This window comes from Staurois parvus, unplaced genomic scaffold (assembly GCF_062004578.1).
Source record: "Staurois parvus isolate SC_StPar_1 unplaced genomic scaffold, SC_StPar_1.0 ptg000673l, whole genome shotgun sequence".
NCBI classification, from domain to species: Eukaryota; Metazoa; Chordata; class Amphibia; order Anura; family Ranidae; genus Staurois; species Staurois parvus.
The window spans coordinates 1737616-1843526 of NW_028318469.1; the positions used below are offsets into that span (position 1 = coordinate 1737616).

Below are 105911 nucleotides of genomic sequence, written 5' to 3' on the forward strand. Positions count from 1 at the left end.
AGGGAGTGCAGTTCTGAAGTTCAGAGTGGGGGGTTGGAAAACCAGGCTTTGGCACAACAGAAAAAAGGCCGCAAAAGGAACTCGTGCAGTGATGATCTGGTGATGATATAAATGCAGTACATGGTCCATCAAGAGTTGTTATTCCAAGCAAGTTCCCAGCTAGTCTGACAGGATCCAGGAGCTGGGAGGGGCCAGCGTTGACGGATCGTTCTGTGGGCGGGCCTACAACAAGTGACAGCACAAGAATGTTTACAGGGCTCTGTTGGAGCGCTGCTGCCTGGCTGGGAAACGTCAGGCGGATTGACAACTCGACTCCAAGGACTCTAAACGGCGATTGGTTGAAACCGGTCACGGCGTCCCATGATTGGCCGACTGAGAAGATGGGATGGAAGATGATTAATGTTGTGTGTTGCGGGAGACTGAGTTGATTGACAGAGCATTCTCGGGTCTGATTGGTTCGCCGGGACCGGCCGCCCGTAGGCATTGGCTGTATGTGTTGCACGCTGAGCGCTGATTGGTTGAGGGGAAACGAGGGAGGGCAGTTAGAGAGGCCCCAGGAGGTGCCTGCTGCTGCAGCTGTAGGGAGATCGGAGCCGAGAGGTGCGGAGGGGCCGGGGAGAGGTGATGGTTCCGTGGTGTTGAAGTGGTGGAGGGGAGCCGGGATGGCGCGGAGCCCCAAGGAGGGCAGTGTGTCTCCCTCCTCCAGTCTTCGTGGTACCAGGGAGACTCTCAGCGATCCGGAACTCGAGTCTGTCGGCTCGGACTCCGAGATCAACGGCTTCACCGTGGAGAGGAGGACCGACAAGTACGGCTTCCTGCTGAAGAGCGATGTGGACGGGAGACGGTGAGTGCAGGAGCACCGGGACACGTCTGTGGCCTGGGGACTGTCAGCTGTCTCTGTGGATGGAGGGAGGGCGGGCTGTGTGTGAAATCTGTGTCACTAGTGGGGACTGATCAATGCCAGGACCGAGCTGTCACATCACTGTGCCACTTCTACAGGACATACACCTGACGATTCTACAGACGATCAATGCCAGGACCGAGCTGTCACATCACTGTGCCACTTCTACAGGACATACACCTGACGATTCTACAGACGATCAATGCCAGGACCGAGCTGTCACATCACTGTGCCACTTATACAGGACATACACCTGACGATTCTACAGACGATCACAGTGTCCATACACTTACTCTGCGATCGGAAATACCAAAAGATCCTTCCATGCCCCATACACTTATGATGGCCATAGACACTTTGATAAATGATCACTTTCCCTTCCGATCAAACATTCTCTCGATCGATCTATAATCGACAACTCATTTGATCAATATGGCACGTAGGGGAGTGAATTTCCATTGACAGCTGAGATACAGTCCTAACTTATAATTATAAGTTATCGATCACATCTCTGTTCCCCCCTCCCCCCCCCCCGTCATCTCATAATCTGATTGATCAAAATACGATCGTATTCCTGAATAAAGTATGTCACTGCTGCAAAACAATCTTATCAATTGATATTGTCTGCCCCGGCCGAAACGACTCCATTTGGTCAAATTTGATCTGAATCTTTGGGAAGGGAAGTTATGGGTTTTTGTTTGTTTTTGATAAATTTGATCCGATAATAGGATTGAAGTGTGTTTGTGGGCATCGTTAAAGCGAGTTCCAGTTGAATAAACAAAAAAAGTCAGCAGTTACAAAAACTGTATCTGCTGACTGTTAAAATATAGACACTTACCTGTCCCTCGCTCTTGTGTCTTCACCACCTCTGGTTTCACCAGCCGTCTCCTCTCCCTGGCGCCGGCATCTTCAGTGTGGCACCCGGCTGTGACAGCTTGCGGCGAACCCACGGCGCGAGAAGCGCTGCGCTTTGTGTATGGCCCCGTAGTCTTCTGGGACCTGTTACGTGTCCCAGAAGACTCGAGGCGGGAGGGGGCGAGGACACCGTCCGCTTCCGATCGCCTAGGTGATCGCAGCAGAAGTGGGAGCGAGTACCTGTCAAATTCGGGTACCCACTCCCCAAAGGTGCTAATCCTTATTGGGGAGCGGCGGACAAAGGCTTAAAGTGGAACTTCCCGTTTTGGGCAGAGCTCTGCTTTAAGCTCACTATACAGATCACAATCTAACCATACAATCTCTGTACAATTAGCTTTAGATCTGACTAAATTGTGTAATATGAAGGCCTAACTAATCTGTACAATCGATCTGTAGCCAATCAAGAAAAAGGTAATTGCATCCAAAGCTGACCTGTACAAAAGGCCATTTTTCGTGGACATTGGTGGCAGCATTACTGCCAGCAACAACCGATTTTTTTGTTCGGCCAATAAACGACCCGTCTATGGCCAGACTTACACTATATAGTTTGATCTAAATGAGATTGTACAATCAGATTGTATATTGTATGATTAAGCAATCATATCACATTATCTTCTTTCCTCTAATCAGATTTCCATCCACACTGATCACAATAATAAAAAATAAATTGGTCAGTGACATTTCATTGATAATACATAGATCCACCATATGACCTGATTCTGTGAAGAAATGTTTGATAATATGTGTGGCCACCATTACCTGATCAGAATGTGTGTCCCATCATTGTACCTCTGAATGGGGTCCTAGAGAAGGTCCTGTGAGCAGTAAAGAAATCTCAGCTGTAGGTGATCAGGGTCAGGTTATGTCTGATGAACTGGGGCTGTCAGTGTGTGTGAGACATGACACCTTGTCCAACCCATCAGTGACAGAACCATCAAATCAACGTCCTGTATTGACACTTTCCAATCTTTGACGACCACACATGAAACGACTCTATATATACAATTGTATTTTTAATAGATTTACTATCCGGTTGGGAGTTCGAAATGATCACATCAAATGATCTACTTTAGCACAATTGGCTTTTCCATCCATTCAGGATAGTTTTGATGACTTAGTTCAGTTTTGCTCGAAATCAACCAATAACAAAGTACATATCTTATTGATGATTTATAGATCTGATCATGTTATCTGAATCTCTGAAGAATATTTCTGGAGCAATGCTGGCTGCAAGTACTGAAAAATGATTGTAGATCCTGCCATAAGAGTCCTTAGAATTTCTTTGTACTGTAATGTCATCACAAATGTTCTCAGTTTTCTCACCTAGTTTGTGTGAACTACAAAACCTTGTGCTTTGTTATGAAGATTGGAGGGGGTTGTAGTCTTTATCAGGAGAGCAGCCTAGCATGACAACACTGCTCCCCCATTTTTCTTCTGCTATTATTTAACACAAATGGATTGGTGTGAAAGCAGCCTTAACCACCTGCCCTCCAGTGGATTTACCCCCCTTCCTGACCAGGCCATTTTTTGCGATACAACCAGGGGCGGACTGACAACTCATGTGGCCCCCAGGCAATAGGGGATCATGGGGCCCCTGTGTCCTTGCTCAAACTCAAAAAAGCCTATGAAACAGGTACCAGGGGCATCCCATTTGGGCCCCCTACTGACCCCGGGCCCTCGGGCAGTGCCCGAGTTTCCAAATGGTCAGTCTGCCCCTGGATACGAAACTGCGTTACTTTAACTGCCAATTGCGCGGTCATGCAATGCTGCACACAAATGAAATTTACGTCCTTTCTTTCCCAAAAATAGAGCTTTCATTTGGTGGTATTTGATCGCCTCTGTGGTTTTAATGTTGTGCGTTTATAAACAAAAAAAAGACCAGCAATTCTGGGAAAAAACAATATTTTTGACTTTTTGCTATTAAACATGTCCAATAAAAATTTTTTTTTTTAAAAAATCTAATTTTGTCATAAATTTAGGCCAAAATGTATTCTGCTAGATGTCCTTGCTGAAAAAAATCCCAGTACGTGTAAATTAATTGGTTTAAATGAAAGTTATAGCATTTACAAATGACGGTATATATACTGGGATTTTTTTTTATTTTCCACTAGTAGTGGCGGCGATCAGCGGGATTGTGGCGAGCATTCTGACACTGGAGGGAAATAACTTGGTGTCACTGACATCCCCGGTGACACCAATACAGTGATCAGTGCTAATTAAAAGCACTGACACTGTACTAATGGCACTGGGCAGGAAGGGGTTAATATATGAGACGATCAAAGAATTAACTGTGTGCTGTTTTACTATGGGGACTGTGTGTGTTTCACTGTAAGCACACTGCTTTGTATGGCTCTGCTATGCAGAGCCATACAAAGCAGTGTGCAGGAGCTGACAAGGGAGAGATCTGTATTGTTTACATATAGGTCTCTCCTCCATCAGAAATCCTCGGAGATCGCCGGGTGCCAGCGGGGAATCACTGACCGGGTCCCAGTGATTGACAGTCCGAGACCGTGAATGGCGGCATATGTAGGGCATGTGCACGCACCCCCTACCCGGGACTGCAAAATCTAGTGTGTGTGTGTATGTATATATGTGTGTGTGTGTGTGTGTGTGTGTTTTGGTTTTTTTTGCGCACCCATTCTGCCCTGTAGCAGTATTGCTGATATAGGGCGGCACCGAAACGGCTAAGCTTTGTCAATAAAACCTGGAAGTTGATTGGTGTCGATGCAGAGCTGCATCAGATTTTGCATGCTCCAGTTTTAGTAACTAACCCCCTAAGTGGCATTTCTGTCTGCTGACTCGTTCCTTTTCTATCAGCATGAATCACTTCTGACAAGTTTTCATGACACCAACAGAAAAATGGTGACAGGGAAGGGACCTCCAGCAGATTGACAGCCTCAGCTCTGTTCCTGTGTGTTGTATGAAGGGGTGTGTCCTTTCTTTCCAATCAGCTCTCAGAACTCTCCTTATTGAACTCTGCAGTATTTAATTTCAGCTCTCTGCCCCCTTTTTTTCAAACTTCCAGACAAGCTTTAAAATTCTGCACTTTGCATGGATGTAGAGAAGAGTAGACTGCAGATAAACAGGTACAACATATATGGGAGGATTGGTTTCATCTCTGTGTATCAGCTGAGGCCGGTCACTTCACTGGGTACATGTGAGGTTTTACAACCACCTTAAGGTTAGAGCACACGCTAGATCTGTGTTTATAGAAGAGCTTCAGACAGGCTTCCAAAAATGAAAAGTTAACAGCTAGAACAACTGTAGCTGCTGACTTAATAAAAAGACACTTACCTGTCCAAGGATCCAGCGCTGTCTTCACCGGGCTGCTTCTTCATTGGTCTTTGGGTCCCTAACTCCTCCTTAGTAACTGGGGGAAGCTGGTTGTGACTTCCTACGTCTTCACAGCCAGCTCCCCACTGCGCATGTGCAAGCCACAGTGCACTATCTGAATGGTCCTGCATCCTCCGGAGACCTGTGACAAGTGCCAAGATGTTGCAAGCAGGGAGGGGCCAAACTTGTGCTCCAGTCGCAGAAGTGGGAGTGGGTACATGTCAAATCTAAGTACCCGATCCCAATAAAGAAAATAAGAATCCAAATATGGTAGAAGAGGGGGGAGGAGGAAGAAAAGTGGAACCTCCGTTTTTGGGTGAAGTTCCGCTTTTAAGTCTTTAGGGGCCCCTGTGTGGGATGAAGTATGGTGTCAAGAAGGTTCTTCAAGCTGCATTTGCCATGTTATTCATCAGTAGTGGGGCTGCTGAGTGTGTAGTAAGCCAGTCGTATCCTGAAGAATTTCAGCTGGTTCCTGGTGACATTCGATCAGTGGGTGGCCATGTCCGCATCCTAGATTGTAAGCTCCAAGGAGCAGGGTCCTCCTCTCCCTCTTGTATTGAACTGTATAGTTGCTGTATTGTCTCCCTTTATATTGTAAAGTGCTGAGCAAACTGTTGGCGCTATATAAATCCTGTATAATAATAATAACATCGTTCGATTTGAAAAATGAAATCTTACAGTGTTTGGCCAGCTTTAGATTAGGGTGACACTGTTGGGGAGAAAGTGGGTGATAACTCAGTGTGTCACCAGTCCTAGTAAATGTCATTTTTTTCTTTAGTGTTGCGTCCTGCGGATGTCAGGGCATGTCTCTGATAAGGGGTCGGTAAACCTTTTACAATACGCTTTGGATTTACTAGGGACTATCTGATTGGATATAAATTGACTGGCCTCTTTAGATTGGCCCTGGTACATAGTAGCTAGGTAGTGGAAATTGTACAATCACATTGTAACGTGTGGCCGTCTTAGTGGTTTTGGAGTAGGACGTATATGTAATTCCAAGTGCTACATCATCAGGTTTTCTGTTTTTGTTCAGCTATGTGTTGATGACCCCATTATCACAGATATTTGTGAAGGTTGTCATTTCTATCCAGGCCATGGTATATGTAGGAGCCATTAGTCTCCTTCAGTTTGCTTTGATCTGTAAAGCTGAAGACGTTTTGCAGAAGCAGCGAAACATCTTAAACGTCATGGAATGAATCAGGATGATTGGGATTTGTTACTATTCTCTTTATCACATGAAATGTAGGTCATCAACGGAGATGAGCTCAGACTCTATTACAATATTTAAGTCACACTATTTTCTAGTCCAATCAGCTGCAGGCCAGGTCATTCTCCGCCCCGCAGCACATGTAAACAAAGGGGCGGGGTGCTGGTGACATCAGTGCCCTTTTATAGACACATGCCCAAATTTCATGTTGATGCCTGAGCTCATCTCTAGCCATAAACCTGGCAGCAGTGACACTTGCCAGGGTCCCCAGTCACAATGTCATTGCTGGGTCTGGTGACTCAGATCTCTCATGAAGAGGTCCGATTGGTGGGTTCTGTCAGCAGTGACACTTGCCAGGGTCCCCAGTCACAATGTCACTGCTGGGTCTGGTGACCTCAGATCTCTCATGAAGAGGTCCGATTGGTGGGTTCTGTCAGCAGTGACACTTGCCAGGGTCCCCAGTCACAATGTCACTGCTGGGTCTGGTGACTCAGATCTCTCTTGAAGAGGTCCGATTGGTGGGTTCTGGGGTCAGAAGAAAACACTGCTGATCTCTTCAAGCGGGTTCTGGAGTTTTACATCAATGATTGTGATCTGATCTTCATCTGAGGCCTCATTCACACAGGAATACCAGTTCATACGCCCGTGCAAAGGGATGTCTTCAGCCGCCTGGGAAGCATAGGTGTTCATGTAGGGGTGTGCAGGTAACCTATTGAGATCAGTGACAGGCACTGGCTACACAGACCATCCTAGAGTGTGAATCTGTGTGGGCCCGCTGAATGGATCAAAACACAAATAGAAGCAAAATCAGATGATATTGGGCTATTTCCCCCCTCCAGTCCATCATGAATACTGCTGCCAGGCTCATCCACCTTACCAACTGTTCAGTGTCTGCTACCCCTGTCTGCCAATCCCTCCACTGGCTTAACGAATAAAATTCAAAATACTAAAAACTTACAAAACCATCCACACCTCTGCCTCCAGCTACATCATCAACCTGGATTCAAAATATCAAGTAAACCGCTCTCTTTGACCCTCCTGCTCTCTAGTTCCCCTGTCCCCTCCTCCCATGCTCGCCTCCAGGACTTCTCTCGAACTTCTCCCATCCTATGGCACTCCTTACCCCAGTCTGTCTGGCTATCTCCTAATCTATCCACCTTTAGACGATCCCTGAAAACCTTTCTCTTTAAAGAAGCCTATCATGCTTCTATCTAGTAATCTGCCTTTTATTTCCTCCATCAGCTCATCCCCCCACAGCTATCACCTTTTGTATCACTCAACCCTTCCTCCTAGATTGTAAGCTCTAACAATCAGGGCCCTCTGTTTCCTCTTGTACCAAATTGTATTGTAACTAATGTCTACCTTCATTTTTTTAAAGCACTGTGCAAACTGTTGGCGCTATATAAATCCTGCATAATAATAATAATAATAATAATATTTTCCTTTCCAGGTTGAATTTTATTAATTTGTTAAAGATCGTGTAAATCAGAAAAATACCACATTATGGCCACTAGAAGGATCATAATAAAATAAGTATCTATTTCCCTTTGATCATCAGCTCTATCTAGTAGCCAAAAAGCATTATGTTCCTAAATCACTCTATAATATTAATAACCTTTGACCTGGAGAGAAAATTGCCTAGTAACATTCAGTTTAGTTCCTGTTTGCAGAGAACAAATGTACATGCAGGTTTTTTCATAAATACACCCTTTTATCCCTCCCTCTTAGATTGTAAGCTCCCAGGATCAGGCCCTCCTATCCCTCTTGTATTGAACTGTATTGTTGCTGTATTGTCTCCCTTTATATTGTAAAGCGCTGAGCAAACTGTTGGTGCTATATAAATCCTGTATAATAATACTCTTAGATTGTAAGCTCCCAGGATCAGGCCCTCCTATCCCTCTTGTATTGAACTGTATTGTTGCTGTATTGTCTCCTTTTATATTGTAAAGCGCTGAGCAAACTGTTGGCGCTATATAAATCCTGTATAATAATGTAGATGCAATCAGATTGGTATGGTAATTTGGAGGAGGATTTGTGAGCAGATTTTCTGTAGGGCCTGTGGCCATGGCTTTTGATGGTCAATGCAGCATGCTTTTGCCATTGGTTTGAGACGCTGCTGAGATCATTCAGGATTCATTGCATGTGCACTTGACCTGCAGGCTCCCTGCATTTGGCCTGATTCAAGTGGCTTCTGTATTGCCGTAGACTTGAGAGTTGTTTCAGTTCATGTGTATATTCAGGATGTTCTACTTGAACTGCCTGTTTCACAACCTATCAGAGCACTGAGGTCAGGAATCTAATCTGGTAAGGGAGTTTATAGAGACTGGAGCAGACAGAATCAGAAGAGCAGCTGTGCATGGCAACCAATCCATTTCAAGCTTTGATTTTCAACAAGCTTAAGGCGAGGTTCCCACCAATGCAGTTTGCGTTTGATCTGTTTCTGCAGTGCCTTTTGCTTTGCGTTTTTGTGCATCAAAAACGTGTCAAATGCATTTCTGCAGTGTCTCTATTGAAGTCTTTTGAACCAAAAACGCAACGTTTTACATTTAAAAAAGTCCCTTTCTAAAAAACGCACCGGGGAAAACGCAGTGATGTGACCGTGTCCCATAGGAAACCATGTTAAATGGACTGCTGTGCATTTCCATAAAACACAGCAGAAAACGCATAGGTGTGAACCTAGACTTAACATGATTTCCTAGTTAAGTCTAGGTTCACACCTATGCATTTTCTGCTGTGTTTTATGGAAACGCACAGCAGTCCATTTAACATGATTTCCTATGGGTCAGGTTCACGTCTCTGCGTCTTTACCCGGTACGTTTTTTGGAAAGGGTCCGGGACTTTTATAAATGCAAAACGTTGCATTTTATGTTCTATAGACTTTTATGGAGACTGCAGAAAAGCATGTAGTTTGCGGTTTTGCCACATTTTTTATGCATTTTTCATTTTTTTTTTCTTGTTGCTGGGCAGATTAACCCCTTCACACCTAAGGGTAAAACAAATCTAAATGCCTAAGCACAATTTTGCAACGTTGACATGTGTTAGTAAAACCGTACATGTCATCACAACTACTTTGTACATCCAGGTGAATACCTTTTTTTTTTTTTTTTTTTTTTTTTTTTTTTATTATTTATTGTTATTATCAAAGGAAAACTGGCCCAAAATAGTAAAAAAAAAATATTTTTTTTATTTAGCTGTGTTTCTTGTTACTACCATAACCTACCACCAAAGAACAACCCAAAATAAATTGTCCAGCTTTTGACGATCGCAGCGATACCATATACAGTATGTGTATGTTATTTGTTGTTTGTACCCGTAGTGCAGCCCAGAAACAATAGTGCGCATTTTGTTTTTTGTTTTTTTTGTTTTCTATTACCTAAAACACACTGACACCAAATTTTTTTATTTTTTATTTTTTTTTATCCTGACCTTTGACCCTGATCTTGACCCAAACACTTACCCTTGCACTGAACTAGATCAAACCTTGATCTAGGCATTCTTTCTTTATTTTTTCTTTTGTTTTTTAATATTTATCTTTTTTAACAAACATTTTTTTTTCTCTCTATGCCAGGAGTTAGAGAGATACAATGTAAGGGGGCCGGGCTGTACAGTGTCTGATAAATGTGATAGCCAATCGGAGGCTATCACAGCGATCATGTGATCTGGAATCGGGAGTCCCGGGTCCCAATTGTTAAATCGGGGGTCCCGATTGTTAAATCGGGGGTCCCGATTGTTAAATCGGGGGTCCCGATTGTTAAATCGGGAGTCCCGATTGTTAAATCGGGAGTCCCGGGTCCCGATTGTCCCGATTGTTCCGATTGTTAAATCGGGAGTCGGACTCAGGGCTATCTGCGACACCACAGTCTTTGTGCTGGGAGCTCGCCGTGCGGCACGCTCTCAGCAGAAAGACAGGTATATAAATATGCGGCCCCACGGAAAAAAGCCCAGTTCTGCGAGGCCTCATATTTGTGTTACGTCGGCATCAAGGGGTTAGACCGCATCAAAAACGCACTACATGCTTTTCTGCAGCGTCTCCATTGACGTCTGTAGAACCAAAAACGCTAAATTTTGCGTTTAAAAAAAAGTCCCTGACCCTTTCCAAAAAATGCACTGGTGAAACTGCTGAGATGTGAACCTGTACCATAGGAAATCATGTTAAGTCCAGGTTTACACCTATGCGTTTTCTGCTGCGTTTTGCATAAACGCACAGCAGTCCATTTAACATGGTTTCCTATGGGACAGGCTCACATCTCAGCGTTTTCACCCGGTGTGTTTTTTGGAAAGGGTAAAGGACTTTTATAAAAGCAAAATATTGCGTCTTTGGTTCTATAGACTTCAATGGAGACGCTGCAGAAAAGCATGCGGTGCGTTTTTACGTGTTTTTGATGCATTTTGCGGTTTAATCTGCCCAGCAACAAGTAAAAAAAAAAATCAAACCGCGTCAAACGCATGTGCAAAAAAACGCAAAACACACTGCAGAAATGGATCAAACACAAACTGCATAGGTGTGAACTTAGCCTTAATGGACTGCTGTGCGTTTCCACAAAACGCAGTGGAAAATGCATAGGTGTGAACCTAAACTAAGAATCTGGTTACTATGTTCAGCTGCTCCACTTTTTTGTTTGTTCTTTTGGAGCCACTGTTAACGAAGACTTCTGTGTTGGATCCATGTTGACCCAACCGTTTATTTAAACTTTAGCTCCCAGACAGATGCTGTGATAGTTGTAAAATGTCCTGATACATCTTGGAACTAATTAGTCCGTCCATGATTACAAGCTGCTCTGCAAACCTTGGGTTCATCAATCCACACAGAATTATCAGTACTTCCGAACACCCAGATGTTGTTTAGCAAATATGAGACAGCTGGCAAGTTTTTCTATTCCACTGTAACCTCCCATGATCAATTCAACTGAGGTGCTATCAAGTGTCAGACATACAGTATAGAAGGATGGTTACCTGTCTATGGTGATGCGGTGTGCCCTTGCACTGATATGTGGTCAGCACAGTGGCTAAATGGTCAGCACTTCCACCTGGCAGTTCCAGGGTTGTCGGGTCGAATCCCAACCATGGCACCACCTGCCTGGAGTTTGCATGTTCTCCCTGTGCCTGCGTGGGTTTCCTCTGGGAACTCCAGTTTCCTCCTACACTCCAAAGACATGCTAGTAGGTGAATTGGCTCCTTTCTAAATTGTCCCTAGTATGTGTATGTATGAATGTAGGTTAGGGACCTTAGATTGTACGTCCCTTGCGGGTAGGGACTGGTGTGAATATACTGTATGTATGTATGTATGTATATGTATGTAAAGTGCTGCGTAAATTGACGGTGCTTTATAAGAACCTGAAATAAATAAATTTGTAGGGTATCTACAGAGGGAGAGCAACAACAGTGTTGCATTATTCCATTTGTGGACTGGTGAAGGCCTGGGTGTTTGGAAACCTTTTTATAAACTGACATCTCTTTTGATTAGGCCACATTGCACCTCAGCAAAATTCCGATATGAAAGGCAAGTCACCAGCAATGTGTCACCAGAACTGACCCACTGATTGCACTAAAAGTGGTTCTAGAGGCACAAGGTTACTTACCTTAAAGTGTTACTAAACCCACAACAGTAAAATCAGTCTGTATATGCAGTAAAGCATGCTTGTTATACTCACTGTGGAACCTAAGGGGTTAATCCTCTGTATTGTGTAAAAAGGCTGTTTGATCCTTTCTTCTCTGTTCCTCCCCTTTTTCAAGTGACAACCACTTATCTCCAGACTGAACTGTAGGCGTGCACATGCTCAGTTTGGTGTGTATTGCTAGAGAGGTTTTTTTTTTTTCTTCTTGAGAGAGTGCATGTGATCAGAACAGGGCCAATCAGCACTGTCCAGGCAGAGGTCAGGGGTTTTGCATCCTCCTAGAGCACAAAGAAAACTCCTGCAAACTTTAACCAGTGCTCTGCTGAAGTAACAAGACTGTTCTAACTGCTGATGAGAAAAGGTATTTAGCAGTGTATATTTACTAAAATAATTGCACTTCCATGTTCTGTGTACCGTGGGAGACCAGATATAGTGAATGCAGGGTCCTGGGTTTAGTAACACTTTAATGCAGTATATGTCTGAAAGTGGAACTATACTCCCCTCAGCTCTAGCAATGCAGCATTTCCAAGCTTCCCCCCCCCCCCCCCCCGGCTACTGACATGTTCAGGCAGTCCACTTCCAGGTCTCAATCGCCAGCGATCGTCATTGGCCAGGCGGTTCAGTCATTGGTTCAGTCCGATTCGGCATGGCCGGATTTATACAGTGGTCTGCGCATGCATGGCTCACTGTACGGGGGTGGACAGGCAGGTAAGTAACTTTAATGCAGAAGAAACAAATCTTGTCTCTTCTGCATTAAAAATCCTTCCTGTTCACCCATCTTTAGTTTTGGCTTAAAGTTAAGAAAAAAAAAAAAAATGTCTGGGTGCAGCACCCCCCAGCCCTCCCCTTATACTTGAAGTGTAGATGTAACATTTCCTTTATTGCAAATAAGGTATGCATGGCGGCATGATGACGTCACCGGGCGTTGTGGTGCGATGCGTTTCCTGACCCGGTGACGTCATCATACTGCCATGCATTCCACGTGCGCCTCAACACTGACTTCTGGGTTCCATCTTTCTCCTAGCCACAAGCTCAGAATAACCCATTGTGGTGCCCAGCACCTACGGTGGTAACACACAGACTGCTACACCGGGACGTCTACCTCCCATGACAGACTTGATGTACCTTTTATCCACCTTCATCTTGTAAGGGTTTTAATTTCTGTGCAATAAAGGAAGTGTTACATCTACACATAGAGGCGCCTTTTCTTTTACCTTTACATGCTATCCCTGGGAGACGCTTCTGTCCAGAAAAGTCTGCCCGAAGTTATGTGGACCTTGTTACCTGCACTGCCATAGACTACTCTCATGGGGTTCAGAACTGTATGTGCACCTCCTTTATTTGATTTAGCTCCCTGCACTTCCCCAGTTGAACTGTAAGGGTCAGTTCACACTACATGCATTTCAGTTGCTTTTTTTCTGCATCCAAAACGCACAGAAAGTAGGTTATACGGTTGTCAATGTCATAGTTTACATCAGTGCTTGCAGTTCCAGTGCGTTCCAGTTGCAGATAAAAAAAATAGGACATGCTGCTTTTTTTGGCACAGAACTGTACTGGAATGCGGAAAAACGCATCATAAATGCACTGGAACGCACAAAAACGTTCCAAAAACACTCTGGAACGCACATGTCCCTATTTAAATTGAAGAAAGTGAGGGGGGAAAAAATGAGCTGGAATGCATAAAAAATGCATTGGAACACTTAAAGAAAGCACTAAAAACGGCATAAAAATATGCATCCGGAACACATCTGGACTGCGTTTTTATAGTGTAAACCAGCCCAGCCATCCTTCTGGATTGGACTACTTTTGGGAGCATTGCACCGGATTGTTTATTGTATCAGCTGATGTGTATGTGTAATAATCCTTCTCCAATTTTGTTGCCTTTGCTCCTTAGGTTTTGCACCTGTTCCCTTTTCTGTTGCTCCCCTTATACTTACCTGAGCCCTTTCTCAATCCAGCATTGTGTATGAGAGAAGCGACTCTCCTCATTGGCTCATGCAGCAGCAGGTGGTGGTGGGGCCAAGCCGCACTTTGTGTGTGCATGGACAATGTCCATTCATGAGAGTGTGGCTGATCAAGTGCCCCCATAGCAAGAGGCTTCCTATTGGGGGCACTTGGCAAGGGGGAGGAGCCAGGATCACCGACAGGGTACCCAAAAAGAAGAGGATCGGGGCTGCTCTGTGTTAAACCATTACGCAGAGCAGGTGAGTATAACATGTTTGTTTGTTGTTTTTTTTTTTTTTTCAATTAGAACCTTTTAGAATCACTTTAAGTCTTAATTGTTTTTTTTAATGTATTTAATGTGGTTTTTTTTTTTGCACTGTCCCTTTAAAACATTTTTTAATCCCTTTTATTTTTATCTCAAGAAATGCATGCATCCCTTGTGATAGAAATAATTAGTGACAGGTCCTCTTTATGCACACTGGGCATTATGACAGTGCTGGTAACCTTACCTGTGTAAAGTAACGTTAGCGTTGAGCGGTGTTTTGCCATGATTAGCGGGGTTTTATTAGCATTTATTATTATGGTGACACTGTACTGCTAGGGTGACAGTATGTTAAAAAAAAACCATAAATAACAATCTAAAAATTTAAAAAAATTTTAAAAATAAATGATAATTTTTGGTTATAAACTAATTTTGGGTTTTTATTTATTTGCAAAATTTTATAAGAAAAACACTTTATCAAAATGTTTGGACTTTCATTTATATAGCAAAAAAAAAAAATCCCAGTGGTGAATAAATACCAACAAAAGCTTTATCCGTCTCAAACAAATGCTAAAAAATTCATATGGGTACAGTGTTGCATGACTGCGCAATTGTCAAAGTGTGATAGCACTGAAAGCTGAAAATTGGAATGGACAGGAAGGGGGTGAAAGTGTCCGGACTTGAAGTGCTTAAAAACGGGAGGGTCTGTTAGCATAACAGACCATAAGGGTCCTATGGAAGTTAAAATGTAAAATAAAAGTAAAAGTCAGACAATAGTAGCATGATAAAGTCCTTGCCAGGCGTTTGAGGATCATCACTAGAGATGAGCGAATCGAACATGACGAAGTGGAATTCGTTCCGAAGATTTGGAAAAATTTGATTCGCGACGAATCCGAAGATTAGCAAACTTCGGATGCACGAATCGAATTTTCCCAAAAATGGCGGCGACATGTGTGGCGACGGAGAAAATGGACAGAGAAGATGGGGCGGGGATCTCTGGGAAGGCGCGCAGACAAGGCGCGCTGACCCATAATGCATTCATGACATGTGATCGCATTAGCCAATCAGCAGCCAGCCAGCACTGTGTAATGGTGGAGCTATAAATCGCGGCCATCTTAGAATTCTCCATTAGCCTACGGTCATTCAAGAGAGACAGACCTGTGTGTATTAAGGGACAGAGTTAGGGCCACAGAATCGTTACTCAGGGCCACAGAATCGTTACTCAGGGCCACAGAATCGTTACTCAGGGCCACAGAATCGTTACTCAGGGCCACAGCTATCAAAGAATCGAAAATTTAAAGTGACATACACCCTTTTTTTTTTTTGGTGGCTGTCGTGCACAGTTGGTGCTGCAGTTTGCCGATTGTGCAAAATAAACTGACTTTCTGCTTCACAACCACTATTGTACGTTCAAAGAGTTAAATCCATTTACACGCCGGCTGGCGGTAATATTTTTTGGGTGATTAGTGCATTCCAGTGACAGAAACGTACAGTTTCCAGCCAACGGCAAGCTGCAATTGACCGATTGTGCTAAATAAACTGACTTTCTGCTTCACAACCACTATTGTACGTTCAAAGAGTTAGATCCATTTACACGCCGGGTGGCGGTAATATTTTTTGGGTGATTAGTGCATTCCAGTGACATAAACGTACAGTTTCCAGCCAACGGCAAGCTGCAATTGACCGATTGTGCTAAATAAACTGACTTTCTGCTTCACAACCACTATTGTACGTTCAAAGAGTTAAATCCATATACACGCCGGCTGGTGGTAATATTTTTTGGCCCCCTGTACCGGATCCTCATGAACGTGGTTCAGCGGGTTTGCATCACTTAACGGCAAATCGTTGACAAACGCTGGGATGTTCAGTGTTGTGCGCATTAAGCCAGACACCAAAGGGCAGCACAGACCTGTTATTACTCGCTCAAGCATGGCTGAACAAAACCAGTCTCTACCACAAATTGGACCCAGACCTGCCCAGGGTCTCGTAAGTAGATTGCACGGAGGAGTAGAGTTCGTTATTGGAACTAACTGTGAGGGACTTTTAAACCTAGGCCTGTGTATGGCCTTCAATTGAAGCTGCTTCTGCTCCGCCACTCTGCCATTGGACTCTTGATAGTCGTCTCCCCACGCTACTGCTGGGGGGACTTTTTAACATAGGCCTCTGTATGGCCTTCAATTTTAGCTGCTTACGCTCCGCCACTCTGCCATGGGCCCCTGTACCGCCTCCTCATGCTGCTGCCAGGCCCCTAATCTGTCATGGGCCCCTGTACCGCCTCCTCATGCTGCTGCCAGGTCCAGAGTGTGTCATGGGTCCCTGTACGGCCTCCCATTGCTGCTGTCTCCATCGCCACACTCTGCCATGTGCCACTTTCAGGTCTCCTCACACTGCTGGTGGGTTCCATTTTGTCATAGGGTGCTGTATGGCCTCCCATTGCTGCTGCCTCCACCGCCACACTGTGGCTCCACACTCTGGTTTTGGCCCCGTGACTGCCCAAATGAGTGAAGTGCGCGGTGATTCTAAGATCGACGGCACTCATCTGCATGTCATACTGACTGACAGTATTATTTCTCTTCCCCAGCAGACTCCAAGGGCATTTAAATTAAAGGTACAGTGTTCTTCACTAATATAAAGGCTCTCTGAAGCCTAGAAACACCCTTTTTATAAGTTAAATTCGCAGCGAATATATTCGGCTCAAAGCAAATTTATTCAGCGAATTCGGCGAATCAGCCGAACCGAATTTTTGAATAATTCGCTCATCTCTAATCATCACCATAGACTTGAATGGGAGGCGTTTTAAAGGCTTCAGCTCTTCAAGGCTTCAATTTTGACGCGATGTGATAATGCTTCATGTTTTGCTAATGTGAACAGCACTGTGTTCTGCCCATAGTATAATTTCCATAGGTATTTGAGGAGCATTAAAAATGCCCCTCAAACGCTTGCTTTCAAAGCCAGCGTGAACTGAGCCTTAGAGTGGCGCCGCTGTGTTTTCTCTCTCTCTCTCTCTCTCTCTCTCTCTCTCTCTCTCTCTCTCTCTCTCTGTCTGTCTCTGTGCGTCTCTCTCTCTTTCTGTCTCTCTCTCTGCCGCACGCTCTCTCCCCCTCTCTCTGTCTCTTTCTGTTTCCCTCTCTCTCTGTTTCTCTCTCTGCCCCTCTCTGTCGCTCTCTCTCTCTGTCGCTCTCTCTCTCTGTCGCTCTCTCTCTCTGTCGCGCGCTCGCTCTCTCTCTCTTTCGCGCGCTCGCTCTCTCTCTCTTTCGCGCGCTCGCTCTCTCTCTCTGTCGCGCGCTCGCTCTCTCTCTCTGTCGCGCGCTCGCTCTCTCTCTCTCTCTGTCGCGCGCTCGCTCGCTCTCTCTGTCGCGCGCGCTCTCTCTGTCACGCGCGCTCTCTCTGTCGCGCGCTCTCTGTCTCTGTCGCTCTCTCTCGCTCTCGCTATCTAGGCAAAATATAAGCAGATCAAACTGCAGCTTTAAATACAAATACAGACCAGGCATTCTGTCTTCACTGTCTGCATGCTTATTCCAGGTTAGTATAAAAACCAGGGATAGCTATGCAACTATCGTTTTCAGCAGTGGGTGTTCTTTGCATTGCTGTCAGTGCAGTTTTCATATCTGTACTTCTCTGAATGAGTGTTATTAGGTCACACTTGACTTCAGTTTCGCGCTTTAATGTGTAGTGGCCTATTCCCGCTGATACGTTTTTGCTAGATAGGTCATACTGCAAAAACGGTTATGCATTTTTGCTGTGCTTTCTGAGTGTTTTTAAAAGGACATGTGACTTAAAAACTGCACCAAAAACGCTTCCCAGAGGCTTTTCAGACATTTTAAAGGTGTTTTTTCAGGCGCTTTCCTTTGATTTCAATGGGAATAGGCATTTTTGGAGTTTTTTTTTTTATAACTCCCCAAAGATGCTGCAAGCAGGAGTTTTAACACCGTACCGCAAGCGCAACACCTCAGTGTGAAAACATAAATAGATATACATTCACATACATAGGGAAGCATTTTTCTTGAGCTTTTCAGGCGCTTTTTTTTTTACGCAAAAACGCTTGAAAAACTTCTCAGTGTGAAAGTGGCCTTAGTGAGCATGTAGGTTGTACAGTCAATATGTGGCCCTGGATATTGTGACCCATACTGCATTTTATATTTTACAGTGGAAACCACAAGTAATAATTTAGAAGAGAGTTGGCTGGTCTAAAATGATCTGAAATCCTGACGATAGCTCTTTATTGCCATTGAGCCCAGTGTAGTGTTCCGATGACATTTAGATTTTAGGAGTGTGTGTCTGTACAGGCTTTCTGGCTGATGTAATCAATTTGTTCCATGTCCTTTTAGAAGTAGCCTTTAGCATTCTTTCACAGTCTGCATAATGAGTAATAAAAATCTATTTCTGCTTTGCTGATACATAAATGTGCGAAGGACACTGCTGGTATGTTTCAGTAGGAGGATCCACAGTGCTGGGCTTCCAAGCCTGACAATAGAGGGCTTGCAGACTGGATGCCATCATAGAATTGAAAGACATTGTATGTGTGCATTTTCCAGAGAATGTGAGTTGCGTAAAGCAGTGTTTTTCCATCTTTTTTCAGTCCAGGCACCCTTTAGAACTGTGCACATTTTCAGGGTACCCACCAGGAGGTGTTTCTGAGCACATGCTTTTTTGCGTGTTCGTGCACGTTGCTTTTTTAATGTTTAGTGATCTCAGGTTTTAACTCTTCTTCCTCCAAATTCCCCCTCCTAGCACAAATCTCCACTCCAAGCACAGAGCCGCCCCCCCCCTCCCCCAGCACAAATGTCGTTCCCCAACTCCTCTCCTTCTTGGAGTTAACATGGATTGCTCTCAGATCCATTACCCCTCTCTCCTTTATGGTCAATACATGCCATACACATCAAAAGGTACATTAGCCCTTTAAAAAAAACCTTTAAAGTGTTACTAAACCCACACCTGTAAATTCAGTCTGTATATGCAGTAAAGCATTGTTATACTCACTATGCATTGTGTAAAAAGGATGTTTGATCCTCTCTTCACTGATCCTCCCCTTCTTCCACAGTCCCCAATCCATCTACTGATAGAGAAGAGCCTTGGGGGCAAGCCCCACATGCTCCGTTTGGTGTGTATTGCTAGATAGTTGTTGGGTTTTTTTCGGGGAGGGTACATGTAATCCGCACAAGGCCAATCATCACTGTCCAGACAGAGGTCAGGGGTTCTGCATCCTCCTAGAGCTGAAAGAAAACTCCTCCTACAAGCTTTAACCAGTGCTCTGCTGGACACTGATAGAAGTCACAAGACTGCTATATACTGCTGATGAGAAAAGGTATTTAGCAGTTTCTATTTACTAAAATAATTGCATTTCCATGTTCTGTGTACTGCGGGAGACCAGATATAGTGAATGCAGGGTCCTGGGTTTAGTAACACTTTAAGGGCTTGTTCACACCAGCCAGCGTGGTAAAGTGCCGTGTTTTACAATGTGGGCTAGTGTCTATGTGAGGTCTGGCAAGGAGCAGTGCAATGCATATTATTTATGACAGGTATTTATATAGCGCCGTCAATTTACGCAGATATCTATATATATATATATATATATATATATATATATGTGTATATATATATGTGTATATATATGTATATATGTATATATATATATATTGTATGTGTGTGTATGTAAAGCGCTGCGTAAATTGATGACGCTATATTAGTACCTGTAATAAATATGTCTATCTATCTATCTCGTACATTCACATCAGTCCCTAACCCTCAAGGGGTGTACAATCTATGGTCCCCAACTTACATTCATACATACACATACTAGGGCCAATTTAGACAGGATCCAATTAACCTACCAGCATATCTTGTGGAGTGCGTGAGGAAACCGGAGGAAACCCACACAGACACAGGGAGAACTTGCAAACTCCAGGCAGGTGGTGCCGTGGTTGGGATTTGAACCAACGACCCGAGTACTGCCAGGTGGAAGTGCTGCATATTTACGTGCGTTGCACTGTTCACTTTATTTTCATTTTGCACACTTCATTCATATCAGCGTAGAGTAGCCTGATGCGCTGGGGTTCAGTGACATACAATACCATCAATTGGGCTGAGGAAAAATGCAGTATGTCTGCATTTTTATACACCCATACATCACACCAGCATTGTGGTGTTCACAGGGCATATAGAAAACAATTGTTTTCCATGTGGCCTAGCAGTGATCTTGTGCAGACAGAATGTTTGTTTGTTTTTTTGTACCAGGCTTGGAGATTGTTAGCACAACCTGATTTTTAAAATGAGAATCTGTGTTCAGCTTTTATGTTCAGGTTGCTTTGTCTTGTCTGTGTTGTGTCACGAGGCGTTTTGTCTTTAGTCTACCAACAATGGAAAGTAAAGTATGAATGTGAATCATGAAATCTCCCACTGCAGTCATTGTGACACAAACAAGTGCTTTGTTTTGTTGCAGTGGTTTCTCATGAGGTAAGTGCGATGACGATAATCAAGTTTCTCACTAGGCAGGGTCTAGTGTGGACCTGATCGTCGTATTTTACCTCAGGGATACATCTTTCAAATACTTTCACGCTGTTTATGCAGGATTCCACACTCTGAGGTTTCGACTTTGTTTGTACTTGTGTGATTGCAACTGTTCAGTGAGACCAGTTAGGGTTGGAAATGAAGAGAAAAAGTACAAACACATATTAAATATTTATGGTGTGTTCATACTTGTATACATGTGTGGCTATAGTGCCAGCCCCCTGAAAAGCGATACATGGTGGAACTCCTTTTTTTTTTTTTTTTTTTTTTTTTTTTTTTCAGAGGGCATTTGACAGGTGGTGCGGCGGTGATATGTCACCTCCTTTATTTATTTCAGGTACTTATATAGTGCCGTCAATTTACACAGCGCTTTACACATATATATTGTACATTCACATCAGTCCCTAACCCTCAAGGGGTGTACAATCTAAGGTCCCTAACTTACATTCATACATACACATACTAGGGCCAATTTAGACAGGAGAAAATTCACCTACCAGCATGTCTTTGGAGTGTTGGAGGAAACTGGAGTACCCTGAGGAAACCCTTGCAGGCACAGGGAGAACATGCAAACTCCAAGCAGGTGGTGCCGTGGTTGGGATTCGAACCAACGACCCTAGTACTGCCAGGCAGAAGTGCTAACCATTTAGCCACTGCGCTGCCCACCCTCAAAGTGCTGACCCACAGCACTGCAACCACATGCATTGCACACTGTTGTAGCTGAGCCCCATTCATTTGAATAAATGAATGAATGAATGTGTTCAGCTATGGTACCATCTGCTGAAAGGAACAGGCCATCTAATTTTTGCCATGATGCAGCACAGCCATGGAATGTGTACAGCCTTGAGTGGCTACATACCCTAGTGTAGGTGAGCAGTAAAACAGCAGCTCAACCACCTTCTTTTACTGCCCCCGACCATCCATGTGAGCAAATCCTCAGGGCTCATTTAACCTGGCGGTTGATGGGTGTGGTAAAAACGCATGGTTGAGCTGCGTTTTTACTGCACTACACACACACTCAAACTTGTAGCTGCTGACTTTTAACTTTTTTGAAAAAGGCTGAAGAGCCTCTGTAAGAAATATAAAAAATATATTTGGAAGTTTTATTTAAAAAAACAAAATACCAACCTCCTCAGGAAGTCAAGTCTCACCCGCTTTACCACTCGATCTTTTTTTTTATAAATTTTTCACCCTTTAGTTCCTCTTTAAGATCTTCTTTCCATGTCCAACAGGGAAGTGTAATGTAAAAATAACACTGGATATACTTCTTTGTCTACAACAATGAGCAAAGGGAGGATAAGAATAGATTTAGTTTTTTCATTTAAGGCCACAGTGTATCATCCTATTACTTTTTGTTTCCCCAGTGTTATTTTATAAAATGGCTTCTGTTTTTAGTGCAGGGTAGCTTCTTGTGGCACAGGAGTCTCCGCTCTGAATGGCAAACGACCTGCATGATATCGGCACAGAGGCTGCCTACACTTGATGAGGTTTGTGTAGAAGATTGGTGCTGGGTCTTAAGCTGGCCATACACGAGTAGATTTGTGGACGAGATTAAGTCTTATGAAAATTCTTTGCACGTTCGATGAATGGATAAATATCGTTTGAAAATTGTCTTTTGCTTTTAACGTTCCATTTTAAAATTAACGTAATTTCTGAACGGTAACCAATGCATTTTTTAGTTTTTTTTGCAGAAACATGCTACAGTCCATTTAACATGGTTTCGTATGGAACATGTTCACATCTATGCTTTTTTGAGCTGCTGCGTTTTTGTAAAGGGTCAGGAACTTTTTTAACCACCTTCCGCCCGCCATATAGTACAATGACGGGCGCAAGGTGGTTCTTTCGTTCTGATAGGACGGCATATGACGTCCTCCCATTCTCACCGCGCATGCACGGCTCAGGGAGCGCTGATACACTGTGTCCCTCGGACACAGCAGATCACGGAAAGAGCCAAAGATGTCGGCTCGGTCATGTGATCAGCTGTGTCCAATCACAGCTGATCACTTGTAAACACGGAGAGCCAGTAATCAGCTTTCCGCGGAGGGGACATGTACACAGATCATCAGGGCACTGATGATCAGTGTGGCCCCAGATCTGCCACCTGTCAGTGTCTTTCAGTGCCAGCTGTCAGTGCTCATCCGTGCCACGTGCCAGTGCCCATCAGTGCCACATCAATGCCACATATCAGTGCATACCAGTGCACATCCATGCCACATATCAGTACCCATCTGAGCTGCCTTTGAATGTCACCCATCAGTTCCAGTCAGTGTCACCTATCAATGCCAATCAGTGCTGCCAATCAGTGTCGCCTATCAGTGCGCATCAGTGCCGTCTATCAGTGCTGCCTATCAGTGCCATATATCAGTGTCGTGTATCAGTGCTGCCTTTCAGTGCCCATCAGTGATGCCTGTCAATGCCCATCAGTGCAACCTACCAGTGCCTTCTCATCAGTGCCACCTATCAGTGCCCATCACTGCAGCCTCATTAGCGCACATCGGTGAAGGAGAAAAATCACTTATTTACAAAATTGTATAACAAAAACTTAGAAAAAACTTTTTTTTTTCAAAATTTTTAGTGGTTTTTGGTTTGTTTAAGAAAAAATAAAAATCCCAGAGGTGATTAAATACCACCAAAAGAAAGTTCTATCTGTCTCAAAAAAATGATAAAAATGTCATATGGGTAAAGTGTTGCATGACCGCGCAATTGTCATTCAAAGTGTGACAGTGCTGAAAGCTGGAAATTGGCCTGGGCAGGAAGGGGGTATAAGTGCCTGGTAGGCAAGTCGTTAAATTCAAAAAGCAGCGTTTTTGCTACAATAGAGTTCAATTGAGTATCTGCTGAAATGCATGGTAGTGAGTTTGTGCCTCGTTTTTCATTTTTATTCTGCCCAGCAAAAAAAAACAATTCCACTTTAATCCCTTCCCATCGGTGGCTCCAGGCCCTTTAAGAGTTTCAGAAGCCAGGACGGGTGGGGTTTAGGGATCATGTGACTGCGGTGATGCGTCGTCACAGTGGTCACATGATTGGGAAAGGTCCCGATCAAAAGAGCAGACTGGGACCTTTCCGTGAGTACCAGACGTGTGCTGGGAGCGCGCAGGGTGCGCACCCTCAGCACATATGTTTTTTGTTAATTGCACGCAAATGTGCGGCCACTTGCCGTCTAGGCCCAGACGCCGGGAGGCCGCACATTTGTGTGTGGCCGGCGTGAAGAGGTTAAAAAAAAAAAAAAAAAAAAAAGTCAACAAAATGTAAAACGAATTGTGAAAAGCATTGTGGAACGCACAAAAAGCAAACTGCATAGGTGTGAACAGAGCCTAATGCAAGCCATAGACTGGCTGTTTATCGGCCAAATTGTCAGCCGATAAATGAAAAATCGGTCGGTGCCGTTGCCAATGCTGTCACCAACATGACCAGCATGACCGATAGAAATAAATGAGAAGATCCGTGAAAAACGGCAGACGGGCTGGCCCCACTAACGGCGTGAATATCGGGCGATTTTCCGTGTGTACGAAAATTCGGCCGATAAACGACCCATCTATGGCCTGCATTAGTGGACATCTATACTACTAGGTTGCAGCAGTAGGTGAACTCGAGGATCCAGTTCACACCTGAGTGATTAAAATCCCCCATCCCGAACAGCTTCAACACATCCAGAGTCCCATTGTTTTCAATGGTGCCTGTACACACCTTAGCGTCCTGTCATGAAGCTTGATGTTTGACGCTCAAAAAGGTACAGGAATTTGTATGGGGCAGAGCCACATACAGCGAGGAACAGAAGTATTTGAACACCCTGCGATTTTGCAAGTTCTCCCACTTAGAAATCATGCAGGGGTCTGAAATTCACATTGTAGGTGCATTGCCACTCAGAGACAGAATTAAAAAAAAAATTCAGGCAATCACATTGTATGATTTTTAAAGAATTTATTTGTCTTGCACTGCTGAACATAAGTATTTGAACACCTGAGAAAATCAGTGTTAATATTTGGTACAGAAGCCTTTGTTTGCAATTACAGAGGTCAAATTTTTCCTGTAGTTCTTGACCAGGTTTGCACACACTGCAACAGGGATTTTGGCCCACTCCTCCATACAGATCTCCTCTAGATCTGTCAGGTTTCGGGGCCGTCGCTGAGCAACACGGAGTTTCAGCTCCCTCCAAAGATGTTCTATTGGATTTAGGTCTGGAGTTTGGCTAGGCCGCTCCAGAACCTTGATATGCCTCTTACGGAGCTACTCCTTGGTTATCCTGGCTGTGTGCTTTGGGTCGTTGTCATGTTGGAAGATCCAGCCACGACCCATCTTCAATGCTCTGAATGAGGGAAGGAGGTTGTTGCTCAAAATCTCACAATAAATGGCCCCATTCATCCTCTCCTTAATACAGTGCAGTGGTCCTGTCCCCTTCGCAGAAAAGCACCCCCAAAGCATGATGTTACCACCCCCATGCTTCCCCAAGTTTAGACCAAAAGTTCTACTTTGGTCTCATCTGACCACATGACTTTCTCCCATGCCTCCTCTGGATCATCCAGATGGTCATTGGCAAACTTAAGATGGGCCTGGACATGTGATGACTTGAGCAGGGGAACCTTCCCGTCCAATGCATGATTTGAAACCATGACGGCGTAGTGTTCTACCGACAGTGACCTTTGAAACTGTGGTCCCAGCTCTCTTCATGTCAGTGACCAGCTCCTCCCTTGTAGTTCTGGGCTGATTCCTCACCTTTCTTATCATCAATGATACCCTACGAGGTGAGATCTTGCATGGAGCCCCAGTCCGAGGGAGACTGACAGTCATCTTTAGCCTCTTCCATTTTCTAACAATTGCTCCAACAGTTGATCTATTCTCACCAAGCTGCTTGGCAATTGCCCCGTAGCCCTTTCCAGCCTTGTGGAGTTTCACAATTTTGTCTCTGGTGTCTTTTGACAGTTCTTTGGTAGTAGTTGGCGTCTGACTGACTGTGGGGTGGACAGGTGTCTTTATAGAGCTCAGACAGGTGCCACGAAGTTTGAATAATGAGTGGAGTAGAGGTGGACTTTTTAAGGCACAGTAACAGGTCTTTGAGAGCCAGAATTCTTGCTGTTTCTTAGGTGTTCAAATACTTATGTTCAGCAGTGCAAGAAAAATTCTTTAAAAATCATCCCTAAACGCATGTAACCGCTGGTTGTGCAGATACATGTTACCAGTGAGGAGTCTCTCAGCCTGTCATTACTTTGTACAGGCTAAGCGGCCGCCACTGCTCTGTCGTCTCAGCTGCAGGAATCCACTGATTCTTGCCACTTGCCACTGGAATCCGGTGTATGTATGTAACCACATGTTGGTAGGTAGCCTTAGGGCTGGTTCACGCTGGATATGGTGGGACTTTATTGGCCGGCTATGCCTTGTCTCCTTTGTGCCCGCTTCAGACCACTGCACGGCGGTGGTGTGTAGACACAGCGTGCTGAAAAAAGTACTTCATGCGGTCCTTTTTATCAGTGCAGCACGGTGAGAGTCAATCCACTGCCTGGCACCGTGCGGCCAGCAATTGAACTTTGCAACATTTCAATAAAGTTTGTTTAAAGAAGCGGAAACCATGCCATCCGCCAAGCTCAGCGCATCATCACTGTGCTGAGTTAACTGGATCGCACTGCAGACCAGCTGCTGTACTGCAAGGTGTGAACCAGCCCTAAGGCTTCTCTAGTTCTCCAGTATTGTAGACTTCAGTTTCTTCATATATCAGGTTTGTACAGTATTTCCGTAAACTCCTATGGCTGTAATATCAACAAGTTCAAAGCACGCCCAAGTGCTCAATTTCTTTCCAGAAAACGATGTGTCCACAGCAGTGAATAATAAACAGTCCTCTATACTTCAGCTTCCTTCTTACAAGCGGTGCAGTATTGTTCTGAATCACTACCATGTGATGGTTATGGTTACCTTCCTCTACAAAACCTCAGGTCCACCATAAATACATGTCCACTGTGCACTGTTCTGTGTTTTTCCATTTACATCACTGGTGACAGCTAGGCTGGTAAGTAAATATGAAGGTGTTCCCAGCATTTTCCAATAGGTCTTCAGCAGTAATCTTTCTACACCTACCTGCATGGTCAAAGCGTTTATCATCTTTCACTTCATGTGAGCCTCCATAATGGCAGAACATGGTACAAAACAAGAACCGTTCTAGTTTTAATTGTTCAGAGATGGTTTTGTGAATTTTTTTCTTTTCTTTTTCCTCTATCCCCAAAGGCCAACATTATGTGGAAGGTTTCTAGCATTTACCTCTGTAGGACCTTTTGCACGTGACGGTTTTCTTCCTGTTCTGTTCTGTGCCCATCAGAATAAAATAGGAATCGAATCTCTCAATTGAACACCAGGGAATTGGATGCTGAAGCAGCTGTACTGGAAAATAAACAGGAATAAAATGGCTTGTTAGTCCTATGGTTGTTCACAAACTGCCATCTTTGTCCAGCAGGTCTACTGTATAGTTTGGCCGTATTCAAACGTGTGCAATTTTGAAGTTTCAACCCTCATCAGTAGGATTTCCATCATATTCAGTGATGCCCATTCACACCTGAATGTAGCATTATTTGAAGCTTGCCTCTTGAAAAAGAACATGAGCTTTTTTTGGGGCAGAGTCACATGTTTTGGAAAAGACCTAAATGGGAGTGCCTGAAAAACGTGTGATACAGTGCCTTGAAAAAGTATTCATACTCCTTAAAATTTTGCTTATTTTGTCATATTACAACCAAAAATGTAAATGTATTTTATTGGGATATTATGTGATAGACCACCACAAAGTGGTACATAATTGTGAAGTTGAAGGAAAATGAAAAATGGTTTTCAAAATTGTTTACAAATAAATATCTGGAAGATGTGGCATGCATTTTTATTCAGCCCCTTTACTCTGATACCCCTAACTAAAATCTAGCGGAACCAATTGCCTTCAGAAGTCACCTAATTAGTAAAGTCCACCTGTGTGTAATTTAATCTCAGTATAAATGCAGCTGTTCTGTGAAGCCCTCAGAGGTTTGTTAGAGAACATTACTGCACAAACAGCATCCTGAAGGCCAAGGAACTCAGGAGATAGGTCAGGGATAAAGTTGTGGAGGAGTTTTTAAAGCAGGGTTAGATTATAAAAAAGTATCCCAAGCTTTGAACCTCTCACGGAGCACTGTTCAATCCATAGTCTGAAAATGGAGAGTATGGCACAACTGCAAACCTACCAAGACATGGCTGGCCACCTAAACTGACAGGCCGGGCAAGGAAAGCATTAATCAGAGAAGCAGACAAGACGCCCATGGTAACTCTGGAGGAGCTGCAGAGATCCACAGCTCAGGTGGGAGAATCTGTCCAGAGACAACTATTACTCATGCACTCCACAAATCTGGCCTTTAGGGAAGAGTGGCAAGAAGAAAGCCATTGTTGAAAGAAAGCCATAAGAAGTCCCATTTGCAGTTTGCACAAAGCCATGTGGGGGACACAGCAAACATGTGGAAGAAGGGGCCCTGGTCAGATGAAACCAAAATTGAACTTTTTGGCCTAAAAGCAAAACGCTATGTGTGGCGGAAAACTAACACTGCACATCACCCCACCGTGAAACATGGTAGTGGCAGCATCATGTTGTGGGGATGCTTTTCTTCAGCAGGGACAGGGAAGCTGGTTAGAGTTGATGGGAAGATGGATGGAACCAAATACAGGGTAATCTTAGAAGAAAACCTGTTAGAGTCTGCAAAAGACTTGAAACTAGGGCAGAGATTCACCTTCCAGCAGGAAAACGACCCTAAACATACAGCGCTACAATGGAATGGTTTAGATGAAAGCATATTCATGTGTTGGAATGGCCCAGTCAAAGTCCAGACCTAAATCCAATTGAGAATCTGTGGCAAGACTTGAAAATTGCTGTTCACAGACACTCTCCATCCAATCTGACAGAGCTTGAGCTATTCTGCAAAAACGAATGGACAAATGGGATTTCTCTTTAGATGTGCAAAGCTGGTAGAGACATCCCCAAAATTACTTGCAGCTGTAATTGCAGCGAAAGGTGGTCCTACAAAGTATTGACTCAGGGGGGCTAAATACAAATGCATGCCACACTTTTCACATATTTATTTGTAAACAATTTTGAAAACCATTTATCATTTTCCTTCCACTTCACAATTTTATGTGCCACTTTGTGTTGGTCTATCACATAAAATCCCAATAAAATAGATTTACGTTTTTGGTTGTAACATGACAAAATGTGGAAAATTTCAAGGGGTATGAATACTTTTTTCAAGGCATAGTAAAGTACTTTTTTGCACATTTTCTTGCCTAGTAACTAGCTTTTCTGTAAAAGAAAAGATGTGTGTACTTAAGTATTCTGAATCCGGTCTGATCCGGTCACCTGATTGGGTCCCAACACTGGCTTCAGTGTAGCGGAGGGGCAGCGACAACGGCTGAAAATACCTGGGCAATGATGTCACCCATAGGCTTACTATGGGGCGTCAGTTGTCTTCCTCTACAATGAAGCCGGCACTGAGACTCTATCATGTGACCGGACCAGAGAGGCTTCAGAATAGGAAAGTAGAGGCATCTTTTATTTTACAGGGTAGATAGACTAATCTTAGAATGGGGATGGGGGCATGACAAACGTACGCCAATGTGAACAGGGCCTTTCTTTTTTTAGATGCTCTATTCTGGACCTGTAAAGAAAATCTTAAGTAGTTGTTTCTAAAGGGGTTGGGCAGCTGTGTTTGCCCTAATTAACCCTGTCTGTACTGTGCAAGCAGATCTACATTATTAATTGTAACTAGATTTGAACACTGTTTGTTCTAAGAGAAGGTTGAAGGTGTAGAGGCTGGGCTTCTTGCATTGTATGTCAATGTGGACAGACTTGAGACAGGCTCACTCTAAAGCCTTGTGTACACACGATGAGAAAAATACCGCTTTTGGAGCGATCTTCTGATAATCTGATCATTATTACACAGCTTTCGAGAGGCGATCACGACAGTTCATGGAAAATTATCCAATGGGACAAACCCAAATTTTTTTCCCGTACGATAACAGAACAAATGATTTCCATTTAGTCAGTACAGTAGTCATAAAAAAATCAAGTGACCGAGACCACGCATGCCGAACACATTGCAGTGCAATACATTACATCACTTCCGAAGCTGTATTCTGTCTTATGAGAATTTTCGTAACTGTAGTAACCTCTTCAGTTTTGATATGAGACTACCATGCAAAAAAAAACAGGCGATCATCTGTCCAATATTTTCATTGTGTGTACGAGGCTTAAAGTGTTACTAAACCCAGGACCCAGCATTCACTCTATCTGGTCTCCCACAGAACATGGAAATGCAATTATTGTAGTAAATATAAACTGCTAAATACCTTTTCTCATCAGCAATTAGAGCAGTCTTGTGACTTCTGTCAGTGTCTAGCAGAGCACTGGTTAAAGCTTGTAGGAGGAGTTTTCATTCTCCCCTGATTGTCCTATGAGGCTGTAGGACCCCCTGACCCTCTGTCTGGGCAGTGCTGATTGGAACTGTGCTGATCACATGCACTCTCCCAAGAAAAGAAAAAAGAACTCTCTATCAATATACACCAAACTGAGCATGTGCAGCTTCTCTCCAACCCTTTGTTCTATCAGGATTTATATTGGGGACAGTAGAAGGGGAGGATCAGAGAAGACAGTATCAAACATCCTTTTTACTCATGGCAGAGATTAACCCCTTAGGTTCCACAGTGAGTATAACAAGCATGCTTTACTGCATATACAGACTGATTTTACTGTTGTGGGTTTAGGAACACTTTTCTAAACGCGGCAAATTGCGTTTTATAAGCGTTTGTGTTTGAAATTTTTTTTAACTCTTCCAGTTCCCAATGCTGTCCAGATCCTTTTTTCATCATGAAAAATGCATGCAAAGCATTTCCAAGGTACCCAGATGGGCAAAACACTGAACACAGGATGTTCCTAGCAAGCTTGTCACACATTGTAATGACCAATTCACACCTCTGACCTCTCCCACCCTTGGAAACAAAAGATATGTTAATGACCATTCACACCTCAAATTCCTCATGAAGACCCCCTGCCAGGTGACCTTAATGACTCCCTCCACCAGACACCTATCCCACCCTTGGAAACAAAAGAAATGTTAATGAGCAACTCACACCTAATTATCTCAACACATACCGCTGTCTCTGCTTCTACTCTCTGTATTTCTCTGAAACAGTCTGAAATAGTTAATCATTTACCACTTTTCAGTGCATTCTGAGCACTTGGGAGGTTCTCCTGTGCTGATCTTTAAAAAACGCTGCTAAACGCAAACCAGCATAAATGCGTTATGCAAACGCGGCTAAACAGACATTTTTTAACCTACGTTTTCCAGCAGTCCGTTTCCATTGTTCAGAACTGTCCCGTGTACTTGGAGCCTTAGCATTGTTCAAAAAACCTTGCAGTCAGCCATGACACCTCCTCATGAGAAACCTCTAAAATAAATGTTTTAGACATTTTATGTGAATGGGAACCCATAACAAAAATGAATGATAATTGTTTGATACAGGGTGCACGAAGCACACTGCCATCCTGCTGCTTTCCGAGTCTCCTGTGAAAGTAGGAAGGGAGGAGAGCGGGGTTGTAGGCAGACACAGCACTAGATACTGAGAGCCTCAGGTAAGTGTTTAGAGAGGGGGTGGGGGGGAACAGGTGGTGGAAGGTTTTTTCACCTTAACACCCCGGTTACACCCATCTAACTTGGAATCATGCAACTTCCAGTGAAGTCGCACAATTTCAAAGTCGGATGTCATTCCAACTTGAGGTGCGACTTGCACAGATGTTTATGTGATTCGCACCTGAAGTAGTGCATGCACTACTTTAGAAATTGGTGCGACTCTGACTAAGTCAGGATCGCAACAATATGACCGCTTTAATTATGGACAATAGGGTGCGACTTGTTATGCAATTTGCAACTCGCTTGGCATGGCAAATCGCAAAGCAAGTCGTGACCGGGGTGTAAGGGCAGTTTCACACTGCCACGCTGTGGTTTGGCCATAGCCAGTGGTATATTTATTCCTTGTGCTGCCCTAAAATCTACTAAAATCAGGCGCCCCCACCCCTCCGCCACCACCCGATTCAAGAACTAACCTTAACCCCCGGTTCACATCTCTGTGGCCGGGTGGGCCGCGTTTTGCATGGGCACGAGAGCCCATTCATTTGAATGAACTCCCATACCCATGATACGCAGGGAAGAAGTTCCTGCACTTCTTTGGAAAATGCAGCCCGCACGGGAACCTCGGTTCACAGTAAGTTTGCATTTTCCAGTGCGGACAGCGTTCCATTAGAACTAATGGCACCTGCCCACGGGTCCGCAATTCTCTGTGCGGGTGGTGCGGCTGCACGGATTTTCGTGTGGATCCGCAGTGGCACCACCCCACCCGCACAGATGTAAACCTAGGGTAACTGGACTGAAAAGAACAGCTGGCCACCCTCCAGCAGCGTGCAACCTACTGGCGGAGCTCAGGCAGTGCCTCACCAAGTCCTCATTCCAGCCACTAGTCACTTCTTTCAGGGGGTTGCACCCCCCCCCCCAACCCGTGAAAATTGCCACCCCAGGCAAACATTTTGTTTGCCTCGCGGTAAATATGCTGCTGGCCCGCAGTGCAGTGTATCTGCTGGTTAACCGCAGTTTCCCATAGATGTCTATTGGATCTCGCATTTTTTGTGCTTTTTGTGAAAGTGCATCAATAGTCCTGCAGGCTGCATCTTCATCTGCATCTGCTCTTTCAGAAGTGTAGTAGAAGTCTATGGGAAACCACAAGTAACCGGTGTTAACATCATGGGTACACTGCGCTGCACCCACATTGCAGCCAAACCACAGTGCAGCAGTGTGATACCACCCTAATTCAGAGAATGCATGAAGATAAAAAACCTTTTCTGTTTAGAACCACGTTAATACTTTCTGAAACACAAACCCAGAGCAAGTATGCAGATTAGGAGCTTAGACTTTATTATTGCTCTGGAAACAGCGACTTTAAAGTAGAACTAAAGGCAAAACATTTTTCATTTTGGATAGAGTAAGGCTAGGTTCACACCTATGCAGTTTGCGTTTGATCCGTTTCTGCGGTACATTTTTGCACATGTGTTTTTTATGCGGGTTCTCAACTTGTTGCTGGGCAGAATAAAATGCAAAACGCATAAAAAAATGCCCTACATGCTTTTCTGCAGCGTCTCCATTGAAGTCTATAGAACCAAAAACGCAACGTTTTGCATTTAAAAAAAGTCTCTGACCCTTTCTAAAAAAAACACGGAGATGTGAACCTGTCTCATAGGAAATCATGTTAAATGGACTGCTGTGCGTTTCTGCAAAACACAGTGGGAAATGCATAGGTGTCAGTTTTGTTTGCCATCTGTGTGCCAATAGGGAGATTTCCCTTGCAAATCCCTGAAGTTAAACCCTTGCCACCCCCCCCCCCCCCAGGTCACCAAAACTAGTGTCCCCATTGGATGATTTCCCCTTTATTACTTTTCTGGGGACAGTCCAAAATGTGGGATTTTCTTTTACCTTCTTCACTTTTAATGATAATGGTAAACAGGACAAATAGAGTGAATCTTCCTAACGAGGTCGCAGACAGCAATAGAAAACCTAACCCTAGGTTCACATCTGTGTGGGTGGTGCCGCTGCAGATCCGCACGAAAATCCGTGCAGCCGCACCACCCACACAGAGAAATGCGGCCCCGCGGGCAGGTGCCATTCTAATGGCACGCCGCCCGCACTGGAAAATGCAACCGTACTGGGAACCCAGGTTCCCGTGCGGGCTGCGTTTTCCAAAGAGGTGCAGGGACTTCTTTCCCTACGGGGCACGGGTGTCCATTCAAATGAATGGGCTCTTCTGCCCGTGCAAAACGCGGCCTGCACGGCCGCGTATATGTGCACCGGGGGTAATAGGTGTTCTAAGCCCTTTCCACTCTATCCAAAACTAAAAAAACAATTGCCTAGCCAGATAGTTAGCATTTTTGAAAAGGTTGTCAGCAGTGGCAGCCTCCATACTTCTTTCAGTGCAGGTTTCCTTTAAGACACAGTTTTCATCGGCCTCTGTTAGTTCTGTGAGTTTTAATAAAGAAAATCCTCTTTGTGGCATATCTCGGGTAGTTTCCAGTAATCTTCTCTCCAATTAGCATGGTAATTAGGACATCTATTTTCCTAGCTATGCAGTACCTCCCATTTCTAGGTTGCAGTAGTGGCCTGTTTTAATACCTTTTTTAGTCTGCATCCCTGTTTTATTTTTTTTTTTATACTGTACACACTTCCATCTACATGAAGATTCTTTTGCAGTCAGCGGTATTCATTGACAGTCCAGCTCAGATAATTAAGTGTTATTTAATCTCTTTTGCAAAAACAGATTCAGATGTATAAATAAGGACATTAATTCTAACCCATTTCCGTGTTGTTCTAGCCAGTTCCAAGCTAATGTGCTAATTGCATTGAGGGCTGCAGTCAAACATAATGACTTTCCCTGGGTGTTTTTTAGGTGCCTGGGTTCTGCAGTGTAACATAAGGTAGAAAGAAATGCTGATACAGAGCATCTTTCAGGGGTGTGGACATTTTTTAAAAAACTACTTCTCTGGAGACTAAGCCCTGGTTCACACTGATGCAGTTCGGAATTTGCAGCGTTTTCTGTGCGAAATTCGCACCGCATCAGAATTGCACAGCGTTCATGCGAACCGCTGCAGGTATGTATGATTGTATGTATATGTAAGTTAACACCCCGAAACCGGTCCGCAAAACGCTGTGCGATGTGCAGAATTGGATCGCATAGGTGTGAATACCCATGCGATCCGTTTCTAGTGCGGACCCGAGAGAGGGTCCTGCACGTTTTTGGTGTGGTGCGATTAGAGCCATACAAAATATATGGTTCCAATCGCACCGCACACAAATCGCATGTGATTTGCACAGGAATGCGGTGCAGTTTCTGTGTGAATCACATGTGATATACCGCACCACACAGATGTGAACCCAGGCTCAATCAGTATCCCAATCTACTTGTCCTTCATGACAATCTACTTGTCCTGATCAAAAAAAAATAAAAAATTTTAACCAAAACCGTATTTAAATCTGAGGTGCTGTTAGGACTGTCTGGGACTTTTAAAATCAAAAGGGGCTCTATGGCGACTTAAATGTTGACTTTTTTTTAACATTGCTCTGTTTTATCCCCCCCCCCCCTCCCTCTGGCACCGCACCCGGGAACTAGCAGGGAGGAGAAAGACCTTGCAGTGTAATGAGCACTGATTGGTTGCTCCTCACGAAACGGGAGTGTCGGGCTTATCCTTTATCCCTTTCGCTGCCAGAGCCATTATTGTGTTTTTTGCACACGTTTAAAAAATCATTTTAGGCCTGAAGATTACACAAAACCCCAAACATTCTATATTTTCTGAAATCAGAGAACCTAGAGAATAAAATAGTCACATATTACCGCAAAGGTCTAGGAAACACAAAATTTCAGTAAAAAATACACAATTAATTTTAGGGCACATAAAAGCAATAAATGACCCTATTTTTTTTGTAAAATATAAAAGATGAGGTTCCACCGAGTAAATAGATATCCAACATGTCAAACCTTAAATTTTCACGCGCTTGTGAAATGGCGACAAACTTCAGTACCCTATATTTTTTTATAGGCGACCCTTTTAAAGACCCTTATAGGTCATCAGTTTAGCTTTTTCAGTTTTCTAGGTCTGGTATTAGAATTATTGCTCTCATTCTGGCATGCGCGGTGATATGTAACGTGTATCGCAATTGCCGTTTTTATGCATAGGCTCCCTGGTGTGTGCTTTTTCTTTTGTACATGCGTATATGTGGGGGGCCTCACTTTTTTTTTTTTTTTTTTTTTTGAGGGAACGTTATAGTTATATGCTGGAGGGCAACTTGATTTTTTTTTTTTTTTTACTATTAAAACACTTTTTTTTTGTACTTTAACTTTTTATTTTCATCACATAGGGGACTTTTTGTGATGATTTTTTTGGTGACAGGTTCTCTAAAAGACCCTGCATGTCTCCCCTCTGCTCCCCTGAATGTAATGCAGTGTACATCACACTGCATTACATTCTCTCCCAGCCTCAAAGGCTGGGAATCTGTGAATGGGGACCTGGAAGTGATGCTTTTTGGATGTAATTTCAGGCGTTTGTTTTGCATGCATGTAAATTTAAAATTTATGTGCGTATTTCTGCGCATATGAGTGTGTGCACATTTGCGCGAACAATATATTCCTAGGGAAAATACATGAATATCTATGCTCATATACTCCTATTTGCATGCATGCCGGTTACATTACTGACCAGCAATGCAGATTTTTTTTCTTTTTTTTTTTTTTTTTTCTTTAACTGCTGAATACGCAATGCTTGTTTACGCACCTGTGTTAACAGGCACATTGAAAATAATGGGCTACATTTTACCCCAGTGAAAAAGAAACAAAACGCTGTGCTGTGTTTTTCAAGCTGCAGTGTGCAAGAGGCCTGAGGTGTATATTTTGTAACTAGACTGTATGAAATGTCTTAAAGGGGACTTAAAGGAAAATATGTTCACTGCGATTGTTTGCCTCTCCCTTTTTAAAATGTAGCTGTCAGGTGGCCATGCATTGGCTTTCTGAGTTGCTAACCTGGAATGTGTATGTAGATCAGGGGTTCTGACTTCACCCAGGTGCAGCTTGCTATATACTTCCTTTAGGTCAGTGACTCAGAAGCCAGAAACAGCCAGAAGAATACATTTTTAGGAGGTCAGCGATGATGGCCTATATAGTACACATTGCAGTTTTACATTTAAAGTGGAAGAAACGCCTAACATTATCTATTCCTAAATATTCCTCCGCTCCCCACCTCCCCGTCTTACCTATTCTGCGTACCTTCTGTTAAAAGGTCTGTTTACTTACATAGTTTTAATCCACCCTGGTTCGGTTACATGATCCTGCAGCTCCAGCTCCCCTGTGTCTGTGTGGCTGCTACAGGGGAGAGGAGGGAGCGCCAACAACAGCTCAGCAATGGGGGCTTATGGATACTGTTATGACTCCTGGAATTTACAGCTGTCGAGTGCTCCCTTACACAGGGGAGCTGGAGCTCCAAGATCACATGACCAGACCAGATTAAAAAAGGTAAGTGCACATAGATTTTGTATACAGGTTATGCAAGATAGGTAGGAGGCGGAGGGAAAGTTTTAAAGCATACTTAGTGTTAGACCCCTTTTCAAGCTTTGTGATTCGTGAGCAGAATTGCTGCAATTCTGCCCATGATTCCAAATTATGCAGCAATCACTGCAAGACATACGGTTTGCGTTTGGGTGCCGTTCATTCTAAATGGCAACTCAAACACTATGCAATTTTGCCACAATTGTCACATGACAGAATAGTATGGCAATCATGATAAAATGCGCCTTATAAAAATTGCATGAAGAGCAGGAGCTTTTTTTGGGTGACGCTTCAATGGGCTGCCCTATGCGTAGCACGCAAAATCGTGTGAAAATCACGGGCAGGCACACAGGTTCCCACTAACCAGAAGTGTGGATGGGGAATAAGGCTTTTTTTCAACTTATTGTTTGCATGCTAATGCCCTGTACACATGATAAGAAAATCGTCCCAAAAATTTAGCAGGACCACTGATCGAACAATTTTCTCTTCGTTGATGAGCAGCATGTTTTAACCGATAACAATATTGTGAATGAAAAAATCCAGTTGAACAACAGTGAAAACTGTTGTTTCGCATACAAACGACCGATTTTCTATGCAGTGGTATGACGATCGTACGAAAAAAATCTATTAAGCACTATCACGCATGAGTGGAAACAGAAGATGACTCGGATGTTTATGTCCAAAGAATCTTTGTAAACATGAACAAAAAATCCAAATGTTAAAAGTTGATTGGCCGAATGAGATAATGAAACCAGAATTCTGCATATTATATTTTATGTATCGCTATTTATGTATATAGATCAGCGTTTTTCAACCACTGTGCCGCGGCACACTAGTGTGCCGTGAGATATTGTCTGGTGTGCCGCTGGAAAAATTGCAATTTCATCCGTAACATGTGGCCTCGGCTCACAAATAGACCAATCATTAGAACAGCAATGGGCAAACTACGGCCCGGCGGACCTTTTAATCCGGCCCGCGGAGCGTGATACTGTCAGGATGATCTGTCCCCCTCGACGTATCTGCGCATGTGCCGGAGATCGCCGATCGGCTGCTAATGCCTGAAACTGGCACATGCGCAGATACGTCGAGGGGGACAGATCCTCATAGGAGACAGATTTTCATGCTACACCGGAACGGCGAGAGGAACGCGCGGAGCAAAGGTAAGTGAATTGACACAGGGGGGGCTTGGGGACTTAATATGGGGGATGAATTAATATGGGGGATGAATTACTATGGGGGATGAATTACTATGGGGGATGAATTACTATGGGGGATGAATTACTATATGGGGGATGAATTACTGTATGGGGGATGAATTACTGTATGGGGGGTGAATTACTATGGGGGATGAATTACTATATGGGGGATGAATTACTATGGGGGATGAATTACTATATGGGGGATTAATTACTATGCTTACTATGGGGGAATATTACTATACTTACTATGGATGACACATACACATCATTCATCTACTCTTGGTCCGGCCCCCGGGTCCAATTATAAAATACTTTATTATTTCATAATAAAGTAATTATAAAATAATTTCTTTGTGTTTGATTCCTATTCAAGAGAATTACTTTATATATAGTCAATATAGGCACAGAGGTAAATTTTTTTAACATTTTCTAATGGTGGTGTGCCTCGTGATTTTTTTCATGAAAAAAGTGTGCCTTTGCACAAAAAAGGTTGAAAAACACTGATATAGATAATGTAATAAACTATATTATACTCATTGCTGTTAATTGTGTATATCGCTGGTTCTGGCCGGAAGGGCGTGGCTACAAGGTCACACACACTGCATCACTTCCACTTGTACGGAAGATGTCAACACTACGTGTTGCCCGCCGAACTATTTTTTTTTTTAGATTGGTTAATGTGGGCCACGATTTTGACCAACGGACGAATGCCTCTTGGTTGTTGGATGACCGATCGGTCGATTTTTCTAATCGTGTATTCCCACCTTAAGTTAGGTCTCTTGCACGCAGGTGAAAAAAAAAAAAAAGCACTACATTTATACTGATCTGAACACAAGTGCTTTGTTGTGTATATGGAACAGTGCACACAGCTGCGTAAAGATCAGCAATGCAGCAATGAGTTCAGAGCCAGAAATTAAAAAAAGGAAATGTTATGTTTGATTTCTGCACGTATGTGTATACATAGGTACATCGCAATAATGGCAACTAGAAGATGATGAAGAATCTGTACAGCGCTGAGCAAACCTTTTGGCGCTATATAAATACTGTATAATAATAATAATCTTGTGCATGTATACGCACGCACACGTTTACAGGCTGTTATGCATGCGTTTACTCAAGGGCTTTATGGAACATCTCTCAGGATCTTTCTGCCAGCATATATATCAATAAATTATTACATCCCTGTGCAAGAGGCCTTGCATAAAAAAATAAACTGCCTAGATTACCAGGGCTAAACATGCAGGGAAAAGTCAACAGAAATGGTTCCCCTTTTTCCTCACCACTGCAACACATCCCTTGTTTCCAAAAAGTATATATGTTTTGGCTAGTGTTTGTGTAGCTACAACATATTAAAAAAGAAAAAAAAGTGCAAAAATGCAAGAGAATTCTATGTACACGAATGCATACCAGCAGGTTGAAATTCCCATGCATTAATGCAGCCACTGTTTGTGATTTTTATTTTTTTTACGAAAAATGAACACAGCTGCTTGCATTCATTCAGTTAAGGTTGCCCAATGGTCAAGTGTATCCATTTAAATAATAACTAAGCTAATTTCCTGAGAATGGTGGACTCTGGACTCGGTTTCTGGTCTGCAGTGCCTTTTTTCTTTTGCTCTTGACATTTACAGCGCATCCTCTGATGAGCAGTATGGTGGCCTGCCTGCTGTATGTCAGTCAGTTTCTGCAGAGCTATACAGATTCTGTATGTGTAATAGGCTACACATAGACCAGAATAGTGCAAAGGGCACTCCTTCTTAAAGGGACACTGTGGCTTTTGGGCCAGTTTTGTGTTAAAAATGTGTTTTGATATTTACGGGATTGTACGCAGACAGTACCATGTCCAGTAAAGACTCCGGCATCTGACAGACGAATGAGAGAGGACGTGGCTGGGAGGGAAGGTGCTTTGTCTCAGGTTGAAGTAATAACCCAGTTTACATCCATTTTTTTTATCCATTTATTGAAGCGATGCTTTATAGCCCCCCCCCCCCCAACTCTTCAGTGTACACAGCAATGTTACAGCGATTCTAAAGGTTCTTTTTTTTTTTTTTTTGTAAAGTAACAAACATGTTATACTTTCCTACTGTGTTCAGTGGTTTTGCACGGAGCAGCCTGGATCCTCATCTTCGTGGGTCCCCCGCAGGCTCTCCTGGCTCCTCCTATTGGGTGCCCCCATACCAAGCAGCTTGCTATGGGGGCACCCGCTGCTCCGAGTGTCCATTCACACACAGAGCCATGGCTTGGCCCCACCCTCTCTCCTCATTGGCTGACTGGCTGTGATTGACAGCAGTGAAAGCCAATGGCTCCTACTTGCTCTCTCAGCCAATGAGGAGGCAGAGACCCTGGAAAGCCGAGCCTATTGTGCATATCGATGGATCGCGATAAGGCTCAGGTAAATATTGAGGGGGCTGGGGGCACTGCTGCACACAGAAATTTTTTTTTTGTTTTTTTTTTACCGTCATGCCTATAGAATGCATGAAGGTAAAAAATCTTGAGCCTTTACAACCATTTTAACCACTTGCTGTCTGTGCCAATTTTGACTTGTTCACATACATGTTAAAATTAGCATTTTATCAGTAGAAAATTACTTAATCCCCCAACATTATATATGCTTGGCAGTACGAAGGTCCTTGGTTTGAATCCCAGCCATGGCACCACCTGCCTGGAGTTTGCATGTTCTCCCTGTGCCTGCGTGGGTTTCCTCCGGGTACTCCAGTCTCCTCCGGGTACTCCCGGTTTCCTTCCACACTCCAAAGACATGCTGGTAGGTTAATTGGATCCTGTCTAAATTGTCCTTAGTATGTGTATGTATGAATGCAAGTTAGGGACCTTAACTTTTATTCCCCTTGAGGGTTAGGGACTGATGTGAATATACAAAAGATATATATTTTGATATTGTGCTTGTGTGCACTAAAATGAATTTCTGTGTATTTTTCATGATTATTTGTGTTTGATAAAGCTTACAGAAACATTGTTCAACATAAAAAATTGCAACAACCACCATTTTATTCTCCAGGGCCTCAAATTTCAGAAAATGTATGTTTTTATTTATTACAGGTACTTTTATAGCGCTGTCAATTTATGCAGCGTTACACACACGACAGGTACTCTTGAGAGATCTAGGGTCAGCATGCTGAGAATGCTAACTGTCAGAATTGCTTGTGCTCTCAATCAAACTGTCAAACCATCAAATGGTTCAAAATGTATCAAAGGATAGGAAAGTTTAGTTCCGCTTTAAATACTTACCTTTAGCCCCACTCCGGAGATCTTCACAGTGCTGCCTTGCTTGATGATGCTACACTGCTTTCTTTTGTAAATGCCTTTTAACCACCTCCTGTCCAGCCGTTGTATGTAAACGGCCGAACGGTGGCAGTGCAAGGTCGGGTGGCCATTTATAAATGGCCTCCCTGCTTGTGCGCCCTCCCTGGGAGCGCGCAGCACCGCGATCCAGTGTCCACTTTGTCCTCCGGACACAGTGGAACACCAACCGTTGTACGGGACTTCTCTACAAGGTCCTGATCATGTGATCACTGATTGGCCAATCAGTGATCACATGCAGAGTAGTAAGCAAGATGTCACTTCTGACATCATTGCTTACTACGTGTGAAATCTCTGATTGATCACAGAGGTCACATGGTACAAGGCTATTCACAACAGCCTTGTACCATGTGACAAGCTGTGACCAATTACAGCTCACACAGTAGTTCTCAATGGCTGCAAAAATGCAGCCAGAGAGAAGGAGAAATGTTTGCTTTTACAGCCATACTAATGATTGACATGCCCATCCATGGGAGTACAGACTCATGGCTAAGGCTGAATGGTGAGCAACATGCAAGATCAGTGGACGCTCAGTCCAGTTGGCACTATGTGCAGTGTGTGGTGCTGTGCGGTGCACTGTGAAAAGCATGAAGGTAGGTAGATGACGGGGCAGATAAGTATAAACATTTTTGCAGGTGGTGTAGCTGGAAAGCATAATTAAACCCTCTTATCTGTTGCATCCAAGGAAGCTGCCATCTTAGCCTCTGTTTCATCTGCATGTGCCATGATGCTGCACATGTGGTCAGTTATAACACCAGCCATTCGATGGCTTGACAGTTTGGTTAAGTACGCAAGCAGCTGTGACAGTAATCACGGCATGCCTTGCACATAAGGCTCCATGCACACTGGGAGTTTTAATAATGCTGGTAACGTTAGTTGAGTAAAGTCATGTTAAAAACTTGAGGTTCACATAGGATAACATGCTGGGGAGTTTACTGGCTGTCGATAAAAACGTCAAAAGCCAAAAACAGCAGCTGTAAAAATGTCCAGTGTGCATGAGGACTAACTGTTTTGGAAAACCGCAAATCAGTGGATTTATTTCAGTTTTAAAACTGCGACAGTTGTTTTAGGTACAGGTATCCAAAGTGAATTCTTTTGTCCAGGTGTGCTTGTGACATGACTAGGCAAGCAAAGACCCTTTAGCTGTGGTGACAGCTACAAGTCTCCCAAGTCTTCGAATAACCTCTGTTGTGTCTGCAGCAGACAAAAAACAGTTGGAGGCTTAGTCAGATTTGCTGTCCTAGTAATTCTATGACAGGTTTGTTTAGTGACTACAAGTTCCAACATGCCTTACCAGCTGATTGTTTATTCTAGTAATTGTACTTGTAGAGGTCTGCAGAGCACTCATGCAAAACATTGGCAAAACCTTAAAATTTATGTTTACACATCACCTTGACCCTTACCTGGAGGTGTCGCATAGCTGGCAGGAATTGGTCTCTGGACTGTCAGTTGTCAACATCAGATGTTAGAGGATCAGACCAATCAAAGGATTTGTTCACCCACATCTGATAATGCAGCTTTGGCTAGCTGTTGGAAGGTGTCTTCTTGTGTTTCTGTGACTCTGGCTACGGATGGACAAACTTAAGGAATTAAGTTACTGTCTCGGAAGTGCAGTAAAATATATATAGAGGGGAAAATAATTATTTGATCCCCTGCAGATTTTGTAAGTTTGCCCACTTACAAAGAAATGAAGTGTCTATACTTTTTATCTTAGGTGTATTTTAAATGATAGAGACAGAATATCAACCAAAAATCCAGAAAAAACACGATACAAAAGTTCTAAATTGAGTTGCAGTTCAGTGAGTAAAATAAGTATTTGATCCCCAAGCAAAACATGACTTCGTACTTGGTGGAGAAACCCTTGTTGGCAAGCACAGAGGTAAGACCTTTCTTGTAGTTGGTTACCAGGTTTGCACACATCTCAGGAGGGTTTTTGGTCCACTCTTCTTTACAGATCTTCTAAATCCTTAAGGTGTCTTGGCTGTCACTTAGTAACTCTGTGTTTCAGCTCCCTCCATATATTTTCTATAGGATTAAGGTCTGGAGACTGGCTGAGCCACTCCATGACCTTAATGTGCTTCTTGAGACACTCCTTTGTTGCCTTGGCGGTATGTTTTGGGTCATTGTCATGCTGGAAGACCCATCCATGACCCATCCTCAGTGTGCTGGCTGAGGGAAGAAGGTTTTCATCCAAGATTTTACAATACATGGCCCTGTCCTTTGGCCCCTCAATGTGGCAAAGTCAGCCTGTACCTTTTGGCCCCTCAATGTGGCAAAGTCGGCCTGTACCTTTTAGCAGAGAAACCTCCCCAAGGCATAATGTTTCCTCTGTGCTTGACTGTAGAGTTGGTGTTCTTGGGGTCATAGTCAGAATTTTTCTTCCTCCAAAAATGGCGAGTTGAATTAATTCCAAAGAGCTCAATTTTGGTCTCATCTAACCACAGCACTTTCTCCCAATCCTTCTCTGAATCATTTAAATGTTCATTGGCAAACTTCATGTGTACATCTGAACATGTGCCTTCTTAAGGAGAGTGACCTTGCAGGTGCTGCAGGGTTTAAATCCATGGCGGCATATTATATTACCAATGGTTTGTTTGGTGACTGTGATCCCAACTGCCTTAAAATCATTCACAAGCTCCTCCCGTGTAGTTCTGGGCTGATCCCTCACTTTTCTCATGATCATCCTTACCCCCTGAGGCAAAATCTTGCGTGGACCGAGGGCAATTGATGGTTATTACTAACCCTGACGTCCTTTGACAGTTCTTTGGTCATTTGCCCATGGTGGTGAAGTTTGAATGGAAGAAAGTTTCTGTGGACAGGTGTCTTTTATACACATAACGAGTTGTTGTTAGGAGCACCTTCTTAAATTGACGGGACTAATCTGTGTACCACATGAGCACATAGCCAGTCTGTGGGAACCAGAATTATTGTTGGTTGATAGGAGATCAAATACTTATTTTACTCACTGAACTGGAACTCAATTTATAACATTTGTATCATGTGTTTTTCTGCATTTTTGGTTGATATTTAAAATACACCTATGATAAAAAATTATAGACCCATCATTACTTTCTAAGTGGCCAACCCTTCAAAATCTGCAGGGGATCAAATAATTATTTTCCCCACTTATGACCCTGCAGCTCATAAAGAGTGTCATAGATACTCTTTAGAAAACTGTCCCACAGTAGAACTTGCGATAGATTCATGTAAGGGTCAGTAAGGTGTATATGAATCTGTTACAAACTTCTCTCCTGTGAAGTAGTGGGATTTTACAGGTAGAGAATATATTTGGAAAAGTCAGGAGAGAGTTGGAAATGTATCGAATATCAGATTTAGAGGAACTAAAAGGCATGATTCACCTTTACCAAAAAAACTACCTATGCAGGTAAGGGGTGCCTGTAGATAAACACAAACTGCAGCTTTGACTAAAGTTGAATAATGCCCTTGCTATAGGTTTAGGCCATTTATGTTCTTTCTGGAGCCTGACTGAAAAACACAGAGATCACATCATTCTATCCCCCCTTGTTGCTAGCAAGTTACTAGGAGACTCCTAGCTCTTGCTGTTCATTTCCACGATCACAAGAGTGAGCTGACAAATGCTGAGCCCAGAGCTTACGGTGTCAGGGGAGAGAGAGCACATGTGAGGGTGTTTGAATCAAAGAAAGAGCTTGCTCATGAGATGGTGGAGGTGAACAGCATGAGCTAGGAGTCTAATAGCAATGTCCTAACAACAAGGCAGGTTGGGATATTTTGATCTCTGGGTGTTTGTCAGTCAGGAGGTACATAAATGGCCTACGTGATAGGTCTCCAAACTTTCTAAACAATGGGCCAGGTAACTGCCCATTAGACTTTAGCGGGAATGAAGAGTAGAATATTGTATCGGTCGGAAAAAATAGTGCCCCATCTGTGGTGTCAATAAGAAGAATAATGTCCCATCTTTGGTGTCAGCAGATGAATAGTGCCTCATCATTAGTCTCAGTGGAAGAAATAGTACCACATCTTTGTCGTCAGTGGGAAGGTATAGTGCCTCGGTGTTGGTGTCTGTTGGAGTAATAGTGACTCGTATCAGTGAGAGAAATGGTGTCCCAAGGGCCAGATATAAGCAAGCAAAAGACCACATCCGGCCCTAGGGCTGCAGTTTGGAGACCACTGGCCTACACCTGTAGAAAAGGCATTATTCAACTTAGGTCAAAGCTGCACAGTTTGTTTTTATTAACAGGCGCCCCTTACCTGCATAGGCAGTTTTTTTATAAAGGTGATGTATGCCTTTAACCGCCTCCCACCCGCCATATAGTACAATGAAGGGCGCAAGGCGGTTCTCTCATTCTGAGAGGACGTCATATGACGTCCTCCCATTCTAACCGCGTATGCGTGGCTCAGGGAGTGCGCGGCGATCGGCGGTGCGCTGTGTCCCTCGGACACAGCGGATCACCGATCAACAGAGCCGATATATCGGCTCGGTCATGTGATCAGCTGTGTCCAATCACAGCTGATCACATGTAAACCGGGAAATGCCGGTTATCGGCATTTCTCTCCTCACGAGCTGTCACACTGACAGCTCGAGAGGAGAGGAGAGACGGTAATTGGCATTCCTCGGAGGGGACATGTATACTGATCATCAGAGCACTGATGATCAGTGTGCCCTGATGATCTGTGTAGCCCCAGCACTGCCACCTTTCAGTGTCCATCAGTGCCAGCTGTCAGTGCTCATCCATGCCACCTGTCAGTGCCCATTAGTGCCACATCAGTGCCACATTTCATTGCCTATCAGTGCACATCAATGCCACATATCAGTGCTCATCTGAGCTGCCTTTCAGTGTCACCCATCAGTGCCAGTCAATGCCACCTATCAATGCCAGTCAGTGCCACCTATCAGTGCCAGTCAGTGCCATATGAGTGCCACCTATCAGTGTCCATCAGTGCAGCCTATCAGTGCCCATCACTGCAACCTCATTAGCGCACATCAGTGAAGGAGAAAAATCACTTATTTACAAAATTTTATATAAAAAATGAAGAGGTTTTTTTTTTCCAAAATTTTCAGTGGTTTTTGGTTTGTTTAAGAAAAAATAACCCATAGATGATTAAGTACCACCAAAATAAAGCTCTATCTGTCACAAAAAATGATAAAAATTTCATATGGGTACAGTGTTGCATGACCGTGCAATTGTCATTCAAAGTGCGACAGCGCTGAAAGCTGGAAATTGGCCTGGGCAAGAAGGGGGTATAAGTGCCCTGTAGGCTATTGGTTAAAAGACACAATTACATGTGTGACACTATCAACTATTTTTACTTTAATATTGAAGAGGTCTTATTTACCTTCACCAATATGAGGATATTTATTTATGAATTTGTCTGAACAATAGCACCATATAGTAAAAGTGTCACAGATAAGAACTACTTGTTGCAGGGTGTTCATGAATTTGGTGCAAGGCTTCTGACTACAGACACACGGCCAGAATTGTGTTGCAAATGCTTTGTTGAATTGCCCCCAAAATGCTTTATAAAATCTACAGACTTACCTCGGTTTACTAATTTAATGCGTTCTGCGGGACTTTTCGTATTGTGAAAATTCGTAAACCAAAACGCGGTTTTCCATAGGAATGCGTTCAAAACCAATTAATCCATTCCGGAGGTCAGAAAAAAGTAAAAAAAAAAGTCTTTTACCTGTTCAAAACTCTTTATAAAGTGCACATTAAAGGCATAAATACTGTACAGGGACATGATAAAAATTACTTCGTAAATGCATTGAAAACCAGTTAATCCGTTTTTTATTGCGAAAAAAATTCTTAAATGCATTGAAAACCAATTAATTCATTCTGGAGGTCAGAAAAGTAAAAAAAAAGTCTTATCTGTTCAAAACTAAGTGCACTTTAAAGGCATAGTACTGTACAGGGGCATGATTTTTAAAAAAAATAGTAAATGCATTGAAAACCAATTACCCGTTAGTATTGCGAAAAAAATTTATAAATGCATTGAAAACCAATTAATCCGTTCCAGAGGTCAGAAAAAAGTAAAAAAAAAGTCTTATCTGTCCAAAACTCTTTATAAAGTGCACTTTCAAGGCATAGTACTGTACATGGACATGATTAAAAAAAATTTGTAAATGCATTGAAAACCAAATAATCTGTTCGTATTGCGAAAAAAAATTGCTTTTTTTTTTTAATGGATTTTCATTCGTAAACTGAAAATTACATTAACCAAGGCGTTCGTAAACCGAAGTTCGCCTGTAATTCTTTTCTCTAGGGTGGTTTGACCAAAATGCCTTCATTAGGCTCCATGCATACTAGCATTTGTTGTGTTGTTTTTTTTTTTTTTTTTTTTTTTTTTTTAAAACACTGGATAAAAAACCACTGGTAATAGCATTTTTCAGAAGCGTGTAGGAGTGTTTAGGCGCGTTAGCGTTTTTACAATACATGTAGTGGATGAAACAAAAGCTAGAAAAAGCTGTTAGGATCATTTTAGCTTTTTTTCTGCTGGAAAAAGGCTCCAAAAAAACTCCACAAAAACCATTTCAGCTCAGAAAATGTTAATAACCTAAATTAGTGTGCATGGACACATAGGATAACACTATTTAGCTTCTAGAAGCAGAAAAAAAAGTTGATAACAGCTTCTAGGAGCTTAAAAAACAGTAGTGTGCATGAAGCCCAAGTGTGTCTTGTAAACAAATGCTACTGAATGGGAGCCGCTGTGATTCCGTGGCTTGCCTGGGGTCCTGAGGTGAATAGTCAGGCCTAGCTAATCAATGCATAAGATGTAAACAAACATGTTCAGAATATGAACGAAGACATTGGGGAGGGAGGCAGAAGATTTGAGGTTTGCCATTGCAGTAACTCTGAGTCAGACAATTGGCTTCATTAATATAAGGCTTGTTTCTGGGTTAAGAAGGCATTGTTGATGTAACACCTCTGTCATGCGCAAGGACAGAGTGATGAGACACCAGGGCGTTCATTTGTTTCACTCACTGCTGCGTGGGATTCAGAAGTCACTCTTCCACTTCCTCTGGATGAGTTTTCTTTCCTTCCCGAGGTCATATATATGGTGGTGGGGGTAGGGGGTAGTTCACGGGCTGTACATCCAGAAAAGGAAGTGTCTGATAAATACCCTCATTCTGAACAATACATTTTTTTTATCGGATCGCAGAGACGAAAGACTTCCCCCACCTTTCTTTTTTTTATATATTGTCTGCTTCAAGTTAACTGTACAGATCTGTCCTTCAAGAGACTAGGATCCTGACTGTGAACATCCTATAGCGCTTATAAAACCAAAGCTGGGAGTTGGTTCGGACTGGAATGAAACGAGTGATTAATATCTTCTACATAATTATGTGTTAGAAATGGTCTGAGATAATGATACGAAATAATCTGTCCCTTCTCTAAATGGAGTAAACTGTTAACTCCTTCATGCTAATGAGGTATTTCCTGTTCGATGTGAACTCCAAGTATCTTCCTTTTAAACTGCTCAACAGGGTATAGGAAATCCAAAATGTCTTTTCTCACTAACTTTTTTTTCCCAACCCAGAATTGCGTGTTTTTTTGGGGTTTTTTTGACTGTTGGCTGTGCTTTCCGTGTTCGATTTTGTGTTTTTATAATCCATATCCATCACTGTCTTGTTTGTAGAGCTCCAGCATATTTTACAGTGCTCTAAACATTTAATATACTGCACATAACGTAAAGCAGAATTTAACTGTGTCTGAGTACCACAAACCAGAAACGCCATCTAAAGTGATTTGTAAAGTAAAGTGGTTGTAAAGACTCGTGGTTTTTTAGAATGCATGAAGGTAAAAAACCACCTCTGTGCAGCATCCCCCCCCCCCCCAATACTCACCTAAGCCCCCTCTCGATCCTGTGATGTATACTGGTGTCTTGGCTATCTCAGGACTCCATATCCTCATTGGCTGATACAGAAGCAGCACCTATTGGCTCCCACTGCTGTCAATCACAGCCAGTGAGCCAATGAGAAGAGAGAGGGGGCAGGGCTGATTCGCGGCTCCATTTGTGAATGGATATATGGAGCAGTGGGTGCCCCCATAGCAAGCTGCTTGCTTTGGGGAACCCGACAAGAGGGAGAGGCCAGGAGAGCCTGGGGGGACCCGAGAAGAGGAGGATCCGGGCTGCTCTGTGCAAAACCACTGCACACAGAAGGTAAGTATGGAAATGTTTTTTTATTTTTAGAATAAAAAAGGAAAGCCTCTTAGTATTGCGTAAAATTTTTTTTACATTTTTTTTTTATTAATATATATAACAAACCTCTTTATACTTTTATACAATTGGAATTGCACAGAGTGGCCCGAACCTCTTTTTGTCGTTCCCCCCCGTCAGCGCTCCTGGCTCCTCCTTTCTGTCCAGCTCCCCCATGGGAAGCCTCTTCCTTTTTCCATGCTTATTCCCAAGCCCCACTGCTGCGTCCATTGACACAGACAGCAGGACTCTGCCCCACCCCCCACTCTTTCATTACTGGCTTTGATTGACAGCAGTGGGAGCATATTGGCTCCCAGTGCCCCAGCAAAGTCAGTGAGATGAAACATGGAAGTGGGGGGTAGATGAGAGCTGCACACGTGCACAGTGCAGGATCAAATGAGGGCTCCGGTAAGTATAAGGTAGGAGAGGGAGCATCAAATCTCACTCCAGATCTCCTGAGATTAGGAGTCAGGCAGCAGTGCCTTAGATCTCACGCTGAAGATATGCAGATTTTAGGACAGGAGGACCTAGGCACTCTCAAATGTCTGGAAGTGCACTGCTATTTTTGAGAAGGAATTCCAAATAAATTATTTTTTTTTGGGGGGGGGGGGGTTTGCTTAGGCACAGTTAGCATTTCCAAATGTCCCCTATAACCTAGCAAATCGTCACTCTTTTTAGTTCATTTCCACTTTCATACAATGGTAAGGGGGTACCCTGTGAAAGTTCACTCTTGGATATGTAACATGGAAGTAGTACAGTAGGGTATACTTACTGTGACGAAGTAATAACCTAAAAAAATGTTCCCCCACATTGTGAATATGAAATCGGGTAATTGGGGGGGGAAATGCATCACACTATACCGACTGTGAGAGGGGGAAAAAAAGAGAGCAACCCTGCTAAGCCCTAGAGCAGGGGTTTCCAAGCTATATCCTGCGGGCCACATCTAGCTCAGTACAAGATTTTACCTGCCCTGCAGCAGCTTGTCCCATATTTGCATTATGTGATTCCATGGTGCAGGCGGGCTGCCCACCAGAACCATACCAGCCAATGATGCTAATTGCAAGGGCATGCAATGTCGTCAGCTGCTATGGTGCTGGCTGTAGGACCAATTGCTCAATGTAAACACATGACATTATTCCAGGTTAGGTGGCATCCAGGACCACCCCAGTGTTCTAAAGGGGGATCTGGTCTGCCTCCCATCCTCCCTCCATCCAGACCTACTTCTACTCCTGTCCTTTGCTTTGTTGCTGTTGTGCTGAAGATTGTAAAGCCAGCCATAGATGATGCAATTTTCTTTCCTGCAACCATGGGTTACAGGAAACAAAATTGCTCGATTCCCCATCAACACAGTCAGTGCTGATGGGGGAATCACTTCTGAGCTATTATGTTCTCCTGTGGGGGGGGGGCTGGGTGAGCCTTCCCTACTGGGAGACACAGTGACTATTGCTAGTGGCTGTAGCCGCTGGCAATAATCACATGAAAAGTGTTGACAACAATCAAATTGGGTACAATCAGCCTGTCCATAGATGGGACCAGCTGAGATTTGAACGCTCTATAGCCAGCTTAAAGTGATTCTAAAGGTTGCAATTTTTAAACATAAAATAACAAATATGCTATACTTACTGTAACGATTATGCGCAATAGAGACATGGAAGTTGTACGCGACAGCCATCTTGTTAAGGTCTCAGCCATTTTGTTTTTCATGAACAATCATCTTTCTCCCCTGCTCTTGAAAATGGAATTTGCAGCTGTAAGTTGTAACAAACCTTCAAAAGAGCCTCTTATCTTAAATAAAACACAAATACAGGCCAGATCCAGAGCTGTAAACCACTAATTAGTCTTGGCAGGATGTCTATTTTGCAAAGACACTTTCCTCTGCCCTATCGTAAAACAATAACTCAGTCAGCCGTCACACATGACCTGTTAGGCCATTGGAGCTCTGGGAATGCAGAGCGTCCCATAAAAGGTCTATTCCACATGTAACAATTCATAAAATTCAACAGGAACTGGGCACGTTAATATTAGTTATATATTTGGATAGATCATATCATGCCGAACCAAACAAGGTCCTACATGACTATGTTAGCACATAGGAAAGGGAAGAAAGCAGTCTCTTCCCTCCTGGGTGACAAGGGTATGCTGTGTTTGGTATCCCTGTGTTTGAAATATAATTCTGAATATTAATCTGCCAGTTGCTAGAATACCACCTGCACATACTGGAAGTTATTATTAGTATGAAATTGTAGTTGGGACTTGGTCATAAACTTGGTGACCTCCTAGCACCCATCCCCTGAACCGGATGACACCCCTTTAATATCATAGAAAAAGGACTGACAGGCCTGGTGAGGGGAGCTCTCGTTTAACATCAATCAAACATCTTAATGGACTTGAGAGCCAAGGCAACATTTCTGCTCGGACAACTGGACTCTGCTAAATCAGGACTTTGCAAGTATTCTGCCTTCTTAACTCCTTTCTTTTATTTCTCTGTTGCATTATTCTCTTTATGTCTTTGTAACATCTTTTTCTGTAAATATTTTTATTGCACCATTTTGACCTTTTTAGTAATAAACCCTATTTTGAAAAGTGTTGAAAGCTTTTAATGCAAAATAAAGAATCTCTGTCTCCTGAAGAGTGCTACTGTATGTAATAATTCTCTGAATATTCCTTTCTGTGGTGACTGTGTGTGTTACAGACATTTATGCTAATATCATAGTGTTATTGCTAGGATTTGTGAGTTTCCTTCTCTGTAAAAAGGTGGTGGTGGCAGTGTGAAGGGTTAATTGTGTAATTAACCTAACCCAGTAACAATCGCTCTCAGGCTGCTGTCACATAGATTGTGGTCCCGCAGGCTGGAAAATCTTTATGCAGGCTGCAGCTGAGAGTGGCATTGTTACGCAAGTGACAACACGGTATGAGGTTGGCTGGTCCTTTGTCACGAGTTGGTGAGAAGGGCAGGAGTCAGGCACAGCGTTCGTCACACTTACCTGCTCTGTGTAATGGTTTTGCTTACAGCAGCCCCAATCCTTTTCTTTTTTTGGTCCCTCGCTGGTGGCCCTGGCTCCCCCCCCCCCAGCAGCAAGCCTCTGCAGCTGTATAGAAAGTACCTTAGTGTCAAATTGTAACTTTAAGCACGTGCTAGCTGCTCCAGTGCCCCCTACCTCACCCGAAGGGCCTGTGGAAATAGGTTTTTCTTTTTCAAAGTTTATGTCAAGCACATTAGCATCCCTTCCAGCGTTGGAAATTGTAACAAAATTATGAATAAAGATATTCTGGGTATATTAACTTTTTTATAGTATGTGTACGTATATACTGTATGTGTGTTTAATTGTGTTTTATATATATATATATATATATATATATTATAAACATGCTGAGAAAACATTGATTACACTGCACGTTTCATATCGCCATGCACACCATAGTGAGCGCAATAAATCCAGCTAGGCCTAAACTGATGACTTGTAGGGGTTTTAAAGTATCACCTATGGAAAATATAGGGTACCAGAGTTCATCGCAATTTCTCTGGCGAATGCCTTCACGTGGTGGGTGTTTTTTTTTTTTTTTTTTTTACTTAGCCTAACCTCATATTTTATATTTAATCAAACTATGGTAAATTATTGTGTTTTGAGTGCTCTAAAATTACCTTTAGTCTATATATTACTGAAATTTTGCACTTCATAAACTATTGTGCTAATATAGTGTGGCATGAACAATTTAAACTGCCACAATTTTATTCTTTATGCAGGCCATAGATGGGTCGAAAATCGGCCGATTTTTCGGCCGAAAATAAAATCGGCCGATTTTCGGATCGTTAGTGGGCGATTTGGTCGGCCGTTTTTCGGTATTTTGGCCGTTTTTTTTTTTTCCGGTAAAGTTGGAAAAAAATCGGCCGATTTTGCCGATCGGCCGATTTTTGCGGCAATTAGTGGGCAAATCGGCCGATTTTTTTTTTTTACCGATAAAAAATCTGCGCATGAGCAGTGACCTGCAAGAGGAAGACAAAAAGAAGAAAAAGAAGAGGATGAAGAAGAAGAGGATGAGGATGAAGAAGAGGATGAGGAAGAAGAGGATGAGGATGAGGAAGAAGAGGATGAGGATGAAGAAGAGGATGAGGATGAGGAAGAAGAGGATGAGGATGAAGATGAGGATGAGGATGAAGAAGAGGATGGGGATGATGATGAAGAAGAGGATGGGGATGATGATGAAGAGGAGGATGGGGATGATGATGATGAAGAGGAGGATGAGGAGGATGAGGAAGAGGAAGAGGATGAGGAAGAGGATGAGGATGAAGAAGAGGATGAAGAAGAGGATGAGGATGATGATGAAGAGGATGAGGATGATGATGAAGAAGAAGAGGATGAGGATGATGAAGAGGATGATGAAGAAGAAGAGGATGAGGATGATGAAGAAGAAGATGAGGATGAGGATGATGAAGAAGATGAGGATGAAGAAGAAGAGGATGAGGATGAAGAAGAAGAAGAAGAGGATGAGGATGAAGAAGAAGAAGAATTCCAGTCCAGCATAAAGTGTCTCTGCAGAGAGCTCCGCTATTTCTGACAGTTCTCTGACAGTTCCTTGACATTTACAGCGGTTGAAACATTGTATCTATTTGTTTCCGAATAAAAACATCTGTATCCTAAATGGAAACAAATAGATACATTGTTGCAACTTCTATAAATGTCAGAGAACTGTCAAAGAAATAGCAGAGCTCTCTGCAGGGACACTTTTTGCCGGCTCTAGACGGGTAGAAAATCGGCCGATTTTTTTTTTTTTTTTTTTTTAACCATTGATGGTAACGTCGGCCACTTGAACAACCGATTTTTCGTTTTTTAAAAGAAAAATCTGCAGTTTTTCTCCCCATCTATGGCCTGCATTAGGGTCTCTGCTCTCAGAAAATGTTTGGGGGGGGGGGGTGGGTTAAGGTCCACAAATGTTTTTTAGATGTGGGCAAAAAATGCAAAACTGCTTCTTGCAACAAAGGGGTTAAGTAGGAATATCTAAAGTGCTCTAGGAAGAATTAAAATTATTTATACTTTCCACATGACTTCTCCTTCATTTAGAAAAGCTAAGAGTAGGAGTGCGTGTAGGAATGAGGCTTTCCTTGTATTCCTGGCAGATACTTTGATCTTCTGGCTTTGCTGCTCTGAGTTTCATCGCTCGTACAGTGAAGGATAGTGTTTATTACTCTGCTGCTTCCTTCCCTCTCATCCATTCATAAAACCTATTGCATTCTATTCCCATATTGCATGGTGTTGTGTGACTAGACAAGCGGTGGTCCATCCTGTCATTCATCTGCATCTTCCTCTCCACTTGTCCAATCACAAAATGTCCTGTATTGTGTGAAAAGAATACAAGATGTTTTATGAATGGATGGGGGGGGGGGGTCAATAACATTTCACTGTACAAGCGCTGTGACTCTGCAGAAGTGTTGGAGGATCATAGCAGACAGTATTATCTGTCATGAATACATCTGAGATTTTTGTCATCCCCAGCAACCATCTGGATGTAATATATCAAGCTTTAGTGGTACTTAAAGCTGAGCTTCACTGCATATGAGCACCACAAACTAAAACCGCTGTTTAATTATTTTATAATATCCAAAGCAAACCATCCATGTCTTTATGCTTTATTTTGCTGAGAAATCACTTTGAAAAACATGATTCATGTAGTATTTTTGTCCTAGAATCCATCTGCCCTTAGCTCAGGCATGTAGGCAGGAGAGTGTGCTTTGCTGAAAAAAACTCTCCTCCAAAAGACTCCTGGGATGTATGATATCGTTAGCCAAGGCATGGAAACCAGGAAGTAACTGAAGAAATGTAAAAAAAGGTTTGTCAGCGGTCACACCGCTGCGATTTAAATCTTACGTACGCCTTTTCATTGAAGGACATCAATGCCAATTCTGTTGCATTTGTCTGATATAAGTTTACTGGAGAATTAGTGTACATTGGATGACGGAGAATATAGAGACAATGTGATACAGATGATACAGATAGTTACATGGGTGGATATTTTATAAGAAACCTTCACAAAGATTTTCAATCATTGCGTGATTTGTGTGCGATTTCTGAAGACTTTATTGCAACTTGTGAAGATTTTTAATGATTCTTGTGATTTGCTTTGCGATTTCCATTATATTCTATGTATGTGAAATTGCAATAAACTGCAGAAAACGTAATGCAAAATCTACTTTAGAAATCACGCTGAAGCAAATCGCACATGGTAAGACACTGACATTTACATTTATTAGATGCGATTTCAGTTTGCAAATTGCACCAGTATGACCAAGCACTAAAACAAGTAAATATACTATACTTTCCTATCTATTTACTAATGCTGGCAGCATAAGGATTACAAAGAATGTTAACTGAAAAAGTAAAGTTCCACTTTAAATAAATTGATGGTAATCCTGGACTGACCATTGTCTTATACTTGAACCACATCCCTATATAAAATTTGTATCACATATAAAGAATGGGACTTTTTCAGGGGCCACTTCGATCTGATCCACACAACAGCTTTTCCTTTTCACATTTATAGAAAGTTCAGTAAAAGCATCTTCGAACATTGTATGCGCTTGTTTTGGATTATTGCCCTATTATACCCTACCAGTCCAGTCAGCTACTCATAATAATATAAAAATGGATTTTCTGTTTCTGAAAGCTGGATCAACGCGTTTCACAGCACACATATACCGCTTCTTCAGGAAATGCAGAGGATAATTCTGAAACATTTACAATATAAATCATACACATCTCCTCCTTACTACTGCTTTTATCCGATAATTGGAAACTCAGGTTAGGTTGTCTATCCAACCTAAATTTTCAATCACAGGATGTAGGGTGAACGCATGTTCAGAAGAATAATCTAACTCAACACGTTTTACATGTGTTTTACCAGTATGAATGCCCCCTGAGATTTGTTAACAAATGCGTTTCAACTGTCTACCAGCTGTTCTAGATAACGTTTTTTGATCACCGTGGAGCTTTAAGTAGGTATTTACATTATTTGCAGTCGAAGGTCTGTGCAGATTTACAAGTCTGTATGGTTACACCTTTTATTTTTTATTTTTTTTTTATTTATTTATTTTTTCAGATGCTCAAATATCCAAAAAAAAAAAAAAAAAAAAAAAAATAAATATATATATATATATATATATATATATATATATATATATATATATATATATATATATATATATATCTCTTTTTGGATATTTGAGCATCTGAAAAAAAAAAAGGGTAACCATACAGACTTGTAAATCTGCACAGACCTCCGACTGCAAATAATGTAAATGCCTACTTAAGGCTCCACGGTGATCAAAAAAAAAATTTGATCAATGTGGAGCTTTAAGTAGGCATTTATGTTCTTTGCAGTCAGAGGACTATGCAGATTTACAAGTCTTTCTGGTTACCTTTTATATATATATTTTTTTTCCAGATGCTCAAATATCCAAAAAGATAGCTATATATATATTTTTTTCTTTTTTTTTTTTTTTTTGTTTCAGTAGAAACTGTTGCTGCTTGGATTACATTACATATAGAAACCATGGTGACCGACCAGAGGGATTTATTGTGATTTTCAATAATCAGCAACTGTGTGACACCAGCTGTTGCTGGCACAAGCATCACACGGTTGTAGCCAAGCAGTGCTCTTGTAGTGTGCGGTTGTTTACACGGTGTGCACGTGCAGCCATTTCCTCTACAAGGAATGCTGTAGTGAACAGGTTCCTGTTCATTGTATGCAAATGAACCATAATCACTTTATGTTTGCTTGGTTTCCCCAATGTTTATTGGTGTGGAAGGTATTGTTTTTTGTTTTTGTCCTTCAGTGCAAACCATTATGGTAAAAAAAAATAAAAAATCCTAGCATAGCAACATTATTCCAAAACTCCTGTAGTTCCAAATGCTTTTTTACATGCGCATTTTTGACGCGTTCCAGTGCATTTATTATGCATTCCAGTTAATTTTTTCCCCTCTCTTTTTCTTCAATTTAATGTGCGTTTTTGATGTGTTTTGGTGCGTTACGGTACATTTTTGATGTGTTTTACCATGTTCCACTACAGTTCTGTGCCGAAAAAATGCAGCGTTTTTTTTTTTTTTTTTTTGTTCTGCAACTAAAACGCACTGGAACTGCAAGCACTGATGTGAACTATGACATTTACAACCATTTAACCTACTTTATGTGTGTTTTGGATGCAGAAAAAAAGCAACTAAAGCGCATGTAGTGTGAACTGGCCCTTATTCCTTTCTGGATTTAAAGATACAGAATCTCTCGATCTTCTTTTAGTCCTCTGTATAGTGCATTGATGACACATTTTACATGTTTTGTTAATTATTATTATATAGGATTTATAGAGCACCAACAGTTTGCTCAGCGCTTTACAATATAAAGGGAGACAATACAGTTCAATACAAGAGGGATAGGAGGGCCCTGCTCCTCGAAGCTTAATGATTACCATTCTTACCTATGTAAGGTGAGTTTTCATGGAAACCAGTAATGCGGTGAGTGAGGGGTTTTTGTTTTCTTTTCAGTTTTTTTTTTTTTTTTTAATGCCACGCACCAAATGACGGCGGTACGAATTTACCATTATTCATAGGATCCATCCTTGAGACTGAGGTTTTGTAGGTAATAGATTTGTCCATGATTAGAGGTTCTTTGTCTGAGCATATAAAGGTTCCACAGGGATGCCATGTATTTTAGGCCCGGTTCACCCAGGGTGATTAGCTGTGTGCCTCATTCATGGCAATCTTTTACCGGCATAGGGATGCACAGTTATTGCGTGCAGTCCCATAGATGTCTATTGGCACATGCAGCTGTCCCAATGTGACATCCATGTGGCTGTATGTCCTGTAACTCACCTTGGGTACGTTTCGGGCCGTGCACCCACACGGATGTCACATTGGGATACAGCAACTTCATCAGCACAGCCACGTTTTGCAGTTGACAACAATGGGATGCCAGCATGGGGATGCATGCAGCACCTGTGCATCCCTTTGCTGGTAAAAGATGGTCCCGGATGGGGCACACTTGTCATCACCCTGTTTGAATAAGGCCTTACAGTGATTTTAGAGCCATCTAGATTACAGATCTCATACATATATTATGGAGATGCTCATCTGGGAAAGATGTATCATATCTCTTTTTAAAGCGGTGTTAAACTCTGCTTTTTCACTTTTTCCTTCAGGGAAGCTTATAGTACGTCTTACCTTGTAGGTGCATTGGAAACAGTCTAAATCTGCACCGTGATTGCAGAGAGCACTGTGCCATGATGGTGTGACTCCCGTGTGCATGTACAGGAGTGACGTCATCATGGCCAGCCATGCAAGCTGCAGAACAGGCAAAGATGGAAGTGTCAGGAGGGGTGACAGCTCAACGCTGGAGTTCTCTGTTTGAGAAAAAGGCCTGTCATAATGTGCATTCTAGCACATCATGGCATCAACCTGCAGGGGGACCGTTTGTTTTTTTTTTTTTTGTTTTTTTTTAGTTCAATACCACTTTAAAGAGGATCAGTAGTATTTTTTTTTTTTTATTATTTATCACATATGTAAATGTGATATAGCTTCTTTTCCACAACTTACATCCTTAAAATCTTTCTTCTAGTTTAGAAATTATATACCCAAATAGAGATGGTTGTTAATTATGTCTACCTATTTATTGAAGGTCTATCCAACAAGGTCTGTTGAACAGCCAGAGACTCTTTCTAGTCTATTATTGCACCAGGAAAACTCCAGTTCTGTTAGTTCATTTATTAATTAATTAATTAAATTTGTAAATTTCACCTCCACAACTTCTCCAAGATACGGCCATTCTTAACCTCGGAAACTACTAAGCAACTTATTCACTCCCTGGTTATATCTCGCCTTGACTATTGTAACTCCCTCCTCATTGGCCTACCTAATCGTAGGCTATCCCCTCTTCAGTCTATCATGAATGCTGCTGCCAGACTCATCCACCTTACTAACCGTTCTGTATCTGCCACCCCTCTCTGCCAATCCCTCCATTGGCTTCCCATTGCAAAACATTAACAATAACGTATAAAACCATTTATAACTCTGCCCCAAATTACATCACCGATCTTGTCTCCAAATATCACCCAAACCGTACTCTCCGCTCCTCGCTTGACCTCCTGCTCTCTGGCTCCCTCGTCACCTCCTCCCATGCTCGTCTCCAGGACTTCTCCAGAGCTTCCTCCATCCTCTGGAACTCTCTATCCTAATTTATCAGACTATCGCCTACTCTCCTCACTTTTAGGCGATCTCTGAAAACCTATCTCCTCAGGGAAGCCTATCCTGCCCTCAGCTAATAATTGAATCTTCTACTCCTCCTACCAGTTCATCCCCCACAGTTATTACCTTTTGTACCACCAGCCCCTCCCTCCTAGATTGTAAGTTCCAAGGAGCAGGGCCCTCCTATCCCTCTTGTATTGAACTGTATTGTTGCTGTATTGTCTCCTGTTATAATGTAAAGCGCTGAGCAAACTGTTGGCACTATATAAATCCTGTATAATAATCATAATAAATTAATTGGCAAATGTCCTTGCTAGCCAGTTGCTATAAATTACCTTTCAATTTTAGTTTGCTATGATTTTCTATACACCGCAACAAAAAAAAAAGAAAAAAAAATCACACTTTTGCAACAGTACTCCATGGTGTTGATTTACTAAAGGCAAATAGGCTGTACAGTGCAAAGTGCACTTCCTCTAGATCTAAAGGGAGCATGCGAGTAAAAAAAAAACAACATTTTTGCTTGCACGATCTGATGAAAGAAATCAGCAGAGCTTCGCCTCGGATCTCCTAGATTGTAAGCTCGAAAGTGCAGGGCCCTTGACCCCCTCGTGTTCTGTTTTGTTACTGTATTGTCTCATGTTCTGTCCCCCACTATAATGTACAGCACTGAGCAAACCTTTTAGTGCTATATAAATACTGTATAATAATATAATCTAAAGCAACTGCACTTGCAGGTGCACAGCCTATTTACCTTTTAGTAAATCAACCCCATTGTATAGACAGCATTTCCAAACCCTCCTCAGCTGACACTTTTAGAATTGGTTTACTAGTACTTTTGGAATCTGCACAGAACCAGGCAAACAGACATCCTCCTGTTCCATGAAATGTTGTAACCTTGGAAGTCTCCTTAGGTTTGTAACATTGGGGGTTTCATTTTTGGCTAATTGCTTGCATGTCTATATGGATGACAGGGCATAGTGCTTATTACACCACTGGGACTGACTATTTGATTATAGTAAAGGCAGTGATTTCTATTTCTGTGATTAGATTTACTAAGGATCCCTTCTATATGTGTATCTGACTTGGAGGACATCTTTTGCTCAACAAAACTGGAGTTTCTCTTTAAATTTGGTTTCCCATATGGTGAAAGCACAAGCCATGTAATAAAGTAATGAATCATTTATTGGACTCTGTTCTCAGTCATACTCCATGAACTACAGGCAGTTATCTGTATAAAGAACTGCATAGCAGTGTAGGATGTTATTACTACTCAGGCTGCCACGTCCTTTCATTATGCATTAGTACCAGATGCTGTTTTATATCACCACTCTGTCTCTGCGACTTTTACTATAGACAAAATAGTTGTGTGACATGTATTACAGCTGCAATTAAACAGTCACGGTACATGCCTGTGTGTAGGATGGTCTGTATTTGTAAAATAACGGAGTGCAGCAGTCATTTGAGACCAGTCAATGTTCACAATTTTGTCAGTGGGCTGATGAAAACAGAAAGTTGTTTTAAAACCCAAAAACCTACATTTATTGTCTTGCAGCTTACCAATCCTTAGATGTAGTGGATGCATTATTTTTTTTTTTATTAGGTTTTTTTTTCCCTTTTATTTTTACCTGTGATCCGGCCAGTAAGTCTGTTATGTTTCCATCTTTCTTTAACAAACCAAGCTGTAAAGCAAAAGTAGCAGTTAGAGGGTTGAGACAAATCATTTAACACTGACAGAGGTGCAGCTTTATTTATTTATGTAAAACATTTATCCTAAAAGGGAAAGAAGTGTTTGTTGGAGTTTGGCTTTAATTTTAGTCAAGTCCATCTAACACTACCTTCTCGCCAAGTTAAGAGTGCTGCTGCCCAAAGGGGTCTCTGTTGCTACTCCATCCAGTGTGGAGACACCCTAAGAAAGGACGTGTTACTGGCCAGATCACCAGGTGAAAATAAAAAGGGGGGGGGGGGGAGATCAACGCATCCACAAAATATAGAGTGTAAGGTCATCTTTTTACAAAAAAATGAAAATTTGAACCAACACACCACACCCTGCATCCCCCCCCCTCTATTCCAGTGATCCTTGCTGCATTTACCTCCATGGATGATTAGTTTTTACTGCCAATGCAGCAGTCCAGGGATTTGATATCTGCAGTCATCTTCCCCTTCTTTCCTTAGGAATACCAGGACAGATCAAAGTGATTCCAATTGGTCAAAGCAGTCCCGTGCCAGCACTGACTATTCAGAATCATTCTGATCTGTCCTGTTGTCTCTGAGGAAAGCAAGGGAAATAAGACTGTTTTCATATCCCTGGACCACTGCATTGGGCAGTGAAAACTAACTGTCCATGGAGGTAATTGCAGAGGGGAATGGGGGGGGGGTATGTAGTGTGTACACTTTTTTTTTTTTTTTTTTTTGTGAAATTTTGAGGATTCATAAGCTGCAATATATAACATTTTTTTTACCCGCTTAAATTTTCATTAGCTGTTTCAGGCTGCCACATTGTACTTTAAATTGTCCTTTAATGCAAATGTGTTCTTTCACAGGGAAGAGGACGTGCCAGTTGATGTGTTACGACAGAGGGAAGCAAAATGGCTGGATATGCTTTCAAACTGGGATAAATGGATGGCAAAAAGGCACAAAAAGGTAGAAACCTATGTGTATTCTGTACCATCTGATAACCACATCTATTAGCAACACCCTCACCCAGTCATCTGGGTGTAGCATGGTAGGGTGTGCTCAGGGCACCTTTAGTTTTGGGACATATTTTATTTTTAGGTCCTTTAAATGTTGTTTAAGCAACATCCCATTTCCTGTGTGGATCATTATAATGGGCCATGGTTTGTCTGGAAAGACTGGCAAATTCACGTGCACTGAGAGAGGCTGAGACCTGTGTAGAGGTCAATAAAACCGGATCTTGATTAACCTTGTGTTCTACACACCAACTGGTTAAACCATTTTCTAAGCAACACTGAATGAAATTGGGTTACATGCTATTGGATGGGGAAAGGTTAAATATATCCTACTAAACAATAAAAACATTGTGCAGTATTTAGCAATTCACACCCGTAATGTCTCAGTGTGAGCATCCATCATTTAAACTTGTGATATTCGTATCAGTAAGATCAGCCTGTGTTTTGATGTACAAGGATACGTAGAATACTACTGCTAAAAGCATTTTTCACATGCCATCACTTACATGGCACTGCTGAGCCTGGACCAAGACCTATATGGCTTAAACCTAAAGGCAGGCTGTGGTTTGATCTCCTGCTGTTACAGTATTTGTTAGGAACTGGATGCTCATATACAAGTTCAATCTTGCCCCTTGTGATTTTCACTGATTGACGTCTGTAGAAGATGGGAAGACACTAATCTACAGTATACTCAAAGACGGCAGGCAGTGCATTGTCTAGACAGCTATTGCTCAGTCCTTTATTATGCCTCTGACCACACACTTTAGATGAAATGCAGTATGGTTTTACACAGCTTGACCAAACTACTTTGAAAACAGTTGAAGTGAAGGCCATTTGCATACCGTGCCTGCGCATGCAATGTAAAGAAAAAGGTGTCTTTTTTTTTTTTTTTTCAGTTTATTGCCAAATATATTTTTTGTAGCTCAAGGCTATAGTTGAAAGTCAAAGTAGAGCTTTTCAGTTGTGGGAAAGAGTCTGATGTCACATCCTTTGCTAGGCAGACCACAAATATCACATTTACTGTTAGAAAATGTGAGGGCAATCTAAAATGACCGTGGTTGCAATTTTTCTATGTAAAAAAAAAAAAAATCATTTGACTTACCCTTTATGTATATTGTTTGTTGCTTCATAATGTCACCTTGCAACTTAAAGTAGAACTCAAGTCTCCTCACAAATTAAAAAGTGGTGGAAAACCTCTAACATGAAAAATTAACAAAGCACATCCTTCAATAGTGTGTACTTGCCTCTATCTAAAGCGCCGAGTATGATTTTTGCTGTGTCTTCCCTTTGCTATCTGCATGAGTCATTGCTATTAGTCCACAGCAATCTGGTTGAAGGCCTGTATCCCCCCTTCCCTACAAAATAGCTGACTGACACCTTCAGCTTTGTATAGTTCTCCATGATTCTGTGTAGAAGGGGATGTGTCCATTCTCTCCACTGAGGTTTCACTGAGCTCTGTGCTCCATGTGTGCAGTGTGTGTGAATTCAGATCCCTGCTTTCCTGCCTTCTACTGCTGAGAAATTGCTTTTGATCTGTGTGTTTTAGGAGGCTGGATGTGGCTACAGATAAACAGATACAATTTAAGTAGGAGGATTTGTATCATCTCTGTGCCTCACCTGAAGCCAGTCACCTCACTGGGTTTATGTAATGGTTTACAACCACTTTTAAAGTGGTTGTAAAAGCTCAAGGTTTTTTACCTTCATACATTCTATGCATGAAGGTACAAAACCTTTTGTGTGCAGCAGCCCCCCTCCCCCCCTTAATACTTACCTGAGCTCTATTGCGTTCCAGAGAATTGCACAAGATCCTCTGCTCTCCATGGACTCTTCCTCCTCATTGGCTCCCGCTGCTGTCAATCATAGGCAATAAGCAAATGAGAAGAGAGGGGGCGGGGCTGATCCACAGCTTTGTGTGAATGAACACATAGAGTAGCGACTCAAGAGCAAGTCTGCTTGGGTGCCCCCATAGCAAGCTGCTTGCTGTGGGGACACTCAGCAGGAGGGAGGGGCCAGGAATGCCCACAGAGGACCTGAGGAGGAGAATTGGGGCTGCTCTGTGCATAACCACTGCACAAAGCAGGCAAGCATAACATGTTTGTTATTTAAACAAACAAAAAAATAATTGCATTTAATATCACTTTAAGTATCATTGCATAGAATTCCCTCCACATTTGAACCACTCAATAACTGAATCATGAATCCATTTGCAAGTGTGAATTGTCCTGCTGAATGTTTGGATAGAAAGTTTTCTCTGAATGCTTTCCTTTTTTTATCATCCATGTAAACTGCACAGTTATTTACAGATTTAATTTAGTTTAGCTGTTGATATTTGAAAGACCAACACCATGCAAAAATGAAATCTGAACAGTGCAATGTGCATTAGTTACCTTACATTGCAGTCTTGACCCCAAACACCTCTTCCTAAGCAATCTTGCAGTGTAGTGAATCACAACCAGGCATTTTTCACTGCTTGTTATCTTCTTGGGTACTGTTTCACCCCCCCCCCCCCCCATCTCCCTCCCCCCTTCAGGATGTTACAGACAAGTGGTTTTTTTTTTGTTTTGTTTTTTTGGAGTGCAGTGAGCATGTTCCCCTTAATACATTGGATATTCAGCCTCTGATTATTGCATAGGGACATTTTATGTTTAGGAGATTTAACAGTAATGGCGTTTTTATTCTGTAGATAAAGCTGAGGTGTCAAAAGGGAATACCGCCAGCACTACGTGGCCGAGCATGGCAGTACCTTTCTGGAAGCAGAGTAAAGATGGACCAGAGCCCCCATAAATTTGATGTAAGTACATACTAAAAAAAAAATGTATTTTTAAAGCTGATCTTTAAGCAGAAACCATATTTAATGTAGTATTATGCACGGAGTGGAAAAAATATTAATGCAAAGTTTAAACTTGCTACCAAATTGCCACCCCTCTGAAAAACTGTCCATCTTCAGATCGCTTTTCATAAGCATTTTTACAGGTGCCACCTCTATTGCCTTTGCTCAACCACACATTTTTAACACATTCAAACCCCCCACCCCCAACCACAAGTTTAAACGAGTGCCAAATTTATTTTTAAGGGCTCATCTAGGCTTTCAGTTGGGGGGCATTAAAAACACTCAGTTGAGCTGCTTTTTTTTAGAGCCCCCCCAACCGCTCTTCCTTGAAGTATATGTAAACCCTCATGTAAAACAACCCATACAGTTTAAAATAGAAATGATAGGGAAAATGTTTGTGTATACATACAAATCATAACTAACTTTTCCCCCTATATTTATGAGTGATCACATACTCTCTATTCTCAGCTGCATAGAGAGGTGACCGTGGAGAAACAGCAGCACATGCATCTTCCCAGTGAATGGCTTGCATGGGGGGGATGTGCCAAGACAAGTCTGATCATTGGAGGAGAGCAGAGTGCATTCTCAGCATAGCTAGAAAACTGACCACGCTGTGCTCATGTTTAGTGTGGTCAATTTTTAATAGGACAGCAGAGGGACTGGAAGGAACACCAGGGATTTCAAACAAACAAAGGAAGGAATACAAAGAGAACAGGATACATTTTCATACAAATTCATGGCACAGCAAGCACAGATCAGGAATATGAAATGTTGGGTTTATATATTCTCTAAGATACAAAGGCAGTGGACTGGCATGGTTACATGCTGCGGTCTAGGTCAGTCCCTCTGCTGACCAGGAAGATGTTGAGAGAAGAGAGAGGTTACCTCATCAGTCCGTTGCTGCTCCTTTGCTATCCTATCAGAGGCTAACATGACCCAACTGCAATACGTAAAGCAAACCTAGTGTGTCTAAACCCAAGAACACCGTTTTAATATATTGCAGCTTACCAATCATTATTTGCTGTGACTGTATTAGTTTTACTTTTTCAAGTAATATCTTGAGGGAGCGAGACAGAATAATGGAACTTTAACTTGGAATTTGCCTTTACAGAAGTTATGCTATGTGAATGTATTGCTGTCTTGCCTTATTCGACTGTCATGACACTGCTTTTGCTCCCATAGGAGCTGGACTCAATGGCAGGTGATCCTAAATGGCTGGATGTAATAGAACGAGATCTCCATAGGCAATTTCCTTTCCATGAAATGTTTGTGGCACGAGGGGGTCATGGGTGAGTTTTTTTTCCTGCCTCCAAAAGAACATTTGCTAAAAAATGCTTGTCGGCGGATGGTTCTTTTTTTTCCCAATATTTCCTGAGAGCCTGTGTTAACTAGCTCAGCTTTCTATATCATTATCCTGGCATTGGCCCGCAATGCATTATTCAGACTTTTCCTGGCTGCATAACCACATTCTGTTAAGGTTATTGATTTCTACAGGCCTGAGAACAGCAGATATTTTTAAAAATCATATGATGGCCTAATGCCATATTTATTAAGCATTAAGTGCTGTATTATTAGATATCTCTTTGCCAGCAGTATAGATTGCTTTAACCTCGTGCCTGTCCGTACAAAGTAATTATAGAGCTGTTGCTTTGTATTGTAAAACTAGACCGTGAGCATTCTCTGTGCTTTCTTTGTTTAGAAGTAAATCTGTTTTGTTTTTGTTATTTCTGATAGAAAAATAGTGCAGAAAATAGAAATGACAGATGTAAATGACATGATCCATGCCCACTATATAATCCAGTCTGAAACTTATAGCAATATGGATAGTCACTGACTGTGAAGAAGTACACCAATGAGAAACATGGACTTCACAGGCTGGAAATTGTTCTGGGTCATTGACTCAATTTATTGAATCCAGTGAATTGGCATAAAAACCTCATAACTGGCATTTTCAGAAGGTCAGCAGAGGTAATCTTCATACCTCTCTCATGACAGGTTTCACTTTCACCATAATAGGAAACAATCCGTTTACTGTGATTGGGATGAAAGTATTGCTTAGAAGGAAGATATGTTGACTACGCTCTTAACTTTTTTTTACAATTTAAAACCCAACTCTTCGATGGAAAAAAAAAATCCTTTTAGTGCTCCCAGCACTTCAAGAGAAAAATGCTTGATAACTCCAGGTTGAAGAAGAGGTTGTATTGCTTACAATACCTCTCGTTCTGGCACTCTCCTCCTCTTCTCCCCTGCTCCAGGCTGTGGGTACTGTCCCTCGGCTTCATCACATGCAATGCAGGGCTATTTAGTCCTGCATTGTATGCGAAGGAGGTAAGTGTCTCTAAGGAGTTCTCAAGGAGCCTGCAAGGGATTGATTGCACAGATGGAGGGAGCCAGTGGGAGAAAGGAATATTATTATACAGGATTTATATAGCGCCAACAGTTTGAGCAGCGCTTTACAAAATGAATGTTAACATTACAGTTACTATACAATTTGGTACAAGAGGAAATAGCTCTGCTCAGTCATAGGGTACGTATTGCAGCTCACTGCAGCCTATTCAACTACCCCTAGACAGAAACAAGCATTTAACTTTTTTTTTTTTTTTTCTGTGGTTCGGGTTGGGCTTAAGGCTCGGTTCACACCATAAACCGCACAGGAATGCGTTGTGTGTTCCTGTATGATTTGCAATCCAGGTGCAGTGCGATTTTACCTATTCATTTAAATGGGCTGAAATCATGCCGGGCTGCACCAAAAGTAGTGCATGCACTACTTTATAAAATGCAGGGGAATCAGATTCCATGGTGCTATTGTACCATGCGATCCGGTGCAGGCAGATGCATGGTGTTTGAGGCGGTGTTGTGTTGATACTGACACCTGCTGCAGATTTCACGTGCAGTGCATTTTGAACAAAGTACAGGAACCCAACATGGGTTTTCTGTACCGTGTTCTTGGGTAACCCTTAAAGTGGTTGTAAAGGAACAAGGTTTTTCACCTTCATGCATTCTATGCATGAAGGTAAAAAACCTGTGTGCAGCAGTGCCTCCAGCCCCCTCAATACTTACCCGAGCCTCATCACGATCCAGCAATGTGAACAGCCTCTGCTGTCCCGCTGCTGTCAATGACAGCCAGTCAGCCAATGAGGATAGAGAGGGGGCTGGGCCAAGCCGCTGCTCCGTTTGTGAATGGACACACAGAGCAACGCACTCCCCCATAGCAAACTATTTGGTGTGGGGGCGCCCGACAGAAGGAAAGGGCCAGGAGAGCTTGTGGGGGACCCAAGAAGAGGAGGATCTGGGCTGCTCTGTGCAAAACCATTACACACAGCAGGTAAGTAAAACTTGTTTGTTTTTAAAAAAAAAAAAAAAAAAAAATTTTTAGAATCGTTTACCTATGTATGGTTGGCCTTTTTGTTTCAAGAATTTTATTAGGTTTTAATGAAGGTAAGATGCATAACAAATACAGTATTTTCTGGCGTATAAGACTACTTTTTATACCTAAAAATATACCCCAAAAATTGGGGGTCGTCTTATACGCGGGGTATAAAATGTGAACCTTGAGTTTGTTTGGGTCAAGCTGGCTGGATGTGTGGTAATACTGTGTACATACAGTATACCGTGCTGAGCCAAGCTGGCTCAAAACAAATGTCCCCATGACAGATTAATCTGTCAGCCCGCTGGATGTGCGGTATATACAATATACTGCGCTGAGCCAAGCAGTTTCAAAACGTACCGGTACGTCCCTACTGTAATCAGCCCGCTGGATGCATGTATGTACGGTAGCTGCGGCTACATACAGTATACACTGGGCCAATCACGGTGAGTGATGTATTCTACTAATGAATACAAAGCCTGCTCGGATTGGCTGAGTCAGAGAGGTGGGCTGATGATGTCACAACCTCAGCCAATCCAAGCAGGCTTTGTATTCATTAGTAGAATACATCGCTCGCCGTGATTGGCCCAGCATAAACTGTATGTAGCCGCAACTACCGTACATACACACATCCAGCAGTCTGATTACCGTAGGGACGTCCCGGTACGTTTTGAAACCGCTTGGCTCAGTATACTGTATATACCGCACATCCAGCGGGCTGACAGATTAATCTGTCATAGGGACATTTGTTTTGAGCCAGCTTGGCTCAGCACGGTATACCGTATGTACATTACTGCACATCCAGCGGGCTGTATATATACTGTATGTAGCCGAAGCTACCGTATTACTGCACATCCAGCGGTAACCATCTGATTTGGAATTTGATCCATATGATGACTGTCTTACAAATGTATCACAAGTTGTCATTCATGAACTTATGATGTCAGAGGATGAACATGAGGATTTTGAAGGATTTTAAGTGCCGGTAAGTCATAACCATTTCAATTAAAAAATCTGATGTTTTTAAATGGTGTTGTCTCGGAAGGGGGGTAGTCTTATACAGCGAGTATAGCCCAAAAGCTATGTCTTAACTGGAAAATTAGGAGGTCGTCTTATACACCCAGTCGCCTTATACGCCGGAAAATACAGTATATTAATGAATTCAGAAAAAAGGCATTGAGATTATACATTGGCAAACAATGAACATATAATAACTGTATATAGGATGGAATCCCATATGTGCAATGGTGAAAATGTTTCATAGCTCATCAAATATGTTACATAAAGATCAGTTATTACACAGGTTCTCATACAGCACAATTAAAATTTTAAGCAAAAGCATAGAAGGCAAAGAGATGTAAAATGACTCATAAATAGGTGATTTTCAAAGCAATAAAGAGAAATAAAATAAAAAATCCCGCAATAGGAAGAAATGAAAAAGCGAAAAGCGGTTTTAGGGGCAGGAGAGTAGGAAGGAAGAAGGGATAGGGAAAGTGGAGTAGACAATTCATAGTTGTTGATAAATAAGCTAAAACAACCCTTGCCAATCTGTTTGCCTGTGTTTCGGTGCTATAACTCGCACCTTATTTAAGTGAGATGTTCTTGTCTTTTGTAGGCAGCAAGATCTCTTCAGGGTACTAAAAGCTTACACTCTGTACAGGCCCGATGAAGGATACTGTCAGGCCCAGGCACCCATTGCAGCTGTCCTGCTAATGCACATGCCAGCAGAGGTGAGAAGTCCACTCCATTGTTTGTCAAGTATGAAATGACAACAAATCTCACAGCTCTTGTCTCTTCCACAGCAAGCATTTTGGTGTCTGGTGCAGATCTGCGAGAAGTACCTGCCGGGATATTACAGTGAGAAACTGGTAAGGAAAAAACTCCACAGTTATTATTCTGGCACAGCCGCTGTTTTCATTGGAGAGCCGCAGATAAAAATTGGCACCATGCAGGATGCAGAACAAGGGTCATTGAATGTCACTATCAAGATTCAGCGTAAGACTGGGAAAGCTGCAATGGTTTTCAACAAAGACCTGGCATACAGAACGCTTAGATACATCCTGAAAAGAAACAGATGTATGAGTTAAACATTCCGGGGGAAATAATATAGCTTGTGTGTTTTTTTGTTTGTTTTTTTTTTTAACCCCTTCACGCCGGATCGTCCTGGCGTGAAGAGGAGTTTCTGCGCCGGGAGGTGGGTGGGACGGGGCTTAGTGTCATGTGACCGCCGTGACGTCACGGTGGTCACATGATCGGGAAAGTTCCCGATGGCAAGAGGAGACCGGGACCTTTCGGTGAGTACCGTACATGCGTGCTGGGAGCGCGCAGGGCGCGCGCTCTCAGCACATATGTATTTTGTATATTGAACGCAAATGTGCGGTCGCTCGGCGTCTAGACACCGGGAGGCCGCACATTTGCCTGCTGCCGGCGTGAAGAGGTTAAACGAACACTTCTTAGTTTTAATTGATTTCTTTCATATATACATAAGTTTCATATATTGGCTTGGCAAAATGTGTTTGCACAGTGCACCGACCTGCAATCTAGTCCATCGCTGTAATGAAACCACTAATGAAACACTAGAAGATACTAGTGGTAAAACAGCAAGCACTTGGGCCTCATTCACACGGACGCATTTTAGCTTGCACCCATGCATGGGCTATGTTTACCTGCATGGGGATGTACAGAACATCCGTTTCATTCATGTCATGGCACAGACACAGCAGCTGCTCCCAATTTGACAAACGTGTGGGTCCCCAAATGCACTCTGTCTGCACTCATACTGCTGTCAAATTGGGAGCAGTGGCTGTGGCCATGCAGCCGCTACATCCCCTGTGCATCCCCATGCGGGTAAATGCAGCCCTCGCACAGGTGTACGTTTAAGTACGCCCATAATGAACAAGGCCTTAGTGTACACGCTATGCTTTACTACTGTGTTTCCCCGAAAATAAGACCTACCTCAAAAGTAAGACCTACCTCCACCAGGGGAGAACTGACCATTCGGGCACTGCCCAAGGACCCGGGGTGACTGCAGGGCCCCATGAGAGGCTCAGTCCGTCCCTGTATGTGCCGCTTCTGAAATAAGCAGGCATTGAGGTTACGGACAGTGAGGCAGACACTGCAGACACCTCTCCTCCAAGTTTCAGCAGAGGGGCTGGTCCACATCCCTGCCACGGTGCTGAAGACGGAGTCCTGGTGATAGTACTGTAGCTTCATGTAGGAGGAGTGGGGGAAAAAGAGGGGAGAGAGAGAAGGCAGAGAGAGAGGGGGGGGGCCTTGCTTTAAAACATACCTTTTTGTGGAGCTGGTGGAGAGATCAGTTAGGTTGCAAGCTGACGATCCACCGCAGGATGGATCGGATCTGCTGATTGGGGAGGATAATGGATCAGACTCTGTTCCATTATACTCAATCCGCAGATCCGATCCATCCTGCGGGGATCGTCGGAGGGGGGTGTGAATAAAAATAAGACCTACCCGAAAATAAGCCCATTTTTTTAACCTAAAATGAATATAAGACAGTGTCTTATTTTCGGGCAAACACAGTAACTTGTAAGTACTTGTCAAATTGGTACCTGCCCCTACCAAAAGTAATGGATTTTGTCCTAGATGTGGCAAAATTTTAGAAAGATGCAACGGCAGTAGGTTGAGACTGATGTGTGATGGTTGGATTTGTACAGCCTTTCTTGGCTAACGAATATGGATCCTTTAATAGTATAGTTTACCTTTTATAATGTGATCTGTTATGCCAAACTGAAAAGACTTTGAGTGAATGCTAAATTGCAGTATACACTCACTGGCCACTTTTATTAGGTGCACCTTGCTAGTACTGGGTCAGATGCCCTTTTGCTTGCAGAACTGCCTTAATTCCTCATGTCACAGATTGAACAAGGTGTATACATTCCTCAGAGATTTTGGTCCATATTGACATGAGTTACTGTTGCCTTTCTGTCTTTTTCTTTTACTGATCATTCTCTGCAAACCCTAAAGATGGTTGTGTGTGAAAATCCCAGTAGATCAGCAGTTTTTCAAATACTCAGACCAGCCTGTCTGGCACCAACAATCATGCCACGTTCAAAGTCACGCAAGTCCCCTTTCTTCTCCATTCTGATGCTCCGTTTGAACTTAAGCAAATTGGCTTCACCACGTCTAGATGCCTAAATACATTGAGTTGCTGCCATGTGATTGGCTGATTAGCGATTTGTGTTATCAGACAATTGAACAGGTGTACTTAATAAAGTTGGCTGGCGAGTGTATAGTTACTACCATACACACTTTTTATGGCAAATAGGTGTGAAATTCTTTCAGTTTCATTGCCCGAAAAAATAACATAAAATAATTGCAAGTGTCCAGTTATGGCTAATCATATGTCTATGGCAAAAGCGGTATTAAACTCCATTAACTCCTCACAGGTTTATGCCATAATGTGCTAGTATTCACCACATACTATCACATTATGACAGACATACCTGTTAAAGGAAGCCCTCCAGCACTGCCCTGTCAGCTCTCAGATACTCTCATCTTCTCCCAGTTTGCACTGTTTGGCCTCATGAATGGTTGGGCTGTGATGACTTCACTCCCAACATGCTCACTGGAGTCACTCCATCATAGCACAGAGCTGGTGACATAAATGTACATTTCCACCGACAGACAAGGGGGAAGCATTCATGAGCAAGGAGACTATTTGAGTCTCTTCTGTCATAAAAAGCCTGCCTGCCAGCAATTGTTTTATTTTGTGAGTTTAATACTGCTTGAAGGACTGCACATATTCTTTACAGCATGTTCACACATTTGTAAATCTGTCTATAAGGTGACTTTTAAATGCATATTTAAAAAAAGGTGGCCACAGAAGTACAGTTGCAAGAAAAAGTATGTGAACCCCTTGGGATTACGTGGAGTTTTGCATGAATTGGGCATAAAATGTGCTCTGAACATCATCTAAGTCACAACAATAGAAGAATACAGTCTGCTGAACATAATACTACACAAACATTAGATGTTGCCATGATTTAATTGCACATAACATGTAAACATTCACAGTGCAGGGAGGAAAAAGTATTTGAACCTTTGGACTTAATAACTGGTTGACCCTCCTTTGGCAGCAATAACCTCAACCACACGTTTCCTGTAGTTGCAGATCAGACCTGCACAACGATCTGGAGTAATTTTGGACCACTCCTCTTCTTAAAACTGTTTCAGTGTAGCAATATTCTTGGGATGTCTGGTGTGAATCGCTTTCTTAAGGTCATGCCACAGCATTTCAATCGGGTTGAGGTCAGGACTCTGACTGAGCCACTCCAAAAGGCGTATTCTGTGCTGTTGCAGCCATTGTTTTGTCGAATTACTTGTATTCTTTGGGTCATTGTCCTGTTGCATTACCCATCCTCTGCGGAGCTTCAGTTGGCGAAGAGATGGTCGTACGTTTTCCTGCAAAATGTCTTGATAAACTCTGGAATTCATTTTCCCATTAATGACAACAATCCGTCCAGGCCCTGAGGCAGCAAAGCAGCCCCAAATCATGATGCTCCCTCCGCAATGTTTTACAGTGGGGATGAGGTTTTGATGTTGGTGCGCTGTGCCTTTTTTTCTCCACACATAGTGTTGTGTGTTCTTCCCAAACAACTCAATCTTGGTTTCATCTGTCCACAGTATATTCTGCCAGTAGTGCTGTGGAACATCCAGGTGCTCTTTTGCAAACTTCAAACGTGCTGCAATATTTTTTTTGGACAGCAATGGCTTCCTCCGTGGTGTCCTCCCATGTACTCCATTCTTGTTTAATGTTTTCCTAATTGTAGATGTGTAAACAAAAATGTTAGCATGTGCCAGAGATTTCTGTAGGTCTTCAGCTGACACTCTGGGATTCTTCTTTACCTCATGCAGCATTCTGCGCTGGGCTCTTGCAGTCATTTTTACAGGACGACCACGCCTAGGGAGAGTAGCAACAGTGCTAAACTTTCTCCATTTGTAGACAGTCTGTCTTACCGTGGACACATGAACATCAAGGCTTTTGGAGATACTTTTGTAACCCTTTCCAGCTTCATGCAAGTCAACAATTCTTGATCGTAGGTCTTCTGAGAGCTCTTTTCTGCGAGGCATGGTTCACATCAGACAGTGCTTCTTGAAACCAGTAAACACAAAACAGGTGTGTGTTTTTTAAGGGCAGGACAGCTGTCAGCAACACATCCAATATCATCACACTGATTGGAGTCAAGGTTGGCTCACTCCTGGCTCCAATTAGCTCTGGGAGAAGTCATTAAGCTAGCGCCTCACATACTTTTTCCTCCCTGCACTGTGAATGTTTACATGTTGTGTGCAATTAAACCATGGCAACATCTAATGTTTGTGTAGTATTATGGTCAGCAGACTGTGTTATTCTATTGTTGTGACTTGGATGACGTTTAGAGCACATTTTATGCCCAATTCATGCAAAACTCCACGTAATCCCAAGGGGTTCACATACTTTTTCTTGCAACTGTAGCTGTGTCTGTAACAACTGTGGGTATAGATATAAAGCAGACAATGTGGGATTCAGTGTAGGTGAATCTTTCTGGTTCATGTGTTTTTAACCAATTCAATACCGGGCAATTTTACACCTTCCTGCCCAGGCCATTTTTCAGGTCTCAGCGCTCTCACACTTTGAATGACAATTGCACGGTCATACAACATTGTACCCAAACTAAAATGTTATCATTTTCTTCACACAACTAGAGCTTTCTTTTGGTGGTATTTAATCACCACTGGGGTTTTTATTTTTTGCTAAATTAACAAAAAAAGACCAAAAAGTTTGAAAAAAAAAAGTTTTTCTTTGTTTCTGTTATAAAAGTTTGCAAATAAATAATTGTTCTTCATAAATTTAGGCCGAGATGTATTCTGCTACATGTCTTTGGTGAAAATAACCCAAATTAGGATGTATTTTTTAGTTTGTAGGAAAGTTATAGAGTTCACAAACTATGGTATAGGTCTGAATATGGCGTCCACCTGGAACGCTGATGACATTTGCCGCCCGCCATTCGGCCATAGGGCGGGCGGCAAATGGTTAATTTACAGTGAATGATTGGAGACCGTCACATTCACTGCTTTATAAATATTCTCCTTAGACATTGTAACACAGGTTTAGTTATCTGCTATCTCCTACTAATAATTAATATGACTGACCTTTGACACATGGAAAGTAAAGCTTTGTTTGGTTCAAATTTAACTAAAGGCAAGCCGAGTTCTTCTTAAAGCAGTTTCAATGATCATGGTCTCGTGCTTTTATATTTGCAAGTGCATTCCCATTTACAGTAGTTTGTCTACAGTGTTAGCTGATCGATGTGATCATGAATAAAACTGTCCTTTTTCCTTAGGGAACTAGTGAATACTTGTAAATATTGTACATTCTTTCCTTTTGGAATCCCATTTACAAAGCACAAGGTTAAGAGTGGAATATATTGCTATGTATCAGCATAATGTTCCTAAGGAAACGTGGTTGGAGGAATGTGTCCAATCTCTTGGGAGCGAGAATTCTATTGTTATCTCCTGGCTTTGTCTTCTGTGAAGAATTTGTTGTTTTTTTTTGGTGTAGCAAAATGACTTGTTCATTGTGTAATGGCATTTCACGTATAAGTTAATGTGTATACATATAATCAGAAATACAAAACTGGCTATGGAGTCTGCTTCTTTTCATTGAATATATAAGAGTATGTTCACTTTAAATAACGTAGCACAGAAAAATTAGTTACATGGGCAATTAAACCCACAGCACTGATCCCTCCCTCCAACCCCTCTTCCACCATTTTTGGTAAAAGGTTTGCCATCAGGTGTCCATTGCCAGCACCCCTTCTGTGAGTGTGGGGCTATGATCCAAGCCTACAGTCTGTGTCCATGTCAGCTAGTTACCTTGTGGTGATGCTATCATGTGTGCAGTCATCTGGATCCTGAAAGAAACCCCTTCCCCCTACAGTAGAGATTTCCCATTACCAAAGCGGTGACATGGGTACCTGAAGAAGGACCCTTCAACTCTGCAAGCAGATTGATTCCAGGGCTGGACATCTGACCCGCAGGACTTCACTATCTTGACTTTATTGGACATGTGAATGACGCCTAAGACTTGCATGTCCTTACTTGAAGGAGTTGACTGATTGATTCTGTTGAGGATGAATTGCACCATAGTGGCTGAATCTGTAGAAGTCATCGATGTCTTGCTTTTACAATTTATTTACTGCTTGTTAAGAATGTGTAATTATTTGAGTGTCCAAACCCTCGCCACATTACTCTACTTTTTTTTTTTTTTAATTGTATGAGTCAGAAATGCATGCTGTTTTAGAAACTTGCCTTGTCACAGCCCTTTGTTGTTGAATTTTTCATTTTGTCATGTGGCTTAATTGGATGATCCTTAGCTCTACGGGTGTGGAGAGGCATTCTTGGCAGTTCTGTTTTCTCATCTATCAGAGTTTGTGGTTGCTATAATTTTGTTGGTAAGGAGAGGTTGAGCAAGTGTTATAATGTAAATATTGCTTAACTGAGAAATGTCATAATTTGGCGGTCCAGCACCACTACCTCTCTGAACAGTACACACTCTGTACAGCTCATAGTCCTTGTCACTGTTCAAGGACCACTGTTGGATGCATACTTGTGCATAACACAACTCACTGTTTTTTGTGGGAGGTTTTTTATATACAAAGGGACATGGTGTGTTCAATTCACTTATGGTCTTTAGTGTTCAGCTGCATTTAGCACGTGTTGCTCTTTGCCGTTTTATTTTCGTTATTTTTTTTTTGGTGTTTTGTATGTAAAACTCAAGATTAACACTTAAGAACAAGTTTTACATTGCATTATATTTGCTGTTAATGTGTGAATGTTAGATGCTTGTTCTAATATGCGGAATGTCTGTTGACAAATCTTAAAAAATGTTGTCTTCGTGCCAATTCCTGTTTGCACAAACCCAACTGGATTCTTTCCTAATAATACATGATTTGCATAGATTCTTCTTTTTTCCAGTGTGCATTACAGTGTGCAGCCTAAATAAAAAAAAAAAAAAAGCTCTCCTAAACAGAAAGTTAAAGTATAACTAAAGGCAAACATATCCCTTCACTTCCTGTCCCATAGCCAAACAGGAAGTAAGAGAAATTCCTTGCAAATTAAGGGAATTCCTTGGGGATCCCCAGGTCACCAGAACGAGTGTTCCCATTGTAAGACTTCCCCCTCTATTACCTTTCTGGGGACAACCCAAAATTTCTTTCACTTATTTATTTCAGGTACTTCTATAGCGCCGTCAATTTGTGCAGCGCTTTACATACATATTGTACATTCACATCAGTCCCTAACCCTCAAGGGGCGTACAATCTAAAGTCTCTAACGTACATTCATACATATACATACTAGGGACAATTTACACAGGAGCCAATTAACCTACTGGCATGTCTTTGGAGTGTGGGAGGAAGCTGGCGTACCAGGAGGAAACGCACGCAGGCACAGGCAGAACATGCAAACTGCAGGCAGGTGGTGCCGTGGTTGGGATTTGAACCGACAACCCTAGTACTGCAAGGCGGAAGTACTAACCATTTAGCCACTGTGCTGCCCTAACTTTCAATGATAATCGTAAATAGGACAAATAGAAAAGGTGGATCTCCTAAAGAGGGGCACAGACGGCAATAAAAACTGACAGGTGTTCTAATCCCTCTGCACTCAATCCAAAACTAAGGAAAAAAAAAAAAAGTTTTGCTGTTACTTATACTTTAACGTTTTATATGTTTTTGTTCAATCGTTACCATATTCTACATAATTGATATTCCATTTTACATGAATGAATATATACATGCATATAGCACTGCGTTTACCTCTGTCTGCTGTCGGAGTCCTGTTACATATGTAATACATGATATTTTCATGTTTGCTTATTCACTATTAATTACTTTAAAATATAACTAAAGGCAATCTTTTTTTAGTTTTGGATAGAGTGGAGAAGGATTACAACACTTGTCAGGTTTTTACTGCTGTCTATCCCCGGTTAGGAAGATTCACCCTCTCTATTTGTTCTGTTTTAACATTATTGAAAGTAAAAGAGAACCCAAAATTTTGGGTTGTCCATAGAAAGGTTTATGGGCCATTATCACCAACCATGAAAGTGAAAGAAGATTCCAAATTGTCAGTTTTCACCAGAACAGGAATAGAAGGAAAATCTTCCAATGGGGACACTGGCTCTGGTGTCCCTCTCAATTCCTGTTTTGGCTATGAGATGGGACATTTAAGGGGAATATCTGCAAAAAAACCACACGGGTTATAACTCTCCCTTACTCATTTTTTTTTTTTTTTTTAAGTTTTGCCTTTTAGTTCTACTTTTTATGCTGAATTATTTCACTGTGAGCTTTGACCATTTTTTTTCCAGGAAGCGATTCAGTTGGATGGAAGGATTCTGTTTGCACTGCTTCGAAAAGTGTCTGCAGTGGCCTACAAACACCTGAGCAAGCAAAAGATTGACCCCATCTTGTATATGACAGAATGGTTCATGTGCGCATTTTCGCGGACACTTCCCTGGAGTTCTGTTTTACGAGTGTGGGACATGTTTTTCTGTGACGGTAATTATTTAGTTCAACTCTCTGCAGCTGTATTGAAAAGCTTCATGTCTTTAAATGTCAAGTGATGTACCATGTTAGCCATCAATGGCAGCAGGATAGTACAAATGTAGGCAATACTTTTTGCTCATGCCAGAGAAAGAAAACCAAGTGTTTATGAAAGCATGTACCCCTAGGTATATTGTTAGCACGTTTAAATTAGTATTATTACAGGCACTTATATAACGCCGTCAATTTACGCAGCACTTTACATATATATTGTACATTCACATCATTCCCTAACCCTCAAGGGGTGTACAATCTAAAGTCCCTAACTTACATTCATACATATACATACTAGGGACAGTTTAGACAGGTTCCAGCATGTCTTTTGGAGTGTGGGAGGAAACCGGAGTACTCACGCAGACACAGGGAGAACATGCAAACTCCAGGCAGGTGGTGCCGTGGTTGGGATTTGAACCAACGACCCTAGTACTACCAGGCGGAAACGCTAACCATTTAGCCACTGTGCTACCCATAAATCAAAGTTAATGTATAACTAAAAGCAAAGTGTTTACTTATGGATAGAGTGGAGAGGGATTAGAACATATTAGGTATTTATTTCTGGCCGTGGCCCTGTTAGGGAGATTCACCCCCCTCTATTTATCCTGCTTACCATTATCATTCAAAGTGAAAGCAAAAGAAATCCCACATTTCGGGTTGTCCCCACAAAAGTAATAAAGCGTAAATTTTCCAATGGGGACACTAGTTCTGGTGACCTGGGGCTTCCCAAGGAGTTTTCTTAATTTGCAGAGATCTCTTTTTCTGTTTTGGCTATGGGACAGGAAGTGAAGGTAAGTCCCCCAATGGGAGTCCGATGGCAAAAAATAAACTTACAGGGGTCATAACCTTCCCTTACTCTATCCACAAATGGGGGGAAAAGTTTTGTGTATAGTTCTACTAGAAGGTTGACTGGAGAGGGTTCAAATATTGCCTTCTAGGTGACATGACTTAGCCATGACTTGCCTTGTGAATTAATGAAGTGCACTCGTGAAGTACAGTAAAGCGGATTGAGTAAAATTGGGAATAAAAGGGGTATTTTTTGGCTTACAGTGAGACTGCCTCTATGACTCAAATCTGATGCACTATGCTGTGTGCACCCAGGCATTCTCGGTGTACTGCCAGCTCAGAGTGTGAGGCGTGCGGTGGCCTTGTTAGACGGGCAGGATTCATGCTGCAAGGAGCTGTTAAGCTGTTACTCATTATAGGGTGTGTGACTAGCGCTGCTTGTCTCTACATGCTTTTCCAGGACAAGAGAGGAGCACAGTGTGTCTGTTCTAGCTAGTGTCATTTAGCACATGTTGTGCGTGTCTCACCCCTTCTGTTTTTGGCATTTAAAGGACACACATCAAAAACAAGTAAAATTATTAAAATTAGGTACTACAAATACTATTAGTATTATGATATTCTGTACTCAAATATATCCCCACATAATTGAAGTGGTATTACATATGCTGTACCTAATTATGTAAGCTGGCTGTTCTGGTTATGAAAATACTAGACAATCCTCTTTAAATTCTTAAAGTGATACTAAACCCCTGACCCTGCATTCACTATATCCGATCTCCCACAGTACACACAACATGGAAGTGCAATTATTTTAGTAAATATAAACTGCTAAATACCTTTTCTCATCAGCAGTTAGAGCAATCCTGTGACTTCAGCAGAGCACTGGTTAAAGCTTGTAGGAGGAGTTTTTTTTCTGCTCTAGGAGGATGTGAAATCTCTGACGCTCTCTGTGGACAGTTTGGCCATGATTGGCCCTGTGCTGATCACATGCACCCTCCCAAGAAAAAAAAAAAAAAAACCTCTCTAGCAGTACACACCAAACTGAGCATGTACATGTGACCACGGGTTCAGTCTGTATCAGGTGGTCATTTCAACAAGAGGAGAGGCAGAGAAGAAAGGATCAAACAGCCTTTTTACACAATGCAGAGGATTAACCCCTTAGGTTCCACAGTGAGTATAAGCATGCTTTACTGCATATACAGTCTGCACTCTCCCAAGAGGATTAAAAAAAAAAACCTCTCTAGCAATACACACCAAACTGAGCATGTGCAGAGTGACTCCACACCATATGTCTTATCAGGAGAGTAGTAGCTTGAAAAAGGGGAGGAGCAGAGAAGACAGAGGATTAACCCCTTTGGTTCCACAGTGAGTATAACAAGCATGCTTTACTGCATATACAGACTGATTTTACTGTTGTGGGTTTGGTAACACTTTAATATTTACATTTAAAGGATTCACCTACTTACTGTGCTCTCTGGGGGATATACTTCCTTGATAAACAATGCGTGAGACCCAATCCAAATGTCTTCAAGCAATTGCATCTCTGGGGCGGTCGGCTCTGAGCCGTGTCTGTGTGTGAATGGACACACAGAGCAGCAGCCCCCATAGCAAACTGCTTGCTGTAGGGGCACTTGGCAGAAGGGAGGGGCCAGGAGCGCTGGTGGGGAACCCGAGAAGAGAATGATCAGGGCTGCTCTGTGCAAAACCACTGCACAGAGCAGGTAAGTATAACATGTTTGTTATTTAAAAAAAAAAATGTGCCTTTACATTCACTTTAAGCCTGGTTCTCACATTCAACATTCAGTTTTTTTTTTTCTTTCAACCCAGCAGGCGGAACAAAAAAATAAAAAACTGAGAGATCATTGTATTAACTAAGCGATGTTAGTGCAGCGGTCTCCCACTGTGCCTTTGTGCTCTGACAGAGGGACCCCCTGGACCTTGTGTACCCAGCTTATGTCTTGGGTTTCAATACACACACAGCCCTCTAAAACAGAGATTTTGTAAGCATTTTGGTGGAGCTCAGTCCATCTTTCTCAAACAGATGGACTGAGCTCCACTGAAATGTTGCCAATAAATGCCTGTTTTGATTTATCTCAGCTTCAAGACCCGTGAGTGCCCTCTCTGTGTTTATTTTAGATCTGTATGGATTTGGATTTGTATTTCTTGGTTAATGAGTACCTGGGCAATTTTTTTAATAGTGTGTGTGTGTATGTATATATATATATATATATATATATATATATATATATATATATATATATAGATAAATGCATGTACAAGCTATTGGGATTTGAGCACAGGTATATCTTGTTTCTTTAATGCTATAGCACAGCCTTTCTCAACCAGGGGTGCCTTGAGGTTTCTTCAAGGGTGCCTTGGCAAAATGCTTACAAGTTGCCCAAAACTTGTATACAAGACTGCCTTTTAGTTACACAAAGCCACAGGTTTTCATTGTGCACCATTACAACCTTCTAGCCGCCGGAATCCTGACAACCAATGACATCATCAGTTGGTAAGGAGGATGTCAGTTGCCTGCACAGCATCCTAGTTTGACCATCCCCTGCCCCTCTCCATCGGTGCTGGGGTCACATTAGCTCAGTGATGGAGAAAAACTTAGGGATAAGAGAAACACTGGAAAACTACTCAGTACCAGTGTGCAAAAGTTTTTTTTTTTTTTTTTTTTTTTTGTGCTTTGGAAGAATAAATCACCTGTAATGTTGGGTGCCCTACATGTGTGGATGCTGCTGTGTTATATAAAACTATTAGAATAGTTTTTCACATTTTAGAATGGGAAGCCCTTTTAAAATTATGGGCAGTCTGGAGGCACCCACGTTTAGAATGGGGTGCCTCAAGAATGTCTATAATGCTAAAGGGTGTCTCAGGAATGTCCATAATTTTAAAGGGTGCCTTGACTGAACAAAGGTTGAGAAACACTGCTATGGGCAGTACACTTTTTTCATACTTACAAGTCATCCTCACGTTCAGGAAAGTCAGTTCTCCTTTGGGGTGATGGCTTTCTCATGGAATTCAGAGCTGCTGCCAGTGAGGTATGCCCTCATGTATGTGTGGTATGCATGCTCACGTCTGTTTACTTATGTTAAAAATGTAAGCAGTGACTACCCAGTTTAAAGTACACAATCTCTTCTTTTACTAATCTTTTAGATTATGAGGTTAATATACTAAAACTGGAGAGTGCAAACTCTGGTGCAGATCTGCATAGAAACCAATTGGCTTCTACCTTGTTCAATTAAGCACTGACAATAAAAAAAATGGAAGTTGATTGGTTTCTATGCAGAGCTGCACCAGATTTTCCTTCCACTCTCCAGTTTTAGTAAATCAACCACTATATATTTCATATTCACATGATAATGTTGGTCAAAATAAATGTAACCGAAAAAAAAGGCAAAAGCTACACATTTCCAAATAATTGCATTGAAAGAGCCACCAAACGTAATTACCACTATTTATTATTGTACTGTTAAAGCACTTTAGGACCAACTTCACTCAACATATTCCTGATTTGGGTGGGTCCTGAGGGGCTTTATTACCTGCCTTCTTTTATGGTAGGATGTCCCTGCAGTAGTTTGCATCTCTGCCTCTACCACAAGGCCATAAGAAAAATGCCAAGCACTTGCATCGCAGCTTCCCAATTATTTGCTCTACATCAGGGGTCTCCAACCCTTTCAAAGAAAGAGACAGTTTACTCTTCTTCAGACTTTAAGGGGCCGGATTTAGGTCAGTGGGGGTAGAAAATGTCCCGGGCCGACTATCTGTGAACATAAACATGGCCTCAGGGTTGGTAGTCAGTAGGAGGAGGAATAGTACCCCATCATTGGTATCAGTGGGAGGAATAGTACCCCATTGTTGGTGTCAATGGGAGGAGTAGTACCCCATCATTGATATTAGTGGGAGGAATAGTGTCCCATCATTAGTGTCAGTGGCAGGAATTAAGACCCACTGTTGGTGTCAGTGGCAGGAATAGTGTCTCATATCATTGGGAGGGATATTGCCCCCCAATGATATTGCCCCCCAAAGGGCCAGATAAAGGCTAGTAAAGGGCTGCAGTTTGGAGATCACTGCATTTGATTATGGACAATCTACCACAGAAGACAATTCTTTTGCTTTACAAGAGCCATGGCAGATGGGCAGAACTAGTGACATTTTAAACATGAGAAGTCAGCTTGTGAAGACTGGGATATTGTTGTTTTTTTTTTTTTTTGTTTTTTTTTTTCCGTGGAGTTGGCCTTTAAATAGCACTAGTAAAAATAGTGCCCATTTGGGTACAACAGTAATTCAGGCATGTAACTATATCAAATGTTTTAAACTCCACTGTTGTAACGGAACTGGACCCAGACCGCACTTGGGTATTTCCGTTAGACTCCCGCTTCCCTGTCCGAACACGAATCCACGGACACCACCGCTGGCCATACAAGACGAGACAGCACCAGACTTGTATGAAAAACAGGAAATAGACTGCTTTATTTTAACATAGATACAAGATATATACACAGGGCGGGGAAATGCAACCAGTAACAGGAAACACATCAGCAGGCCGTCCCATCAGGGGGAAGGGTTGCCGGAAACACCCCTCACCAAGCCAGTACAAACACATTAGAACAATGGGATACACCAGGTGGCAATAGACAATACACAAACCCATATATCCCATAACAGTTTGCTCTCAAGACACACAATAGAACAATGGGATGCAGCACCTGGTAGTGAACAATGGACAACCCCCACCCCCCACTTATACATGTCTACACAATATTAGGACAGATCATCCTGTACCCCTAACAGGCACAGGGTGACTTACACATAATAGGAATATGGGGAGCTGAGACAGTGGTCTCCCCACCTCTCCAAAGGGGGCTGTGTTCCATGGGCCCCCCACCCAAAGTCACTCTGGTCACAACTGTGATAGAAAAATGCAAAAAAATAATCATTGTTGTTTCCACTGGTAACTCAACAATAAAGTTGGAGTGTGGAAAATTCTTGTGTGCTGGTGATTTGTTATATTTATTCTGTTTTAGGCAGTTTGCTTTGATCAGATATATTCAGTATGTTCAGTTGTTGTGACACCATCCCTATGACTACTGCACCCTCATTGCTGATCTGGTCTTTCAATACCAATGGCTTCATTTAGACAGCCTTAAAAAATTTACTGCTGTTATTACACGTGTTTTCTAGGAGAAAAGTTCCAGCATAATATTCAATAAAATACGTATGTATACATGCAGTTAAATGCGTAAAAAAGTGTATGCGTACATCATTTATTTTTCCCTTTTGTTTAGACTTGGGGTCATTTCACACGGGCGTTCCATTTTTTTTTTTCATCAGTTCAGTCACATTTTTTCCAAGAAAAAAATGGACCAGTTCACATCAGTTTTTTATCAGTTTACATCTGTTTTTTTTTTTACATCCTTTACCAATGCACAAACGAACCGCATGTCCGTTTTTTACATACATTTTTTTGTCCATTCTGGGGTTTTTGATGGAAGAAAAATAAGTTTTTCTAACGGTAAAAAAACCCCCCAAAACCTGATGTTAACTGATGCAAACATTAACGGATGTAAACAGATGATCATCCGTTTACATCTGCTAGTCCATAGAAATGCATGGGTGTCCGTTTTTCATCTGGAAACAGAACTCACGTGTGAAAGAGCCCTTAATTTACACATTTACAAATGCATATACAGTTGTGTTGAAAATAATAGCAGTGTGTTAAAAAAGTGATTAAAGATCAAAATCCTTCTGATAGCTTTTATTTCCATACACACAAATGCATTGGGAACACTACACATTCTATTCCAAATCAAAACATGAAGAAAAATATATCAAATTTGTGTTGTTCCTCTAATAAAATTGAAGAAAAGTGAATAATAGCAGTGTTTGTATTCTTCTTTACAAACTCAAACATTCAATATATAAACTGAAAAATGTTTGAAGATTTTGCTTTCCTTTGAATCACTTAATTAATATTTGGTTGTATAAGCACTGTTTCTGAGAACTGCTGTACATCTGTGTTGCATGGAGTCAACCAACTTCTGGCACCTGTGAACAGGTATTCCAGCCCAGGATGATTGGATTACATTCCACAGTTCTTCTGTATTCTTGGTTTTGCCTCAGAAACTGCATTTTTGATGTCACCCCACAAGTTTTCTATTGGATTAAGATCCGGGGATTGGGCTGGCCACTCCATAACGTCAATCTTGTTGGTCTGGAACCAAGATGTTGCACGTTTACTGGTGTGTTTGGGGTCGTTGTCTTGTTGGAACACCCATTTCAAGGGCATTTCCTCTTCAGCATAAGGCAGCATGACCTCTTCAAGTATTCTGATGTATTAAAACTGATCCATGATCCCTGGTATGCGATAAATAGGCCCAACACCATAGTATGAGAAACATCCCCATATCATGATGCTTGCGCAACCATGCTTCACTGTCTTCACAGTGTACTGTGGCTTGAATTCAGTGTTTGGGGGTCGTCTGACAAACTGTCTCCGGCCACTAGACCCAAAAAGAACAATCTTACTTTCATCAGTCCACAAAATGTTGCTCCATTTCTCTTTAGGCCAGTCAATGTGCTCTTTGGCAAATTTTAACCTCTTCAGCACATGTCTTTTTTTCAACAGTGGGACTTTGCGGGGGCTTCTTGCAGATAGCTTGGCTTCACATAGGCGTCTTCTAATTGTAACAGTACTCACAGGTAACTTTAGACCTTCTTTGATCTTCCTGGAGCTGATTGTTGGCTGAGTCCTTGCCATTTTGGCTATTCTTCTATCCATTTGAATGGTAGTTTTTCGCTTTCTTCTACGTCTTTCAGGTTTTGGTTGCCATTTTTAAAGCATTTGCGATCCTTTTAGCTGAGCAGCCTATCATTTTCTGCACTTCTTTACATGTTTTCCCCTGTCCAATCCACTTTTTAATCAAGGTACACTGTTCTGAACAATGTCTGGAACGACCCATTTTCCTCAGAAATTCAGAGAGAAATGCACTGTAACCAGCATGTACAACATTTGCTGCCTTCCTTCCTTAAATAAGGGCAATAATTGCCACCTGATTTTCAAAGAATGAATGACCTCACTAATAGAACTCCACACTGCTATTATTTTGAACATGCCCCTTTCAATTAGTGATTCAATTACACAGAATCAGCAGCATGCATGTCATGACTGTTGGGTCTGTTGGATTTCTATTACTCTACTACACCTGCTAGTAAATTATTTGACATGTAGCAATATCATTTCTACCAAAAACAGTGATTGATCAGGTTAGTGATGTCTGACTGCTATTATTTTGAACACAACTGTACATGCGTTTTTATATGAGTACGTGTGTAAAAAGCATGTTCTTAGACACAGATTTTTGGATTCTATGTTACAAATCCAAATGCACTGCTTGTTTACATTCCTTCATTAAAAACAATGCAGCTGTGTTCAAGTCCATAATTAAACACTTGTACATGCATATTTTTTTTTTCATGGCCATGTAAACAAAGCCTAAAGTGTACAGATGGGATGGAACTTTTAACACTCCAACTTTATGGTTAAGTCACCAGTAGAAACAAAGTTCCAGCATAATATTCAAAAAAATACTTGTGTATACATGCATTTTTAAATGCGTAAAAACACGTATGCGTACATAATTTATTTTTCCCTTTTGTTTAGACTTAGGGCCTCTGTGGCCCCAAAATGGTTGACAGTGATACTATTATATTGTAAGCTGTCACAAGCAGGACCCTAATGTCATGGAAACTTTCTATTTACAGGTTGAACTTTAAATGTGTCATATATTAGTGTTATCCATATGTCTCTCGTGTGGCTTAATTAAAGCTCTGAAGGCTGCAATTGGGCCATGCGCATGTACAATGTATGTATTACAGTACTCAGCTCGGTAATGGATGAGATGGCAGATCTGCGCTTATAGACCGGCGTGTATACCACCACGGCATTCGACGCGAATGCCGCCGGCGGTAGGCCGCGGGCCTGTATCCACATATCAGCAGCATAGTACCACATGGACTTCGTATAGCCAGGCGCCGGGCAGTGCGAACTCCGCGTGTAGGCTCATGTATATCTTACAAACCACTACTGACCTGAACTGTATCTGGATGGATGTGTTTTAATAAAGATCGTATCGGGCCCATTCAGATACAGACTGACACTGTTTAATCTAAGGGATGCTTGTACAGGGAATGGACATACTAGTAGGAGCTGATAGCATGGAAATGATGGGAAAGGGGAGGGGAGAACTGGTTTCCAGTATAGATAAAAGGAAAGGCTACGCTCCAATCAGGATGTACATTCTGTGTATAGACACCCCCTATACATTGTTCTGTGAGAGGGGATTGACCTGACCCCCCCCCCCTGCGTGGGGGGGCGTGTGTGTGCTTGTAATAAAACAGGAGGCTGGGGTTGAAACCAGTCTCAGAGCGAATTCCAACTGCAACCTGAGAGTGTCATGTGATCATTCCTGGGTAACGGGAGCTCCATTTTCCCCACATCTCAACAGAGCTAAACCAGTTGGAGGCGCAGGAATCGTGGAGTTTAGCTGTAGTCGTGGTAAGCGAAGTTCGCACAGCTTTATGGGGGATTTCTGCGCATCCAACTGCGAGTACTCACGGTAAGGAGAAATTCGTTGAAAGCAAATTTCCAAGACACTAATAACCCTCTGATATTGAAATGTATTGTAACTGTACCATCTCCCTGTATATTGTAAAGAACTGTGAAAACTGTTGGTACTATAGAAATCCTGAATAATACGCATACAAGATAATATACATAAAGTCAGTCTGAGGAATTTATTGTGGTGGTGGTGGTGGTGGTGGTGATGTGTAGTTTACTCCCCTTGTCTATGTAAATCTTCAGCTACTGTACTCCGCAAAAGATCAGCAAAGTTAGAAGTGTTTTTCTGCATACATAATCAAAATATGGAAGCCCTAGCGTGAGCCTGACAGCCAGAAAACTAGAATTAGCAGAATGAGACGTGAGCAGTGGCAACAACTTTGTGTTAAGAAAACATTCCTTTTTATATGTAAAGGTTTTTACTCTCTGATTTCCTATAGAGCTATGGTGCACTTTCTGTTGAAACCCTTGCCATAAAAACAGTGCAAGTAACAAAGCACTAAGTACAAGGTGCCATAGTCAATAACAACTAATCAGATTTCCTTTTGCTGAAGTAAAATCTCCATTGGGAAAAAAATCCATTCTCATGTCACAGAGCTGATACAACAGCTTCATGTGTCCCTATAACTGTGATGGCATCTCCTGCTGCCCTCGTGCATGAGATAACATGTTGCTATTGTTGGCCTTCAAGAATCGAAATAGTTTACATAGCTCTGTATGTAGGTTAAAGGGTTGGAATTGTGTTAATATTTCAGGCATAGTTTTGATTGCTATCTTTTTATGGTACATTGCTTCAGTTTAACAGAATAATAGCGAATGTTAAAACTGTCACTTTTTTTTTAAATTCTTGATTTGTTATACACTTATTTGTATCTACAGGTGTAAAAATCATCTTTCGAGTTGCACTTATCCTTCTTAAGTATACGATTGGCTCCACCGAAAAGCTCAAATCATGTCAGGGACAGTATGAAACTATGGAGAAGTTGAGAGCAATTGATCCAAAATACATGCAGGAAGGTTTTCTTATCCCAGAGGTGAGCATGTTATATATGTAAAGGAACAGTACAGTAGGTCCTAAGATTCTTTTGGTGGAATTTCACTGGTCAATAGTGATGCATCTGCTGGCCCAAAGATGATTACAGAGTTTTCCCTTTTTTTTTTCTTTTCAATATATTTTTTTGGTTTTAACTTTGTCAAGATAACAAATGCATAAAAAAGAGAGACTGGTTCACGGCCCCAGGTTACAGCAAATGTTCAGACAATAAAATAGAAGAAGATACAACAAAGATATTGTAATGCCGCAGCATGTATCTATAGGTTTGTATGGTGCAAAAGACAGGCTTCATTATAGCTTAATTTGTCCTGGGTTGGTCAAAGAAGTGAGTTTTCTCTATTTTATATCAGTTCTTCAAATAAGTATACTTTATTGTTTGCACTTTTACCCCCTTCCTGTCCAGTCTAATTTTCAGCTTTCAGCACTGTCATACTTTGAGTGGCAATTGGGCAGTCATGCAACACTGTACCAAAATTAAGTTTTTGTAATTTTTTTTGAGACAGATTGATAGAGGTTTCTTTGATGGTAATTAATCACCACTGGATTTTTAATTTTTTTTTCTAAACAAATGAAAAAGGACCGAAATTTTTGAAAAAAATAAAAACACCTTTTTCTTAGTTTCTGTTATAAAAAATTTGCATAGGTAAATATTATTCTTCACTGATTTGAGCTGATGAGACTGATGATTGATAGGCAGCACTGAACTGATTGGCACTGATGAGACTGCACTGATGGGCACTGATATGCTGCACTTATTGGCACTAATGGGGCTGCACTGATCATCAGGGCACTGATGATCAGTGCCCTGATTATCAGTGTAAATGTGCCCTGTCACTGGAAACTTGGTTATTGGCTTTCCTTTCCGCAGACAGTGACTGTGCTGAGGAAAGGAAATACCGATACCCAGTATTTATTTACATGTAATCAGCTGTGATCGGACATAGCTGATCCCATGGTAAAGAGCCAACGCCATTGGCTCTTTACCTTGATCAATGATGCACTGAGTCCGAGGGAGACAGCTTACCACTGATTGCCAGGATGTCATATTTTTTCCACCCGAAAGGAGGAGAGTCCCGCCCAACTGTCAATCTACTATAGGCCAGGCAGGAACTGATTTAATTGACCTAACTGAGTCAACCCTGGTAAGTCTGCATCTCTGGAGGGTGGGGGTGAGATCAGTTAGGTCAGCTTAAGGGGGGCAAACAAACTAAATGCACTTTATCCGAAAGTAATATGTAAATATAATATATTGCATACTTGCAATATTGCAACTTGCCAGTCCTTAGTTGTAGTGGGTGCATTAGTTCTCTTTTTTTTTGGCTTTTCTTCATTTTATTTTTTACATGCTGATTCTGCCAATAAGACACTTTCTGTCCTATGATGACAACACTCACTCACTGTACTGTATCTTTGGAGAAGCAGGGTTGTCGCTCTAAGATAAGACGTGAAGTGTGTGGAGACCAGAGAACACACACCCTTCCCTTTGCTCCACAACAAAAATGGAAGGTGTTCTGGAGTTCACAGAGAGAGCTGGAAACGGTGATAACTAGTAACGCTGCAGCACAGGAAGTTATTGGCTCATGATGTTTCTGGCAGGATCAACAAATATTTTTGATGTATCTACCAGATATAACAACATGCTGTCAGTATTATGTTTAAAGTTTATCCCTAGCCAAAACATTTCTCTTTTCTTTCTAGATGGAGTTAGGGACACTTGTCAAGTTTTTATTTTGTGTCTCTTTTTTTGGAGAATCGCCTTGATATTGGTGACCTTTGTCACTTACTCAAACCTCACTTTGTATAGACTTTCACATTTTCCTGTTCGGTTTCCAAGACGGGAAATGAAGAGAGACAGATTGCCAAAAAAAAGCTGATATAGGTTTTAACCTTTCCCTACTTTATCCAAAACTGAGAAACAGTTAATTGTTAGGGCTTATATACTATACAAGTTTGTTATTTAACTTCTATTGCTATATGTTTTTCCATTTATTTTTTTTATAATCTGCTTCTTCTTAATGTCAATGGCCATATCATGTAGACAAGTTGTAATGTCAGTTTAGATGGTTACCTATTCTGCCTTATCATAAAAATACTACTACTGCCAACTATGCCTTTATAGAGGTAAGAAGAAAGGCAGGTGAAAATTGCCTTGACTGGAGTTTTATCTTCTCCGTGTATATTTGTAAAAGTTCAATATTTCTGAGGGTAATGTATGTTTATTCTCTTTTTCCCCCCCCCCCCATAAGATTGTGGAATTGCCCATCACAGAGCGGGATGTGGAACGTGAACATTTGATCCAGCTAAAGAAGTGGAAGGAAGAATTTGGTGAGCTGCAGTGCAAATCCCCTTCCCGTATGCATGGGGCCAAAGCGATCAGTGATGCTGACCCTATAGGCCATAAGCCTTTGGTGCACTCCCCTTCCATCATCCTCCCATCCAATGCAAGCAGTGGGAAGAAGACCAAGGAGCAGAAACATGAAGAGAAGGAACAGGAAAAGCAGCGAAGTAAGGAGATGAGGGAGAGGGAGAAGATTGAAAAAGAGAAAAAAAAAGTTGAAAAGAAAAAGAGTAAGGGAAAAGCTGACCAGTCCAATGGGGCTGTGAAAGAGAAAAATGGAAAGGAAAATGGAACCGAGGGGAACAGAGATCACCGGCAGGAACCGGTACAGCCTCTCTTGGCCAAAGGAACCCAAAACAACTCTTTAAATGTGCATCAGTCCAGCGAGAGTTTGTGCTCCAAAGAAAGTGAAGATACTTATTTATAACTTCCACAATTACACCACATGATCAAATGACCACACCGACCATAGCCATCAGTGCTTGTGGAGTCTTTCAATTTCTGTATTAGTCATTCTTCAACAACAAAGAGAAATCAGATTTGAATAAATAGTGCAAATACAGGAACTTGTCTTACTCAGTTTAAGAAATTTAACTGCAGGATTTGTCTTGGATTCATGAAATGTATATGTGTACTTCCACAAGTCTTCTTACTCAGAGATTACAAGACCTTCATTATGTATTGTACCAAGGTTCTTCACGTCTTTCTCTTGGTGTGAATAACAATGGGGATCAAACAGTTACTTCGATGTACCATCCGGGCTGCAAGGGATCCTTTCTGTTTTGTGACTAATGTCAGTGTAATGGGTGCAGGCCATGCACCCTGTGCTCTGTTCCATTCCAGATGTTTTGCTGCTGAGAGCAGAATTTTCTACTATGCACAACGAGTTTATTGTTTCCGATATACATGGGACCAAGCCGAGAAATAGAACAGACAATCTCTTCCTCCATCCCACAGATACTCTTTGTACCAGTAAATGGATTAAAGGAGTCTGAATTGTGCTCCACATCTCAGCACAATGGAGTGTCTGTTGAATTCCCTCATACGTTTATTAGATGCTGTACAAGAAGAGGAAATCCAAGTTTATATGTTGGGTCTCTGTAGGAGACTCTGGGGATGAACTGTATGCTGTTACCTGACCAAACTACACTATTCCTCCCTCCTCCTGACACTACAGGAAAGGGCTTGTATTCCACAGTGTGTTGTTATACAGTTACACTAAACACAGCCAAGCAGGAATATTTATTTATCTATGGTATTAGCTGTTGCAAAAAGAAAAAAAAAAAATAAAAGACACTTGCCAATATTTAGATTACAATAAAACTACATCATGTGTCATTCCTTTCTCAGTATCGATTAAGCTAATTGCAAGGGAAGCCATTTATATTTTGAACCAGTTTGTATACAGGATATCTCCAAATAGATGGCTTATTCATTATTACGGGTACTTGCCTTATTTTTTGCTCTATAAGACGCATTCTTTCCCCCAAAAAAATAGGGGAAAATGGTCTGTGTGTCTTATGGAGCGGCCGGCCCGGTATTCCCGCCACCGCCATGTTAGAATACCGGGCCGGCCGCTTGGCTCTACTGTGCAGAAGAACCTGCTCCTCGGTCCTACCTGTTCCTCAGTCCAGTGGTGTTCTGCTTTCACCAGCCGTCTTCTCTCCCTTGCACGGGCATCTTCAGTTTGGCACCTGGCTGTGACAGCTTGCAGCTTCACAACCGGGTGCCCACTGCACATGAAGTGCTGCGCTTTGTGAATGGCCCCTGGCCATGTCCTGTAGTGTGCCCGCAGCCTCTTGCCATGTCCTGTAGTGTGCCCGCAGCCTCTGGCCATGTCCTGTAGTGTGTCCGCAGCCTCTGGTCGTGTCCTGTAGTGTGTCCGCAGCCTCTGGCCGTGTCCTGTAGTGTGTCCGCAGCCTCTGGCCGTGTCCTGTAGTGTGTCCGCAGCCTCTGGCCGTGTCCTGTAGTGTGTCCGCAGCCTCTGGCCGTGTCCTGTACCTACGTCCGCAGCCTCTGGCCATGTCCTGTACCTACGTCCGCAGCCTCTGGCCATGTCCTGTACCTACGTCCGCAGCCTCTGGCCATGTCCTGTAGTGCGTCCGCAGTCCATTGGCTCAGAATATTTTTTTTCCTTGTTTTCCGCCTCTAAAATCTAGGTGCGTCTTATGGAGCAAAAAATACAGTATATAATGCCATCAGTTTACACAGTGCATTATATTATACATTCATACCAGTCCCTACCTTCAAGGAGCACATCATCTGATATCGGTATTTCAATATTTAAAGGGGTTTTAAAGGCTGAGGGTTTTTTACCTTTCTGTATTCTATGCATGAAGGTAAAAACCTTCTGTGTGCAGCAGCCCCCCCCAATACGTACCTGAGCCCCATCTCAAACCACCTATGTGCACGAGAGTCTCGGCTGTCCCTGGTCTATCCCTTTTGTCAGTCACAGCCAGTGACCCAATGAGGAGAGAGTGAACACACAGAGCAGCAGCTCAGGTGTCCCCATAGCAAGTTGCTTGCTGTGGGGGCACTTGGAAGGAGAGAGGGGCCAGGAGCACTGGTGAGGGACTCGAGAAGAGGAGGATTGGGGCTGCTCTGTGCAAAACCATTGCACAGAGCAAGTATGTATAACATGTTTGTTATTAAAGAAAAAAAAAATGCCTTTTACAATCATTTTAAGCCTCTGCTGTGTCCTCATTCTTAAAGTAGAACACACACAGGTTGATTTACTAAAACAATAAAGGCTGTTCAAAAAAGTGAACCTTTGTTTACTTTTAATACCCAATGACTCACATGTGAGGGAAATTTAGAAGGCAGAACTTTACTAAAACAATAAAGGCTGTTCAAAAAAGTGAACCTTTGTTTAGTTTTAATACCCAATGACTCACATGTGAGGGAAATTTAGAAGACAGAACTTTTCTTTCCACATGTTTGGGATCCTAAAGTGAGTCAAGGTACACCTTTTTCACTAGAACACATTTTTCTAGGTGAACAGTTTCTGTTCCTTTAGTAAATCAACACTACAGGTTCCTGTAGAAAAAGGAATTCTGATTGGCTGCACTACTAGAATCGTGCCAATTTAGAAAGCATCCATAACATCAAACAGAAAACATGAAACAAACAGCGGAGAGGTGATCAACCTGCAGGATGCTCATAATGGCATTAAAGTTAGTGTACAAAAAACTTTTCTTTTTTTTTTTCTTTTCATTTTGGATAGAGTGTAGAGGGATAAGACCATCTGTCATGTTTTCATTGCTGGTTTGTCAAGTGTAAACGTATTGACCTTTATTACTTTAAAGCGATTGTAAACCTTCAAGGGCTTGTTCATGCCATGGTGCAGAGATATCACAACAAAATCAATTGTTCTTTATGTGCCCTGTTTCCACCACAACACTAGTATTATGTGCAGATTTTTTTTCTGCACAGGAATCTGCAATGTGTATAAAACTTTATGAAGCATGCATGAAAACTGATGTAAACTTGTGTCTCTGCAAGTGAAATCTACGTGTCAGTTTTAATGCACGTATGGTGTGAAGAAGCCCTTGAGACTTTTTTTTCCTAATTGTAAACATGTCATACTTTCCAGCTCTGTGCAATGGTTTTGCACAGTGCAGCCCCGATCCTCCTCTTCTGGGGTCCTTGCCTGGCTCATCCTCTTCAGCAAGTGCCACCATAGGCAGTCACTTCCTTTGGGAGCACTTGTGCAGGCTCAATACAGAGCCGCGCTGCCTGTGTCAACTGACACAGGCAGCATGGCCTGGTACTGCTCTTGCTTCCTTCTCACGGGATGTGATTGACTGCAGTGGGAGCCAATGGCTCCCACTGCTGCCGCTTTGTCCTGTGAGGAGTGAGAGAGCGAAGAAAGCTGCTTCTCTCTCTCTCAAACAATTCCAAGGAACACAATTCTGTAGATCAGCCTTTCTTAACCAGGGTGCCTTGAGGTTTCTTCAGGGGTGCCTTGGCAAAATGTCTACAAATTGCCCAAAACTTGTATACAAGCCAGCAGGTGGAACAAGCCTGCCTTTTAGTTACACAAAGTCACAGGTTTTCATTGTGCACATTAAGACCTTCTAACCACCGGCATTCTGACAACCAATGACGTCAGTTGATAAGGAGGATGTCAGCTGCTTCCACAGCATCCTAGTTTGCCCCTCTCCTGCCCCTCTCCATCAGTGCTGGGGTCACATTAGCTCAGTGATGGAGAAAAACAGAGGGAGAAGAGAAACATTGGCATACTAGTCAGTACCAGTGTGCAAAAGTGTATTTGCTTTGGAAGAATAAATCACCTCTAGTGTTGGGTGTCCTACATGTGTGGATGTTGCGTTATATAAAACTATTAGAATCGTTTTTCACATTTTAGAATTGGGTGCCTCGGGACTGACCATAATTTTAAAGGGTGCCTTGACTGAAAAAAGGTTGAGAAACATTGCTCTAGATTCACAGCTGTGGATTGTATGCAAATCAGAAGGGGCTGGGGCTCACTCCTGACCCCATGACCCAAATCTTCCTTCACCACGCAAATAGGTTTGTCCTACAAAGTAGCATAGAATAGATAGTGCAAACTGCAACTCAGTATAAAATGAATAACAATAGTTTACATTTACAGTATCCTCAAACAGGAACTTCAAACCCCCCCTCATATTTATTTTTTTAACTGCTGCTTACCTGATCCTGGGTTGTCCACAACTGACATACCTGTTGACTGGAGATCCAGCATTATTCTGCTGCAATTCTCCTCTCTGGTGCCACTGCACAGGTCCTGCAACACATTCTTCCTCCATGATATCATCAGGAGAAAGCTGTCTCTTTTAGGTTTAGGTAACCGCCTTCCAATGCCGTAAAGGCCCCAGGAGTGCAGTGTGCAGTATGCCATTCTGGAGGGGTTTTTTTTAGTTGGGATAGGTTTAGAGAGGAAGAAAATTACATTTTTGTGCTTTTACTTTTAAGCTTTTTTTTTTTTCCTTCCCAAAAGCCCAAGTGCATGTAACACTTGGTGCTGTTCTAATCGGTGGCACTCCTGTCCCCTAAAAACATGTCTATAGCCTGTCTGTAGCTTCACTCTCTTTTGAAACCCATATTGTTGGTGTTCCTGTTGGGGGGAGGTACAATCAGCAGAGCCCCACCCCCCTTCTAAGCTAAATGATCTGTCATTAGTATGAATGAGCAATCAGTACTGCTTGTTCATTCATTACAATGACAGATCCTTCATTGCTGCGGTTCTATGTATGTCTTTCAGGACTGCTTTTGCATATACAAAGCCTGGCCAATGAATCGGAGTACTGCAATACTGTGTGAGTTTTCACTTTTATGAATGAGTGATCAGCAATTTTGATCCAGCGCAATTTATAACTCCTAAAACTGAAAGCTGGATCTTCCATTGGCTGGTCTGTGAAAGTGTTAAAGCAGTCCTGATAGAAACAAAGCACAGTGTGATTTGTTTTTGTAAATTGCAGTACTGATCTCTGGAGCAGCCCCTGCTGCCAGAGACTAGACTAGAGCTGTCAATCACAAATGTCTCATTCCTACCAGTGTTGTTGTCAGCGGGGTTCTGTTAAGAAACAGGGACAGATATGAACTGGACCATATGCTATATATATTAGATCTTTATGTTTAAAAGCCATATAGATTTTTATATGAGAGGCCCTGCTCGCTGAACCTGTGTTTTACTTCATTAAGTGGATGGAGTTAATAATTTTTTTTTTTTTTTTTTTTAAATCTTCAACAAGCAAACCCTACCCTCTGTGCAAAATTAACTCTCTCTCTATTGTTACTTAATAGAATAACAGTGGAAACAATGCATTACAGTATACATCATAAAATTACAAAATAAGTCCTATCCAATCTGCCACATTGGTAAAAACAAGTTGGCTTGACTTGAGATTTGCGATAGTCTACCTAGAGCTCCCTCTAGTGGATAACTTAAAATTATGATATTTAAAATATAATTACACAAAGGTGAAATGGGAAGCATGTAAAAATGCAATAGTCATATCAAACAATGACTTTATAGTGTATGTTATCCTTTACAATGAACTTCTCTTATTTGCTGCCTCATGGTCTGTTACTTATTGATCACGTCAGCAATTCAGAGCTGTCCAGTACATACTTCCTCTATTACCCCAAGGGGTCTAATGTTTTACTTTTGACTACAGACAATACTTAGGAACTGGGTACATTTCTGGCAGATTAAACATGGAGACGTGCATTTTTTTTTTTTTTTTCGCCCTGCATACACTCAGAATATGTGCTTGCAAATGTTGCATTGTACATCAGAGCATCCGAGGTAGCCACAATACTCAACACCAATTTTGTTATTTGACATGCCTGACTGGTTCCTTTCTGCGGGTCACAAATATGATCAGCAGCCACCAGTGATGCCAGGATGAAAATAGGTCTAATATCGACTACTGTAGTTGTGATTGATATTTGTAAAATAGAGTTTAGAGGCTTTGTGGATATCTGGACACTTCAGAAGATAAAGTAAATGTGAGCAGACAGCTGTAGTAAATTGCTGTATGGATGTGCGGAAAGCTTCCAAGGTAAGTCCACAGGTTATGTTAAATCATATCTAAATAAAGAAAAAAAAGTTTAACGTGTTGTGGCTTAGCAGTCCTTTATGTGGTGGCTGCATTAGTTTGTTAGGCTTTTTTTCACATGGTGATCAAACCAGTAACACACATCTTGTTTTAGGGTGTCTCCACTATATGGAGGAGCAACAAAGCTGACCTAGGGCAGCAGCATTGTCAGTCTGGGGAGATGGTAGTTCTAGATCCACTAGCAAAGTTAGGTTGATTTGACTAACAAAACTTAATCATACAGTACCTGACACAGGCAACTTATTCATACACCATGGATTATAGGCTCATACCTTCAGGAGATTGGATACTGGCATGCTTATGAGGACACACCACCCCTATAACCCCACCACACTTCATGAGTCATTCATTTTTTGCTAGCATCTTAAGATGACAGACCTCTTCTCCACTGCAAACTCGGCTTCACTAGTTAATTATTTTCTTGGCATTCTTCAATGAACCCTCGCTGTCTTCTATTGCCTATATAGAAGCAGTAAATCCAGATTGGGGTAATCTCCGTAAAACCAAAAGATGTACCCAGACTGTTGAGTTAGCTGCAGGATGCTATACAGGTTCAGGTGTTGTGGTCTGTCACTATGGAACTCTGTCACTGAAGTCCCCTTTCTAGGGATTGCCCACTGCAAGTGGTGAAGTCTGGACTTTAGATGCAGTCCATTGATGTGGATATGTAAAACTCGGTCACCCTGTATTTCTGTTACTTTTAAAACAGGGCTTTGTTTGAGATGTATTTGCTTTACAGTGCAAACCACTCAGAGCTCAGTCTCAGGTGGATGACCAGGTGTTACACCACACCACAGGTCACACACTTTGTTGCCACTTCTTCCTGGAGACTTCATAAGGTACCCATTTCTCAACCGGAGTCCGCTCCTGATATGCCAGTCCTAGAGGATGCAGAATCAAAAGGAATGATAAGGATGTTGAGACAGTATTGGAGGAAGCTGCAGAAGGTTTCACTCCCCCAAAAATCTTTGCTAAACTCTATCCAGTGGAAAAAAGTTGTTTGAAATGTTAGAACTAATTATTTAGCTTTACCTATTAAAGATGTTCCTTCTTTCAGAGATTCTGCTCAAAATTTGAGACTCTTAAAAGCTCTCTTTAACCTGGCAGGTTCAGCCCTGCAGCCAGCTCTTCCTGCTATTTCTGTATGTTAAACGGCAACTAAATGGAATAGGACAATGCATAACCAACATGACCCTGTTTTTCAGGATCATGCTGTTAGAGCAGTTGTAACAATTGCCTTCTGCTCTGCTTTTTTGTATAGATGCCCTGGAACACATCCATGAATATGATATCCATAATATCCAAGATGTCTCTAATCTCAATTCATATGGGCAGAATCTTATGGCTAAAGGCTTGGACAGTGGAAGCTGCCTGTAAAAGGCACCTCACACGTATGCCCTTCCAAAGATGATTTGTATTTGGTAAGGCACTTGACCAATTCAGCAACGAGGTCACAGGTGGGAAGGTTTTACTTCCTCAGGGAAAGGTTTAAAAATCATCTTCCTCAGGGCCCCCTATCTCCTCTAAACATAGAACATCTTTACTCTCTAACCTGGCTTTAACTTCAGGCCCCCCCCTTCTTTTCACCACAAAGCTTGGCCCAAAAAGGCCACAAAACTTTACCCAAAGCTCTCTTCACAATGAAGGGGGGCAGTGGGGGTTTTCACGTGTTGCAGTTTGCTTCTCTCTGGGTCACAGACGTCCCATACCTATGGGTTAAATCGCTGGTTTTCAAAAAGGTACAAGATAGAGTTCAAAACTGCCACCTCACTGCTTTCTCCTTTCAAATCAACCAAAAATTGTCCAAGGATGGATTTGCAGAATGCCATGTACCACCAATTGTCCATCCATGGATATCCAAGATGTTTATTTTCATGTTCCCATTTACCCACCTCATCAGTCATTTCTACGTCTGCAGTGGCAGACAACCAACTCCAGTTTGGTGCACTCCCCTTTTGGCCTTTCCTCAGCTGCCATGATGTTCGCAAAGGTCTTGGCACCTTTGCTTACCCTTCATAGAACTTTGGGTATCCATGTGACATTCTATCTAATTGACCTTCTCTTGAATTATTTATCTCTCTTTAAACTCTCAGCAACTATCCAAAAGACAACTCCACTTCTCTAGGCCATTGGCTGAGTAATCAATTTTAACAACCCTGCTCTCTAGTCTTCCCTAGGGTGTAGAATACTTGGATCTGATCCTGGATACACCCCAACCAAAAGTCTTTGTTCCAGAAAAGAAAGTTCTTTTTCTAAGGGCTCATGCTCGACAACATAGATCAGAGAAATCCCACAGTGAGATTATGAGATTCACTATGAGAGTTCTGGAGCTACTGGTTGCGTTCTTCAGGGCAGTACCTTTCACCCAGGATAGAGGGAATTCTGAGTCTGTGATTCCTACCTTGAAAGCAAGCAAGGCCTGTCTCACAAGATCTATTGTCGAACCCGGAAATTTTACTTGGTGTGAGCGCAGACAATTCAGCCACAGAGATGACTCTGTGCTTTGCATTCTCATCTTCCTACAAACATGTCTTGACCAGAATCTATCTCTTAGCACCTTGATAGGGCAGGTATCGGCCTCATCCATCTCTTTTCAAAGACCTCTGGCTTTGCATTCCCTTGTAAAAACTTTTATTCAAGGTGTTTCTTTGCTGACCTGTGCTTCCCTGGGACCTTAATTTGGTGCTCCCCTGCAGAAACCACCTTTGAAATAAACCATTAGGGATGTTTCCTGGATATTCTTGCTAGCACAGTAGCCTTTTTGATAGTCATGACATCTATCAGATATGTACCACCTCTGTGACCAAGCCCCAGTGGACGGGGTGAAATGCATCAGTGGGAGTGGCCAGAATGGTGGCTGAGGCCATTCCTCAACATTGGACTCCTGGGTCAGTTGAGCAGCATCCTTGCATGGCCTATTCAGAGCCCAGACTTAAACCCAATTGAAAATCTGTGGAATGACTTGAAGACTGCAGTCCACAAAACGATTGCCATCAAATTTAACTGAACTTGAGCCATTCTGTACAGAAGTGTGGGCAAGTATTGTAAAGGCTAGATGTGCAACGTTAGTAGAGACATATCCCAACAGACTAAGGCTTCATGCACACTAGCGTTATTTAGGCTCTTAGAAACTGTTATTAGCATTTTTTTCTGTTCCTAGAAGCTAAATAATGTTATCCTATGTGTCCATGCAGACTTCTTTAAGCTTTTAGCATTTTTTGAGCTTCAGCGTCTAGCAGCAGAAAAAAAAATAGTTTTTGTAGAGTTTTTTGGAACGTTTTTCCAGCAGAAAAAAAAACGCTAAACACTCCTAGATGCAGCTAAAACGTTCCTAACAGCTTTTTTTTTTCTCTACAACTCCATGTACATCTACACTGTAAAAACGCTAAAAAAAAGCTATAGTTTCTAAATTCTCCTAAATGCTTCTGAACGTTACTAAAATACTACTAAAAATGCTATTACCAGCTTTTTTTTTAATCCAGTATTGTTTGTAGTGTCTTTTCCAATTAAAAAAAAACCGCTAGTATGCATGGAACCTAAAAGCTGTAATTAAAAAGGTGGTTCAACAAAATACTGACACAACGGGTGATCCTTATTCCTACTCAGTGATTTTTTGTTTTTGAATATTTTTATTTTATTTCCGACATGTTGGTGTTCTATCTTTCACTCAATTCAGGCTGCAAGGCAACAACATTTGATTATATTAAAAGGGGGGGAATCTTTTCTATACCTACTGTATATATCACTATGATTCTAGATTTGTTCATTATTTTGTGATATTTACTGTTGAGCAATTATTTCACTACATTTGTGCTAGCAGGGCTGTCAGGCTTTTATTTGGAGTATCGGTAATTTTTCATTTGTGTTATTCATCTGGTATTAATTCACACCTTGATTCTCAGTACTTTAACCACTTGTTGTCTGGGTACTTTTACTCCCTTCCTACCCAGGCCAATTTTCAGCTTTCAGCGCTGTCGCACTTTGACAGTTGCGCAGTTATGCAACACTATACCCATATGAAATTTTTATAATTTTTTTTGTCACATAGTCAAATAGAGCCTTCTTTTGGTGGTATTTAATCACCACTGGGTGTTTTATTTTTTGCACTATAAACGGAAAAAGAGTGACAATTTTGAATTAAAAAAAAAAAGTTTCTTTATTTCTATTATAAAATGTTGCAAACAGTTAATTTTTCTTCTTTACTGATGTGCATTGATGAGGCTGCACTGATGAGGCAGCACTGGTGGGCATTGATGAGGAAACACTAATGATGCTGCACTGTTATACAGCGTTGATGGGTGGAAAGCAGGGATCCCCACCTCATCCAATCAAAGAATGATCTGCATTCACTGAAAAAAATGCAAGGCATTCTCTAAAAGGCAGCTGCGCTAATTGAGGGACCATCTGTGGTTACTATGCAGCAGGGCAACTTCTCGGCACAGCACCCAGAACATCACGTATATCACCGTAGAAGCTTGATCTGTGATTTATTGCTTCCACAGAGGTGATCAGGTACCACATATATACCTTGTGCCAATGTAAGTATGCAAAATATGTTTTTGCCGCGGTTCAACTTTAAAGTGGTGTGAACCCATATTTGTAAAAAACACAGACAGGCAGGGTTTTTAGAACAGATGAGACCCCGGTATGGTCGCTCTGGGTGCAACATTTAGAGGGGCGCAGCCTTGTCTCCACAGCCTGTCACCTTCCTATTTATTAGTGCAGTACTGGGTCATGGTGTACTGACAGGTACTGCTCACTCCCTTGCGCCCAGTTTCCTTCCTTGGCAGCACATAATATTTAACAGGTACCATTTTGACCATTGACAGGCTCAGCTAAATCCTAGCTCTGGTCCTAGACTTTAAAGGAAGCGTTTCTATGGTGGGCGGATCGATAGCCTTCCTCCACTCCACCTGTCCAGCCACTGTCACAACTGGAGCTGGTGATTAGGGAGGCATGGTATTAGCTGGAAGAGGAGGGCGGAGGAGCATTGCTATGGGTAGCAGGCTGTCCACTTACTCTGCCAAGAACCAGGCTTCCCACGTGCCATTTTCGAATCAGTCCTTCAACCGCCGCTGTGAACCACTGCCAGGTTTTTGAGCATGTGTCTTGGAAACCTCCTGAGTTCCTGAGCAACCTCGCCTTACACAAGTAGGGAGATCCTTCACTGCGTGATGTGCACGTGGCTGGTGTGTACCCTCAGCTGGGACTTATGCTGTCCTCCTGTACTATCAGGAGAGGGACCAGAGGAAATGTCTGCCTTCAGAAAAGGCAAGATGGGAGCCTTGTGACAAAATCATAAAGAAGAGTGTGGATGGGGTGTCTGTGGGTTCAGTCTTTCTGTGTAGAGGAAGTCTAGGAGTCTCTGTGGCCTATGGGAATGGTTGCTCTTTTGTGGGCAACCCTAAGTTTCCACAAGCTTTGTGCTCTGAACAGTTGATTTGCATTCGGATTGTTCTTCAGAGAGCATTTAATGGGTAGTAAGAACTAGCTGTATCACCTTCTCACCGCCTGCTTTAACCCCTTGAATGTGGTTGTGCAGCACTTGCAGAGTGGCCCCATTTACTGCTGAAAGTGACAGGGGTATAATTCCTGCCAGAGGCATAACTTGAAGCTTGTGGGCCCCCACTACCACCCGCTGCTTCCACCACATGCCAATTTACTTGAAGTAATTTTTTTTATTTACATATTGAGAGGGTAATTGAAAAGATTTTGAAGAAGCTGTCCACATTTAGGTATAACTTTTCAATTATTTTAAATATTTCTAAGCAGACCCCAGTGTGGAATGTAAAACTGATTGCAAGAATATATTACAACTTTTTTTTTTTTACAACTTTTAATTTCCATACCCCCAGTAAAATCATTAATATCTCTCTCTCTCCCCTCCTTCTCTCTTTGTCTTTCTCTCTCTCCCCCCTCCTTTTTCTCTTTTCGTCTTTCTCTCTCTCTCTCTCCCCCCTCCTTTTCTCTTTCCGTCTTTCTCTCTCTCCCCCTCCTCTTCTCTTTCCGTCTTTCTCTCTTCCCTCCTTTTCTCTCTCTGTCTTTCTCTCTCTTCCCTCCTTTTCTCTTTCTGTCTTTCTCTCTCTTCCCTCCTTTTCTCTTTCTGTCTCTCTCTCTCTCCCCCCTCCCTTTCTCTTTCTGTCTTTCTCTCTCTCTCCCCCCCCCCCCTCCCTTTCTCTTTCCGTCTTTCTCTTTTTCTCTCCCCCCTCCTTTTCTCTTTCCGTCTTTCTCTCTTTCTTCCCCCTCCTCTTCTCTTTCCGTCTTTCTCTCTCTCTCCCCTCCTTTTCTCTTTCCGTCTTTCTCTCTCTCTCCCTCCTTTTCTCTTTCCGTCTTTCTCTCTCTCCCCTCCATTTCTCCTTCCGCCCCCCTCCTCTTCTCCTTCAGTCTTTTTTTCTCTCTCTCTCCCTCCTCCCTCCTTTTCTCTCTCTCTCTCACCCCTCCTTTTCTCTCTCTCTCCTCCCTTCTTTTCTCTCTCTCTCTCCTCCCTCCTTTTCTCTCTCCCCCCCTCCTTTTCTCTCTCTCTGCCCTTTTCTCTTTCCGTCTTTCTCCCACCCTCCTTTTCTCTTTCCGTCTTTCTCTTTCTCTCTCCTCCCTCCTTTTCTCTTTCCGTCTTTCTCTCTCTCTCTCTCTCCCTTTCTCTTTCTGTCTTTCTCTCTCTCCCCCTCCCTTTCTCTTTCCGTCTTTCTCTCTCTCTCCCCCCTCCCTTTCTCTTTCCATCCTTCTCTCTCTCCCCCCCCCTCCTTTTCTCTTTCCGTCTTTCTCTCTCTCTCTCTCCCCTCCATTTCTCTTTCCGTCTTTCTCTCTCCCCCCTCCATTTCTCCTTCCGTCTTTCTCTCTCCCCCTCCTCTTCTCTTTCTGTCTTTCGCTCTCTCCCCCCCTCCTTTTCTCTTTCTGTCTTTCACTCTCTCTCCCCCCTTTTCTCTTTCCGTCTCTCTCTCCCCCTCCTTTTGTCTTTCTGTCTCTCTCTCTCCCCCCTCCTTTTCTCTTTCAGTCGTTCTCTCTCTGCTCTCCTTCTCCCTTTCTGTCTCTCTCTCTCTCTCTCCCCTCCTTTTCTCTTTCCGTCTTTCTCTCTCCTCTCCTTTTCTCTTTCCGTCGTTCTCTCTCTCTCCCCCCTCCTTTTCTCTCTTCCGTCTTTCTCTCTCCCCCCTCCTTTTCTCTTTCCGTCTTTCTCTCTCCCCCCCTCCCTTTCTCTTTCCGTCTTTCTATCTCCCCCCCTCCCTTTCTCTTTCCGTCTTTCTATCTCCCCCCCTCCCTTTCTCTTTCCGTCTTTCTATCTCTCTCTCCCCTTCCCTTTCTCTTTCCGTCTTT

General features: G+C 42.2%; 1 protein-coding gene across 1 annotated transcript; it reads left to right on the forward strand.

The window, feature by feature from the left end:
- Positions 1-534: 534 nt before the first annotated feature.
- On the forward strand, positions 535-93327 carry TBC1D10A (TBC1 domain family member 10A). Its single transcript, XM_089652222.1, has 9 exons — positions 535-844; positions 62265-62364; positions 65095-65202; positions 66424-66530; positions 70224-70338; positions 70411-70476; positions 78969-79158; positions 89489-89643; positions 91910-93327. The coding sequence occupies exons 1-9, from the start codon at positions 663-665 to the stop codon at positions 92426-92428; spliced, it is 1542 nt and encodes a 513-aa protein (XP_089508348.1). The 5' UTR covers positions 535-662; the 3' UTR covers positions 92429-93327.
- The last annotated feature ends 12584 nt before the right edge of the window (positions 93328-105911 follow it).

Excerpts from the sequence above, each read along its gene's own strand:
- TBC1D10A (XM_089652222.1), top strand. The coding sequence starts at position 663 with ATGGCGCGGAGCCCCAAGGAGGGCAGTGTGTCTCCCTCCTCCAGTCTT. Across the intron at positions 845-62,264 it reads AGCGATGTGGACGGGAGACG|GGAAGAGGACGTGCCAGTTG; the intron begins GTGAGTGCAGGA and ends GTTCTTTCACAG. Across the intron at positions 70,339-70,410 it reads TAATGCACATGCCAGCAGAG|CAAGCATTTTGGTGTCTGGT; the intron begins GTGAGAAGTCCA and ends TCTCTTCCACAG.